Genomic DNA, 121,896 nt, shown 5'->3' on the forward strand with positions numbered 1-121,896 from the left:
GTTAAATAAATAAATAAAAATATTTTTTAAAAAAATACACCTTTTATAAAATAGCCCCAAAGTGCTACTGAGCTTGGTGAGAGACAAACCATCTGACCTTGAATCTCAAATTACTACACAGCTGAGTTCCATCAGACCTGCTAAGTCAACATGTTGCCTGGGCCCAACAGCAGTTGACCATACAATGGAAGGAGGATATCACAGATCAGGAAAAGCAAGTCCTGAAGGTATAAGGAAGCTGCATGATTGGGGAGCCCACACTGCCATGTCATCCACCACTGGTTCCTCTCTTTCAGTTCACACCAATGGCCTCTGGGTTGGGGGAAAACTTTTGACCAGCTGATGGAGAAGGAAAAAGCCAAAGTTTGATTCACAGACAGGTCACTTCTATATGTGGTCCAAGCCAAAGATGATCTGTTGTTATTCTACCACCTTGGAAGTGGGGAGTAAAAATCTTCCCAAAGGCAGAGCTTTGACAGGGAGTCATGCCTGATCATTCCATTGGTGCTGGAAAAGAAGTAGCCCAAGGTTAGACACTACCTGGGTCCCTAGGCAGTGGCAAGTGGCTCGGCTGTTTGGTCAGAGGCCTGGAAGGAGAAAAGGCAGAATATTGGTGTCAAGAAGGTCTAGGGAAGAGGAACATGATAGACACGTGAGAGTGTGAACTATAAAGATCCATGTGGCTTATGTTAAGTCCCATCGGAGAGTAACCACCATGAAGGAGGCACTAAACGACCAAGAAGACAGAACAGCTTGGCCAGCCAATGTTAACCAGTCCCTGTAGTTGGCCACCTCAATGGTGGTCAGATGGGCCCATGAATGAAGTAGCCATAGGGGCAGGAACAGAGGCTACTTATGAGCCAAAATCATGAGCTGCCATTCACCAAAGCGGATCTAGCTATTGTCACTGCAAATGTCCATTCAGCCAACAACAGAGATTCACACTGAGCCCTCAATATGACCCTATTGCTTAAAGAGAATAACCAGTCACTTGGTGACAAGTTGCCTACGCTGGACCCCCACCTCCTGAAAGAGACAGCAGATCTTCTCGGCTGAAATCAACACATATTCTGCATAAGGATTTGCCTTTCCTGCTTGCAGGGTCCAGTCAACATCACTGTCCTGGGATCCACAGAGTGGTCTGATCTACTACATGGGATCTGGGTTGACAATGCCTCAGATCAAGAAACCCACTTAACAGCAAAGGAGGTACAGTGGTGGGCAAATGACCACAGGATCCCTATTACAAACCACACCACTCAGAAGCCAATGGCCTGAAAGGTGTAGCCAACATGCTGGCTTGGAGAGAAAGGTACATCCTTCAGAATGGAAATAAACTCCAAAGCGATGATCACTGTGCATGGCATTTTCAATAAAGTAGGTGAGTCCAGGAACTCCAGAAAGAAGTAGGAGCTGCCCAATTACCATCATTTATCATAACCTAACTGGGGAATTTGAGTTTCTCATGTCCTCAACTTTAGACCTTGTGGACATAGAAGTTCTGATTTCCAGAGGGGGCATGCTCTCACCAGGGGACACAGTAAAGATCCCATTGAACTTAAAATTATAGCCATCACCTCGTTACTTTGGTTTCCTCATGCCAAGAGGCCAACAGGCAAGGAGATAAGTCACTGTATTGGCAAGTATAATTTCACTATGAGCAGAAGAATGTAGGGTTGTCATTATATAATGAGAGCAGAGAAAGATACATTAGGAAACAAGGGATTCAACAGAGTGTCCCTTAATATTTCCCAATTCAGACAGTAGAGGGACACAGACAGTAATTATGGCCTGGGAAGAATAGGATGACCAAGGGTAGAGACCCTCAATGATGAGAGACAGGGTCATGCCAGAGGGAAATCCACCCAGACCAGCAAAGGTGCTAGCAGAGGATGAGATGAACATAGAATGGATATGAAATGAGCACAAATGGACAGTAAAATGGGAGAGGATGCAATTCTGGTATAGCCTCCATACCAGCTATGGTGGCAGGGACTACAGTTTGTCCCACTAACTTCCCTTTTATCATTATCATGGGACACCAGCCAGAATCCTGGAGGACCTGCTCCCAGAGGTGGTGAATTTACTGCATGAAGCAGGTGGGTCTAAGCCCACAAGAGCCAGACTATACTGGATGCTGGGGTGAGCTGCCCCGATTCCCCCTGAGAACAGAGGCACCCCTCCTTTCCCCAGCTGCCAGAAGTGTTGGCTGCAGATGGTCCCCACATGAGTCTTCTCTCAACAAACGGAGCTGTCTTACCCAATGTCATGGTTCTTTCCTGGAGGCAACCTTCATCCGGTGACTGGACAACAAGGAGACACAAACGCCTGGAAACTTGTCTTGAAGGAGGACAACTCTGAAAGCCTCACCCCATTCCAGAGCTCCCTGCGAGGATCAGCTCAGGGCTCCATACCAACCACATCACAGCTCCCATCTCTCTCTTTGTTCAGTTCTGCTTCCCTCACTCCCTTACACGTGGTCTTCCTGACAACACTTCCCAGCACACTTGCTGCTCACAGATCTCTGTCTCCAAGTCCGCTTCCTGCAAAACCAAGCCAAAAGGATTCCATGAGGAAAATTTATGCTCTCTGATTTATTCATAAATGAAATTCCATACAGCTTTTAAAAGGAATGAACTAGAATAAGGTAGAGCAACAATGATGCTTCAAATAGGATGTTATGTGGAAAATAAATATGAAACTGAAGGATAGGAACATGTAAAAAATGTTATCCATAAGAAACAATATTATATGCTATTTATGGATGGATAAAACTGCCGTAAAGATAGTAAAATACAAATTTGGCTCCCCAAATTTATCATAGTGACAGCTTGTGTGGAGGAGAGGAAGAAAATGAATGGAAAGGCTTCAGAAAGGACTTTAATGTTTTAACTGATATATTTTATCTTTTAGTTGTTTTTTTTTTTAATTTGAAGCAGAGATGACAAAATTTTGTCATATGTTAGTACTGGGTGGTGAGCATACATGTTGCACGATCTACTATAGCTTTCTGTATTAAACTTTTGCCAAGCTTTAAAAAATGCAAATGGGGGTACCTGGGTGGCTCAGTTGGTTAAGCGCCCAACTCTTGGTTTCAGCTCAGATCGTGATCTCATGGTTGTGAGATCAAGCCCTGCATCAGGCTCTGCACTCAGCAGGGAGTCTGCTTGAGAGACTCCCTCTCCCTCCATCCTCACTCGCAAATAAATAAATAAATCTTTTTAAAAACGTGATACGGTATAATCAGCATTCTGAAAACCATGAAGGTGTGCCATGTTAACTGAGGGATCAGGAGAGAAGGAATCCTTCCAGCAGCAGGGCCATCTGGTGTGGGCAGAATAAAAGGCCTGGGTAAAACAGTGGCACAGGAGGCTGGGAAGCCTGAAAGGAGATCAGGTAGAGCCTTACACACACACACACACACACACACACACACCTTGGTTCTTTCTAGGAGTTGTCACCCTGATCTGGGGGACTTTGCAGACACACTGCAGACTCCACAGAGAAGAATAACTTCTAAATTGTACAAAATGTGACCGAGGTGTCCATTTTTCTGGATCCGATGTCCTCTAATAAAAACATCAAGTAACTTATGCTGTCAACATAATGAACCACTTGTCTGGAATGACCCTGGAATCAGGACAATCTGGGCTCCACCATCAACTGCCCGACTGGTCCTGAGCAAGACAGTGACCTTTCCGAGCCTCTGTTTCCTCCGTAAACTGTAGATGACAACAGGCCTTCCTGTGGATGGAAAGACATGGTGAGGCAGCCCGTGCAGCCTGGCCAGTGCCCGGCCCAGAGCAAGCTTTCCATACCCATCAGTCACCAAGTCTCCAGGGAGGACTCTCTCAGAGCCTCCTGCCAGGTGTTCTTCCCCAGGAAAAGTCACTCTGCCTTGGGAATAGCGTGGAAACGAGCCCTTCCTAGACAGTCCCCAAATTCCTCACTCCTCAAACGGGAGGGGATAAAAGAGTTCCTTAATTGGTACCACAAAGACTTTTCCACGGAGAAAGAAATAGAACTTCTAAATTAAAGGCAGATTTCTCTGCAGGAGGGGCAGCTGGCCCAGAGCCGGAGCCCAGATGCTGAGCCATTTTCCAGGAGGGAGGCCAGAGTGGAGGGAGGAGTGTCTGGGGAGGACGTGCACCCCACCCAAACTTGCCTGAGTGTCTCTTGTGTTTGTTATCTGATGGGCAACTTACAGGTGTGTGACGATGCCAGGGTCGTCTGGCCATATCTCCAGCTGTAGCTTAGCCTGACTGGCTCCTGGTGATGGGGTTCAGGGAACCAGATAGGCTGTGGGAAAATCCAATCCAGCGGGCAGGCAGAGCTCTGCATCAGAGAGCTATAACCCCCAGCAAAGCCCAAGCTCACTGGGATGGTGGGTGGAAGAGGGGCATTAGCCCATCAAGTTGGATTCCCTGTGGGAGGAGGTACCAGTCGGAGTCCCATTAAGAGGTCTCCTGGTGCATGGCTGGGCCTCCTGAGTGGCCTCTGGTTTGAGAAATGACTGGACAACCAAAGCCAGGTGCAGATTTCAGGAAGTTCAGGAGCCCCATGTTTGGGCTAGATGAACATTCAATCCTGCACTTACCATGTGCACTTACCATTCATACGTTCATTTGTCCAGAACCCTTTGGGAGCTCTGCTGCATGCCCCAGGGCCTGGGACTCAGCAGTGACACCATCTGGCCTCCTGATGTTTTCTGTGAAGCGAGACTTGGAGCCTGACTTGCATGTAGGCTGCCACAGGACAGGTCTCCCAACCCCTCCCATCGCAGGCCACCTCTGCCCCAAGTCCCTGCAAGGGTCTACATGAGATGGGGACCTCCATGGGGACCTCGCTGATTTCAGACCAAACCCTAGCTTTGCAGAGTGCAAGTGCTGGGTCCAAAGTCCACCCTTGGCCCCTAATGTCATCACAGATTGAGGTAAGGATTATCAGTTGACAAGTTAAAACCATTAGGTGAATTGTCAATGCATAAGTGGACATTTCAGAACATACAAAATAAGACCCTACAGACTTCCCTCAGGCCCAGGAACAAAAAAAATGGAACCAGAGGGATGAGGCTGTCCCCAAACTGACCCCGGAGTCAGTCTTACATGAGAAATAGTGGGGGAAAAAAAGAAAGAAAGAAACAGTGGGATGACCAGCAATCTTGTGTCTGCCTGGCGATACCATTTGAGGCTCTCAGCTATCCATGGGCCTGGTCCAACCAGAAGATGTTTACGGGGTCCATCAAAGTGCAGACTAGACTTCCAGTTCACGGGATGGAAAGGGAATTAAGGAACAAGCTGAATGGTGACAAAAGGAAGAGCCCTACGAATCATCCGCCAGATGAGTGAGCCACCCCCATCAGCCAGCCATGACAAAGGCCACTGCGCAAGATGGAAGGCAAGCCAAGAGACAGGTGCCCCCACACCCTGTAAGGTCCTGGATGATCTTCTGCTTCTTCTGCTAGGACACATCGCTAAGACAATGGATTTACTCACTAAATATCGACCAGGTATCAGGTGATACTTAGAAATAGTGATTTACTTCATTAAGCAGGATAATGTTATTTTAGCTCAATAGAAAATGCCCTCATCTTTTAAAGATGCACACTTGAGTAACAAAAAAATCTCCAGAATGTTCCTAGTTTCCTGTGGTAGACACAATGCCAAGATGGCCTCCAAGAGTCTCATCGCCCCCGTATATGTGCCCTGGGGGTGAATACGATGGGATATCACTCCTGTGATTAGGTTACCTGATGTGGCAAGGGTGAAGGTGTTTTTCAGGTGTCCCTCCCTATTCGGCTGACTTTAAATTAATCAAAGGGGAGATTATCCTAAAGATTAACCTAGATTGACTAATCAGGTGAGCCCTTTAAAAGAAGGCCAAGAGGCCGGAGATGGAAGATGTCAGAGAGATCTGAAGCAGCATTAGGCATATCCCTGTTGGCCTTGAAGAAGCAAACTGCCGTTTTGTGGACAAGGCCACATGGCAGGGAAAGCAGGTGCACTCTGGGAGCTGAGGACTTCAGTCCTACAACCACCAACAATTCTATAAACTCATTAGAGGATCCCCGGGTTCATAAGAGACCCAGCCCTGGCGGACACCTTGCTTTCAGCCTGGTGAGATCCCGAACAGAGGGGGCCCCCCAGCCTGTGCCTGGACACCTGATGCACAGAAACTGTGAGATAATAGATCTGCGCCGTTTTAAGCCATTCAATTTACGGCAACTTACGATGCTTCTTTGGTCATAGTAGCCAAAAGCCGGAAACTGACCAAATATCTCTCAACTTGAGAATGAACAAACAGATTGTGCTACAATCACCCAGTTGGAATCATACTCAGCATTAGAAAAGAATGAGCCACAGGTCCATATCCCAGCATGGATGACTTTCAAGACCTTGATGGTGAGCAAAAGAAGCCAAATACTAAAAAACTGTTAAGTCTATGTTTATATTCCATGATGCCGTTTACATGATATTTAAGAGCAGGAAAAAACTAAATCCGTGATGATAGAAATCAGAACCGTGGTTGCCCATGTGCGGGTTGGAGGAGAATTCACTGGAAAGGAGCATAAAGAACTTTCTGGGGCGATGAGAGCGTTTTACATCTTCTTCTTCGTTAGGGTATGGATTACATGAATTTTGCTCATTGGTGAAAACCCGTCCAAGTGTGTACTTAAAATCTATACCTTTCATCCTATGTAAATTATTCCCCAACTTACACATAATGCGAATTCTACCCCCAGGTGTTTAGAGACTGGCAGACGGCTCTTCCCGGACCTGGAGTCAAGAGAGCAATGGGCAGCAGGGATGATTCTCAAGACGCTCACACTCATATGTTTGCACACGTGCATGCACACATGTGTGCCCGCACACGTGCGCACACGCGCACACACACAGATGGCGGCATTCCAGGCCGACTAAGCCTCCCCTTTGGCCTCTGCCTCGTTTAATGTGGAGAAGGCAACTGCCTCCCAGCTCCCAGGTCACCACCCTGTGTGTCCGCCTGTCAAGATAAGAAGTCGGAGGCAGATGCTGCTAATTACCTGGTCTTTCAAGTGCTCCCACGGCCCCACATCTGGCTTCCTCTCCAACATCCAGCTTGAGCCAATAAAAGCCAAATGAAATCACAAAGGGCCAGGCTGCACATGAGGCGGTGCGGGGGCAGGACGAGGACATGGCCAGGAGCGCGGGGCAGGAGAGACGTCTCGCTGACCGTGCTGGCAGGACAAAGAGGTGAGAAGGCCACCCCTTCCTCGCAGCGAACAGCTTCTGCTCTGGCTGAGCCCCCAGAGCGGATCCTGGAAGTATACTGGTGGCCCGGATTTATTTTTCTGAGCACTCGGGGAGGGGGGCCCTGCCTTCCGTGCCAACCAGAGCCAGAGGCACCTTGGGGTTTCATGCTAGGCCTGCAGGTGTGAGCCCCAGCTTCTCCTGGCCCCAGCTTGTGCCTCCAGCAGGTTTATGGGAGAGCAGGAACCTATGCCAAATATTGCCAGGGGGAGGCCTAGCCCAGGAACCACCCGGGGCAAGGTAGAATGGAAAATCACCTAGAGTTGGAGAGACTTCTGGAAAGTGCTCACCCCACCACCCTGCCCCTTTGTCTGAAATCCCACCATGGAAGAGAGGCTTTTCTCTGAATTGTAAACATGCTATGGTCTCCCTCTCTTAACACGCAGGTCACCCCTTAAGTCTCCTCTCTTCAGGACTAATATTCTAAGTCTCAGGAGAGAGAGGCTTCGGGCAGAGAAAGATGAGTGACCTCTCCGAATGATGGACCTCGGTCTCCCCACCTGTGCAACAAGGACGTGCAGTTGGATGATGTCCCAGGTTAAAGAGGAAAGGTGAGTCTGCCCTGCCCCCAGCTCCCATGGCCCTCTCCTTTATTTGCCTGACCCTGGCAGGGATCTGAGTTGGCAAGCACGTCCCGGATGGTCCTGGCTGTCAGCCCCTCACAGCACAGCAGACAGGCGACCCCAGGGTCCCGTGTTCCTCACGGGACTCCAAACGCCTATCGGCTCCCTCTTTGGAAAGCCAAAATAGAACTGGGCAGCACAGGATGCTGAGAGCCCCTTTGAAGGCTGTGCCGTGGGATTATTTTGCTAAACATGAAAACCCGAAAGCAGCAGGGCCGCTGATGTGTTTTCGCAAATTCCAGCAAATTAAAAAAATGTGTGTGCAGAATTCAATGGGGGGGCCAGAGCCCGGCTTTCATGAAAGAATAAATTGTTGGCCAAGACAAAGCAGCAGATTAACTTCTACGGAATCTGTTTCTCTCCAGGGTGGGGCTCCCACAAGCCGGTTCCTCGCGTCTGTGACGAGAGATCCCACTTCCACCTTTATCTGCAGCCGGTCGAGCCGCCGAGGCCAGCGGCAAGCCTGTAGTAGGACTTAAAATGGCTTGGCAGCAAATGTCAGAGCTGTTTGATCTGCTTTTAGAAAATCACCTTTCGAGGCCCTCGAAGATACTTGACACTTTGCAAAGAGATTAAAAACTTTTCAGCTGACTTGGAAAAAGAGACCAAGTGGGTTTGATTCCCCGGGAAGCAGGAGGGGGGCCCCGGCCGTGCCCAGGGCCTGGGAGTCTGAAGCCTGTGGCCTTGCTTTAAAGCGAGGAGCCAGCTCCCAGCATGGCTGCGGCTGCACGCTCCTTTTGCCCTTGGCATCTGGGATGGTCCCGGGGAGTTTTCCTTTCTGGGCTCTCAGGGAGAGGAGGTGGCCTGAGGCAGGGTTAACGGGCAAAGTAATGACTGGTAGGTTGCAAGCATCAGCATTCAGGCAGCTGAAAAGAGCTGCCCCACCAACTCAGCCCAGCAGCGGGTCTGGAGGCCCCGGATAGATACGCAGAACTCAGGGCAGGGCCCGGACTGTCCTGTAGGTCAGTACATATGGCTGGGTGCATGCTGAGGAGAGTCGTAGCAATTGTCACGACTACCCAGCTCTCCCTTCCCCCACGGTCTCACGAGTGTCCTTTCCAATCACTCACTGTCCTCAACCAGCCTCTTCTCCCGCTCCCATTATTTCGACTGCCTTCCAACTGGCCCCCTTCCTCTGCCCTCCTCCCCAGTCTACACCATCCAAGACCTCCAGCAGATCATCCTGAAACACGATGTTGCTCTTAAGACACCTACAGAACCAACAGCCTGACACCAAAACTTCCAGTCTTTACCTGGGAATAGTGCCTGTCTGTCGCGACTTTATTACTCTGTTTCAGTCGTGAACTGTGTCTTATACGGTTTAACTAATTTAATACAACCTCTTTCTCACCAGCCTCATTTCACATCTGAGAAAGATCAAGGCTTCTGGAGATTAATTGGCTTCCCTGAGGTCACAGAGAGTAAGTGGGACTCAAACTTGGACCTCCTCCCTAAAGTTATGCACAGAAACTTTGGGCCATACATGTGCTCCCTGTTCTCCCCAAACATTGCCAGAAAAGCCACATCTTCTAAAACCGTGGCAAAGATTGGTGAGGTCTCTAAATTAGGCTGCATCCATACACTAACAACCCATCTCCACAACATATGGAAACAATGTGTTAAAAATGTAGGTTTCAGGCCCAGGACCCATGGCATGAAAGAGGTACTCTGAGAAAAAGGATCCTGCTGGGGTGTCATGAGGACTCCATGTCCGGTCAGACCCTTTCAGAGAGCTACACATGCCACCAGAAGTCAGTAGGTGAGAGTCTCTACAAAGGATCAGGGACATGGGTTCCATCCCGATCTCTAAAACTACATTTGTTGTTGGACATTGGGCAAGCTGCTGGGGCTTAGTTTCCATATGGGCTGATAGCTGATAGCTGATAGCACCTGGCTTGACCAGTCAGGACAGGCGAGGTGATGCTGTAGTGACAAACAAGCCCCAGATGTTGGCAGTTTGCCACAACAAAGGTGTATTTCTTGCCCACGTTACATGTACAACAAAGGTTGGTGAAGACCTGTGCTCTCCTATCATAGTCATTCCTCAAGGACCCCAGGTACCCGAGGATCCTCAGTCTATAACCTGAAATGGACATCTCAGAATGAGGCTTCACAGTTCCCTGCAGCAAGTAAAGAGAAGCCTGGAGGGTGAGGCACCAGCAATTAAATTCTTCAGCCCAATAATGACACGTGTCACTCCTGCCTATATTTCATTGCCACAGGAACCTGCCTAAATGCACAAACAATGCCACCTACCAAGAAGCAGATAAGAAGTGGATTGGAATGAACATTAGCCATGTCCCTCACACCTGCCTCTTCGGGTGCTGTCAACATCCAATGGGCTTCCATGGAAAAGCAACTAGGGAATCCATTGGAGCCATGATTCTGATCCCAGTTCCAGTCCTAGTTCAGGAAGTGATCTTGAGAAAATGAAATCCCCCAGTTTCAATCTCTTCATCTGTGGTATGGAGATATTAGTAACTACTTCACAGAGCTATGGCAAAAACAAGACAATGCATGACTCTGAGCACAGCCCTAAGCCTTTGATCAATAGCTGGTGGCAGAGAGGAGACAAGAATGGCCGTGAGTTGACCATTTTTAAGACCATTTATAAGATCATAAATTCCTAGGGCCCTCTTCAATTTTGTGTCTGCTTAAATTTTTCCGTAATAAAAAAAAGTTTTTTAACCTGGGAGAGGTTGAATGATGGCATAGAAATGGAGGAGTAAGGAACTCCAAGAACTGATCTAAGAAGCAACAATTAAACTGGCAAAAACTAATAAAATCAATTCTTTTGGGGCACTAGAATCTCAAAAAAGAAAAATTTACAACAACAAGGGAAGTTCTCAATGAAGAGACAGGCTGCTAAATTTCAAAAAGTGTGTAGCATTTTTCCTTACCTACCTATCATCCTCCATTCTCCAGCTCCGTGGCAGCCATGGGGATGGCAGCATGCATCCCTGATGTGTTCTGCTGGAGCTAGAGGCCAATGCAGATATTGTTCTAAAAAAAACTGTGGTTATGCACTTTGATTTGCCTGGCAGTTCCTTGAGAGACCAGCACAGAGGCTGAACTTTGTTTTGTCCCCTTAGCCTGGAATGGCTTTCGATGAGGACTCTGTAGAAGGCATTACGCTACCTGTAGCCAGTTGCCTGCCACTACCTTGGAAGCTAGACAAGGCAAGCAGCTGACAGACCCGTAAATCTGGGAAGGAAGGGACTAAAGAGGAAGACCCTTAAGGCACTAAGGGCTTCAGAGGACTCCTACATATACCAGGGAATCTGGAGTGCAATCCCATGTGCATTCCCAGGGACAGACACAAGCTCAGAAAAGATCCAGTAAGATCACAGACTTCTTCCTTAGGCTGATCTTTGGGGTCTGCACAAAGAGGAAGGGAAAGCCAAGGCAGATGTGTATGGGCCTGGCTTAGCATTAGAGGAGTGCCCCAGCTTAGAACCAATCTGCAAAGAGTAGGAGAGTATTTTTCTTCTTTTTGGTTCCAGGCACTTAAGAAAATCTCTCAGGTCACTGACAAACCTCTGAGATAAAGGAATAAAGACTTCTGTGACCATATACAACAAGGAATACAGTCTTGCAAAAAAAAAAAAAATTTTTTTTTTTTTTTCAGAAGAGTCATTAACAAATGGATGGCTGCAGTCCTCAAAAATCAACAACAGCAAACTGGGGAGAATCTGATTTTGAGAGTTACCATATTATAATATTCAAAACACCCACTTGTAACAAAAAAAAAATTACAAGCCATACAAAGAAACAGGCAAGTATGGCCCATTCATAAGATGAAACAATATTGCCAGAAACTATCCCCAAAGAAGCTCAGATATTAGATTTACTTGATAAAGACCTTAAATCAACTGTCTTAAATATGCTCAATGAGCTGAAGGAAACCATGGACAAAGAACTAAAGGAAACCAGAAGAACAAATTATGAACAAATGGAGAATATCAATAAAAGATAGAAAATATAAAAAAGGAATCTAATAGGAATTCTAGAGCTGAAGTGAGAAGCTCACTAGAAGTATTCAATAACAGATTTGACCAGGTAGATGAAAGAATCAGCAAACTTAAAGGTAAGACAATTGAAATTTTCTAATCTGCTATGAAATGGATTTGTGTCCCCTTCCCTCTGTCTCTTACTCTCTCCACATAGCACACAGAAGAGACCATGTTGAGTACATAGTGAGAAGATAGCCACATACAATCCAAGAGAATGAAACCTACCTTGCTGGCAGCTTGACCTCAATTGATACAAGAAAGGCATTTGCAAAATCCAACATTCTTTCCTGGTAAAAACAATCTGTAAATGAGGAATAGAACAGAACTTCTTCAATGCAATAAAGTCTCCAAAAAACCCGTAGCTAACATAGTCAGTGGTAAAAGATTGAAAGCTTTTCTCCTAAGATTGAGAACAAGACAAGATGACTTTCTTTTATCTTTTTCACTTTTATCACTCCTTTGCAACATAGTACTAGAACCAGAGCAATTAGGCAAGAAAAATAATTAAAGGACATCCAAATTAGAAAGAAAGAAAATTCTCTTTACTCACAGATGACATGATCTTTTAATGTAGACCACTCTAAAGAATACACAGACACACACACACACACCTGTTAGAAGTAATAAATAAATTCAGCAAAGTTGCAGAATATAAGATCAACACACAAAAATCATCTATATCTGATACATTAGCAATGAGCAATCCAAAAAGGTAAATTAACTTTTAAAAATTCTATTTTAATAGCAATGGAAAAAAATAAAACACTTAGGTTAAATTTAACCAAGGAAGTGAGAGATTTGTACACTGAAAACTACAAGATATTGCTGAAATAAAGATGAGCTAAATAAATTGATTCATGATTGGAAGATATATCATTAAGATGGCAATATTACCCAAAGCAATCTACAGATCTGATGCACTCCCTATCAAAATCCCAACTGTGTTTTTTTTTTTTTCCAGAAAGAGAAAACCCTACCTTAAAATTCATTTGGGACCCCAAATCATCAAAACAATCTTGCAAAAGTACAAATTTGGAAGACTCACATCAAAACAGTATGGTACTAGCATAGGATAGACATATAGATTAATGGAATAGAATAAAGGGCCCAGAAATAAATCCATATGTGGTCAATTGATTTATGACAAGGCTACCAAGACCATTCAATGTGGGAAAGGGCAATCTTTTCAACAAATTGTGCTGGGAAAACTGGATATCCACATGCAAATGAAGTTGGTCCCTTACCTTATATACAGAAATTAATGCAAAATGGATCAAAGACCCAAATTTAAGAGTTAAAACTATAAAACTGTTAGAAAGGAACATAGGAAAAAATTTTCATGACCTAGAACTTGGTGATGGTTTCTTATGGATAATACTAAACACACAGGCCACAAAAGAACATAATAGATAAAATGGACTTCACAAAAATTAAAACTTGTGTGCATTGAAAGATACTATCAAGAGAGTAAAAAGGCAACTCACAAAACAGGAGAAAATATTTTTGCAAGTCATATATCTGAGAAGAGAATAATATCAAGAATATATAAAGAACTCCTACACTCAAGAACAAGAAAACAAATAATCAAATTAAAAAATAAACAAAAGGGACGCCTGGGTGGCTCAGTTGGTTAAGCGGCTGCCTTCGGCTCAGGTCATGATCCCGGCGTCCTGGGATCGAGTCCCACATCGGGCTCCTTGCTCCGCAGGGAGCCTGCTTCTCCCTCTGCCACTCTGTCTGCCTGTGCTCGCTCGCTCTCTCTCTCTCTCTCTCTCTCTCTCTGGCAAATAAATAAAATCTTTAAAAAAAAAAAATAAATAAACAAAAGATTGACACTTCTCCAGAAAAGATCTACAAATGATCCATAAGCACATGGAATGATGCTCAACATCACTAGTCATTAGGGAAATGCAAATCCAAATCAAATGACCCTTCGCCCCCATTAGGAAGACTATTATAAAAATATATCTAAGGGGCATGAAGATGGGTGCCATTTGGTGCTCCCTGATCAGCAGGAAGCCTGCTTCTTCCTCTCCTTCAGCTCCTACTCTCTCTTTCTTGCTCTGCACTCTCTCTCTCTCAGGTAAATAAATAAAATCTTTTTTAAAAAATAAATATAAATATTTATGTACATATATATACATAAATTAGGGGCATCTGGGTGGCACAGTCGGTTAAGCATCAGATTCTTGGTTTCTGCTCATGTCATGATCTCAGGGTCATGAGATAGAGCCCTGTGCTGGGCTCTGCACTCAGCCTGGAGTCTGCTTGAGATTCTCTGTCCCTCTCCCTTTCCCCCGCCCCCCACTCATGTGCTCTCTCTCTCTCTATCTACCTAAAATAAATAAATCTTAAATATGTATATAAATTAACAAAAATGAAAAAAGAGAAAATGACAAGTACTGGTGAGGATATGGACAAATTGGACCCCTCATGCATTCCTGATGGCATGTAAAGTGGTGCAGCTGCAGTGAAAACCAGTTTAGTGGCTCCTCAAAAATTATAAAAATTGGTGTACAATCCGGTAATTCCACTTTTTGGTATATACTACAAAGAACTGAAAGCAGGGACTCAAACAGATACTTGTAACACCAATGTTTAATAGCATTATTATGCTCAATAGCCAAAACATGGAAATAATCCAAATGTCCCTCAACAGATGAATGAATATACCAAATGTTGTCTATACATACATTGGAGTATTATTCAACCAAAAAAGAATGAAATTCTGACATGCTACAACCTTGAAATGAATTTTGAATGAATCTTGAAAACATTATGCTAAGTGAAATAAGTCAGACCAAAAAAGGGCAAATACTCTGTGGTTCCACTTAAATATGGATTCTAGGACAGGCAAATTCATAGAAACGAAAAGGAGACTAGAGATTACCAGGGACTGGACAAGGGGAAGAAGAAGGAAGGAATACAGAGTTACTGCTTAGTGGGTACAGAGTTTCTGTTTGAAGTGATGAAAAAGTTCTGGAAATTCATAGTGGTAATGGTTATACAACAGTGTGAATGTAGTTAATGCCACTGAATGATATACTTAAAAATGGTTAGTATAGGGGCATCTGGGTGGCTCAGTTGGTTAAGAGTCTGCCTTCAGCTCAGGTCATGATCCCAGATCCTGGGTTTGAGACTCGAATCAGGCTCCCTGCTCAGTGGGGAGTCTGCTTATCCCTCTGCCCCTCACCCTGCTCTTGTGCTCTCACAAATAAATAAGTAAAATATTTTTAAAAATGGTTATCATGATGAGTTTTATGTTCTGCATATTTTACCATAATAAATCAAAAGTCAATCAAACAAAAAAGGAAGAGAGAGAGAAATTAAGAGATTCCCAGACAAACAAAAGCTAAGGGAGTTTGTTACTAGGAGACCAGCCCTGCAAAAAACAGGAGCCCTTTAGGCTGAAACAAAAGTACACTGGACAGTAACTTGAATCCATATGAAGTAATAAGGAATCTCAGGGAATATAAAACTACATAGGTAAATAAAAACAAGCATTATTATGTTTTTTGTTTCTGGCTCCTCTTTTGTCTGATTTAAAAGACAAATGCATAAAACAGTAATTAAAACCCTATGTTAATATGCACACATATAGGGGTGCCTGGGTGGCTCAGTGGGTTAAAGCCGCTGCCTTTGGCTCAGGTCATGATCCCAGCGTCCTGGGATCAAACCCCGCATCAGGCTCTCTGCTTAGCAGGGAGCCTGCTTCCTCCCTTCTCTCTCTGCCTGCCTCTCTGCCTACTTGTGATCTGTCAAATAAATAAATAAAATCTTTTTAAAAAATGCACACATATATAAAGATGTAACTTGTGGCCATAAGAGCATAAGAAAGAAGGGGCAGAGATGTACAAAACAGAGATTTTGTGTGCTATGGAAGCTAAATTGGAATCAATTCAAACTAGACAATTATAAACTTAGGATTTAATTGTAATCCTTACAGTAAACACAGAGGTAACATTGTATTTGGTAATGGAGTCTTAGCTATACCACCAAAAATCCAGGCAACAACAACAACAAAACCATACATTGATTTCACCAACTTCTAAAACTTTTGTGCCACTATCAAGAGAATGAAGAGACAACACAAAATGGGACAAAATATTTGCAAACCCCGTATCTGAGAAGAGATTAGTATAAAGAGTATTGGAAGAACTCCTACAACTCAACAGTAAGAAAAAACGCAACCCAATTCAAAAATGGGCGAAGGATTTGAATAGACCTTTCTCCAAAGAAGAGAAACAAAGGGTCAGTAAGCACATGAATCACTGGTCATTAGGAAAAGTCAAATCAAAACAACATTGAGATAACACTTCACGCCCACTAGGATGGCTACATTTAAAAATAATAAAAACAGTAAGTGTCGGGAAGTATGTGGAGAATTCGGAACCCTCAAACTCTGCTAGTGGGAATGTAAAATGGTTCAGCCATTGTGGAAAACAGTTAAGCAGCTCTTCAAAAAGTTAAACATAGAATCACCAGATGATCCATCAATTTCACTTTTCTAGCTGGATATCTAAAAGAATTGAAAACAAGAACTCAAACAAATACACGCGTGATCATAGCAGCACTATTTATGATAGCCAAAGGGTGGAAACAACTCAAATGTCCATCAATGGATGAATGAATGAATAAATAAATAAGGGTATGTACATATAATAGTATTCAGCCATCAAAAGAAATAAAGTACTGATACATGTTACGACATTTTGAATTAAACATTAAGTTAAGCTACAGAAGGTAAGGCAAAAAAAGGTCACTTATTGTGTGATTCCATTTATTTGAAATACCCAGAATAGGTCAAGTCATAGAGACAGAAGGCTGATTAGTGGTTTCCAGGGGAATGGGGAGCTCTTGTTTAAGGGTTACAGAATTTCCATTGGGAAGATGAAAAAATTCCGCATTGGGATGGTGGTGACAGTTGTACAACATTATGAATGTACTAAATGCTACTGAGTTCTTCACTTTCAAATGGCTAATTTATGTCCTGAGAAGTCCACCTGAAAAGAAAAGGGGAAAAAAAAAGCCAAAAAGAATCTAGAAGGCAGATTTTGTCATTTTTTATTTACGGATGAGAAATTCAATGCCCCAGGAGCCAAGTAACTTGTTCGAGGTCACCCGTGCCTTTCTTAGCAGCCAAGGTCAAGAATCACAGCTTCTGAATCTAAAGGCAAGCCATGGTCTGCCTCAGGCTCAAGGGAAGTGACAGTAAAATCAAGTGGATGGGGGAGAGGTGAGACACAATTTGTGGACTCCATATGGATTTTATAGACCTCGGGGGCTGTTTGGTTTTTTTGTCTGTATTCTAACGTTTTCCAAGGGCACTCTCACCATTCCAAGGGCATAAATGTATTTCTTGCACAGGTGCCAAAGTATTGAATGAATTTCGTAAACCCAATCATAAACCCTGGCAATGGTTCCCAGAGAAGCTGGCGAGCCACCAGCCTGGGAGATCTCACACACTGTGGCAGTCACCACCAACCACATCCAGACTCTACCACCCACATCTCCCCCAAGTTACAGTTGCTGTGGGAGCCATAAAGTCCGTATTTTATGGCACAGCCTTTTCCCCACCCCCACCCCCAAATCAATCCTTGCCCCTATAGTCTCAGTTTTTGCAATCGTACTATTAGGAGGTTTCAAGGTTTTCATATGCACTGGAATATTTTTATTTTCAAGTCTTTTGAAGACATATCTGAACAAACTGAAAAAAAGTGTAGAAAAATGGACGTCCATAAACATCCCTCTAGCTTTAGCATATTTGCTTATCCATATTTTTATTTTTGCTGAACCATTTGAAAGTAAATTGCAGACAGCATGACAGTAGTGCTTCAGCAGGCATTGTCAAAAATGAGGAACTTGGGCATCTGAGTGGCTCAGTCAGTTAAGTGTCTGCCTTAAGCTCAGGTCATGATCTCGGGGTCCTGGGATTGAGCCTCATGACTGGCTTCCTGTTCAGCAGGGAGTCTGCTTCTCCCTCTCCCTCTGCCTGCCCCCCCCCCATTTGTGCTCTCTCTCAAATAAACAAAATCTTTTTTAAAAAATCAGGATACTTCCCCACAATGTCATTATCTCTACTAAAAAAAATCAACATCAATTCCCTAGCAGCATCTAATAATCAGTCTATATTCAAATCTTCATTTGTTCCAAAAATGTCTTTTATCGTTGTTTAAACTAGATCTCAGTCAAAAATCACATCCTGCACTTGTGTCTCATAGGTCTTTTTTCCATCTAGAACAATCCCCCCTCGGCCTTGTTTTGTTGTTGTTGTTTGTTTTGTTTGTTGTTGTTTTTTATCCCTATGACATTGACTTTGTTGAAGACCCTACACCTTTTATCTTAAGGAATGTTGCACAATCTGTATTTGTCTGTCTGATTGTTTCCTTGTGGCATTATTTGTTTGTTTTTCCTTTACATTTACTATAAACCAGAATTAGTGCTAAAGGCCTGGTTAGAACAGGTTCAACATCTTTTTTTTTTTTTTTGGAACTTTTTTTTTGGTTTATTTGACACAGAGAGAGAGACAGAGAGACAGAGAAAGAGGGAGGGAACACAAGCAGGAGGAGTGGGAGAGGGAGAAGCAGGTTTCCCGCTGAGCAGGGAGCCTGATGCAGGGCTCCATCCAAGGACCCTGGGATCATGACCTGAGCCAAAGGCAGAGGCTTAACAACTGAGCCACGCAGGTGCCCCACAGGTTCAACATCTTTAGCAGGGATCCCTCAAAGGTGAAGCTATGGCTTCATCATGATATTCCAACAAGAAGTTCAGAACAACAAAAGTTCCTATATTAGAGACACTAGATAAATGTAATTCCTGACTAGAAGGACAAGAGCCAAATCTTGCCAATATGCAATTACATATTTTCTTTTGCAGGTAGGGTGTGGGGTCAGTACCCTGACGGTGTGCAAAAATTCAGGTCTTGGTCAACTTTCCATCTAATGCTTTCAACGTCATTAATGAACCTTGCCTGAGTCAATTAACTTTATTAATGGTTGCAAATGATCATCTTCTAATTGGATCTTCTTTTTTTATTAGCTACTGTTCCATAGAAAGGAGCTTTCCCTACTCAACTGGGGCGATTTGATCACACTGAAACAGGAGCATAAATGTTCAAACATTGTAAGCAATCTTGAAGAACATCCATCACCAGAGGTTGGACACCAGGAGTGGCTTGGCAGAAGAGCGAGGACCAACACCATTGAGGGAGGGCAGCACGTGGAGCCTGGGTCTCCCCAGGACCCATCACCATGTTTCATCTGTTTGATAAATAACCACAACCCCAGGAGACTTGGCAGAAGGAACCACAGTCAAAGCAACAACTAGTCGGAATTAGTCACTGGTTTTCCATTCTTTTTTTGTTTAATATCTCATGGATCCATTTGTCCACTCTTGGACAGTTTGGCCACAATTCAAGTTATTTCCACCGGTTTTCAGGATTTGGGGAAGCTTCTGGTTCCTCTGACTTCTGCTCTATAAAACAGCAACATTTTTTTAAAGGTTTTATTTATTTATTTGTCAGAGAGAGAGCACAAGCAGGAGGAGCGGCAGAAGGAGAGAGAGAAGCAGACTCCCCTCCGGGCAAGGAGCCCGGTGCGGGACTCAATCCCAGGATCCCGGGATCATGACCTAAGCTGAAGGCAGGTGCTTAACTGAGCCACCCAGGCATCCCAACAACAGCAACATTTTTTAAATGCACTTGTCAGTGTTTTTGTTCATATTTAATTTTTTAATTTCAAAAACATTTTCAGGCAAACTTGGCTGCCCCAGTGGCTTTACCAATTTTTTGCCATATTTTTGCCGATATTTTGCCATAAATATCTAAATTTTTCTCTGGTACTAAGTGAAATGCCCACAGTGAATTCGGTCAAAATGGACATTTTCACGATCGTTTTGACAGCATCCAATGAAGATTTTTTTTAATAATTTTTCTAAAACTGATCTCAGGGTTACTCGCTGAAATCGATTTTTTTTGCGTTTTTAAATTGTAAATGCTTTCAAATCCAAAATCACTTCCTTTATATATCTAGCAACATTCTTCACCTTTATATAACATGTTGACTTTGTATTTAAGTAGCTTTCACAAAGAAAAACAAAACAGCCCCCAGTAACAACAGCACAAACAATTTTTATTAGCTATTCTTGAAAACAACACTTAAAATTTTAAATGTTTTTTTTTTCTTTTCAAATCTGTATTTCAATTCAAGTTAGTTAACATACGGTACAATATTGGTTTCAGGAGTAGAATTCAGTGATTCATCATTTACATGCAAAACCCAGAGCTCATCAGAACAAGTGCCCTCCTTAATCCCCATCCCCCATCTCCCATCCCCCACCCACCTCCCTCCTTCAACCCTCAGTTTGTTCTCTACCATTAAGCATCTCTTCTTGTTTCTTTCCCTCAGAGATTTTAAGTGTTATCTTAAGAGTAGAATGTGAAATAAAGAGGTGAGAAATTGTTCCATAAATCATTTCCAATTCAGCATTCCATTCATCAGGGGCGTGGCTGTAGCTCTCACCCTCTGTGTGCTCCTCACTGTTGATGGTGCCATGAAATCATTATCAGAAAAGGGCTGAGCCCTTCATTTGGCAGCAAAGTCACTGTGATGAAAAAAATAGTTCCAGATGTGGACTTACCAAGGGCATCCTGTGGTGCCTAGGGGAGGCCTGCACAAGGCTTTCTGGTCGCCCTCCTGGTGCCAGCTAATTTCCATGGGTCAGAGTAAGGGCTGAAGGGCTTCCGAGGTGAAGGCCAGGATCCAGGAGATTCTATCTCTCTCTCTGTCTGTCTCTCTGTCTGTCTGTCTCGCCCTCCTCCCCAGGATCCCAACACCCTTCCAATTTTGAAGGAAGAGCCCCTGTGGAACCCTGGGAGAGTCTGGGCTCTGCTTCAAAGGACTCCAATCTTCTCTTGATTCTGTGAGCTACCCAGGATTCTTTCATTCCATTTCTCTCATGCTTAAGTTTGCTGTGGCCCACTTACACGGTATGAAACCAGAACCCAGACTGAACTTGGGACCCCCAAAAATAAATCCTCCTGAAGGAAAGAAAAGTCTGATGTTATGAGCCAGACTTGGCACCTGAGCCTGCAAGTGGGGGAAGAATAACAGTTCTGAGGCTGCTGGCTCTTAGTCAAGCCCTCTCCCCACCGCCACCCCACCGAGCCTGTGACTGTGGCCAGCAGAGCTAAGACACCAGGGCTCATGCATGTCTGCGGTAGGATCCCTCTGACACCGTCCCGGGGCTGTTCGCTTACTCATTTCCCATGGGACGTGAGCAGCAGATGGCACCCTCAGAGGAGAGTGACCCAGACCAGCACCAGGTAGTGGCCTGGACACCAATGGTACGTGGAGGAGAGCTGCCTGAGCAGACCAGTGAGTGGATGCCTTTCATGGAGGGCCCACAGGAGAAGGAGCTGGTGGCCCACAGGCTATGGCAAAGGAAGACTGAGCAACCAGGAACCACGAGATGAGACTTAAGGAGAGAGGCTTTGAACCAGTCTTCATGGGCTTAAATTCAACATTGGCACTGCCATTTACCACTTGTGTATCCTTGCACAAGAAACTTGCCCTCTTTGCATGTCTCCTTCCTCATCTGTAAGATGGGCTGCTATTTTTTTTTAATATTTTATTTATTTATTTATTTGTCAGAGAGAGAGAGAGAGCAAGCAGGCAGAGGCAGAGAGAGAAGCAGGCTCCCTGCTGAGCAGAGAGCCCGATGTGGGACTCAATTCCAGGACCCCAGGATCATGACCTGAGCCAAAGGCAGCGGCTTAACTGACTGAGCCACCCAGGCGTCCAAGACAGGCTGCTATTAAATGCACCTGTCTTAAAGGGTTGTCATGATCATTAAATCAACCAATTCTTGAACAGTGTTTGTACTGCATACATAGAAAGAGCTCAGGAAATGCCATCATCAGTAGCGATTAACGAGTGCACTGTCTTAATACCTATAGCTCTGTGGAATAAGACAGGAAGGGGAGGGAGCTGTCCAATCAGAAAGAGCCCATCGGACATGGTAGAAGCCCTCATGTGAACCCACAGTCTGGTGAAGCTTAGAGACATTCAGAACACCTGGAAACTCAATGGCTGTTTGCAAGCCCTGAGGTACTCATGGGTCTGGAGCAAATAAAACTCTCACGCACGGGGGTGTGAATATAAATTGTTGGGCAGTGTCTAACCAGAGCTAAAGATCTGCTCCTCTAGGACCAAAGTGTTCTGCTCCTACATATATACCCAATAGATAATCATGTAAATGGTCACCAAAAAATACATATAAGAATGCCAACAGCAGCTTTATGTGGAATAACCAAAAAAGGGGACGCTGCCCAAATACCCAACAACAGGAGAACGGATAAATAAATTGTGAGATAGATAGATAGACAGACAGACAGACTATACAGTCTCACACATATAGTGGAACTGTATATATCCTGAAATACTTCTCCAAGAATGAACATAGGCAAACTAACTACATTCAGCCAATATGGATGAATCTCCAACATCATGTTCAACAAAAGAAGCCAAACAAAACAAGATGCTCATCGACCATTCCATTTGTATTAAGTTCAAGTTCACAACCCAGCAACACTAATTCATGCTGTTAGAAGCCAGAAGAGGGGGTTGCCTGCAGGAAGTGAGGGATCTGGGAGGGGACATGAGAGGGGCTTCGGCGGTACTGGTGAAGTTCTGTTTCTTCATCTGGGTACTAAGATGGGGTATGTTCACTTTGTAAAAAGCATCATATACAGGATTTGCATACTCTTCTATATGTGTGTAAATACATCAGTAAAGATTTGCTGGAAAATATCACTTTTAATTAATTCATGTTCAAGCAGTATTTGCTTTGCCAAGTAAATGCCAGGCACAGCATTGATTACAGAGGGGAACCAAGGTGGTCTGGACACAGCCCTCCCTCCTGCAGGGTTCCGGTCCAGCCTTGCACTTGGCATGGCACATGTGACTGATCTCTGCCCTTTCTCATCCAAGTCCTTCCCCTGCCACAGACCTGGGTCCTCAGCTGCTGATCCCACAAAGGTGCTTCCCACTGTGTATCCAAACCAACCCCCCCCAACACACACCAGCCGGCTCCCAGCCAGAGGTGCCCCCACCCATGCGGGGCATACATGAGTCAAGTTTGCTATCAGCTTCTTCCCTTTCTTTCCCAATGGGTTCCACCCCCACCTTGAGCTTCCTAGACCTCCTCTGGCAGGCCCCCTCCTCCTCCCAGATCCTGCTTGAGAAGGACTAGAATGGAATTGGACTTGACATTAAACAGATGTGCTTTCATGTACTGGTTCTACCTTGTTCTAGTCGTGGGACCTCAGGCAAGTCCTTCCACCTATCTAAGACTGAATTTCCAAAATCGGGAAAAGGAAATTCTACTCGTATCTACTTCACACGGTTGTTGGAAGGTTGAAAGGGGCTAATACATGTAAAGAGCTTCGTACAGCACCTGGCACATAATACGTGGAGTGACAATGGTTCAAATGTCCCAAGAACACATTAACTTAAATCTCACAGGGGAATGTTTCCACCAACAGAGGCCAACGGCCGGATCTCACCGTGAAAGAAGTCATGACCAGAGATCGAGGGCAAGAGAGGCAGTCAAACGGTGAGGGTGGACGGATGGGCCCTCTTAGTTCCTCTGTGCCTTCCAAATCAATGACTCAGAGGATCCTGTTAGGAGGGCGTGGGGAGACGGGAACTCATGGGCATTACTTGGAGGAGAATAAACTGGGCAGCCAGTCTGGGAGCAGCGGGTGGCACTGGGCATACTTACGACCTAGTAAGGGGGTCTGCAAGCTTGCAGGCCAAATCTGCCTCCCCCCGTTTTTATAAACAAAAGTTTATGACAATGCAGCCACGCACACGCACTAACATATAGCCTATGGTTGTTTTAGTGCTGAGACGGCAGAGTTGGACGTTTGCAAGAGAAATTGTACAGCTCACAAAGCCAAAGATATTTGCTGTGTCACCTCCACGAAAAGTTTGCCCACGCCTGACCTAGGACCCTGTGGCCCCACTCCTGCAATCAGAAATCCTCCTCCTAGTCTGCGAGGGACAGAACTCATTCCTGCATTGCCAAGGAGGGGTCCATCTCTGAGGAATCAAAAAATAAAACGTGGGCAGTGCTCACTATGGAATACAGTTTAAAGATGGATTTATTTATTTACTTTAGAGAGAGAGAAAGATATCGTGAGCAGGGGTGGGGCAGAGGGAGAGGGTGAGAGAGAATCTCAAGCAGACTCCCCAATGTGGGGCTCGATCTCATGACCCTAAGATCATGTCCCCAGCAAAAATCAAGAGTCAGACACTTAACGGACTGAGCGACCAGGGTGTCTCCTGGAATGCGGTTTAAAGCAAGGAAGAAAATGTGTGTACAGCAGCATGGGTGATCCCCAAAAACACAGGGCTAAGTGAGAGAAAATCAAAAGTAAAAAACAATCATAAAAACAGCTAATATCTTTTGAGCATTTAGAATTTAGAATTTAGGCAGCATTCTAAGTGCTTCGTACATATGATCTCATCTCATCCTCTGGACACCTCTCTGATTCAGGAACGAATATACCATCCCATTTCACAGATAGAGACACTGAGGCATCCAATGGCTAAGTAACCGCTAGTAAGCGGCAGAGCTGGGATTTTGAGCTCAGGCTGTTTGAGTCCAGAGACTATCCCCTTGACCGCTACCAGTTACAGAACACAGCATCTCTCTGTATACTAATATCACAAACATTACGAAAGGTTAGCTTTGTGTTCTGTGCATTTTACCACAATAGAAAGAAGAAATGCACATCCACACACAAAGCAACCATGTGTATTTGAGGATATTTCCCCCGCGTGGGGGGTTGGGGTGGAGGAGGACAGGCAGGGCTGAAGGTGGGAAGGTGTCAAACACAGACACATGACAGCAGCCCGGCCTGAACCGTCCAGGGGGATAAACTCCACTCCGTGCACCTAAGATCCAGGACGTTTCCAGCTTTGGAATTTTGGAAGAGAATTCTCACACCCCCAGTCCAGCCAGCTGCGGGGTCTGAGCCCGGGCTGTGGCGGGCGCCGCTCGGCTGCCTGGTTCCCCCACCCTCCTCGGCCAGCTCCCACGGCCCCACAGCTCAGTGGGCTGTCCCGGCAGCAGGCACCGGGGTGGGCACTGTGGGCATGACGGGGCGCCGCGGGCTGGCGGCCTTATCGCGCTGGACAGAACAAACAGCGTGGGGCCTGACACGGGCCCTTCCCGTGGCCACAGCAGGGGCAGCCGGCTTTTTCTCCTGCCCATCTTTGAGCTCAAGATCAGACACAGGGAAAGATTAAAACAAATATGAATTTAATCAAGGGATTCTGCTATCCTGGGGTGGAAACAGGAGCCCGCTGACACATAGAGGCTGGAGCGCTGGGGAGCCAGAGTCGAATCAAAGCCGCTTGCTTACCACTAACCGCTCAGCTGATCCATATCATAACAACAAAAAAGAAAAACAATTATTTATTCTTTTTGATGTTGCCGCTCAGCAGCAACTTGCTTTTTGAAGAGAGCAAGGTCAAAACCAAGTTATTGTTTTTGCCTGAAACTTTGACAGGGACTCCGAGTTCTTCCGTGTGACCTACTTAGATGAGAGATGCGGCAAGGTTGGAAATGTTCATTCCTTCTGGGCCACGGATTAGGGCTGGCTTTCTTCTCTGCCCTGCCTCCTCCTCTCTGCCTCTCTCTCCCCTCTCTTCCCGTTAAAGAACCTGAAGAAGATGTCGTGGGGGAACACAGAGGCTGCCGAGCAAAAGTTCTGCCTCCTCCTGGAGAGCTCGGGGCCCAGGTCTCTGGCTGCAGGTTTCCAGGTCAGGCTGGAGAAGAGTCACCCTTTCACGGCCTGCCTCACTGGGCAGACATTCACAGGGCGGCTTCAGCCCTAAATGCTGGGGATACACACCCAGGGACAAATCGGACGGGGACTGCTCAGGGACAGTCTGCCTTTCCCCAGAGAGAGGTGATTAAGTCACTGAGTACAATTCAGGGGATCCATGTAACCACTGGAGTTCATGAGAAAATGGGCTCTCATCACCCAGGCCCGGGATTTAGAGGTTTCCACTCTGTGGAGGTGACATCTAGGCTAAGCCTAAAGGATGAGCCAGGGCCGGCCAGGGGAAAAGGGAGGAAGAAGGTTGTGACAGAGAGAACAGCTTGCACTAAGGCCCACAGGTGAAAGCATGTGGATTCCGGGACCCGAAGGCAGTTCTGCTCCAAGGGCAGAGCGTGGAGACTGCGGACAGGTTGGGGAGCAGCTCCTGAGGGGCCTTGTGAGGTCATGGCCAGGAGCGTGGATTTCCTCTTCTTGGCGAGGAGGAGTCCACGGCCAGGGCTTCACAGCAGGGAGCAACGTGGCCAGACTTGCTTCAGAAGGAGGAGCTGTAGGGAGGCAAGACCGGGGTGAGCGATGACGGGAGAAGAGGCATGCTGTGTATGAGGGGTGGGGAGGACTGATAAGTTACTTTTTGAGCTTGGGGTTCCAGTTGGAACCATCCAGGAGGATGCCGGGTCCAGGGCTCAGGAGATAGGGGGCTGGACGTGCAGATCTGGGCAGTCACAGCGCGTGTCTCCCCCTCAGCTTCCTTGAATTTGGATTTTCACATTCTTTGATTCTTCGACCAGATGTTGAAGCCCTGGTGAGCCCCTTTGGGAAACCAAAAAACACCATCAGAGGCCATGTCAACCCTACCAGATAGTCTAGGTCAGAAGCCAACAGGGGTGCCCCAGTCTGAGTTCCCCCAAAGCAGAGCCTGAGACAAGGATGTGAGTACAAGCAGCTGATCAGGGAAGTGGTCCCAGAAGGCACCTGTAGGGACGTGGGGAGATGAGGCAGGAGGAGAAGATGAGCAATATAGGGTGGTTACTGAGCAGGTGACAGCTGCGGGTAAAAGGGGTTCAATCCCAACCAGACCCCTGGGACGTGCCTGAGGTGTCCCACTCGGGATAATAAAGCTGAAGGATTCATCCACCATTTCCCAGTGGTCCTCTGCTAAGGGCTCCTCCTGGGACACTTGTAGCTTGTCCCATGTGGGGCTGGTTCACCCTGCCTGCACCCCGCAGCAAATCACCAAAAATGAGTAGTTTCCAGGAAACGAATGGATTTTAGCAGCTAACAACAACACCACAACAGAGAGAATTTTCGCCAGGCTTCCCAATCCCTAGAAAGAAACATCAGAGGGTCTGAGAAAAACAAAAAAACAAAAAACCAAGAAATGAACATAATATGACCCCATTCCCACACCCAACAAGGTCCAGAAACCCCCTTCACATCTAAAGAACGTCAAAATGGCATCGCTGGAAAAGTTTAAAGATGTTTACTCAATATCCTGTTGAGGGAAGCAGGTAACATTTCTTTCAATGAAGGGGTAGTATGCTGGGGGAGAACAACCCAGAAGCTGGTGAGGGACCCCGAAGGCTAGTCTGCTGGAGGAGGCTGTAAGGGATTCAGTGGGAAGACCTTTCTCTCTGCTGGTAACTCTCCAGAGCTCCCGTAGCAAATACTACCACACACTGGCCCGACTCTCAACGTCCAGCCCCATGGGTCTTTTTCGGCAGCCAGAGCCCTGGCCAGAAGAGCTAGGGAATTACCTGAACCAATGGCAGACGGGGAGTTGGTGAAGAAGCACCCCAGCCCCTTGACCATGAAGGGGTAACGCAGAGACGTATGCTACGCACCACTGCTGGCAGACCCCAGTGGTACTGAGCTCTAGTGGCTTACAGTGACTGGCTAGATGATGTCCCCTTTGCCAGCCACCTTCCATCTCTGTGTCGCTTGCCATGGTGCACGGCCCCCAAGAGCCCCTGCAAGCCCGTCTACCCACCTCTTCCCAGCTCATTCAGATGTATCATGTCGGCAGCTTGAAATCAAACACGGTGGGAACATTTACACGAGGAAATGGGCAGACACAATAATGTGTTAGTTTTGATTTGTTTTGTTCAGAGAACCAGGTTACGGGCGCCTGGGTGGCTCAGTTGGTTAAGTGTCTGACTCTTGATTTTGGCTCAGGTCATGATCTCAGGGTCATGAGATCAAGCCCCGCATTGGGCTCCACACTTAGCATGGAGCCTGCTTAGGATTCTCTCTCTCCCTCTCCCTTTGCCCGTACCCCACTTGTGCTCTTTCTCTCTCTCTCTCTCAAAAAAGGAAGGAAAAAATAAAAACCTCAAGAGAACCAGTTTCCCAGCACACTTTGGCTCACTTTCCCACTTTCTTCTCATTGTTTCTTGGCATTACCTCCCAAATAAATGCACACTCAAATCCTTGCTCAAGATCTGCTCCTGGCCAAAGAAAAATTGAGACAGCTCCCCTGAGTCTGCAGACCAAAACAGTCACACGAGTGGTGTCACAAAGGCAGGAGGCCCTTTCCAGTCATGTCCTTTACCTTATACTCTAGCCTCCTGTCTTCCAGCAGCTCTCCCTCTCACCCTCTCCCCTCCCCACAACACACAGCACAGCCAAACCCATTCCCACCCTCCCCAACACACTCACTGCACATTCATTGTTTATATCCTCTCAGCATCCTTTCCCTTTCTGCTACTGACGCCAGTCTGGTTTTCTTTAGAGAAGGTGCTCGGCTATTTCAATTGTCCCGATCCTTCTCCCCTCTCTGCATCTAAACACTACACCGCCGGACTTTAAGGTTTATCTCACGAAAGAAGCAAAGTTTATGTCCCCACCCCTTGGCTTTGGGCTCAGTCCCGCAGCTGTGGGGGAAAGAGTGAGGCAGAAGTGACGGTGTGCCCAGTCTGAGCCTCAGCCCTGCAAGGGCATCACTATTTCTTGTCTTGTGACTTTGTCATCACCCCGAGGAGGACATTCAAGGCTCATCAGCTGCTCTCAGGAGGAGAAAAACAAAATGGGAGGAGAGCTGTCCCAGCTCAGTGCCTCACACAAGCTCAGCCTGGCCAGACCCTCCAGCCAAACCCCAGATGTGTGAGCAATAAACACTTCCCGCCAGGCAGCCAGGTTCTGTGGCTGTTAAAATAAAGGGAACCATCCCCACCCACTCCACCCACATGGTTCAGGCGGAGCTGACCCCATCTCCCAGCTGCAGAGAAGACATGTGCCAATGGGTCTACTCTGCACCCAGGCGCCCTGGCCCTAGTAACTATTCCATAAATGGGCCTGTGGTCCAAGCCAGGCCAATAAGACCCAACCCTGGGACATCTGCTGAAATTTCTGGGGAAGAAGTATTTGCTTCCCATTTGGGTTGCAGGGCTGGTGGGATGTCAGCCTGTTGCTACCAGGAGCCATCTTGCTGGTGCAATGGAAGTGCCTTTGGAGAATGGAACACTCATGTGCCGGTGAGCTAGCTCTTTTCCCACAAAAAAATAAAATAAAAATAAAAAAGGCCCTGACGTGTAGTGTTTGCCAATTTCCATGATATAAATACTCCTACCATGGGCAATTTCATGCTACCAATGATTTAACTGTGCAAGATTCCTGAATGTTTTATAATTAGCTCCAGCATACCCCTGAAATGGAACCTATACCATGGAAAACAGAAGCAAAAGATGGAGAGATAAACAGTATTCTGGTGATATTATGTGAGCCCCTGCATCTAGCCATGCCTGAAATCCGTTAGTGCCTTGGACCGTACCCATATGTGAGCCAACAATTTCCTTCTGTTTCTTCTTAAGCCAGTCTGAGTTGGGTTTCGTTTACTTGCAACTGAAAAATGACTAATATACACATATCCCATGCGCTGCCATGCCTCCATGCCTTGAAAAGTAATAATAAATCACTGGAAAGAACAGTAGGAAAGCAACTATTTAAGCACCAACTATGTGCCAGGTATTTTGGGGAAAAGTTGTTATGATAATTTTCATACCAGCCTTACAAGGTAGACATCACTGGGTCCACTTGTCAGATGAGCAAACTGAGGCAGAGAGATAGAAGGACTTACCAGTTGACACCAGATCCTGTGACTCTACCTCCTTCCCTGTGGGGACTCTCTCACTTTAGCCACCAGCCAGTTCTTCTGCCAAGAATGCTGTCCACCTCTTCCCTACTTGGTAATCTCTGACTCATCTTTTAAGCACCTAAGTAATTTGTGTCCAGATTTGGTCTCAGTCTCTCCATATGTCACTCTGTTTTCTTCTGTGTGACTCCATTCTATCTCCTGGGGTCCTCTGGAGCTCTGGACTCATTTCCTCCCAGCCACAAGTCCACTAGAAAATAGATTTCCCTTTCCCTATAAAAAGAGTGAGCCTGACTCTCACTGGGACCATTGGCCATTGTTGAACCGTTTACTGTGGTCAAGGGATGGTTATATGGCTTGGCTTAGGTCAAGATCACATGCATGTCTGGACCATATAGACTAAGGCCAAAGTCACACACCATGCCTTAGGACTGGGGGCAGCCAGGGGGGAGGGGGTCAGTCTCAACCAGACCATATAGACTGAGTTCAAGGGAGGGGTGTTTTCCCCAAGGAAAATGGGGAAGTTCTTACCAGAAATAAGAGTAAATGCTGAGCATAAAAACAACAAATTCCCAAGATACACATCTCCATTCTAGACCACCATCCAATGCTAGCCTTCCAGTATTTTTCACCTGGTTTCTAACCAACTCCCTGACTTCAGCCTCCACATATTAACCATCCTCTGCACAGCAATGAATCTTTAAACTTCCACTCAAAAACAAAACAAAACAAATAAACAAACTTCAATGATTCCCTATTGTCTAGTCCATAAAATCCCAGCTCCTAGACCTGAAACTCAAGACCCACCCTGCTCTTCGATAGAACTTTCCAGCCTCATTGCTTCCAGTTCCCTTTTCCCCACTGACCTGACATTTCAGTCATCAGACTAGTTGCTGATGTTCTAATACATCTCGTGTTTTCTCTCCTCTGAGCTGATAGCTCACCGGGAATGCTTGCCCTCTCCCTTTCTCCAAGACCCTGAAATTGAGCCCAGCTTGAGGACCACCACAGCCAGGAAGGCACAAATTCTGCTGAATCCACACCAACTCCAAATCTCCAATCCTGCCTCTCCTCTGCCTCTCAGATCAATGGGCCCTCCTCAGCACCATTCCTATGGCGTGGCTTCTCCATTGAGGAGAGTTTGAGCTCCTGTGAGCCAGAGTTTTGCAAGCCCAAGAGCAGGCCTCCCAGGTATTCAAACCAGCCCCATCGTTGATCAGGACTCTTTCAATTGTAAGAAACCCACGTTGAACCTCTTTAAGTGCCAAAGGTCATCAGCTCAGCAGTAAGTTCCCACAGAACAGGGGTACCAACATGGCTGGATTCAACGTACCTTTCTTTCTCTCTCTCTCCACCCCTCTCCTTCTATTCTTGTCTTATTTCTTCTGGTCTTGACACGATGACCTCATTTCCTCCTACGGTAGCCTCCCGCAGGCAGCTGGAGAAGGAGGCTTGTAGTGATTCCAGTTTACATCATTCTTAGAACTTGGGATCTCAGAGAATAGAAAACCATCTTCCCTAACTTCAAGCAGCAAAATTCTGAGGAGAACATTGGCCTGGCTTCAGTCATGTGACCTTCCCAGAGCCCATCAGTTGTTGTGGTCTGAGGAATAGGGTTCTCTGACTGGCCAGGCCTGAGTTATGTGGCCGTGGCAGGCTTTACCTTTAGAACCACATGGAACAGGCCCCCCAAGGAAAGAGTGCTGGTTGCCAGAAAACAAGGAGAAAGAGAAAAAGACAGTCATTCACCACAGAAGCCCCACAACACCCAGGCATGAAGACTGTTCACATAGTGGAATATCCACTTAGCTGTTGCCAACGATGATGGCTGAGGAGATCTGGCTGAGGGGAACAGGGTAGCTTACATTTACTGAGCACCAACGTGCCGGGCACTATTCTAAGCCTTAAGTGTATGAACTCACTTCTCATGACAACCCTAGGACATAAGTACAATTCTTGGTCCCATTTTACAGGAGAGAAAGGGGAGGCCCCAAAAGGGTAAGTTGCTTTGCCCAAGCCCCCCCCCCCAGCTAAGAAGTTGAGGGCCAGGATATGTGGTCCCAGAACCTACACCCCCTGTTCCCCTACCCCCGCACAATGCCTTGGACAAGGGGAGTTTGGTGGTGGACCGTGAGTGCCATACATATAGGAGAGCCAGAAAAACCTGCCCCCCTGTGGTTATAACCTCCAATCGGCCCAAATTTGTCTTCATTAAAATAGCCCAGAGGTCTGGCAGGCAGCTCCTGCCTGGCTCTGCCCTCAAGGGAGGAAAGCATGACAGGACATCCCAGCCCTCACCAACTCACCTCAACTCCTCAGTCAGCTGGGGTTCTCCCAGCCATCCCGGGCTCCCGAGCTCCTCCCCCAATGACGCGTGCAGCAGGGAGATGAGGCAGCAGACGGGGTCATGGAGGCTTCCAGGGTCAAGAGCAGAAACCAGAGCCCCAGGCCAGGCCAGCACTAGAGAGGAATGAGGAGGAGACAGACAGAAGGAGAAGGTGGGAGACACACAGGAAGAGAGCAAAGACAGAAAGTGGGAGACAGAGATGGGGCCATGTCCTCCCTTGCCCTTCCTGTCAACACAACTACCTCTCCTCTTCGGGGCTGAAAGCAAGAAGGAGAGGTGGAAAGACCTTGTCAATCAGTCAGGGGAAAGTTCTGCAGCTCTGTTTCTACAGTTAAAATTTTCCTCAAGCCCCTGGTGCAGAGTTTCACTTCACCAGAAGTGAAGAAAGTAAAGACAGGCACCCCCTGGGGATGCCCCTCACTTGACCCTACTTTGGGCCATGAGCCGGAAGCTTAGAGAGCCCCAGGAACAACTCCCAGCCAGGGTTCCAGAAACCAAGGTCTCTGGCCACTGAGCCCTACAAAATGACAAAAGAAGGCCAAGGGACACAGGCCAGACCCTGTCCATCCCCCCACCCCAACTGGGATCTGAATTCTCTTCTGACCCCGCATCACCCAAGACCCCCATTCTCTCAGGATATCTGATTCATCTTGTGGAACACAAACTGAGGGTCTGGCTTTGTCCCCAGCCAGCTAGCTGTGTGACCTTGGTTAACCCCTTTCCCCTCTGAAGACCCCAGTCTACCATTTCTGCCGTCCTGTGACTCAGTTGGTCCTCACCAACCTTCCAAGTCAATGGTGTTCTCATGAGGTTGCTGCTCTGCACCGCCCAACTCTACCCCCCTCTTCTCTCTCCTGGAAAGCCCCTTATCCTGTCCAATTTCCCACCTTCCTCTAGCAAACAACGTTAGCTGTCCCATTTCCTCTAGGCCTTACAAATTGCTAAGCAACCACGGGGGTGAACTAAGATGACTAGAGGTGAGACAGGAAGTGGGAGTGTCTGACCCACCTCTATGGGACAGAACACAGTGGCGGCACCGGTTGGGGGGTGCGGGGTGTGGGTGGTACCTGGCCTTTGGGCCGATGGTGGGGGTTTAAGACAGTGAGAGATCCAAAGCAACCGAGGCATCCCCACCCCCTGATTCCGTAGAACAGGGCTGATCCGCAAAAGATGGGTGCGGGGCTAGACTTGCAGGTCAGAAACCCCTCCCCAGGTCCCCAGAGAGGAGCCTGACAGGAGGCCAGGTGGGGAGGGAGGGTGACCTGTGGACACGTGGGTCTCCCCCTGAAGGATGCCTGGGCGTGGGCAGCAGGGGAGGGCGCAGGGGAGCACCGCCCCCCAGAACCACAGCCCGCACCAGATGTCAGCCGCGTGGCGCAGCGCCCCCCACCCGTCCCCGAAACCAAAGGCGCCCCTTCCAGAGGAGAGAAAGGAGGGGGCCTCATCATTAATAGCGCTGGCGGCAAGGTAAAGCCACCCGCCCGCTCCGGAGCACACTCGCCCATAATTATGCCAGCCGGGCTTTCATCCCCACGCGCGCACGCCGCAAGTTTATTGTTGTATTTCGGCCTTTTGTTCAGTCTCCTGTGCCTTTTATGCAAGGGGAAGGGTGCCGAGGGGTCAAAGCGTCCTCCCCCGGCTCCTCTCTCTGTCAGTCCTTTTAGAAAAACACCCAAAGCCATAATTTGTCTTAGAATTTCTTTTGAAACAGCTACAAGAAAGACTAGCGACTGCTCTCTCCCCTCTGTTTCTGATTCCAGCCATCCCTTTATGTGGCTTTCATTAGAGCCTCGGCCGCGCCTCTTTTGTGGGAGAGACTTGTGGGAACCCAGGCAGTTTCCCAGCCGCTGTGATGTTGCTAAAGATTAAAAAGGAGCTTTGAAGCTGTACCAGTTCTCTCTGCGCCCCCTCGGTACAGGGCCTCCGAAAGACCCAAGCCATCTGGCAAACCTGACAGAAAGACAAAATAAAGTGATGGAGACTAGCTCTTCAAAGCCGCAATGGCAGATTTGTTGATTTGGGCGTTATCTCTCCGTGCCAGGCCCTCCGAAGTCACCAGAACACCTAGGTCATCCCGGGCAGGCCTTGCTGGAGCCGGTGGAGCCTTCCAGGCTGAGGCTGGGAGGGAAGGGCTCCCCACCCCCGCCCCCAGGGCAGCTCCTGTGGGGTGGAGGGATGGCCCGGAGGCCGCTGGAGGTGGGCCCCCGGAAACTCCGCAGTTGGATCCGAAGCCGGGTCCTGGTGTGGTTTCCCGCAAGGGCTGCAGGCCCCTGTCCGCTGTCCCATCTCAGAAGGGGTGCCTGACAGGGGCCAGACAGAGTCTGGCCGGCAAGCTGACGTGAGGCTGTCCTGAGCAGGAGGGGAGCGGCCGGGAGATGAAAGGCTGCTGCCCTAATTGCAAGCGACAGCCCGTTAGTGACGCCCTGGCAGCTCCCATTCGGAACCTGGTCTCACAGCTTCCGGCTGTCTGTAGGGAGGCCCGTGGGGGGGAATCTCCCTTGGCTGACTGAGCCCGGGACAAGCAAAGATCCTGGAGGGACAGAACTAAAAGTGGCTCTGATCCAGTCCCAGTTTAACACCCCACCTGACCTCCATGTAACCTGGTCCTCTCCGGACCTCAGTTTGCCTTCCTGCCAAACAGAGCGAGTCTACCCGCCTGGGCAGAGTCTCTCTTACTTTGTTGGGAAGCAACATCCAGACCCGAAAGCTCTGGGTCACGGGTGCTCCTCTGGCCTGGATGGGAGCCTAGAGGCGATGGTCACAGAACCAGCAACACAACTGAACAGACACACCCCACAAACTGAGTTTCTGTGCAGGAATCCGGGGGACCCGACCCCACACACCTACTACTGACATGACCTCACACAAATGGCTCCTCTGTCCGTGACTCAGCTGTCCTCGTGGTGAAGTTCAGGAGGTGGAAAGCACCAGAGATATTCAGGTGCTGGGGAGGATTGGGGTTCCATGAACATTCCTGAGGGGACCAAGGAGAGGTCAAGAGGGAGCTGAATGGGTACTCCTCTGGGTCCCCCACCTCCCTCCAAACAGAGCTTTCATCTGTTATACACACTGGACTTCCGGTAAAATCTCCAGGCTTTTTTTTAAGGTCCTATTGATGAAAACACACGTACAAATTAAAAGCCACAGGTCAAGAGGGCCCGCTCCCTCTTTCTGACCTCCTTGAATCTGTGATTCCCATTGGACCCCAATAGGCTCAACTAAGAGCTCAACCTCATTCTATCCAGTTTCAGTAAAATGATGAGCTTGCAGAGTCTGACCACCGATCAGCAACCAAGGATCTGTTGAAAACCTACTCTGGGTGGCTAAGTGGCTTGAAGCTCTGCCTTCGGCTCAGGTCATGATCTCAGGGTCCTGAGATCGAGTCCTGCATCAGATTCTCTGCTCAGCAGGGAGCCTGCCTCCCCCTCTCTCTCTGCCTGCCTCTCTGCCTACTTGTGATCTCTCTCTCTCACGGTCAAGTAAATAAATAAATTAATCTTTTAAAAAAAAACAAAAACTGCTCTGCTTTCCCACCTATGAGAACACCAGACCCAGAAATCTAATGGATGGTCACATTCACAGGGCATTTGATAAATCAGCATCTGCTTTCTAAACGGGAGAGGCATGGCCACTGGTCACAGGCCTGGGGGACAATTCGTCTACTCCCATCTTCCTCTGCGTCTTCCCTCTAGCCAGATGTGGGACCAGGGTCCCAGGCCCTCCTGCACTGCCCTGTCCCTTTCAGAGGATCCAAAAAGGAAACTTCTCAGTTTCCTTTCCATCACAGCTGGCCCCAACCACCCTTCCTTCCTCCGAAGAGCACAGCTGGCGCCAGGGTGGGAGGCTCACAGCAGAGATTTCCGGGCACCTTGGCAGTGATGTGCCAACGTGAGATTAGGCTTCCATCTGTGTGTCCTCCCAGAGAGGGAGGAAGCCCGGCTCCTAGAGAGGCAGGGCCACAGATAAGCACCTTTGGGAGTGGGCAACCTGCCCACCAAATCCTGAAGGGAGCCTTCCAGAGTAGTTCCTTCTTTCCCTATCTGGTAAACTCCTACTCATGCTTCAAAACCCTTCTGCAGTATTGCTCCTTCTTTGTAGGCTTTCTGAGCCTCCCTCTCCCTCTGCTCGTGAGCTGCTTCATCCACTTCTGTCTCTGGAAACTCTGAAACTAAATGGCAGTCATTTTTCCAGGAAGAGGGCCCATGTCTGGAAATCAAAGTTTCACGCTTCAAATCCCAGCTGTCTTTTCACCAGCTATGAGAACTTGAACAGGTCACTTTTCCTCTCTGTGGCCCAATTGCCTCATTTATAAAGTAGAGAACATAGAACTTATCCTCTAGGGTTGTTCTGAGGAATTGATAAGATGATAACCATGAAAGAGCCGAAAATTGTGTCCAACACATAGAGGCACGAAGAAGCGAGCTTCGTTCTTGCACTCATAGAATGTGAGCTTCTCGAGGGCAGAAATCAGGTTTTCATTCACTTTCATATTCATTCATGCACCCATTCATTCAGTAATCATCACTGAGCTCCTGGAGAGAGGCAAGCCCCCGAGCCAGTGGCTGGGCGCTACTGCAGGTCACAAGACGGACTCTCTCCAGTGCCCATGCATCTCACAGAGGGGCTTCCTCGCCCTTCGATCTGCAGTACCCACTTTGGCTGACACTCCCCTCACCCTTCCCATGCGCCTGGGCCAAAGGCAGGTCTGCCAAGTTCAGGCTGGAAGTTGCCTGCCCTGAGGATCATCAGCAGACCCTCTTCTGCAGTGGGTGTCTTCTGCAGGCAGAGCCTTGTCGAACAGTCTGGAAGAGAAGAAATAAAGAGATGCCATCCTCCCACTCTCAGGGAGCTCCTGGTCTGACTGAGAAGACACTCATCTCATCCCTGGGGAGTTTTCAGCCTGATGGAAGAGACAGACATAGTTCTCAACCTTGGGAACTCCCAGTTTGACGGGAGAGTCATCATTTCCTGATTTGGGGGACTTCCAGTCTGAGATAGCAGAGTCACATTTTCCCTGATACTGGTGGCTCTTAATTTGCTGGGGGAGACACATTTATCTCGGATTGTGGAACTCCCAGTCTGATGGAGGAGACACATGGCTCTTGATCTTGGACCAGTCTGTCACTGATGGGGGCGGGGGGGGTTTCCTGTCCCAGGAGGGCACCTCCTCTGATGGGAGAGGCAGTCTGTGCCCACAGATAGCTTGAGAGTCAGATAAAACAACATACATGGTAAAAAGAGATCAACGTACAGTCCCTTTGAAAAGCTAGCTGTGCAGTGTCTCTATCTGTTTGTGGACTCAGAAGTGATATTCCTGGCTCTGCAGACACACCATCCTAATCCACAGGGCTGGACACAAATAACACAGAATCATCACCTCACAAGCATCGAGCCAAGCCCCCTCACCAAAGAATCCAAGCCAGAGCTGGCCTGAGGCCCCGGTCGCTGGCATCTTGTGCCAGCCTTGCCAGGGGAGGCTTTCTCACGATCAGGGACATCTGGGCTGGCCCGGCTCCCAGAGGCCACCGACATAAAAAGCGAGGGGCTCAGCGGAAACACCATCTGTACATCATAAAGCCTCTTGGTTGTTCCCAGGGGCTGCCTCCAGCTGTGCCTGGGCTGCCGGGGAAAGGCAAGGAAGGCACCAAGTGACCAGAGGGAGCAGGGGGAAGGTCTCCCAAGAGCAGAGAGCCAAGCTAGAGTTCCTCCACCTAGCCCTCTACACCCTTTGGAAGTTCACGTCGCCTGGTTTGTCTCCTTGCCACTGCCCCGGACCACAGGTCACGCCCATCCCTGAAGATGACCTATGACCCAAGCAGTAGGCAGTGGTGACTATGCACTCAGATGCTCGAGTGAACTGCCCGGATTCAAATCCTAGATCCACACCGTGGGTGAGTCGATGGACTTCACGGAGCCTCCTTTCATGCCTGCACATCGGAGATGACTATAACCACAGCCTTATCCTGAGCTTACCGTCAGAACTAAAAGAAGTATGCACCTGTTCTACTTCAATAAAATTTTATTATAAAAGAGGTAATAGGTGTCTCATGCCGCTTTGCCTGATTTTTAAAGAAATACTCGATCACTATTGGCTTCTCTTATTACCTTCCCTCCCAGGCGTTGTCCTGAGGCTTCCAGAGCACGCGCCTGTAAGGGGTGGAGAATATTTCATTGGCTGCTCTCCCCAAGGCCCCGCCCCCCACCACCACAGCCGCAGCTAATTGGACAGGACGTAGGACACGGCTCAAGGGAAGCTTATCTATTGGCAGACGAGCAGAGCCTGTCAGATTCTCGGAGGAGAATTTGAACGGCGGGGTGGGGGAGGGGGGTCAAGCTGTCAGGTCGAGTGAATTGATGATCCCATTTGGCCACAAAGAGCGGAGGAAAGAGGCAGAGAGGAGAAGAAAAAGATGGATGACTGAGAACAGTAGAGATGAGAGACACAAAGTTCCTGCAAGACAGAAAGAGATGAGAGACAGGGAGGAGGGCTCCAATGCCAGGTTTTGGGTTCCTATGTGATTTCCCGGTAGACGAGGCTGCCCGGCCTCTCCTGACTTCGGGGCCCATGAGACGACTCTGGCCAAGAAGCACAAACACGTAAACACACATACACACACGTCACACAGACACATCACATCCCACCCCACCAATAGGCATGCACTCCTTTCTACTTTCTCTTCACAATTCCCCACCCACGCCTGAACGACTTCCAGAATGTTGACTCCCAAAGGAGACTAATGGTGCTGTTTGGCTGTAGGAGAAGAAAATCCAGTTGCACAGAGAGATCTAATGGGGCATTTCATAAAGTGTCTGAACTGTGGTGTGTGATCCTTAGAGCAAAACGTCATTAAAATCGCATCCCCTGTCATCTCTCAGCTCTGCTCTCCTCCCTGTTGCCTCATTCTTGAAGGGATTGCCCCTCAGAGCTAGCAAGACAGCTGCTGGCAGCTCCAAGAGCTGTGTCCTTCCTTAACCACATCCAGCAGGAGGAGTCCTTGTGTCTTGGTTTGGGCTCCCCCCGAAGCAAACGCTGAGACAAAGATTTGAGGATGAGTGGTTTACAGGAAACGCTGGTAGGGAATGGGGGAAGGGAACCAGGGAGGGGCATGAAGCCAGTAAATGGTGTGTTATGGAGCCAGTTATCTCTGTGGGCAGCTGGAGCCTGATCTCACCGGGAAGCTGTGAGAGACAGGGTCAGGCATGCACCCCAAAGGGAATCTGGGCATTTATCCACCAGCCTCCATCAGCACTGGTTGAGGGCTGCTCCAGGAGGGGGTCTAGGACTCCTTCATCTTGCATCCTAAGCCCTTTGCTTGCCTCACCTTGGTCCCAGCCCTGGCTCCTTAATGGCACCGACTCCCTGACCCTCTGGCTGCTTCACACGTGAACACAGAGGTCTCCAGCAGCATGAGAGAGCCCTCAGGCAGAGTCCCAGGGACTGGCAGTGGGTATCTCAGCCAGTGTTCATGGAAATGACAAATGCGAAAAGAATATGATGAGGGCACAGGCAGGGACCGTTCACACCAGCAAAAATCTCATGGTGTCTCCAAGGTTCTGACTGGATCGTGTTTGTCCCTGGACCTATCACTGAGGCCAAAGTCATGTTCTATGCTAACTGAATTAGTCTGGAGAGGAGGGATGGTGGGGAGGCCACATAAGGGGATGGCGAGGCAGTGTTCCCTCTGTAACTCATCTAAATGAATGACGGCAGACTGCAACAGCTCTCAGAAATGAGGTGAATAGTCGCTGGGCACCAAGAAAAACAGAACACGCCAACGACCACTCCCCATGCCCACGCTGCCAAATGGTTGCCTTTGACTTATCCAAAGTCCTTCTAGGCAAACCTTTTAGCTGGCTACTCGCCCTGATCAGAGTATAAAGTGTTAATGGAGCACTGACTGCCAGACATTGTGCCAGGCTCAAAGGAGGAACACATGAAAAGGTGTCATTTCCGTTCTCTGAGAGTTCATGGGTAAGGGTAGCAGTGGGGGAGGCAATGACATTGATTACTGTTTCAACTGTGATTCCATCAGATCTGCTCATGAGATGTCACTGATTGCAACACACAAATATTTTATGAACCACCAAAAAGAACTAAAAGCCACCAATTAAATTATGTTGTACCACAGATTGCAATTCATCCCAATTTCAGAACTGTGAAATGTTTTTAAAAAAAAAAAAAGCCCACCTTAGAATTGATGCATTATGGTTATATTTTTATAGCTCAGTTTATAAAGGGTTTTTCGTAGACATTATCCCACTGTTCACTACAAACCTGTTGAGGGTAATACCACTGCTGTTTTCCATTCCATGAAACTACTCCGAGAGGTCAAGTGACTTGCCCAAGGTCGCTAAGCTACTAACTGGTCAAAGTGGAAGTCAACCCCAAGTCCTTCTGGTGACAGGGCCATGACACTACCAAGCCTCCTGGCAAACTTCTTTGACTCTTGAGTCTTCTTTTTACAAAATGTGGGACCCCCATCTCTCCCTCCCTCCCCCTCAAAGCTGAGGGAACCTAACCAGCACCTTCCCTCTGCTTCCACCCACCCACATGCCCAAGCTTGAGATATTTCCAGCCCCAGGAACTCTCTTCCCTTCCAGGCAAAGCAGTCTTCCTTTGTGACCACGGGCACATGGTACAATTTCTCACTCACTGCCAGCTCCCTTCAAGGGTCTTGCTGTGGTGAGCGCTTGTCAAACCTGGGTCCCTGCCAAAGATTTTATTTCTAAGGAGCGAGGCCCCAGCCCCTTAGAACACCTTAAACTAGAACTAGGCAAGCTGTGCGACCTTGGATAAGCCACTTGACTTCTTCAATAAAGGCCTGAACGGCCATGAGCTGAGAACCAGGTTTGGCTTTAGGAGCAAGCCATCTGTGCAGTGACACGGGTCACTTGGCCTGATGCTCTGCTATGACCATCTTGAAATTCTTAATAATTTTAAACAAAGGATACCACGTGGTCGTCTTGCTCTGGACCCCATAGGTTACGTAGCTGATCTCGCTGCTCTTCAAAGCAGCTGCGCCAGGAGCCTGCCTGTCACCCCCTTCCTGAGACTCTCGAGGAACAAGTCCAAGTCACCGCTGTATGCTCTGGGAATAGGCCGTGCTCAGTTCCCAGGGCAGAGGCAGTGCTGTGTGCATGTGTGTACGTGACGTGCACTCTGAGCTGCAGGTAACAGAAATCCCGTTCAAAGCAGCCCTACTCAAAGGCGGAGTTTATTTCCCCACTGGACTGAAGAGTGTAAGACGCTGGTGATCCAGGGACTCCAGTACTGTCACCGGAATACTTGCTCTAGGCCCTGCTTTTTCCACGTTGTCTTTATTCTCAGGCCCCAGGAACTCTAGGCTGACACACTACCAGCTTCACGACCCCAGCAGAAACCCTTTCCCACCCAAGTCAAGCCTCCGTCACGAGCCCATCCCTGCACCAATCACTAAGTTAAGGGCTGTGAGATTCTCATTGGCCAGGCCCCAGTCACATGTCTATCCCTGAGCCAATCACAGGCCCGAGCGGCTGTGACGCTGCCATTGGCCGGCTTAGGTCACGCGCCCACTCACGAACCAGTCACTGGTCCTGGCAGATCTGATACCCTCATTGGCAGGCTTGGGAAGAGGCTCTCCTGAGGGAGGTCAAGATGCTGTTCTCTGAAAAAGACGGGAAGTTGGTGCCCGTGGGGCTTGAACAACCGCTGAACACTGACTCTTCTCTCTGCCTCTGTCCTGACTTGTCTCTTAGCTCTCGGCAACCTGAGAACCCTGTTGACCAGGAAGGGCAGCCTTGGGAACCTAGCAAAAGGGGAGGTCTGGGAAATATCCACGGACCCGGCAAGCAAAAGGCCAAAACCTGGATGGTTGTTGGGATGGGAGCCGAATAGGCAGGGGCTGAAGCCAGGTGGTCATTCTGCATAATTACCACCAGAGGGCAGCCTTGCCTAGAGATGATGGTAAACAGGAGGTGGTCGGAGGGCTGCAGGTAGGTGACTTCTGTCCCAACCTGAGCATAGCAGATACCTACTATCCTTACTGCTAAGCCTTATTCAGCCCCACCTGTCCTCAGCACCTTCCATGCATCAACTCACCGAATTACCAGCAATGATGTTGGTACAATCTTTATCCCGTTTTAGAGATGAGGAAACCAAAGCTTTGGAGAAGTAATGGGTCCAAAGCCATAGGACTAGAAAGGGCCAAGCTATGCAACTATTCTACTAAACTCTGAGCCTCCTGGGGTTAGCGGCTGTGTCTTTTTCTTGTCTGAAGCCCCCACAGACCTAACACAATCACTATCTGCTTAATGAATATCTCTCGAAGTGAGAGCAGGGGCTCAGCGGCTGTCCAGATGTGCTGCATCTTGGAAGATGATTCTTGGAGCCTTTCCTGACTCTGTTGTGGTAGAAACGGAGGCCACAACACAGCAGCAGGAGAGTTTGAGATTTGCAGTAGCTTGAGAACTCTGAAGTCTTGTCCTGTAGGTCACTATGCCTCTTCCAGGACTGGCTGGTTGTTTAGTTAGGAGAGAGAGAAAGAGTACATGTACTGTGGATTCATTCAGCAGCCCTCACTGGGCCCCTACTGTGGGCTAAACACCATGCTAAGCTTTGAGGGTGCCAGAGGTGAGAGTGACACCACCCTCTATGCCTACTCCCCTCCTGGGAAAAGAAATCAGTCTTGGCCAGAAAGAACACAGAAGTAAGTCTTGCCTACCGCAAGCGAGAACATCACCCCTCTAATCAAAAATGTGTATGTATGTGCTAAGGGCCAAGTGCAGAGGATTTGGCAGTAAACAAAACAGAAAAATAGATGCAACTCTTGCCTTCGTGAAGCTCTCAGTCTAATGGGGAGACTGATGATAAACAAATATGTCGTTGCAAATGTGACATTTAAAGGAAAAAGGAAAGGTGTAAAATGCTGTGAAAGAAAAGAGAAGGAGATTCATTTAAGCAGGGTTTGGGGAGTTACCTTTCTGGGGTGGTAAAAGATGAGAAGGAGCCAACCATATGAAGAGTGTGGGAAGAGCATTCCAGAATAAGGGAACAAGCAGCCTTTATGGAGGTCCTGCATGGTAGAAGAGTAGTTTTCTGCTCTTCAAAGGACTCAAATTAGGAAAATTATTTCTGGAGTGTAATGAGTCAAAGTGAGTCATGGTGCAGGATGAATCAGAGAGGAGGGCCTGGGGCCAGGACAAAAGCTCAGGTTTTATCTGAGTGTCAAGGGAGACCACCGAAGGGTTGCGAACAGGGCAACGAAACAGTCTAAGCTCATCTACATTCATAAAGGTCCCTCTGGCTGTAGTGGGGAGAGTGGATTGAGAGTGGCACAGAATGGAAGCTGGAAGACATGGCGGTTCTTGGTAAGTCAATATCAAGGGCACACAGATGAGTGGCTATTTCCTCCTAATGGGGGCATCTAGAAAGGCTTTGAGGAGGGGACTTTACCCCAAGGGAAAGCTGAATGGGCAGGGATGAAGAAGGCTGCATCCCCCCCAATCCAAGGTTTTCCCTCCTGAATAAAGGGGAAACTTTTGTATTTCCTTTTTCTGCCTCCAGAACCAGAAAGAGATGGCCATTCGTCAATCAGTACCTTCCAAATTACCTACATGGAGGGTTAAACAATGACAACATAATATCAGCAGTTCCAAGTGTGAATAACTCCATGACATTGTAAAATTTGACATAAATAGATCCGGCTGAGCCTCACAAATTTTCTCCTGGGGCTAACAATGTCAGCAGTTCCAAGTCTGATCCCTACCGGCCTCTGAAAGGCAAGATCACAGCAGAGAAAGAAGCAGAAAGAGCTTTCCCCATGGCATTTACCCCAGCAAATGGGCACATTTGCCTCTCGGATGAGCAGGGCGAGAGTCAACCAGGCCAACCAGAATGTGATTAGTCAGAATCTCTCTGCCAGCTCTTTATTGGTGACCAGTCTCACGAGGGGCAAGAGTTCACATTTTGTCAATCCTGTTGTGTTTGTTAAATACCGTGTGTTTTCATTCAACCAGGTATTGCCTGCCGGCCAAGTTCACACAGCAATGTGCCTCTGGGCTCCATCCATCTCAGAACAGTTCCTAGTCCTCCCTGCTGTACACATCCTTCTCTTGTCAGCCCTCATAACTGAAAATCCCCTCAAGGCAGGTAGAAAGCAGAGTTTAGAAACTGTTTTTGCTTCTCCTGAATTGCTTTACCTCCCCAGCATTCATTCTCCAATCCTGTGGTAACAGCATCTTAACATTTCTTGGAGACCTCAGCTAAGGCCACGTGGTTTAGGTGGCCTCAGAATCCAGGGCTAGGTAAGAATTAGCTTGTCATTGAATTCTACCACTATCATAGCCAACCCTACATCCCACCCTTTCACGGTGATTGATTCAGAATGGGCACAAGATCTAAATTGGCTTGATCAAATAACCCCATGACTTTCTGTTAGACCACTGGGGAAAGAAACAGTCTCTTTTCTCTGAACTGGATCTATGAGGATGTCAGCCTGGAGCTGCTGGAGACCATTAGAGCCTGTCTGAAAATAGGACAAGTGCGGAGGAACCAGAGCCAAAAGTCAGAGAAAGCCTGAATCTTGTGACATCATTTGGGCTCCTGGATGTAGCATTACCTGAAGCTCAGCCTCATCAGAGGTGGTTTTCACGTACTTCCAGACAAAAGTATTCTGACTATCACATGGTGGCTGAACTATACAAGGGTGAGAATCAGACATCCTGAATTCTAGTGCTGTGCTCTTACCCTGTATTGTGTTCCAGATGACTTTATCCAACCACACACCCAAACTTGACTAAGATGTATGACTTTGTATGGTTTACTAAGAGATAGATATTTTAAAACATCTGATCACAACAGTATTTTATCTAACTGAATCACAGAGCCATGGAAGGGCCCTGGAGATCATATCATTGAGTGGTTTTCAAAGATCTTTAACAACTTCGCATCTCAAAAGAAGTCATAAGCAGAACTCCTGTATAAAAGAAACAAACACAGTATCTTGTTAGTGAAAAATGTGTTTTATCTTTTCAGTTAAAAGTTTAGCATTTACTTTTTAGGATCAATGAAGACCCAAATTTTGATGTATTTGTTTCCAAGGTATAAAAATTGGTTATGTAGGAAATCAATAAAGAAAATCAATGAAAACAAAAGTTAGTTCTTTGAAAAGATCAATAAAAGCAATAAACCTCTAGCTAGGCTAAGGAAAAAAGAGCAAGAACAGAAATTACTAATGACATAAATGAAAAGAGGACATCACTACAGATCCTATGGACATTAAAAGGATAATAAAGGAATACTGTGAACCACTCTAACCCTACAAATTTGATACCTAGATTAAATAGACAAATTCCTTGAAAGACACAATTTGCCAAACTCACACAAGAAGAAATAGATGATATGAGTAGTCCCTTATCTATCAAAGAAAATAAATAAACTAATATCCTTCCGAAAGAGAAAGTATCAGTCCCAGATGGGTTCACTGGTGAAACCTACCAAACATTTAAGAAAAAAAATTATATGAATTCTCTGTACTCTATCAGAGAGAGAAGCAAAGGGACTACTTCCAAACTCATTCTATGAGGCCAGCATTACCCTAATACCAAAACCAAAGACATTACAAGAGAAGAAAACTACAGACCAATATCTCTCATGAACAAAGATTTTTTTTAAAAATCCTCAATGAAAATATTATCAAAGCAAATACAATAATGTATAAAAGAATTATACTTTACAATTTGGTGGAATTTATTCAAGGTTACAAGGCTAGTTTAACAATCAAAAATCACAGGGCTCCTGGGTGGTCAGTTGGTTTAAGTGGCTGCCTTCAGCTCAAGTCATGATCTCAGGGCCCTGGTATCCAGCCCCTCATTGGGCTCCCTGCTCTGTGAGAAAACTTCTCCCTCTCCCTCTGCCTGCCACTCCCCGTGCTTGTTCTCTCTCTCTCTCTCTCTCTCTCTCTCAATATCAAATAAATAAACAAATAAGTAAGTAATCTTAATTTAAAATATCAAAAATCACTTAATGTAGTTCATTGCCTTAGTGGACTAAAGAGCGAAAATAATATTCAGTAGAAGCAGAAAAGCACTTGACAAATTCAAAATCCATTCATGATTTAAAAAAAAAAAAAAAAACCTCTGGGGAAAGTAAGAATAGGGGAATACTTCTTCATCTTGATAAAGAATACACCAAAAAACCTACAACTAGCTAATAGCATCCTTAGTGGTGAGAACCTCAAAGCATTCCCTCTAAGACCAAGTACAAGGCAAGGATGTTCCTTCTCATCACTCCTTTTTAACATCATGCTGGAAGTTCTAGGCAAGGCAGTAAGAACAGAAAAGAAAATACAGACTGTAAGGGTCTGCCTTCAGCTCAGGTTACAATCCCAGGGTCCTGGGATCAAGCCCCAAGTTGGGCTCCCTGCTCAGCAGGAAGCCTGTTTCTCCCTCTCCCTCTCTCTCTGCCTGCTCCTACCCCTGCTCGTAGCTCACTCGCTCTCTCTCTGTGCCAAACAAATAAATAAAATACTTTTCTAAAAAAAGAAAATGCAGATTGAGAAAGAAGAAATTGTCTTTGTTCACAGATTACATGATCATCTGCGTAGAAAATCTGAAATAATCAACCACAACCAAAAAAAGAAAAAAAAAACTGGAATAATAAGTGCAAGTTTGCAGGATACAAAGTTAATATACGAAAGCCAAATATTTTCCTATAAACTATCAATGAACCAGTGGAATTTGAAATTAAAAACAATACCATTTATATTAACATCCAAAAATTGAAATGTTTAGGTATAAATTTAGCAAAATATGTATAAGATCTACATGAGGAAAACTACAAAACTCTGATGAAGGGAATCAAAGAACTAAATAAGCGGAGTTGTTCCACAGTCACTGATAGGAAGATAGGAAGACTCAATATTGTCATGATGTCATTTCTTCTGAATTTGATCTACAGATTCAATGCAATCTAAATCAAAATCCCAGAAAGTTATTTTGTGGATATAGACAAACTTATTCTAAAGCTTATATGGAGAGGAAAAAGACCCAGAATAGCCAACACAATACTGAAGGAGAACAAGTTTGGAGGACTGACACTATTCTACTCCAAAACTTACTATAAAGCTAGAGTAATTAAGACAGTGTGGTATACAAAAACAGACACATAGATCAGTGGAACAGAATAGAGAGCCCAGAAATAGAACCTCAACTCTACAGTCAACTAATCTTCGACAAAGCAGGAAAGAATGTCCAATGGAAAAAAGACAGTCTCTTCAACAAATGGTGTTGGGAAAATTGGACAGCCACATGCAGAAAAATGAAACTGGACCATTTCCTTACACCACACATGAAAATAAACTCAAAATGGATGGAGGACCTCAATGTGAGAAAGGAATCCATCAAAATCCTTGAGGAGAACACAGGCAGCAACATCTTCAACCTCAGCCACAGCAACTTCCTAGAAACATCAAAAAAGGCAAGGGAAGCAAGGGCAAAAATGAACTATTGGGACTTCATCAAGATCAAAAACTTTTGCATGGCAAAGGAAACAGTTAACAAAACCAAAAGACCATTGACAGAATGGGAGAAGTTATTTGCAAATGACATATCAGATAAAGGGCTAGTATCCAAAATCTATAAAGAACTTATCAAACTCAACACCCAAAGAACAAATAATCCAATCAAGAAATGGACAGAAGACATGAACAGGCATCTGGCAAAGAAGACATCCAGATGGCCAACAGACACATGAAAAAGTGTTCCACATCACTCAGCATCAGGGAAATACAAATCAAACCACAATGAGATACCACCTCACACCAATCAGAATCCCTAAAATTAACAAGTCAGGAAATGACAGATGCTGGTGAGGATGCGGAGAAAGAGGAACCCTCCTATGCTGTTGGTGGGAATGCAAGCTGGTGCAACCACTCTGGAAAACAGCATGGAGGTTCCTCAAAAAGTTGAAAATAAAGCTACCCTATGACCCATCAATTGCACTACTGGGTATTTACCCTAAAGATACAAATGTAGTGATCCAAAGGGGCACATGTACCCGAATGTTTGTAGCAGCAATGTCCACAATAGCCAAACTATGGAAAGAACCTATATGTCCATCAACAGATGAATGGATAAAGAAGATGTGGTGTGTATATATATACACAATGGAATACTATGCAGCCGTCAAAAGAAAGAAACCTTGCCATTTGCAATGACGTGGATGGAACTAGAGGGTGTTATGCTCAGCGAAATAAGTCAATCAGAGAAAGACAATTATCATATGATCTCCCTGATATGAGGAAGTTGAGATGCAATGTGGGGGGTTTAGGGGTAGGAAAAGAATAAATGAAACAAGATGGGATCAGGAGGGAGACAAACCATAAGAGACTCTTAATCTCACAAAACAAACTGAGGGTTGCTGGGGGGAGAGGGGAAGGGAGAGGGTGGTGGGGTTATGGACATTGGGGAAGGTATGTGCTATGGTGAGTGCTGTGAAGTGTGTAAACCTGGTGATTCACAGACCTGTACCCCTGGGGCTAATAATACATTATATGTTAATAAAAAAAAAAAGGCAGTGTGGTATAAGCAAAAAAAAAAAAAGAAAGAAAGAAAAGAAAAGTAGACAAATAGATCAATGGAGTAGAATAGACAGCCCAGAAATAGATCCACATAAATATAGTTAACAGATCTTTGACAGAGGAATGAAAGCAACATAATGGGGAAAAAATAGTCTTTTCAACTTATGGTGCTAGAACAACTGAACATCTACATGTAAAAAAAAAAAAATCAGAACACAGACCTTAAACCCTTCTCAAAAATTAACTCAGAGACCTAAATGTAAAATGAAAAAGTATAAAACTCCTGGAAGATAACATGGGAGAAAATCTATGACCTGGGGTATGGCACTGACTTTTCAGATACAATACAAAAAGCAAACAAATTCATGAGAGAAATAATCGATAAGCTGGACCTCATTAAGATTAAAATCTTCCTATCTGTGAATCATAGTAAAGAGAATGAGAAGATGGGAGGAAATATTTGCTAAAGACATAGCTGATAAAGGACGGCTATTCAAAATATACCATAAAAAACTCTTAAAATTCAACTAAAAGAAAACAATCTGAAATAAACTCTTTTTTAAAAATTTAATTTTTTTAAATTAAAACAAAAGAAGGAAAACACACAATCTAATTTAAAAATGGGTCAAAGACCTTAGCAGACACTTCACCAAAGAAGACATATGGATGGCAAGTAAATATATGAAAAGATGTCCCATATCATATGCCATCAGGGAAATGCAAACTAAAACAACAGTCAGCTATCGCTTCACACCTATTGGAATGACCAAACTCCAGAACATTGACACCACCAGCAGCTGGTGAGGATATGGAGCAACAGGAACTCTCATTCATAGCTGGTGGGAATGCAAAATAGTTTGGCTACTTTGGAAGACAGTTTGGCAGCTTGTTACAAAATAAACATACTCTTGCCATCCAATCTAGCATTTGTGCTTCTTGGTATTTATCCAAAGGCGTTGAAAGCTTATGTCCACGCCAAAACTTGCACACGGATGTTTATAGCAACTTTATCCATGGTTATGCAACCTTGGAAGCAACCAAGATGGTCTTCAGTAGGGAAATGGATAAATCTACTGTGGTGATCCAGACAATGGAATAGTATCTAAAAAGCGCTAAAAAGAAATGAGCTACCAGGCCCTGAAAAGATGTGAAGGAATCTTAAATGCATGTTGCTAAGTGAAAGAAGCCCATCTGAAAAGGCGACATCCTATACAACTCCAACCATATGATCTGGGAGAAGGCAAAACTATGGAGACATTAAAAAGACCAGGGGTAGCCAGAGGTTGGGGATGGCGGTGGGGGTTGGTTAGGGAGAGCTGAGTAGATGGAGCACAGAAGAATCTTCAGGGCAGTAAAAATACTCTGTATGATAATATAATAATGGGTACATGTTATTATACTTGTCTAAACCCAGAGAATATACAGGACCCACAGGGAACCCTAATGTCAACCACAAACTGGGTAATTATGATGTATCACACTCTGGTTGGGGATATCAATAACGGAGAAGGCTGTGTCTATGTCAGGGCATGGGGTGTGGGGGAAATCTCTGTACTTTCCCCTCTTTTTCTGTGAACCTAAAGCTTCCTTTAAAAATTATCTTTTAGGGGCGCCTGGGTGGCTCAGTGGGTTAAAGCCTCTGCCTTCGGCTCAGGTCATGATCCCAGGGTCCTGGCATCGAGCCCCAAATCGGGCTCTCTGCTCAGCAGGAAGCCTGCTTCCTCCTCTCTCTGCCTGCCTCTCTGCCTACTTGTGGTCTCTGTCAAATATATAAATAAAATCTTTTAAAAAATAAAAATAAAAATTATCTTTTAAAAAATGGTTATCTAGGGGCGCCTGGGTGGCTCAGTGGGTTAAAGCCTCTGCCTTCCGCACAGATCATGATCCCAGGGTCCTGGGATCGAGCCCCACATCGGGCTCTCTGCTCAGCAGCGAGCCTGCTTCCCTTCCTCTCTCTGCCTGCCTCTCTGTCTACCTGTGATCTCTGTCTGTCAAATAAATAAATAAAATCTTTTAAAAAATGGTTATCTAAAATACATATAATATATAATTGCATATGGGGGGTTTCATTACAGTTTTTTTTAAGAGTTAAAAATTTTTCTTAATAATTGGGAAAAGTAAAAAAAAACCCTCAAATCTTCAGATCTTTTCACCCTATTGAGCTGCCTTTATTTTTTTAATATTTTATTTATTTATTTATTTATTTATTTAGAGATCCTGTGACCAGGGGGGGGGCAGAGGGAGAGGAGGGAGAGAGATCCCAAGCAGACTTCCTGCTGAGTGCTGAGCCCGACGTGGGGCTCGATCTCACAACACTGAGATCACCACTTGAGCCTAAAATAAGAGTCAGAGGCTCAACCGACTGAGCCACGCAGGTGTCCCTATTGAGCTTTCGAGTCAAAACATCGACACAGGTGTATATCTGGTTTGTCAAAGTTTTTCTTTGGGGTCTAATGGTTCTAAACTAAAGGCTTCCTACTTCTTGTCCAAAATAAATAAATAAATAAAGGCTAGGTATAAACCAATGTTCTACAACAGTGCATTTCGAACTTTAATGCATATATATGAATCACCACGGATCGTGTTAAAAATGTAGGTTCCAATTCCGCGATTCTGAGGTGGAGCCCGAGAGTCTGCATTTCTCCCACGCTCCCGGGTACCAACAATGCAGCTGATCTATGGACCACACTTTGAGTAGCAAGGTTCTAGAATACACAGTAATGGAGCATCGTGAATATGCCTCCCGAGGCAAGGAGATAAGAATCACTACCAAACTCTAATCTGAAAAACAGATTGGAAAATATCTGGAACAACAGAGTCCAAAATGTTACAGTAAGTGGCGGGATTATAAGCTATTTAAGATTTCTTCCTTATGCCTACCTGTATTTTCAACTTTATCTTTAATATGTTAATACATGTTAAAGAAATAAAATAAATTTAAGAAATAAATAAGCTTAAATCGCTGAATGAAGAAAAACCTAAAATATACACACACATTTAAAATGAAACTGATCAGACACTGACGGAACATCAGAAGTAGCTCCTGGGAACCAACTGAGTTTCAAGGAAGCAGCCTCATCCTCTTTCCATGGCTGTGAATAGCGAGCAGAAGGGACGTGCCCAGGTTTCATGGCTGGTTTTTGCAGCTCCAGGAACTTAGAGACCTGGGTGGCACCGAGCAAGCCCACAGCCACAGCACACAGTGGCTCTCTGTTCCCAGAGCAGGGTTTCCGGGACCGATGGTGGACCATGTCCCAAGCCCGCACGACCATTTCTGAGCTGCTGACGGTCTCCCCCAGCATCCCCACCTCAGTGTTCTTATCTTCGTGATTCTACTTGTTTGATCCACCCTTTCCAGCCCTGAATGGGCCCCTGCAGTCTGGTGCCACTTCCCTCCCTGCCACCCATGTCCTCAGCCAGAGCGTCCTCCTGGCATGCCCCCCTCTCCTGGGCTTTCTCCTGCTCCGGGTTGCTCCTCTATCTCCTTTCCTGCTTCCTCATCCTTGATATCCACTGACCTTGATATTCCAAGTCCTCAAAGCTCTATCGTCTCTGGTCCCTCTGTTGTCTCCTCCTGGGTGGTCTGATTCACTCCTGGGGTTCCCAAAGACATCCTTAGACCCAAAGTCTATTTTCAGACAGACCTAGCCTCCCCTCTGAGCCCGAGACACAGGCACCCAACTTCCTGCTCAGCATCTCCTCCTGGGTCACTTACAGGCATCTTCAGACTCTTCCTCCTAAGTAACTCCCAAATGATCCCGCTGCGCCAGCCCCTTGCCTGCCCATAATCCAAGCCGCCACCACCCCGCCCTGCCACCACCACTGTGAAGTCCAATGTCAACTCCTAACTGCTCTCCCCGCCCTGTCTCCTAAACCCACAATTCCTTCTCTACTCAGAAGCCAAAGCCCTCTGGACAAAATGCAAGCCTGGTCATGTGCCCACATCCCCTGCCTTCCACGGCACCCCAACATAAAATCAAACATCTCCACCATGCCTTCTGAGTTTCTCCCCAGCCCAGCCTTGTGTCTGGACGCTGCCCCCAGTGTCCCCTCGTTTCTCTCTCTCCAGAACTGGGCTTCTCCCTTCTTTGAACGCACCCAATGCACCCAACGTTTTCGTGTCTTTGCATATGCTGGTCCCTGCCCCCTTCTGCCTGGCTAGTGGATGCTGCTGACACCCCCCTCCGCTCACCTGTCCCCAGGACATGCCACTCCAGCAGCTGTCAGTGTTGGCTGCTGAGGGCCCACAGCTGCCATCTTCTTCAGAGGACTGCCCTGCATCGACGACAGTGGCTCTGTGGGGACTGACCTCTCCGCCTGACCCCGGCTACCAAAGCCTGGCCCCTCTCCCCCAGGGAACTGTTGCATGGAGGACTTCCCACTCCACATCCATCTCCCCACACCAGCTCTGTGTGACTGGGCTAGGCGGAGACCCCGACCTCCCCCTGCTTCTGCCCTGCCCTACCCTGGTCCTCGCCCTCCCTTCCAGCTGTTTCTGGTTGCCCCAAACAGACTCCCTTCAACAGCTTCTAGGGCACCCAACCCAAGATGCCTCCCTATAGGGCTCCCGGGGGGGGCTCTGAACCCCGAGACTGTGTCAGTCTATTCATCACAGCATAAGCTATCACCACCCTGTTGTGTTCCTTCCTGACACTCAGAACAACAGTGGTTAAATCCAGCTGACTCTCGAACCACTCTGGAATTAGGCGTGCAGACCCCCCAATGCCATCAAAAGCCTGCGTATGACTTTTGGGTCCCCCCAAAACGTAACCCCTAATGGCCTGCCATGGACGGAAAGCCTTAGCAGTAACATAAACATAAATTGATGAATTAGCACGGATTCCTAAGTGCCTTTATACATGTGTCTTACAACCAAGTAAGTCAAAAAAGAATGTTATGGAGAAAATCATAGGGAAGAGAAAGTACTTCTACAGTACTACACTGTCTGGGAAAAAATCGCACACAGTGGGTCTGTGGACGCAAACCCAAGCTGCTCAAGGCTCAACCACGTGTGTGTGTGCAATTGCCCGTTAAGTGTGTGACTGTGAACGTCACGCGGACCAGACCAGGTCTGTTTTGCTCTCACTGCGTTCCAACACTTGGCACAAGAGTGGGCACTCAAGAAAATAGGAAGAAGGGAAGGCAGGTGGGGGGTAGGGAGAAGGTGCTCGTGTTGCCTCTTCCCTAATTGATCACGGCCTCCACGTTTTTTCTCCATCCTGGCAGAGTCGGAGTCCAAATAGCTTTCCCGGTTGTCAGCAGTGGGCACCGTGGCATGGACCTCAGACAGCTCCGAGGCCACAAGGGGAGAGGAGGCCCAGGCCCCCCACGAGGACAGCTGCCGTCCGTGGCCTTCCTTTTGTCCCCTCAGAGGCAGACAGCTGGGGCAGCAACCCCTGTGACCAGGAGCAACCCTGCGAGCTGCCCTGTCGACAGCCTGTCACAGGGAATCACCTCAGGCCACTGCATCCCCGAAGAGCCGCCCAGTGAACCAGCCTCGGCCCCCTCGGGGCCCTCCGCACCCACTAACAAGCTGGTGTCAGGTCAGCCGCCTGCCCATACCGCCCAACTAGGCCACCTGCTGCAGCTGCTGGGGCCTGGGCTGGGGAGAGGCCTCCTCTCTCCCTTTTCGCCGGACGGAGGGCAGGGTGCCCCGTGGAGTATCCAAGAGAACCAATTCTTTTCCTCACTTCCTTTCCGGTCTTCCCCACTCCAAAAGGCCTTCATTGTGCCAGAAGCCTTTTCACTGTCCCTGACCCTTATGCCAACCACATAGGTGCCCAGGGATGGTTCTGCCCATTCCCCCAGAGAATTCCACACACTTTGAGGAACACAGCAGAGCCATGGTGTGTGTGTATGTCGGGGGGTGTGTTGGAGGCCCCGTTATTCAGGGCTTTCAGCCTGATGGGATCATGGGGTCGGTTCCCTGTAAGCCACTGCTTTCACCCATGGGGCCTGTGAAGAGTGTCCTCTAGGTCGGCCAAGGGAGGCCACACTCTACTCCAGCTGTGTCCCAGGGCTCCCTCTCCACAGGGACACCAAGTTCCAAAGACTGGGCTGTGGTGGGAGGCTGGCACATCTTAGAGTAAGAGGGCTGCTGAAGGCCTGGCTTGCCATGGCCTCCCACCCGCTGGGCAACAAGTCCTCTGCAGATAGGCCTGGCCCTGAGAGAGCTGAATAGAGGCCATTTGCTGGGAATGTCATCCCCCCCTCCCCCCGCCGCTGCAGTGGCCAGCCTTCCTCACTGCCTCTCTCCTTTTCCTCCTCAAACTCCCTGGGAGGCCACCTGTCACCTCTTGTCCCCAGCCAAAAGACCCTCAGAGAAGAAAGTGGGAGGGAATCATCATCATAAAACAGTATAATTCTTCATTCATTCATTCATCTGACAAATACTTCTTGAGGGCCTTTGCTGAGCCTGGCTGCGGTAGGTACACGGGACACAGCCGTGAGTGATGCAGGCCCCAGTCCTGTCCTCAGGGAGCTGGGAGTCCCAAGGGGGAGACAGTTGACTAACACACACACAGACATGTGACCGATATGTAACATGATGTTGGGGCCCACGTGTGCCATGAAGAGAGCCAGAGCCACACAGGGTGAGGGGTCAGGAGGCACTGCTGTGGATTACTGGTCCAGAAGCTTCTCTGAGGCAGCCCCCTGGGCAACCACGATGCTGCGAGGGCAGGATCCAGGCCAGGAGTTGAGGGGAGAGTGCTCTAGGCACAGGGAAGAGCAGAGGCTGAGGTCCTGGGACAGAAGCAGGCTTGTGAGGCAGAAGCAAGTGAGGAGGACAGTGTAGCCAGCCTCAGTGATGGGGGAAGGACATGGGGCTGGAGAGACAATGGGGGCCAGATCGGTCCTGGAAGCCAAGGTAAGGATTTGGCTTTGACTCTGAGTGAAATGAGAAGCGATGAAACACTTTTGAGCAGGGACATGACAAGGGAAGTGGCAGAGGCCCCCAGGTGCAGGAAGGGGTTGGGTGGGACTAAGCAAGGTATAGAGTCACCCTCGTCTTCTCCTGAAACTGTCCTCTTCCCCTCCAGCCAATAAGGATGCATGAGAGAGACAAGACTGCATCACCTTATGGGGAAAAACTAGCTCCTGCCTCAAGAGGCATACCCTCACAGCCAAGGTCAGAAGCCCACCTCCCCGCCCCACTCCTGCCTAGGAGTCGCGAAACCTGCAGCTCCACCATGACAGCCCTCTTCCACCTCGTGCAGCTGTCATCTGTCATTGCCCGGGTTCTCTTTGTCCACTTAGCCTCCCGGGATCCCAGAGATCCATAAACAGCAAATAGCAACTATTTCCATGCTTTGCCTTATCTTCTGATCCTCTGGGTGCACAAACATCCATTCCTACCTGTTTAGACGAGCATATGAGTCCTCTTGGGGAATTTATTTCCATCTGACACTATTCCCAAAAGGCAGGAAGAAACTCCGGAGGTTTCTGGCCCTCTTTTCGGAGAGCCGTATGGCCTACTGATTAGAATGTAGCGTTGGGAGGGAGGCAGACGTGGATTCAGATCCCAGGCAGGTGAGCTATGTGACCTCGGATAAGCCACTTGACTTCTTCAGTCCCCAGTGTCCTCACCCATGGGGCAAAGACAAGAGTGTTCCGCTCACCAGGCCAGGAAAAGGATAAAAGGAGATAGGTAGTCTGTGCAAAACTCCAGGCAAGTACCCTGCACAGGCATTGGTTCATTTGTTGTTTCTTTAGCCCTTATGGAGATAGGCAGTAGGCTTGGAACGTTCCCCGTTTGGGATAATATTTGTATAAGCTACCTATCACTGTGTAACAAATTCCCCTAAAACTTAATGGTTTAAGTGAACACACATTTGATTGCCTCATAGTTTCTGTGGGTCAGGAGTGTGGACCATAGCTTACCTGGGTCTTCTGCTTCGGGGTCCCTTGAATGCTGCCATCAAGGGAGAGGCAGGGTTGAGGTCTCATCTGAACGCTCCACTGAGGAAGGATTCACTTTGAAGCTCAGGGGGTTGTTGGCAGAGTCAATGGTTCAGGGGCTGCTGGGCTGACAGTCTCCATCCTTGCCAGTTGCTGGCTGGAGGCTGCTCTCAGTTTCTTGCACGTGAGCCTCTCCAGAGGCTTCCTCAAAGCATGCAAGCCAAGAAAGCAACCTAGCTGGCTGGCAAGACAGAAGTTACCGTCTTAAGTAACCGAATCACAGAAGGGACATCTCATCACCTTTCCCCATGGGCTAGAGGCAAGTCTCTAGGCCCTTCCACACTCAGCCGGAGACCATAAATACCAGGAGGCAGGAGTCTCCAGGGGTCACTTTAGATTCTGCCCTACACCGAAAGTTTCTGTTCAGCTTTCATTTTCTGGTGCCTTTTATGTACCAGGCACTGTCCTAGAGTGAGGAATTTTTTTTTTTTTAAGTGGATAAGTCAGGGTTTCTATGTCCCAGGAACTTCTGTGAGGTGTTTTCTATTTCAGGCTCTTACTCATTTTTTTCACTTCTAGGAACACTTTGGGACCTGTGTAGGATCTCTGTTGAGGGGAAGAGGGTAACTACTCACTCCATAATGGGAATGAGTTCACTAGACCCTTTTCCTCCATTCCAGGCTGGTCAGAGAAAGGAAAGACGCGTGCGCACGTGCACGCGCACACACACACACACACACACACAGTGTGTACGGTGAGCTAGCTCTGAGGGGCATTTGCAGAGAGTATCAATCATTATGCTGGGTGTTGCAGGAATGAAGGGAGCGAGACCAGCCCCTTTTCTGGGGAAATATAGCAGGGGATGGGAAGCAAAGAGGTAAACTCAGATTACAGCAGAGGCAGAACTCTGGGGGTGGGGGTGGGGAGTTGGTATCACAGTTCCCCTTAAAGAAAAAGATGATACCCAATGACTGAGAAGCTGAACCAAGCTTTGCCCTATACTTAGTGGGCATGGTGGCTTGATCTCAGAGCAACTGAAGTTTTCTTCCCCAACACAACCTCTCTTCTGACTCCACCTCGTGGATGCCCAAGAGGCCTGTCACAGGGAGGTAACAGACAAAAACTTCTAGCCTTCCTGAAAAAGCAGCTCCCTTTGTTCAAGGAACCTTATCTTCCCCGGCTAACCTTGAGGGTCTGATGGGGCCTGGCTGTCACAGACTCTAACTCCTCTTGGCCCTGGGGGCAGACTTGGTACCCAAGTTGGATCAATCTCCCTTTCCCCAGCCCATAAAATATGTGACCCAACCCAAGGTAATCAGAGCCCTTCTCCGGCATTTCTTCCTAGGGGAAACTGACAGAGAATAGACTATTGACCCAGTTAATCTGGAAACAGCTACTGGTAACCATGTTTTCAGTCATGGGGTGGGGGTGGGGGGGGGGGAGAAATGGAGCCCAATGTACACAGAGACAAAACAAAGAGAGACAAAGAGATACCAGATAGCATCAGATCCCTGGTTCCCATCTTCAAGCTTTACTTGAAAATCTTCTTATTTGGAATCTTTTTAGTTTTCTTGAAATAATTCAAACTGGCCTGAACTACAAATCTCCCATTTTACCATTGGAATTCAAGCTAAAGCTACAAATCTTCCTGGGAGATATGATCCAGAGGTCCAAATTCTTACTAAAGTGTAAATGACTAAGATCCTTTATTGAGAGAAGGCTGTGATTATGGGTTTAGTTTAAAAATACACAGGGCATTATAAGGTTAAAAGTAGAGACAGTCAAGATATTTTCCCCATATTCACATGAAAAAGAACTTGTGTTTCAAATTCAGAAAACCTGAATTTGAGTCCAGGCTCTGCCACGAACTGGCAACCTACCTCACTTCTCTGGGTATCCATTTCTCCATCTTCAAAATGGGAATAAGCATGTTTCTGTGCTTCCTATCTTATGAAATTGTCATGTGGAAAAATACCAACATTACATTGCTTCTTTGCAGCCAACATCCCTGCGCGTGTTATAGTAAGTACATCTTAGCACTATATTTGGCTAAATACAATATATTTGGCCAATGAACAGAAATGTGAATAACAGCTCTCCAGCAGGGCTCGGCACCTGCGGGTAAGAGTGAGTGAGAAAGGCTTAGAACAGCACCAAGGAGTAGATGCCCATCTAAGAGCAAAGGTGTTAGTGTGGATTCTTAGTTGGTATAGCTCTAATAGATACATTTTCATCATTTTTTTCAAGTTATTTTCTAACTTGTATTTCAATCTTTTTCATTTAGAAAAAAAAAAAAAAATTAACATTGGGCCCCTGGGCAGCTCAGTCAGTTAAGAACCTGACTCTTGATTTCAGCTCAGAACATGATCTCAGGGTCCTGAGTGGGAGTCCCACGTTGGGCTCCACACTGAGCATGGAGCCTGTTTAAGATTCTCTGTCTTCCTCTCCCTTCGCCCCTCCCCCTGCTCCTGCTCTCTCTAAATAAATAAGTAAATAAATAAAAGCTTTTAGGGGCACCTGGGTGGCTCATAGGGTTAAAGCCTCTGCCTTTGGCTCAGGTCATGACCCCAGGGTCCTGGGATCAAGCCCGCATTGGGCTCTCTGCTCAGCAGGGAGCCTGCTTCCCTTCCTCTTTCTCTGCCTGCCTCTCTGCCTACTTGTGATCTCTGTCTGTCAAATAAATAAATAAAATCTAAAAAAAAAAAAAGTTAAATAAATAAAAGCTTTTAAAAATTTAACATGTACATGAAAAAATTTTCAAACAATAGGGAGAAGGATAAAACTAAAACTAAAACTGTCCACTTTCACTCTACCGGAACCTTTTCATCCAGACATCAACGTTTATTTCCATATATGTTTTACCAAAAAACATTCGGTTTCATATTTTTTATGTTGTTTTAGTTAGTTTAGTTACAGACCCAGCACATAAGGGTTTTTGTTTTATTTTGTTCTTAAGATTAGAATCCTTCTAGTTACCCATGTGCTGGATTTGCGGGATCTGGCATCTAGTACAAGGTTCAGTAAATATTGTCAAAGGGAAGACAGAAACAAGGGGGACAGGGGCAGAAGCCTGGAGTCAGGGAAGAGGGAAGGATGATAGAAAAAGAAGAGTGGTAGGAAGAGGGAGGGAAGGGAGAAAGAGAGGAAAGGAAGAGAGGGAAAGAGAGAGGAGGGAGGAAAGAGAAAGGAACAGAGAGGACGGGAGGGAGAAATGGAAAGACTGGCGGACAGAGTTAGAGAGAGGATGAGAGAGACAGAAACAGAGAGACAGAGAGAGAGACAATGAGACAGAGACAGAGAGAGGAAGGGAAGGAGAGACAGAGGGAGACGGACAATCAGATCCACAGAGACAGAAAAAAGGAGAGAAGGACGGAGGGAAGAAAGAGAGGGACGGAGGTAGAGAGGGTAGAAGAGGGAAAGAGAAAGGTGAGGAAGGGAAGAGAAGAGAGAGGCAAGAAATTCTGAGCAGTGAACCCCGCCCCCCGACTCGGACTCCGCCCCCAGCCCGGACTCCGCCCCCGGCCTGCGGGTTGCAGAGCCACCTCCAGCCGCCAGGGGCCGCCACGGGCAGCCGGCCGCACCCAGCGCGCGCGGCGGGCCCTCTCTCCCGCCTCCGCGCCGGCCGCTTGCAGCCCAGCCGCCGCTCTCGGGCTACGGCCGGGTCTCGCGCGCCGTCTTCTCGTGAGGGGCCTCGCGCCTCCCGGCGCACGCCGTCCCCCTGCCTCGCGGCGCGGGGTCTCGAGGGCCCCGCTCCCGCCCTCCGCTTGCCTGGCCCGGACCGGAAGCGGCGCCGCACGGCCTGGGCCTGGCGCGGGGGGCGGGCACCGGGGCCCGGTCGGATATGGGCAAGAAGCACAAGAAACACAAGTCGGACAAACACCTCTATGAGGGTGAGGAGTGGGCCGCGGTGCGGGGGCGGCGGGCCCGCGGCGGCTCCGGGCTTGAGGGGTGGGGGTGGGAGTGGGGGAGGGAGGAGGGTCCTCGCTTCTTCGAGACCACTCTCGAGCTCCGGAGGCGGGCCGGGGACCGCACCTCCCACGGGCAGGCCGGGACCCGCGAAGGGGGCGCGGCCCGTCGGAGGCCGCGCAGACCCCAGGCGGGGGGCCGCATTCGAACCCCAGACCCCTGGTCCCCGGCGGGGCTCTTGCCGGGAGGTGTGAGACGGCCCCCAGAGGCCCGCAGCGTTCGGGACACCCTCGGGGCAAGTGTCCGTCAGTCAACAGGTGCTTCGCGGGGCGCCCATTGCGTGCTCAAAGCCGCCGCGGTCGTGACGCCCATTCTCCCTCTGCCCACGCTGCCTCTGCATTGTGGACGCTGCCCCGCGCGTCCGCCGGTAATCCAGACTTTCTCCTTTTGTTTAAGAGTATGTAGAGAAGCCCTTGAAGCTGGTCCTCAAAGTGGGAGGGAACGAGGTCACCGAGCTCTCCACGGGCAGCTCGGGGCACGACTCAAGCCTCTTCGAAGACAAAAACGATCATGACAAACACAAGGACAGAAAGCGGAAAAAGCGAAAGAAAGGAGAGAAGCAGCTTCCAGGGGAAGAAAAGGGGAGAAAACGGAGACGAGTAAAGGTAAATGTTGTTGCGTGGCTTCCGTGTTGCTGGGGGTACCCCCTTTTCAAGAGTTCCCGTCGCCCGCTGGCAGCCTCACTTTATTCTCTTTGTATCTAGCGAGACGCTAAAACGCCTGTAAAATCAGCCTTGTTTGGAGGCGGAGCAGGGCAGCACAGAAACACGAATCACCTGTGAGTTTCAGCAACTCTCGATTTAATTATACTCTTAGTCTCACAGCAGGTGAGTGAGCAGCTAAGTCCTGAACTTCAGGAGCAGTGTCAGAGTATTTTCTCCACCCAGGAAAGGTAAAAGTCGTGCTCAGAAAAGCCTCAGTGTTGGAGCTTTGTCAAAAATCATCAGGTCAGGGGCCCCTGGGTGGCTCAGTGGGTTAAAGCCTCTGCCTTCGGCTCAGGTCATGATCCCAGAGTCCTGCTCAGCCGGGAGCCTGCTTCCCTTCCTCTCTCGCTGCCTGCCTCTCTGCCTACAGTGATCTCTGTCTGTCAAATAAATAAACAAAATCTTAAAAAAAAAAAATTGTCAGTTCAGAAGTGAACGAGATCTGCTGGGTTCAGATTTTGTTCTGAAGTAAATACTATAATGCCAGATATATAATGAGCAGCTTTGATCTTTTTTTTTTTAAGATTTTATTCATTTATCTGACAGAGAGAGATCAGAAGTAGGCAGAGAGGCGCAGAGAGAGAGAGGAGGAAGCAGGCTCCCTGCTGAGCAGAGAGCCCGATGCGGGACTCTATCCCAGGATCCCGAGATCATGACCCCAGCCGAAGGCAGAGGCTTAACCCACTGAGCCACCCAGGTGCCCGAGCAGCTTTGATCTTAAAGCTTGAGTCTGTTGAAGAGAAAATTCGATCAGAGACCTTTAAGGGATATGACACACCAGTGATAAAAATAAGCATTTTCTTAACCATTTGCAGTTAATAGGAAAAAGGAGGGGGGGAGTAGGAGCTGTTGGTTCACAAGCGGGGCAAAAGAATAATAATTAACTTTCATGGATGATCATACACATATCTGGAATTGTCCTAGACTTCTGCACTTCCCACATTTAACCTGTCCCTGAGTGACTTACTAAATCCATTACTAGGTCTTGAGATAGATTTCCATGAGTTAGCTTTGTAATTTTTCTTGTTTATATGTACCAGCAATGTTCTATTCCATGTGATTAAACACATGGTAAGTCACTAAATCTTAGAGACTCTTTAGAATTTCTTAAATCTGTTATTTTTTGCCTCAATTTTTAGTTGCCTTTGGGTAGGCTGTGTCAGTGTATAGAACTATCTAATGTTTTCTTCCATATGCTATATGCATACGATTTAAGAAATTCAAGCAATACAGAAGTGAATAAAAGGCAATAAATTTTCCTCACCTTAGTCCCTCACATAGTCTCTTTTTTTAAATTATTTTTTGTTATTTGTAAAATAGTTCATGAACATATTTTTAAAAAATTAAAGAGTACTTCAAGGCTTTTAACACAAAAGCAATCTCCTACCCCAGCTTAGAGTTTTACTTCCCAAACTTTTCGGGGTTTTTTGGGATATCTGTCTTTTTTAAATGTAGGTATTTCCTGATTTATCAGTTTATATCTTTTACAGATCTGTATAAAAAATGAGAATTTAAATTAGCATTCTAATACTGCTTCCTGTCCCCAGTTTCTCTTCCTCTGTTCTCCCAGTATAGGTATACCACAGTTGTTGGTTAAATCAGTATTCACTGTTTAATTATCATTCACTGATGGCAAGTAAAAGAAATACAGATCTGGTCTTTGTCCCTCATTAATTACTTCATTGGTTTGGTTATTATGTACCAATTCTTCCCAAACTTTTTTTTTTTTTTTAAGATTTTATTTATTTATTTATTTGACAGAGAGGGAGGGATCACAAGTAGGCAGAGGCGGGGGGGGGGGGGCAGGCTCCCTGCTGAGTAGAGGGCCCAATGCGCCTGGATCCCAGGACTCTGAGATCATGACCTGAGCCGAAGGCAGAGGCTTAACCCACTGAGCCACACAGGCACCCCTCTTCCCAAACTCTTGACAGATTTATAAAATCCATCTGATTTCTGTTTTTCACATGGCCAAACAGTTGCCCTCTTCTTGAGAGATCCATCTTGTAGCCCTCTGTGACCTCCTGCTCTAGTCTGGATTATTTGTTCTCTAGGCCTTCTAGGACCCTCCTTTGCCTCTTGCCTGGATCCCATGTTATATTTACTCCCTTTTTCTGGTGGAATCTTAATTTTAGGAACTTCCTAAGAAAGCATTCATAGGAGGTAGGTTTTTCTAAATCCTTATGTGATTGAACATCTTTAGTCTACCCTAATATAGTCTGCTCCTATAGCTTGATAGTTCCACTCAGCGTCGAATTCCAGAGTAAAAATTCTGTCTCCTAGAATTTTGAAAGCATCTTCTTCTCTCATTGTCCTTGTTTTGTTTTTTTAAGATTTTATTTATTTATTTGACAGAGATCACAAGTAGGCAGAGAGAGAGGGGGAAGCAGGCTCGATCCCAGGACCCTGGGTTCATGACCTGAGCCGAAGGGAGAGGCTGTAACCCACTGAGCTACCCAGGTGCCCCTCATTATCCTTGTTTTCCTAGCACCCTGTTCTTGTTTTTCCCTGAGAATACTAATTGATGGGTTTGTTGCCTTTTTTTTTCCCCTGTTTTCTTTTGCTCCCTGCTTTGTCTCTTTATTTCCCCTCAAGTTCTTCAGTTTATTTTCTTGGTCTCCTCTTTTTACGTTAACCGCATCCCTTATCTGGTGTCTGTTGAGCCTTCCTAGTCTGTCTCTATTTCCATGTGCCACACAGCAGCCTGATGAAATACTCTGTGTCTAGACAGTTTGTCAGCTGGAGAGTCACTAAATAGAGATCCGGTCATTTTGGTGGATCCCCCAGGTGTCTGTTCTCCAAAGAAAAATCCCTCCTGAAGCAAGGTTATTACCTGACCGCTGGTATTTCAGGAGCCAACCAGGGAAGGAGACTGAAGGTCTTCCCAGCCACTGCTCGTTTTCAGTCCAGCATTTTCTCCCCACTCCTGACTGGCATCCAATCTGGAGACTTTCTGGTTCCTGGTGGCTCCAGGTTTGAGCTTTTCCAGGTTTCTGGGATTTGAACTCTTCTCCTAGGTGGCCACTTCTGCACGGAGGAGGTAGCTTGCTGTCTGTGATCTGCACGCTCCTCCAGTTGCCTCTCATCTCTCAGGTGTGTGGGCTACTTTCATCCCCTGTAGTCTGTTCTCTACTTTGTTCATCTCATTTAACTGGGAGGTGAGGTCATCCCTTTTAACCACTTCCAATTTTAGTCCTGGCATCATAACACCAGCTGATAGGCTTGTGTTCTTCATTTCTTTTATCACTTACCTCATTCTTTTTATTAACTACATAGTATTTGGTTATATTGATGTACCTTATTTTATTTTATATTATGTCTAAATGCTATAAATAAAGCTGCAGTGAGTCTCATGGACACAAATCTCTGTATAATTTTATAAGGATATTTTCAGGATAAGTTCCTGAAATTCTCCCCGTCTGTTCCAGCCACTCTGGTCTTTCTTGACTGTAGCTCTAAATGTCATTAGCCTTCATTATATTTTGATTCCATTGTAAATTAAGATGCTTTTGCATCCATAGTCTTACTTGGACAGAACACCCTGCAGAATAGGACAGGTAGGTTAGTTTCCATTTTATAAAAGGTAAAATGGAAACTCCGAGAAGTGAAGTGAATTTGTGCTAGGTCCCATTTCCCCAGGATTCAGGACCAGGGACCAGGGACATACTCTGAGATGTCGTTGTTTCTATAGAGGCTGTTTGGGTCATTTTTTTTTTTGCAGGCCAGACTGGGGATGGGGAGAGGTATTCTTTTGATAGTGTTGTCTAGGTAGGGAGGCTTCAGAAGGACATTCCTCTCTGAGCTATGTTCTGGATCTCCAGGGAGTTCTAGGAACAGCAGTCGTCTCCGGTCTCTTCTTGGGGAGAATCAGCTGTATGACACCCATGGGCCTCGGAGCAGCTGGGGGATGTGTGGTTCTGAGGGAGGAGTGAGGCTTCTGTCAGTTCCATGCAGCAGGAGGAAGAATGCAGGGAAAAGATAAAGCATGCCCTTTCCCTTTTAAAGCATTTTTCTGAAAGGCATATGTAACTTCTGCTTATATTTCATCACACAGAACTTACTTAACCACATGGCCACCCTAGCTGCTGGGGAGGCTGGGAAGTGTCTTTTGGTTGGGGAAGGGAATGGAGGATCTGTTACTTGTGGAAGATAAAGTTTTGGGGAAGCACACACACATAAAACATAAAACCCTATGATTTTTCAGAAGTGTTTGAGTTAAGCAATACTCTTCTCTTCAGTATGGAAGGCCCTGGTTATATTAGTTTAAAATGCCCAAACAGATACATTAGTATCTGTATTTCTCTGTGTAGAGTGGTGACATTTAATACCAACCAGAGCATTACGAGTACTATATGTGTGTGTATACTTTTGTTTTAATCAGGCCATCATTTAGACACCACCCCTATGAAAGTGTGTTGTGTTTTTTTTTCCCCTGAGCCTTTGAATGCTGAGTGATTGGCAAGGAATTTGTGTGCTGGCATAATTCTTACTATGTATAACATCACCCTTTCCTAAAGGTCCAGCTTTACATTTTCAAGTTATTTATTTCCACATCATATAATAAAATAACAGCTGATGAAAAATGCTCACATCATTTGGCCTAGTAATACAGGCACAGGAGGGCAGTGAAGTAAAACTGAGGGGCAGTAAGTAAAATTCTGTGTCGGCCATTACACTGATAGTGTCGCGATTTATGAAAACTACAGAAGTGTTTACAGAACCATTTTAAGTGAAATAACAACCATTCACACATAACACACATACCTAATTACTAAAAAAACTGCATGAATACTGTACACAGAATGCATACATGTTACAGGCTGGGCCCTGCGTTTACTGTTTAATATATGTTGTCTCTCCTTACTCTTGACCATAATCTATGAAGCTGGCATTACCATCTCTTCTTTTAAAATGGTGGTAAAATACATTTAGCATAAACTTTACCATCTTAACTATCTTTAAATGTCCTGTTCAGTACTGTGGAGTATACTTACATTATTATACATTGAATTTCCAGAACTTTTTTATACCTGTTCAACAACTCTCCATATCCCCCACCCTCCACCATTCTGCTTTCTCTCTCTCTGAGTGTGACTACTCTAGGTGTCTCATAGAGGTGGAATCACACAGTATTTGTCTTTTTGTGACTGGCTCGTTTTACTTCGTATACTCTCCTGGATGTTCATCCATGTTGTGGCAGGTGTTAGAATTTTCCTCCTTTTTAAGGCTGAATGATACTGGGTTGTATGAATATACCATGTTTTGTTTATCCATTCATCATCAGTGGACACCTGGTTTGCTTCTACCTCTTGGCTATGATAAATATTGCTGCTGCTGTTAACATGGTCATATAAGTATCTCTCCAGGAATCTGTTCTTTCAGATACATATCCAAAAGGAGAAGTGCCAGATCATACCATCTGCTCTTTTACAGATGAGAAGACTAAGGCTCAGAGAGGTTAGTAAGTTGCTCATAGTCACACAGTGCCAGAACAGGAACTCAAATCCTGCACTCAGGAGGTCATTAACATAAAAAGAGTTGTTAGAGTGGACAACGCCCTCCACTCCCTTTGTAGGAGTGGGAGGTTAAAATCTGTGTCCTAACAGAAGCAGAGAGTTCTAGCTCCAAGAGGCTCTGGAGAGGCGCTGGGGCTGGTTGGGGGGAATCACAGAAGACTTTGCTCAGGAGGCTGCATTTGAGCGGGTCTTTAGAAGTTAGAACATTGTGATGTTACACTGCATGGTTCAGGCAACATGGGATCAACTGTACTCTGAGCTATATTTGTAACATAGGTTCCTTTCATCTTGTACAATTAAATGTGAAGGATCCTGTGTGTACGGCCGTGAGTATGGCCCTTTATTGGCTACTGCAGAGATTTTCAAAGGTAATCTGATGACCCAGTTTTCACCTGCGCACTGATTTAGAAGCGATGCCTGAAGAGAACGCCACCGCGCTGCAGAGAGAAGCGGAGGTTAGGACGCTGCATACCAGCAAGGGCTGAGAACGGTTGCAGGGAGCTGGGCCAGTGTGAGGGTGTATATAAGGGACAGAAAGGAGTTTTCTTTTTAAGCACAGAATAAAGGAAGGGGGGTAAGGGATGAGACCTGAACCGCAGGTGAGGTGTCAGAGGAAGAAGTTTGAACTTGAATATGTTGACCCTAAGCAGTCAGAGACTTTCTGAGTGGAGGAATGATAAAAGTTGAGCGCCTTAGTAATGTTAATCTGTTAGCAGCATCTAGCAGCTATTGAAGAGCAGAGGCTGGGTGTAAGGAGAACTACCTAGAAGGTTTTCTAATGAAAGAGCTCAGATGAGAGCTCTGAATTCCTTTATTGAAACTCAGACCCGTGCTCCTGAAAAACATAATCGTAACCCAAATTCTGTCTTAACAGCTTTGCAAGTCAGCTTCAGGTTTAGATGCCAAAGATGTTAGACTAGTCCCTTTGCTAGAGATCTTAGCAGGATAAAATGAGAGATTTTTTTTAAATTTTTAATCATAAGCATTAATGTATAGGATATTTATAAAGCTGAGGTTAAAACTTTTAATGAGAATTTTAAGCCATCATATAATAAATTCCAATAAGCACCTATTTTATTAAAGCACTAAACTAGATTCCAAGGGGGATACATACTCAAAACCAACATTTGAGTGTTTATTGTATGCCATCATGTTTACTGTCTTCTTACAAATAACAGATGTGGGATAGGTCCTGTTAGTATCTCATTGTATTGCTGAGCTGGGGCATAGAGGATGAGATAGCTCATAACCACAGAGAAGAAATGAATGACTATAATTAAACAGAATGAAAATTCAGTCAAAACAATTCACTGATTTGTTTGGTGTGACATCTGCCACACCCAGGATCTCATGGCAGAAAATCCTCCCACTCTGGTTTCCTCCTGAGGCTATTCTCTTTTTGTTGTGTGTGTGTGTGTGTGTGTGTGTGTGTGTGTGTGTGTATGTTTAACCTTTTTTCTTTTTCTTTTTTTTTTTTTTTAAATCTCTGCACCCAGCATGGGGCTTGAACTCACAATCCTGAGGTCAAGAATCACATGCTCTACCAAATGAGCCAGCCAGGTGCCCCTAAAGTTTATTTGTGTATTTTTTGTGTGTGTGTGGTAACCTCTATACCAATGTGGGGCTCGAAGCCATGATCCTGAGATCAAGAGTCACACTTCCAAATGAGCGAGCTGTGCCACTACAGAAGGAAGGACTCTAAAAGCATAAGAGTAGGGACACCTGGGTGGCTCAGTTGGTTAAGCAGCTGCCTTCGGCTCAGGTCACGATCCCAGCGTCCTGGGATCGAGTCCCACATCGGGCTCCTTGCCCCGCAGGGAGCCTGCTTCTCCCTCTGCCACTCTGTCTGCCTGTGCTCGCTCGCTCTCTCTCTCTCTCTCTGACAAGTAAATAAATAAAATCTTAAAAAAAAAAAAAGCATAAGAGTAGTGTTGCTTCTCTGATGGAAAGGCTTTTTATTCATTTATTTATTCAGCAGACATTTACTGGACACATCTTGTGTGCCAGACTTTGTACTAGATTCAAATGAGGAAGATTAAAAAAATACAGTTCCTGCCATATAGGAGGAGCTCAGAGTTGGGCTGGGAAAGCAGATGTAAAAGGTTAGATAAACTTCATGGCCTGGTAAATTCTAGCAGAGGTATAAATAAAGTGTTCTGGGAGTCCAGAGGAAAGCGTTTCTCATTTTGTCTTGGGAAGCTGGGGGAAGACAAAGGAGACCTAACGACTAAATTGTGCAGCAGATGCTGTTTTCAATCTGTTGATGCTCTTTTGCCGGAATGAAGCATCACTGCAAAGTAGTAAGACTGACTTTTCAATTACATTCTAAAATCACCTGTTACAGGGAAGTTCTGGAATTATTTTGCACATTGGAAGCATTATTTGAATATAGTTAGAGATCTTCGTATCTAGATCTAGATCTCCAAAAGTAGTCAACCTGGAGGATAGTCCTTAAAACTAAGGACTTCAGCTGTTAATTTGCATATTTCACTTTCCCTTTTCATGCTGTTTCCTGTAATAATTCTGCAAGTATTATGTGTTAGGCATTGTTGAGCTTGGGGGTACAGAGCTGAAAATAACAGGGGACCCTACCCACAAGGAACTCCAGGGACAGAGGCAGATGTGTTTGTAACATAGTACAGTGAGAGTTGGAATCAATATGAACAGAGATTTGCTTCAAAAGTGTCATTCACAAAGGAATAACTTGCCATTGAGTTGTGAATAAATTAGAGTCTGAAATTAAGTCCAGTGTGTTTGTAGTTAATAGAAAGCCATGGTTCCTCTGCTGCCTGGACCTTCTTGCACAGAGGATACTTCCTCTGTCTGGAATGCTCTTTCTACCCCCGCCCCGTACCTCCCCAGCCCTCCCCCACCCCCCTGCCGCCTGGCTAAATTCTGTTCTTCAGATCTCAGCTCAGATGTTACTTCCTTATAGAAGCCTTCCCACACTTGTCCAGTCTAAATTAGATTCACCCGACAGTTACTCTCCCCATGAAATCTGTTTGGGTTTTTTTAATGAGTTGTTTAATGTGTGTCTCTGTTGTTAACATTCTCGGCTACCTAAGGGCAGGGCTGTGTGTGTTTTATCCACCAGTGTGTATCCACACAGTAGAACCTCATTTATTTGCTGAATACATGAATGAATGAGTGAACACTGTGAGTAAGTACTTTACTGGAATTTCACATACACTGTCTTATTTCATCCTCAAAACAAGCTTCTGAGGTACTATTGTATGGTTTTTTTTTTTACGATTTTATTTATTTGAGAGAAAGAGGGAGCACACCAGGGGAGGGGCAGAGGGAGAAGCAGACTTTGCACAGTGCAGGGAGCCAGAAGCAAGGCTGGGCTCAATCCTAGGACGCTGAGATTATAACCTGAGCCAAAGGCAAACGACTTAACTGATGGAGCCACTCAGGTGCCCCTTTTGTGTATGTTAGAGATAAGAAAATTAGTCCCCCAAAATTACATAGTTTATCTACAATCTGATAGCTAATAAGTGGCAAACCCATTTATAAACTGAGCCCATTTATAAACTGTAACTAAACCCTCTTCCTTGGCTACCTGAAGTTAAATGGCTCTAGTATTTTTGTTTCATTCTCTATATGTAACTGACAGAATGCACTAACTATTGAGCATAACTATGTAAACTTTTTTGGTTTTACATCTCTGTAACCTTTAGTAAGGGACATTCGCAGGAAGATTCTATACTATATTCTGAATCATGAAGAAAATAAGAAGGTTGAAATCAGAATTTTAAGTGGAGAGGGAACTGTAGAGCTCAAAGCGTCTTGTTCTGTAAATGAAACAGAGTGAGTGAGTGGGGTAACCTGTTCAAGAACACATTCTGGTAAACTAGATACCAGGTCTCCTATTTCCTAATCTGCCAGTAACACATTACAGTATCTCCATTCAGTTTAGGGTAGTTTCTGAGTGTAGGTTTTTATATTCTCTTTCTCTTCTGGACCCTAGCCCAGAAGGCTATATTCTCTTGTCATTGAAAATAAGGTGGTTACTGTAGACCAGGCTGACGAGATAAAGTTATCAGGTAGTACCTTCCTTTGGTACTTTTTCAACTTTTCTATTGCTTGACCTCATTTCACCATCTCATTGACATTCTAGGATAAATAAAATCAGCAGTTAAATCTCTATCTTATGGATGATGAAGAGGCCTCGTGATAAAGGAGTTGCCTAAGAAGGGCACAGAGTGTGTTAAGGATGAAGCTGGGGCTAGAACATGAGCAGCAACCATGGCCGATGCCACCTAGTTTTATAAATAAAGTTTTATGGGAACACAGCCACACTCATTCATTATGTATTGTCTGTGGCTGTTTTCATGCCAACGGCAAAGGTTAGTAGTTGTGACAGACCTTATGGACCACAAAACTAAATTATATACTATCTGACCATTTACCAGAAAAGTTTGCCAACCCCTGCTCTAGATTCCTGGCACTATGGCCCTAGTTCTTTCCACCTAGGAGAGTGCTTTGCCTTTCAAGCTGTCCTCACTCCACAAGTTACATTTACTAGGAAGGAATCTGAGTCTGTAGGGGGTCTTTTTCCATTGAGCAGATTTAAACCTGCCAGCCTACAAAAGATTCATGCCAGGTTTTCTGGGCAAAAGATACAAACTTTCCAAAGTCAAGATTTGCTGCTCCAGAGTCTGTCACGAAGCCATAAAAAACAGACACCAATCAGCTCGATAGTAACTGAGATCAAGGGCATGATGAGTGCAGTTTATAGCATTTTTCTCTGGAGCTTTTAAGCCAGTCATATATTCTGTATTAGATGCTTTGGACCCTTAGAAGGGAAGCCCTGTATCAGTGATACTCACTGTGTTTCCTATAGCAGCAACACCCTAATGGCCTGGAATCGTGTTGGTAATACTCATAGGCTCTACCTTAGACCCTGGAGACAGGGCCAAGATATTAAGGTTTTGGCAAACTCTTTAGGTGATTCTGATGTACACTGAAGCTTGAAAACCTAATTGGAACTCAGAATTTACACGTCTAGCAATTTCCCAGCTGATGGTGCTGGTCAAGGAGCACGCTTTGAGAACCACTGCCCTAGGTACTAGGACAATAAATGAGGACATAAGCCAAGAAAATAGTTTTGGAGTTGATAAGATCCTGTGGAGAATCTTGATTCTCAGAGGCATAAAACAGACATTTTTGGACAATTTTATTAGAAATTTAATTTTAAATGATAAAACTGCTACCTGGATACCAACCACCCAGCTTTAGCAGATTTCAGCATTGTACCTTTTGCTTGATGTTTTTTGGTTTTGGGGATTTTGTTTTTGTTTTTAAGAAATAAGAGTATAGATCCAGTTGAAGCCTTTTGTATATTCTTCCAGAATCTCATTCCTCTCTCCCTTGCACTAGAGTGAACCATTTTCATGAGTTTCATGTGCATCGCTTGCATACTTGTTTTTGTAATTTTACTACTTCTGTATAGATCTGTGAATAATATACATATATGCGTTTTCAAACTACAAAACTAGTAACACTTATTCTCAACTTTTGTCTCTAGAAATTATATTTTTTAACATTTTGATACAGTGTAACTTTAGCCTATTAATTTTGCCTGCTGTCTAAATATTCATAATTTATTAATCCATTTTCCTTTTGGTGGATACTGGATTGTTCATAATTTTTTACTATTTCAGAGTGTGGCAATAAGTATTCTTATACCTATCCTTCATGTATACTGTGTGAAAGGAAGTTTCTTTAGGGTGTATGCCCAAGAATAGAATAGCTGAGTAGTAGGGTAAGGCATCATCAGCCTTACTAGATATTGTTAATTGTTCTAGTGATTATACCTATTTACTCACCCATCTATAAGGTATGAGAGCCCAGTTTCTCTACATTTTCATCAAGATTTGACATTTTCAGGCATTTTAATCTTCGTCAATCAGATATGAAATGCATTCTAGTTTTTAAATTTATAATTCCCAGAGTTCTCAAGAGTTTGAGCTTGTTTTCATATCTTTTGATTGCAGGTTTCTTGTAGGAATTACCTGTGATATCCTTTACCCATTTTCTACCCATTTTCCTTTTTACCTAAATTTTACCTGAATAAATGCTCTTTGTGATTTTTGCTAATACTTTATATGAGATTTTTGTGTTAGAAGTACTTTATCTCATTGAAAGCTAGTGTTTTGGCTTTGCTTCTGGGTAAGAAAATCTTTCCCTACTCTTGGGTCATGAAGATTCCTTATATTTATCTGAAGTTTTAAAGCTTTGCTTTGTACATTTAAGTCTTTAATCTACCTGAAATTTCCTTTTGTGTATGATACGAAGGAGAGATCTAATTTTATTTTCTTTCTCGTGTAGATATCCAGTTATCCCAGCACTACCCTTTTGTCATTGATTTATGATGCCACCCCTGATATAACAAGACTTTTCTATGTGCACAAGTCTGTTTCTGGACTCTGTATGTTGGTCTGTTTGTCTGTCAGATCACATTGTCTTAATTATTATCACTTTATACAAATACTATCTGATACGACACATCTTATTGTGATTTTTTTTCAAAATTGTGTAGATTATTCTTGATGACTCACTCTTCAAGATAAATTCTATGATTGGCTTGTCAAATTTCATGAAAAATTCTGTCCTAAATTTTCACTGACATTACATTTTACTTATAGATTACTTGGGAGAGAATTGATCATCTTTCAGTTCATGAACATGGTATATCTCCTTTATTCTGGTCTTCCACAATGAACTTTCAATAATGTTTCATAATTTTTCCCAAATGGTATTGGGCATCTTTTATTAGATTTATTCCTAGGTATGTTATCTTTTGTGAATTGTAATTATTTTTCTAATTGGTTATTTCTGGGATATAGAAGCACTACCTCCCACCCCCGCCCTTGCCCTTGAACTGTGATTCTCTCCTTTTCCAGTAGATGGCAGTAAAATACATTAAGATTTCATTATTAAGACTCTCTTTTCTGAGTGATTTTGGGGGGTTTTTTGCTTTTAGGTTTTGTGTTTTTGTTTTTGTTTTGTTTTTTTTTCAGTGAAATGAGTATTATTTGTTTTTATGGTATTAATTCTGAAGTATTTCTAAAGTATTTCCCTTTGTTCCACTTAGGAGGATAAAAAGAAGCGAGATCGGGACCGCCTGGAGAATGAGGCAGAAAAAGACCTCCAGTGCCAGGCCCCTGTAAGATTAGACTTGCCTCCTGAGAAGCCTCTTGCAAGCTCTTTAGCCAAACAAGAAGGTTGGTATAACTCTGAATTAACTACTATGAATGAGGAAGCTGAAATTATTTTAAGGGTTGTAGCCAGGGAAAGTGGGTTTTTAGTTTTTAAGTTATATTTTAAAAGCTTAATTGAATTTTTTAAAGTGTTCTTTTTTCTGTCACTGCATAAGAGCTTTAAATGAGCTTCAATTTTGAGTTGAAATTTTCATAGTTCAGTATATTTGTAAGAGAAATAGAATTGCTGTGTGAGATAGTTAATGATGTATATGAGGTAACTCATAGAAAATAAGCTAAACAATACTCTCTAGAATCTTCCTTTTGAAAATACTCTCTCCCTTTCTTCTTTGCTTTAGAAGTAGAACAGACACCCCTTCAAGAAGCTTTGAATCAACTGATGAGACAATTACAGAGGTAAATGGTTTTTCCAACATTTTTATAACTTGGAAATTAAAATGGGAAATATAGGATCCAAACCACTTCTCTATTTTTGATTATTTAAAGCCACATTTTGTGGCCTAAATCCAAATGTACTTGATTTTAAAGTGGATGATAAATATTTTGCCTGGCAGTAGAAAGTACTTTAAGAAGCTGACTTTAAAATGTTCTCCTTTGGTTTGTTTTAACTGGCAACTTGGAGAGTGTTACATAATACTCTTAATGGCAAATTTCTCTTTAAAGTAAGTTCTGATGTTGAAACTTTAAACCAGGAATAAACAATACAGATATTTTCACTTCGCTAATAGATGAAAATACCTTCTATATATTTGTTCAGTGTTTATCGTGCTGTGAATATTCAGTAATTATTAAGTCTGGAAGAAGAAATAAACCAAAGAGAATTTGTGACCCTTTCTTACATGCAAAATTTTGTTCTAAAAATTACAGTATCTAGAGTAAACCAATGTTAAGTTCATAAAAGGGGGAAAAAATAACTCCATCTTTATCAAAATACATATTTTTGATACCTGTCTCTACTCAGAATTTGAATTTTAAGTTCAAAGACCTATTATTTGCAGAGGATTCATGGGTGGAGGGCATGCATTCTCTTAGTGAACTTTCTTCTCACTGGGTTGTCCTGTGTCGACCCCAGAACACATTGCAAATCATTTTGTAAGTTAAAGCCTCTTGTGCTCTTGGTATTCACCACCTCTCCAGCTTTGAAATTAAGACGAGAAGTTAGTAGCCTCTCTCCCTTTTTGGTGTTACAGGATAAATGAGAAAATTACATCTCAAGTCTTTACACTTAAGTAAGTCATTCATTACTTGTCCCCAAATTTGAACAGGTAAGCAGTAGGTGTTCTCTATTAGACTGTATGATTTTGAAGTGGTTTTGCTCCCTTTGAAGTTTTATTTTTTGTAACATAAGACCAGGATGTAGCTTAATGATGTCAACTTAAAAGAAATCCACTTAACAGGGTTTCTCTTAGGAGTGCCTGGGTGGCTCAGTTGGTTAAGCATCTGCCTTCACCTCAGGTCATGATAATCAGGTCCTGGGGTTGAGTCCCACATTGGGCTCCTTGCTCAATGGGAGCCTGCTTCCCCCTCTGCCTCTCCCCGTTTGTGACATCTCTCTCTCTCTCTCTCTCAAATAAATAAATAAAATCTTTAAAGAAAAGGTCTCTCTTAGTCCAGGGATATTGACATTTCTCCGAACATTTTGGGAATTAGAACTCAGAGCCACATTTTTTTAATGCTCATTAGTGATTCCTCCTCCTTCGCCTCAGCCCAAATGCTGGTAAATGGTGTAGTTGGTTAGGGTTCTGTTAAAATGTCTGATTCAAGGGTGGGTATAGATAATTTGCTCTGAAGAAGTCCTCCAGAGATGATCAGTGTTGTTATGCATAGTAACTACTGTAGACAGACTGGGTATTTTTGCTTATTCTTTATTTTCTAGTCTCACCACCTAGGCATCCTGCTAAGGAAAAACAAACAGCTGAGTTTAGATTCCAGCTCTATCTTCTATTAGATTTATGACCTGATAGACAACAAAAACAAAAAACAACTGATAGACAACAAAAACAAAAACAAAAAAATTGACCTATGAGCCCCAGTTCCCTCATCTCTAAGTGAGGCGCCACCACCTTGATGGTTTTTGTAAGGATTTGATAAGAAATACATCAGGCACCTTCCATTGGGCCTGTATATGGTAAATACATTCTGAAAGTTGCTCTTATTACTACTGGTTTTTTTTTTAAGATTTTATTTATTTATTTGACAGAGAGAGATCACAAGTAGACAGAGAGGCAGGCAGAGAAAGAGGGAAGCAGGCTCCCTGCCGAGCAGAGAGCCTGATGCGGGACTCGATCCCAGGACCCTGAGATCATGACCTGAGCCGAAGGCAGCGGCTTAACCCACTGAGCCACCCAGGCGCCCCTTATTACTACTTTTTAAACCATTTTTATTGTTATGATTATTTGGAGTAAGAAAACTTTGCTTTGCCAAATTTCCAGAGGAGAAAATCAGTCTAATGACCTAATCATACACAGTGGTCTTCAACCCTGTCAGTACTAGGATTACCAAGCCCAAATACTGCAATACCAGTACTCAGTACCAGTGCCTGGACAGACCCTCCTTCCCAGGAGATTCTGATGTAGTGAGTCTAGGATGAGCTGTCTTCTCCCTACCTCCTAAACCTGGGGGTTTTTTTTTTTAAAGCTCCTCTCTTGATTCTCATGCACAGCCAGAATTGAGAGCCTACAATAGAAAGCACTGGTTCTTAAGTTTGGGGGTCATATGAGGACCTTTTTAATGGCAGTTTTTTGAGTACTCCCCTACACACACTAAAGTCAGAGCCACTGATTAAGAAAATACAGATACTCATGTGAATTGTGTGGCCCACCAGGAGTCCACAGCTTACAGTTATAAATCAGTATGGAAGATTGTAGGTGTGCATTTATAGTTATTCTTTCCATCTTTTCCCCTATGGTTGAAAAAAATATATAGTGCTTATCTCCCAAAAGCCATGACGTTGGTCAGTTAGTCTTAGATCTTTTGCTTCTTTTTTCCCTGTGTAGGAGGTGCTACAGATTTATTAGCCTGCATATTTTAAAAAATTCTCTGTCTTAAGGGTACAGCTGGTATGTAAAACTCTTAACCTTGTTATTATGAGTCTTTAAAACCATTCCTTCAGGGGCACCTGGGTGGCTTAGTTAGGCATCTGCCTTAGGCTCAGGTGATAATCTCAGGGTCCTGGGATTAAGCCCCCACGTAGGGTTCCCTACTCAGTGGGGAGCCTGCTTCTCTCTCTCCCACTCTCCCTGCTGTGCTCACTCTCCCTCTCTCTCTGTCAAATAAATAAAATAAAGTCTTTTTAAAAATAAAATCATTCCTGGGACGCCTGGATGGCTCAGTTGGTTGAGCGGCTGCCTTCGGCTCAGGTCATGATCCTGGGGTCCTGGGATCGAGTCCCACATCGGGCTCCTTGCTCAGAGGGGAGCCTGCTTCTTCCTCTGCCTCTGCCTGCCTCTCCGTCTGCCTGTGCTCACTCTCTCTGATAAATAAATAAAATCTTTTAAAAAATAAAAAAATAAAAAATAAATAAAATCATTCCTTCAATTTGCAGTGAAGAGCATGTTAGCATACTACAGATTCTTTCTGTACTGAAATGTTTCCCCTGACTTTTGCGCCCAGACCAGTAGGTTTGTTTGCAGTAGAAATAAAACTGCCTTTTTCATATCTTCACAGAAAAGACCCAAGTGCTTTCTTTTCATTTCCTGTGACTGATTTTATTGCTCCCGGCTACTCCATGATCATTAAGCACCCAATGGACTTTAGTACCATGAAAGAAAAGATTAAGAACAATGATTACCAGTCCATAGAAGAACTAAAGGTAACCATAGTTACTTATGTTGTGATTAGAAAACTAACCAAAGTAACAGAACTATTCAGTTGAGAGTCGAACTCTTGGGTACTGTATATATACAGTCTTGGTAAAAGTCTGCATATCTGGTAATACGAGGCTTTCTCATTAACTTATTTTGCAGAGAATTAAATTTATTTTAATATCCAAAATGTTTGTATATTTCTGTCTCAGAAAACATTTTTGAGCTTGGTGATAGAAAACCAGACAAACTAAGCCACCTGCTGTCTTTTTATTATTTGGGGGCATTTTAGAAAAATTTTGAATTTCATATGTTCTGCAGTGTATATTCTCAAACTTTAAAATGAAAAAATGTCCAATTTTTCATTTCAGACCAATACAGGTAAAATTGATACTTAAGTGAAAGTTGTGACAAAGTAGTTTCCTTTTCTGTTTCTAGACAGCTGAAGTGTAGCATGTCTCAAATAGAGGAGAAGTTGGCTTGTCCAGAAATAGTAAACAAAAGTTTAATTACACTTCTCTTTGATGAAAGTCAGTTGCTTCCCAAACTCAATTTGGCTATATTTGTTGAGCATGTTTTCTTCAAAAGAGAGGAAGGGAATTTTTTAAAAAGTGAAGAACACATTAGGGACGAGAGGATGATGTGTGTGCCTGATGTTACAGTGGAAGATTTTCCATCTTTAAGTAGTCGTGGTGTGTATTGATTTCAGCAGCATACTTTTCATTTTGACCTTCAAAGAAAGGAACCATGTGTTTTCAAAAATTTTCTCTGTATCAAACCGCCCAAACTTAACTGGTTTAGATAATACCTATTTTACGTTTATTTTTTCTACATGAACTTTGTAGTATTCATCTGACCTAAATACTAGACCCTAATTGGTTAGATTATCTTTTTACCTTTTTTTAATCCACATATCAATCGGTTGAGATTTATGAATAAAACTAGTATTTAATTCTGTCTTTCCTATCCATTTGAATGCATAGATAACATTCCACTTACTCTGGAAACCTGAATTACGTTCTCTTGTATTCACAGAAAAGGAAGCTTTCCAAACTTCTCATCTGGTGAAAGTTAGGCTAGAAAGGTTTATTTCAGCATATTTCTGACCTTCTTACTGCTTAGTGGAAAAAAATTTTCACAGGGTTGTTTTTTTTTTCTTTTAGTGAATAGTTTTCCTCTGATCTTTCTCTTACAATGACAGGAGAGAGGAGAAATGTGCGCCCTACGTGTTTTTGCACAAATGATTATTAAGATTTGTTGTAACTAAAATAAACTAATACTCTCACTTTTCGGAGTTTTCTACACTACTGCATTTTCCTTTGGGGAAAAATCAATAGCCTGATGTAATATTAATTAGTTAATTCAGCTCATTAAGCTGTTCAGTTTTTTTTTAATTACTTGAAAAGTATGCAGAAAGGTCATTTAACTTTTTGAATGACCAAGTGCCATTACCCCAGAGCCCAATAAAGCCTAGCACATGACAGGATTCGTGGAATCTACACATTTCCTTAACAGATGAGATCAGTGGAATAATCCAGTACTCTCTTGCCGGTTAGAGGCCCCGTGGTCCCTTGGTATAAGTAGTTATTACCTGATGTCCTTCCTCAATTGCCTCCCATTTCCCAAAATATATATTTAGTAATTCTGAATGGAATAGAAGCTTTTCAGAAAACCAATAGCCAGGGTCCTTAACCTGGGGTCCTCTGGATGGAAGCCACAGATGGGCCTTTGAGGGGGAACCTGCTAAAATTTCATGGAAAATTTTGTGTTCAATTTGGTGTGTATATATATGCTTGAGGAGTGGATGAATGGCTTTCATCACATTCTGGAAGATGCAGGTCCTAGCAAATTCTTATTGACTACAGATTTGACCAGGGACAAAGATCCACAGGTACTTCCATCTACTTTAACACCAGACTTCTTGTGAACCTTGAGTCTGTCTTCTCATATGCTTTCAGATAATACTAAGTCTACCTATCTTGTTCTATTTAAGTGTCCTAAGCTGTCATCACTAGTTATTAAATATTTAAATAGTAAATAATAAATTTATTAAATATTACCACCTAATAGTGGGGTTTGAATATTTGTTTTGGATATGGAGGAAGAGTTTGTTTAGGGGGAATTTTTTGTTGTTGGGTTTTTACCATTTTAGCTCTGACCTTGGCATAATCACTGCCACGTTTATACAGTGTAAAAAATTACTTAACCATAAAACTATGCAGTGGCATTGAGCTCTCCAGCACATGTAGGTACTTTGAAATTTAACCCAAAAGTACAGTTTTGATAATTTGGCTACTCTGATTACATGTTCCAACTCTTTTGAGGTTGTATGGTTTATTTCACATTGGCATGATTTTGTAGCATTCAGTAATTTGTTTAGCTTATGATAGCTAACACTTAAAATTAGTGTAAATATTTTAACATTTTTGCTCAGTTAATTTGAATTTCCTAAAAAATATTGTGATAATTTAGCCCTGTCATAGTTTTCATCAAAATTTGAAATTATTTAATTCATAAATGGAAATTTAAGATGTTTGTTTTAAAATCAGGAGTAGTATTTTTTAATTACATGAACTCAGTTAAGATTATTCTGGGGGTGGGTGGGGGGCTCAGCCTGTTACCGGTCCAGCTCTTGATTTGGGCTCAGGTCATGGTCTCAGGGTCATGAGATCAAGCCCCACGTCAGACTCTGTGCTGGGTAAGGAGCCTGCTTAGGATTCTTTCTCCCTCTCCCTTTGTCCATTCTCCTAATCCCCCTCCCCCACCACCCACTCTGGATCGCGTTTTCTCTCTCAAAAAAAAACCAATTTTTTTATAATTATTCTATTAAATAGAAGTATTTTCTTCCAATTCTTTTTGTGTGTGTTAAGGTTATAGTGAAGAAATCCATTAAATTTCATCTTAGGATCTAAACATTTATGTAGTTCATTTAAAAAGTCTTAAGAATCTGGAAAGGAATGTAGTGCAATATTTAAATTAACTTAGTCTTTGTTAGTTTTAAAACTTACTAAATTGCTTTAATGTTGTTTAATAAACAGTGAAAGGAAAGGACAGGGTTTTTTGTTGTTTTTATCTGCTTTAATTTGTCAAGGACCTGTATGATTTCAAACAGGGACTAAAAGGTGCTTTGTTTTGTTTTAAATGCATTTTTCTTCTTAATGTTCTCTCTGCAGGATAACTTCAAACTAATGTGTACTAATGCTATGATTTACAACAAACCTGAGACCATTTATTATAAAGCTGCAAAGAAGCTGTTGCACTCAGGGATGAAAATTCTTAGCCAGGTAAAGGAAATTCTTTGTCATAAATAGTAACTGTTATAAAATCTGTATACCTTTGTTTTTTGGTTAGAGTGATAGAGATCCAGTACAATATTAGCTTTATAGGCAGATTATATTAAAGTAGGAAATATTCAATGAAGAAAGTTTTCATACAAAGAAAATTGAAGCAGGAAATTCTCATTTGGAATTGATACAAATAAATACTGGCATTCACTACTAATATTTATTGAGAGGCTGTTGAATAGGTTAGTATTCAAATAGATTTATATTTGCTGTGAAAGAAACATCACCTGGAATTCCAGGATTAGATTGATTATGAGGACTTTTAGAGGGGAAAGCTCTCTACTTCCCTTTAAAGGATGGAATCTGATGTTGAAGCGTAGGAACTCCTCCACTACAAAGAGAATTCCAGTGAGCAGTAACCTGCTCGTTGCCACCTCCCCACGGGAGCACTCTCCCTGGAAGGACCAGAACTGGTACCATAGCAGGGTGGCAGAGGTGGGAGGGACGCTTCATCATCAAGCTTCATGAGACAGCACAAACACGATAGTTTATTCAAAAGCGAGGTTAGTGGCAGAAAAGAATAGGTGCCATCTCAGAACAACCACTGATGAAAGGCAGGGTGGGGAGGGGGATTGAGGGCCTCGCTGTGCACCTGCTGGGAGAAAAGGAGAGCTCACAAAATAAGTCATGTCTTTTGAGGTTTTACTCATGGCTGAGTAGGATGGGAAATGAACTGAGATGATCCTGGAGACTTACCATGGCAGGAAGTTGGAGTTCTGGTTTTAGCTCTTGCTCTTGGTTGTGGACCTCGGGCAAGACATGAACCACGCTGGGCCTTGGTGTTCTCACGTGTGTAAAAGGTTTAAAGTGCAGTCTCCCAAGATAATTGCAAGTATTAGGGTGCCAGCTCTCAGAGCTAGGGTAGGCAGGAGACTGCGAGAAAGGAGAGCAAGACAGGAAAGGGATTTTGCGAAGAAGAGGCAAGTGGGGGTATAAGTCAGGAAACATGAGGAAGAAATCAGAATGAAGAGCTTGGGCCCAGACTCAGAGGAGTTAGAGGAGAGTAGGAATGAGTCATGTGTAGATGCACAGGGTTTCCCACTTGTTACAGTGACCATCTGTATCACAGTTTTACATTTGAAGAATTGTCTTGGTGTGCAGATGTCTGAGTATGGGCTTGGCTCTCAATGATTCTCAGATCCATTTAACTGGGAAGGAAAAATATTTGCGTTGGTGATGATTCTTGTACTCCTAGTGTTCAGGCGGCATCAGGTCCTGCCCTTTCCTACAGACTTAAGCAACTGTAATGTAAACCAGTTACCCGTCTTTGGCAAAATCTACAAAGGAAAGGGGACTATAAAATGTCTATCCCACTCCTTGCAGGAAGACTCAATCCAGCCCCAAGCCATATTCCAGGTTTAAAAAATCTGCAAATGCTTGTTATTACATTTGAAATGAAAGTGCATCCTGCAGATGTAGTCTTTAGTCACCCCAAAATATGCACATTAAATTTTTGGGAGAAGTTGAATTTGCAGTATCCCAAGTAAATTTATCAACTTTGATTTACCATGATTTTCTTTTCTTCACATAATATAGTTAATATAACATGCAAAAGATTCCGGTATCTCTTGAATTTTATTGGGGGTGGGATGGCTGGAAGCACAGAAAATAAACTTTCTTCTCCACTTTCCCTTTTCTCTCTCTGTTGTCTTCCTTTTTTTCAGATCTCTTCCTGTTGAGGAGCCCTACCCATCCTGTGTTATAGCTTCCTGTTGACTGTTCTCTCCACCCTAAATGGGAGGGATCCTTACAACAGTGATTTTTAAATGTTTAAATTTAGATCTTCTGAGTTAACTCTTCTAATAGTGGTACTCTCAATGGAGGCCAGCACACCCTTCCCATGAATGGTGTCTTTTTAAAAGAGATCACTGGTTTTGAATGTTCAGTGTAAAGATTATAGAGCAGCCATTTATCATTTAGTAGCGACTATTAGTAGACATTTTTATAAAGAGTGGACATAGTCGAATAACTTTTTTGCTCTCCTAGATAAATATTAGAATGCTGCATTATACTACAAAGAATAATGCAGCCTACTCTTTGTAGCACAGTGGCTTTAGAATCAAAGTTCAAGTCCTGGCTGTGCACTCGAGTTGCTGAGTGACCTTGCCCGGCCTCGGTAGTCCTTACCTCGTGGAGCCAGGCAGCCATGCAGGATGCATGTATAAGCACGCAAGTGTTAGCTGTGGCAAAGAGTCAGGCCCTTTCAGTCATTTGATGTTGTAAAATTGAGGAAAATAAATAGTATGCTGATTGAGAGATGATCTTAATTATTTAAAAAAAAAAAGACTTTCTTTTTTTTTTTTTTAAAGATTTTATTTATTTATTTGACAGACAGAGATCACAAGTAGGCAGAGAGGAAGGCAGAAAAAGAGGAGGAAGCAGGCTCCCTGCGGAGCAGAGAGCCGGATGTGGGGCTCGATCCCAGGACTCTGGGATCATGACCTGAGCTGAAGGCAGAGGCTTTAACCCACTGAGCCACTCAGGCACCCCCAAAAAGAAGACTCAAAGTAAAATCAAACTCAGCTTTTTCCAAATTTAGAAGATTTCTCTAATTCTCTTAATTTTGTGTGTGTTATACTTTTTAAAATTCCAAAATGTTCGTAATGTAGGTTCGCTTTATAAAATTCTAAAGTGGAAATAAAAAGATAACTGAGAACTTCGTGACCTAAGCCCATTCATTTAACACCATTTATTGGGTACTAGCAGTGTACCAGTCTCTGATTTAGGTCCTCGAGATAGAGCTGGGTAAGGAATTACCTAAGTGACGTGCACAAGGGAAAACACAAAAAGTTCCAGAGATAATCATATTCACGAATACTTTTTAGGTGTATATTAAAAGACATGTTTTTAAAAATCAAATTGGTACATTTTTTTAAATACTATTCAGTTTGATAAGGATTCAGAGAAACTTTAAAACACTGATACATACATTGATAAAACTTCTCTGGAGAGTAGTTTGGCAGTAAATATCAAAACCTGATGACCTAGTGTTTTCACTTCTAGGATTTTTTTTTTTAATATAGTTAATGTACAGTATCACTTTTGGGAATTCATCCTTAAGATATTCTTGGAGAGATTTATTTACAGTGATGTTCATGAGAACTATTTGTAATAGTGGGAACTTGGAAATAATTTAAATGTCCAATAGTGGAATGTTAATTAGACCAGGGTACAGGGGATAAAATACAATACACTTGTTAAAAAGTCTTTAAAGAGTATTTAATGATGTGGAGGGAAATGATTATAATTCATTAATGAAAAAAATGCATGTTACCAAAATATACAGTATAATTCTAATTTGCTAGTATGTGTAATGCTTAGAGAAATAGTGGCTTAATGATAAATTAACAAGGTTTATATTTTCTCCTCTACCCAAATCTTTGTCTACAATGAAATATATTACTTGGATAGATTTAAGATTACCTTGAAATAAAAGTTCAGTAAAAACAGCAGGTCCTCGTTCTGGAAGCTCTCACAGTCTGCACTGCTAATTCAGCAGTGTGATGAGACAGGGCCCCTCATGAGACCACAGAGGCCTGGCCTTCATTACTGGTTCTGTGACCCTAGGTGAGGTATTTAGCATTTCTGGGCTATGTTGTTCTTATTTGAATGACCTCTGGTCCTTTCCAGTTCTGTTTCTATTATTCTGCAAAAGTCTTCCCTGGCGTTGCCATGCAGCCCTAAGGAGACTGCACTCCATATTTTATCCAGGGACAGTGCTCAGAGTTAAAAGGCAGAATAGTTGCTAGAAACAAATGTGCCTCCAGAAACCTCAAGCCCTCAGCCACAAAGAAAATTTCACAGCATACCAAGGCAGTGGAAAATTAAGTACATGTTTCACTAAATAGAAACAAGACTACTTTGGTAAGAAGAACATTATGCTTTCTGGGAAAGAAACTATGCTAGCAACCTTTTATTCTCCTGGAAGCATATTTTCACACAGAGAGAAATGCCAGCGGCCTCGGGTGATCCTAGGATGCTGGAGTATAAGGGTACTCACGTGTTCACATCCTCTAGCTTTTGAAATACCTGGTAACTCTTGAATTCCAAAAAAGAAGCCATTCTGTTATATATAAAATTTAAACATACTGTAAAACTAAATTCTCCTTTTTGAAGTTAGTACTGCAAAGAATACTTAGTACTTATTCATGCTTTCTCTCCTACAAACGTTTTGATGATGTAGTCAAGTTAAAAAGCATTCTCTTATGTTGGAAATTAAATTATCTGGATTGAAGAAATAGACTGTATTGTCCTGGTTCCCAAACATACTCTCTTGGTATAATTACATTTAATTGCTTTTCTTCCCTAGTTAATGACAGAGTAAGTGCAAACTCACATTGTGAGAAAGAAATGCATCACTTTAAAAATTAATGACAAATATGCATTGAGAATATTCTTGAATATTTTTAGGAGAGAATTCAGAGCCTGAAGCAGAGCATAGAGTTCATGGCAGACTTGCAGAAAAGTCGAAAGCAGAAAGATAGAACAGACACCTCGCAGAGTGGGGAGGACAGCGGCTGCTGGCCGAGAGAAAGGGAAGACTCTGGAGATACTGAAGCACAAGCCTTCAAGAGTCCCAATAAGGAAAACAAAAAGTAAAGAATCTTTGGAATATTTAAGTTAAGCTGTCTTTTTCAGACCATTAAGGGGGGAAAATACTGGTTCAGTGCCTGCCTTGGGAAGACCAAGTCATGGTTGGTTTTTGGCATGAAAGTCCATTTTGGTGATAATTCCCGTCTTCTCATACAAAGCACTATGTGGAATTGTTTAAACATAATTTAGAAAACAGTTCTGAATGTGTATTCTTATGAAGGTAGTTTTAAAACCAGTAAATTATCTTTAGGGACTTCGTGAATTTATTGAAATAGAACTCTCTGTTGAAGAAAAACATCTGCATTTGTTACCTCATTCCATAAAGGGGCTGAGACCGTAAATTCAGCCTACGCATAGTTGAAGCTGCTTCCTGAACGGATGGGCCGTTGCTGAGGTGTGTGCGTGGCCTCCACCAGACGGCACCTAGTAGGAGCGGTAACTCAGCACTGGTGCCCCCAGGCAGCCCCGGCCGTGGCCAGACGCACTTGTGTCCACCTGCTCCCACCACTGACTGACCAGCAGCCCTGAGGCCCCGCACCTCACTCTCCACTTCCGGAAGAGGGTTCTAGTGAGCAGGCTGGGATTTCTGCCGGCGTAAGGCAAAGTAAATTTGTGACATACTCTTATTCTGTTTCTAAGATTTGTGTAATTTAAAATGTATTTCATTTTAAACTTAGAAACTGGACTTTAAAAAGAAAATGATGTGTCCCTTTTGAGGTAGAATCCATTTGTGTGACTGCATTGAGAAAAACGCCCAAGACAAATAGCGCCGGACACACACAGGAGAGAACTGAGCCTTGTGTCAGGTCGGCCTGGCTGCGCGCGTTACAGGCGCTCCCGGGCCGCCGGAGCAACAGAGCTTTAATGGGCCACCGTAGTGCCAATGGCTCCGATTGAGTTGTGCTCCCGTTTGGAACTCATCTTAATGTTTTCATCTTATCTTTTTTTTTTTTTTTTTTTACTTAGTATTAATGTGTGTTTACAGGAAAGACAAAGATACACTTGAAGATAAATGTAAGAGCAATACTATAGAAAGAGAGCAGGAGCAGATAGACCGCATCGTTAAGGAATCTGGAGGAAAGCTGACCAGGCGGCTTGTTAACAGCCAGGTGACTGGGCTTTGTCTTTCTTCTTCTCACCACCTACTGTGTGGTTGTCGGGGCTCACAGTCACAGTGCTTGTGCACTTTCAACCCATACCTGCCGTAGAGCAGTTCAGTACAACACACAGAGAAGTCCGTTTTAATAATTTATTTGTAAAGTACATAATGAATCTTTTCCTCTGTTACTGGATTTTAGTGCGGTTAATGTGTTCTAAACTTGGAAAATGAACATTTATACTCTGGCCTCTTGAAATCATTGTTTAGCACTTTGGTTTAAAACGAAGTGGATTAATACGTGACTTTCAGTAGTCACTCCCCTCCCCTGGTCTCCAGTATCCTCCTCCTTTAATAGAGTGGGCAGAATGGAGGGGCCTAAAGGCCCCCCCACACAGCTCTTTACCATCCTGATTTCTCCCTAACCTTCATTTCTGCAGCCCATTAGCCCTTGTGTGTATGGAGCCAAGTGGGAAAGTCAGTATCTAAGTATAACAGTAACAACTCTTAATACTAGTTTGATTAAATTTAAGGCTTTCTAGTATGAGATATATATATGCACATGTACTTGCATACGAATGCGGTATATATAGAATAGTTTATGACATTTGAATACTTCGGGTCATTGCAGTGTGAGTTTGAAAGGAGAAAACCAGATGGAACAACAACATTGGGGCTTCTCCATCCTGTGGATCCCATTGTAGGAGGTAAGTTCAGAGATCAGAATGTGCATGATCTTGCTGTTTGGCAACAAGCAGTAGCCCGGGTGATATTTTAAAACGACAAGCCCGATACTGAACAGTCCACCTGTGTCAGCTTCCCCAGAGAACTTGGCTAGACACCGTGCATTTTGTGCTGATAGCTAGCCCGAATTTACCTCATCTTAAAGCAGGTGCTATATAGATCCAGGCTTCTCTAGAATACAAAGTCCCTGGAATAGCAGACCCACCAATAAAGCCGAAAAATGACATAATTTCTAGCTCTGGCTCTAAGACCATGGTGTACACTCAGTTATTTCAGGAGGTATCTCAAAACTCTCTTATCATAACATCATAAATCTGACTGGCTTTTTAAATTTCAGTGAATAGAGCACACATGCGTGCCCTGTAGTACCGTACTAGTCACGGGAGAACAGGTCTGCTAACGCCGTGTCTCGCTGTGGCTGGTCGCAAGTTGGTAAAGGTCGGGAAGCATGGCTTTAGAATCCCAGTTATATTTGTATTTTCTGAGGTGGTATTTTAATGGCAATAGTATAGGGAATATTTGAAATGTGACGTAAGAAGAACTTTCATCATTCATCTGAGGGGGAAGAGCGTATGTCAGGATAAGCAAACCTGAGAATATTACTATATAAACACCCATTTCATGCCGCCATCATGAGAGAGATCACTGGCCATACAGAAACGAACAATGACACTTCAGTGAACATTCTCCAGTACTTACCGTTGTGTTGCGGGCACGGCCTGGGAGCTGGAGGTGAAGCAGGGTGTAAAGTAGGGAGCAGAACAGGAGAGAGGAGTCCCTTCCTCTTTCGTCTCGGGTGGGGAGTGGAGGAACAAAAGTGAATCATCGTGTGAGGAGCCGCATCCGTCCGCCATGAAGAGGGCAGCTGTGACAGCACACAGCAGAAGCAGCCCTGGTGTCGGGGCTAGAGAAGGCTTCGTTATTCCTTAGCGAGATGATGTTTAGATTGGTCCCAAAAACGCTAGGGTGAGGGGATGGGGGTAAGAGACCTTGACACATCTCCGGATGCATTTGAGGAGTGCACTGGGGAGCCCACTAATGTCTTCGAGCATCGCAGTCCACTCTTGAAACACTGGCGGAGTTCCTTGGCTTAGAAGAGGAACTGGTGTTGTCCGGGGGAAGAGAAAAAAAAACTCACTTTTTGCTTTTTATGTGAACTTGGCGTAGTAGAAGTTTCTGTGGTCTTGGATCAAAGGAAATGCTGCCAGACTGAGAACACTCTTCTTTCTGGTATAGCCGTGGTAAAGATTTGGTGCTAACGATTTAGGTGACACCTTAAGATCTGCCCCTTCTTTGTGTCCCGTGGTCTGTCTGCCCTTGCTCTGCTGTCCTGCCTTTCCCACTCCTGGAGGCAGGGTCAGTGTGGCCCAGGCTGAGCTCCGCACATGACAGCAGCCCCCAGAGGGCCCGTGTCCTGCTGTATGGTGGAAGCTTTGCCCCCGTTGACGTCTCAGGTTCATCTTCCTCGAAGACTGCAGACTGCTTGCTGCGAGGGAGAGCAGACCCAATTTAGGTGCGCCACATTTCTCCCAGGCGCTTTCATTCTGTCACCATGGTCACCTGTGGCCACAGCCTCTATTCTGGACGGTGGGGGGCAGGGGGGAGTAGCCTGCCTCGTGGGTACTAGTTTTTCCTGAATATATCATGAGTTCTTATCTTTAATCAGGTTTTTTTCCTTAGTCTTTTGCTAACCTTTTCTATTGGTTTACTTCCATCAAAGTTAAGTTTCAGCCTTTAAATCCTTAATTATTTTTTAAGTGAAATGCAACGTGATTCTAAAGAATTACAAGAAAACAGTAGAGTATGATGAAAAGGATCGGCTGCAGGTCCTGGCTACGCTCCTTCCTTGCTGAGATTTCTGTAGGTAAATGTTGGATGTAGGAAGGGCCACCCAGGCTCCTGGACAGAGTCACAGAGACGACACGAAGCAGCGTGCGTGCACACGGCCTGTGGAGCCCCCCTCGGCTCCTGACCGTGTGCACCTCCCACACTGCTCTTCTGTTTCAGAACCGGGCTACTGCCCCGTGAGACTGGGGATGACAACTGGAAGGCTTCAGTCTGGAGTGAATACTTTGCAGGGGTTCAAGGAAGACAAAAGGAACAAAGTCACTCCAGGTAAGCCTTCGTGTTTCTCTCCTCACCCAAGCAGTTAGGGGAGGGAAAAAACATAATTACCATTTCTTAAATTCTCTTGGTGGTATTTTTGCAACATGAATCAGCTGTTTTATTAACTCTGGAAGAAGCTGTAAAATCAGCTATTAGTATTCAAAGTGAGTTTTGTGCTTGCTTTCTTCTGTCTCCCCTTTGTGGGGAAAAAGTCACTTGAGTTATGACTCCCCAAGGATCTGGGAGGGGGAAATACCTACCTTGAATTTTTTATACCAGTCAGTGAAGTAGTAAAATTAGAAGGGAATAACCTTTAGTAAAACAAAAATTAGATTGACACACAAGTAAAAGAATAGTACTGTAGTATTTGATTTCTGTCGACAGTGTTATACTTGAATTATGGGCCCTACAGTTCTTACGCTCCACATTATGACTCCACATTTGCAAATATTAGCAAGGACGATTCGGATCTAATCTATTCAGCCTATGGGGAAGACTCTGACCTTCCCAGTGATTTCAGGTGAGTGACCGGTTCGCCGGTGTCCTGAATGCCACGTTTCTCCTGAAACACTGACAGAACTGTGAATATCCAGGGGGCGTGGTCCGAACCGGAGGGATAACCCGGGGACTCCTGGGACGTGTGTAAGTCCTGCGGGGAATAAGGTCACCTCAGGGAGGAAGCGAAGGGCAGGAGCAAGTCCGGACCGAGCCCTGGAGCCTCCGCCTCTGAGAGAGTCTTGTTTCTGTTTGAAGGTTGCCCCGGGAGCATTTCATTTCACTGTGTTCTTAATGCTCTTTAATTCACTCGAGGCGATAAAGGTGTCACTGGTAAATCTGTAAATAGGGTGACAGACCTAGACGGGGATTCTCACACCTGGCGAGTAAAGTGAGGCGTTTCTGACGGAAACAGTTGACTGGGATAGAAAGATTCAGCCGATGGACAATTTATATGGAAGTGACATTCCCAGCTCTCTCTGTTTCAGCATCCATGAGTTTTTGGCCACATGCCAGGATTATCCTTACGTGATGGCAGACAGTTTACTGGATGTTTTAACGAAAGGAGGCCATTCTAGAACCCTGCAAGAGTTGGAGATGGTAAGAAGGCTGCTCAAGAAATGGGTAATTTATTGTTGGCTCTGAGCATTAGTCACTCAGTGTTATGAAACCATGGGAGTCACCAGGGTGACAGCTGAGCTGCATTCCCCTGAAAAGCCAGGCAGGCCTGGGTGGGGACCGCGGGTGGAGGACAATGAACGGAAATGGTAAGTCAGCTACCAGGGTCTGTGAGGGCCAGAAGACCGTCATTATCTCCCGATCTTGGGAATGTAGGAATCAGAATGGGGTTAACAACTCAGAATTCAGCTGGTGCTCTGTACCTTAACAAAAAAGGAAAGTCTTGCTCACTGGCTTGAAACTGAGTTGGCTAAAATGATAGAGAATGTCCTTTCCTTTATTATTCAGTAACAACACAGCGGTGGGGCCACAAGGAAAAAAGTAAGAAACTTTCTCTTTGCTCTCTGCCACTTGTAAACTGTCTCCAGTTTAGTTGGCCATAGTTCATCATCTGGAATAATCACACCCTCAGCTCAAAGATTAGAACCAGAAAATATCCCTCCTGATAAATAAAGAAGAGTGAGGCTCCACAATGTCCTTGTCACCGTAGTTAGAAGAACCCTGTGTCTCCGGGGGTCCTCTTCCTGAGGGCTGTGGCTGCTGTTGGCTTGTCCTCTGCCCCCACGTGGCTGCTGGGCCCTGGGTGACTCGGCGGTGCAGGGTCAGCACCTCAGGTTCGGTGAGAATTGCCGTACGTTCTTCCTGCAGGAATGGCTTTCCTCACGTGACCTAAAAAAAATGCCACTTCACATCTGTTCAAAAATATTTTTCCTCTAACCCTTCCATGAATCTGAATTAATAGTCTTCAGCTACAATTGAATAGCTTTCTTTTGGTTGGGTAGGGCAGTAGATTTCAGATCTAAAGTTTCTCTGTCCGTTGATCCAGCAAGTCTTTGCAGACTGTGTCTTAGAAAATTTTTAAAAGTTATATATAAGGATACGTTATTTATAATTTTAAAAAATTGGGAATTGGTTAAAAAATCGTAATATAGCTTTTCAAAAAGATCGCATTGTTACTGATTTTCACGCGTGATACATTTTTCTGTTGTTTAGGTGTGCGTGATTTCTGGCAGGTAGGATTATGGGAAGTTTTCACATTCTCCATAGCATTTCAATATTTTATAGTAATCCTCTCCTATCCGAGAATGTTGCTCTCTTAATGCAAAATGGTCCCTAGAGTGCCTCTATTTTCTGCTTGTCCTAGACTCACCTGTTGTTGAAAACCAACTCCCATTTATTAGGTACTTCTGTGCTACTTACCAGATACCTTCATATATGTATATAGCTTTTTGCTCAGGCACAGAAAGATCAATCTTGAAGTACCAGTAATAGGTACTCTTGACACAAGTACTCTCAAAATGCCCACTTACTGTATCTGACTTGTTTTTTTATTTAAAAAATTAAATTCCAGTAATCCATGTTCTTATTCCTTGTCTTGAAACTCTTAACATTTTTTTATATTCCTTGATATTTACCTCTTTAATATATCTTTGAATAAAAAGTTGTTTGTCTTTAAACTTCTAGTCATCACCTGAAGACGACAGCCAGACTGGGAGCCTTGATTCCGAAAAAGAAATGGAGGTGATTGTATTTCATTCTTCATAAAAAATATTTAAAGGGAGGTTAAGCCAAAAGGCCCAAATGATAAAGCTTTATTTTAAAAGAACATTATTTGTTGCGTATCTTCGTAAATAACAGCACTCTCTCCGCCTGTGGGGAGCGGGCAGCAGCGGGTGCAGCACAGGGGCCTGTGAGCCAGGGCCGGCCCCGTACGCGCTATAGGAACACAGATTGCAGACACCCGCTGCTCTGCATAGCTGAGGAGGTCCTCCTAGAGAGCATACTGGGCCCGCTGGGCCTAGAAAGATGAAGACATTCTCCCAGCAGGCAGTGGGAAGTGGGCCGAAACTGCACGTGTAGTGACAGAAGCAGACACAAGGGGACGGGGCCCATGTGCAGAGAGCACAGTTGGCATGTGAGCATGGGGTGCCTGGGCAGAGGAGGGCAGGTGCGGAGGCCTGCACGGGTGAGGCCCTGATGATGGAGAAGCTGAGATTTTGCCCCAGAAGACAGGAAGCTCTGAGGAAACGTGGAAGGGGAGAGTGTTTGGAGGAGGAGACTTGAGAAGGGCTCTGGGGCTTGTCTGAGCAAAACACTGACGAGCGTGGCAACGCAAGGGAAGGGACTAAAGATAACATAGTAGAGGCAAGTACAGTAGAAGCCAACTCCACCACCTCAAGCTCAGGCTCTACTGTGGGAGAGCAAGCATATGCACTGGGGCCAAAACATTGCCTGTGAGCCTCGGAAACATGAGGCATCCACCATCCCAGTCCACCAGAAGCTCCAGCTCCAGTGGCATAGACAGGACCAAGGCCCTTGTTCCTTCCATCTGTAGAGAGGCTGCCAGATGGAACAAACGGTGGGTGTTGTGTAGGACATGTCATTTCATTATCAGGAAGTATGCCTTTGTGGATAGTGTTCGGCCCAGATTGGGGAATGGCACTCTACAGGTATTCTGGGAAGATGGTTTTGTAGGTATCAAAATTGTAACTCCAGAGTAAATAGGTGCAATAATGTAGCCTGAAAACACAAACCATCTTACGGAGGTCTCATTCTAGCACCGCTGGGGCTTAATAAGAGCCCAGGTAATAACTTTTTTTCTTTTTTTTTTTTCCTTTTTTAAAGCAGATTACAGAAATAGAGCCAGCGGGGCGTTTAGACTCCAGCAGTCGGGACCGGCTCACAGCACTGAAAGCAGTAACAAATTTTGGTGCTCCTGTTGAAGTTTTTGACTCTGAGGGTGAGTGTTCCTTCATGACCCGGGCAGTCACGATTGAGTGTCACATTACTCCAGATTGATACAGTCACTCACCACAGGAAGATCTTGACTGGCCATGCTTCCGTGAAGAGTAAAGCATGTCTCTGGTGTTGATTTCTTTTGAGGGGGATTACTCCTTTGAGGAGAGAAAACTAGCCAATAAGGAGCAAAACCCCAGAGCATAGGACACACTTAACTGCCCAAGGTCAAACACAGGTGAGTCCGTGTTTCCTTTAGTGTGTTACTCTTTGCACCACACAGAAGCTGAAATGTTCCAGAGGAAACTTGATGAGACCACCAGATTGCTCCGAGAGCTCCAAGAAGCCCAGAACGAGCGTCTGAGCACCAGACCGCCTCCCAACATGATCTGTCTCCTGGGTCCATCGTACAGGGAAATGCATCTCGGTATGTTACGCCTCTGGTAAGAGGAGAATCAGGGGATCCTTAAAGGGAAAACCTGAGAAGTGACACCACTGTCAGCAGTGCTGAAGTGAACCACGGATGGTTTCTTTATTGCATTTACATAGTTGGCCCTTGAACAACGCAGGGGTTAGGGGTGCCAGCTGACCTCCCTCCTCCCCCGCCCCACAGGTTGAAAATCCATGTGTAATTTTTGACTCCCCCCAAACTTGAACAGCCTTCTGTTGATTGGAAGCCTTACCTACAAACAGTCAACTAACACATATTTAGTATGTCGAATATATTACATAAGAATGTTTCTTACAGTACAGTTAAAAAAAAGAAAATGTTAAAATAGTAATGAAGAGAATAGGTTTACAGTCCTGTGCTTGTCCAGAAAAAAGATCTGTGTATCCGTGGACCGGCTCACCTCCAACCCCTGTGGTTCCAGGGTCAGCTTCGCATTGTTCTTTTGTTTTTTGTTCATTATGTAAAGGAACCATGTTTTAACTCCTAGAACTGTTTCTCTTTTCTTTTCCCTAGCTGAACAGGTGACCAATAATCTGAAAGAACTTGCACAGCAAGTCACTCCAGGCGACATTGTCAGCACCTACGGAGTTCGAAAAGCAATGGGGATTTCCATCCCCTCCCCCATTGTGGAAAACAACTTTGTAGATTTAACAGAAGGTACGTGCCCTGTGTTTCTGGGAGGATGGAGGGCTGTTGTGAGTAAAGGAACATCAGTCCTCTCCCCTCGAGGAACACTGGAAAAATTATCTCTGCGTGTTGACATTATATAAAGTGTTTTTATTAATTCTTTAGACAAGATGTAAGGGAAACAAAGATTTGACACATTTGCAAAAAAAAGAAACCCTACAATGATACCCTAGTAGTACATCTAGTCTTTAACCTTGAACGAGGTAAAGAAGAGCTGTCAGCACTTAACTCCTCTGGATGATACCTTTAGCTTTTAATTAAAAGGGGAAAAGTGCTGAATGAGGCCATAACTTTTCCTTTCAGATTTTGAAGAACTGAAAAAAACGGGTGTTGCCGAGTGTGGACCTGATGGGATTTGAAGTTCACTGGTATTTCATTATATATTATGTACATATTTTTTTCATTCTTAACTTGGAAATGCTTTTCAGAAGATATTAAATATTTGTAAATTGTGTTTTTAATTAAACTTTGGAACAATTAATTTTAATGTTCCAGAGATTGGACTTGTATTAGGTAATAAAGCTGAGCCTGGGACTATGAGCTCTGTTGGTGCTGTCAGCTGAGTTGCCCCTTGACCTTTCCCCAGGGCTGGGTCTGAGGAAGTGATAGAGAAACACTTAAGAAATAAAACAGCCCTTCGTTAAAAGCAGCAAGTCCGGGGTGCCTGGGTGGCTCAGTGGGTTAAAGCCTCTGCCTTCGGGTCAGGTCATGATCTCAGGCTCCTGGGATCGAGCCCCGCATCGGGCTCTCTGCTCAGTAGGGACCCTGCTTCCCACTCTCTTTCTGCCTACTTGTGATCTGTCAAATAAATAAAATCTTCAAAAAAAAAAAAAAAAAAGGCAGCAAGTACCCCAAATAACTGAACTCCCTCATTTTTCCGCATTTGTCAAAACTCATTAAAGAAATTACAACCAAATAGTTCCTGACTTATCAGATTTCACCTAGATGATTTATCCAGAGAAGGGCCTCGTGAGAAAGGAATAGACTGGACTCAGACCTGTTGCCATCCCGAGTGGGCCTGGGCACAGTTGAGTCAGAATAGTGACAGTGCCGCTTTCCTTGGGGCATAAAGACAGGACCAGAGCTCAGATGCTTCTTTAAAATCCCTATCCAGTGAGATTTTCCATCATTACACTGTGAAAACAAATACTAGTAGATTCTAAGATTATTTTAAGTGTGTGTCCCCGGCATAACTGATGGGAATGCTGTCCTCCTGTAGGAGGATGAGGTGATGAGGTACCTCCCCTATGCCACTCTTCCTGTCCCCAGCCCCCCAAAAATGACACCAGGAGCTTCATAGCACTAACCTGTCCAATGGTGCTGTTTGGTTTAGTTTTCCTGTTTTTGAGAGGGTCACTTAGAACCACAATAAAAGAAGCTAAGTAAGAAGGGAAATCACAGAACTTAAAGCAAAGTTTACGTTTCTGTTTACTGTGTCTCTCGGGCCACCTGTGCCTCAGCATGTCCCTTGAACTGAGAGTCCTCTACTTCTATCTGAAATACAAAGGTCGGCTGCTTGAGCAGATAACGGAGTGGGAGACCGGGAGACATGTGGTCCTCTTCCCTAACCAGGCACCACACGACAGCCTGCTTCAGGGAATCCGACTTGGGCTGTACAGAGCCCCTGTAAGACTCCCCTGCCCCCTGGCTGGAAGCTGTTTTATTTTTATTTTCCTGACTTTGAAAACGAACATTTAGCAAGAATAAGTGGGGTGAAGGAAAACTGATTCTCCAACACAACCCAGTCTTAAAAATCTACTGAAAACCATATGCCCAAAGAACTTCAAAATTGTTATGTATTTTATCAAGTCTTTTTTAGAGTTTAATTTTAATCTTTCAGTTATTCAAGCAGACCAAGAAAACATTGAAATTCAAAACACTTTAGGACATTGTTTTTCCAAATTGCTGATTTAATATATGAAAGGCTAAACAGAGTAGAAACACTGGTACTTTATAAAAATGAAATAACATTTTGAAACAAATATTACAGATCTATAAATAGTATACAGAATAATTCCTAGTTACTCATGTACCTTCTCAAAACCTGGTTTTGGACATGACCTATTAAATACACCATGTATGCAGTGCTCAGGGATCTTCTGTTAGGAAATTTTCTTAATGAGTAAACCAGAAGACTTCAGGTGTGACTTTCACTGGAGTCGGGGAGCCCACCTTCACACCGCCCCACGGCCCCTAGGAAAGGTCAGTGTTGGAAAAGGTACTTGTCCTATCATAAAACAGAACAACGCCTGTGAGGAAAGGGCCGGGCCCCTGGAAAACACACGGAACAAAAGTGACAACAGGTGCCTTTTAGGGTCCATCCCACATGGTGGTCGGCACATCAGAAACTCAGAACTTCCAAAATGTGCTTATCGGAGCACCGTGCTTGAATTGGAAATAAAAGACAGGACTGGATTTCTGTTGTTGAAGGAAAAAAGTAACTCAAATATTGCCAGAGTAGAAGTAGGCCCACCTCAGAGAGCCCCAGCACACCTACGTGCATCCATATTGTATCTGTGACAGAACCTTCCTGAGCTCTTCATGGGATCCCTGCTGCACGGCCCTGGTCACTGCCGGATTTAAGTGTACGGGTCACAGTGCAGTACTCACCAGAAACCATTCCTTTATATGAAAAGTTGGTGCAGAAAAGCAGTCTCTAAATGAGGTTATTCCCCTTAACAGCATTTTTGCCATAAAATCCCTTTGGACGGCAAGTTCTTGTACCTCATTCATCTCTGTCCTAGTGACACGCAAGCCTCGCGGTGGTGGCGCTCCCGGCCCCTCTGGCAGACCGGGTAAGCCCCTTCCGAGGCTGACAAGCCCGCAGCCAGGGTCCGAGCAGACCTCGGGGTCAGCTGCAGTCCTCCCTGCCCTTGGCTGCAGCCCTGCGTCCGCTTTTGAAGTCTCCCATCAAGATTTCCCATAATGGCAGGGGGTTCCTGGAGGACCCCGAGCTGGGAATTCCTGCTCTGTAGTGGAGTGCGGCTGGGGGAGAAACCCTGGGCACGCTCTGGTGAGGAGGCAGCGAAGCTGATCCAGAAAAAGGAGGGGGCGGTTCGGTTCCTTCTCCCCTTGAAACACAACTCAGGCTGACTTCTGATTCTCCACAGCTGAAGCTCTGAGACGCAGCTCTCAAACCTGGCTTTTCGCACTTGCCCTTGATCCCTGCTGTTCAGAGCAAGCCCTCCGAGCAGGCTGGCTTCCCACGTGGCCAACCTCTGCACCCTTACGTGGAGTAGATGTTTTTCGTTTTGGAGCTCTCAGGTTAGGTGTGAGGACTAAAGAAAAGGAAGGAAGCGAAGGAAGCGCTACAGGTTGCCCGCATCCTGTCTGCAGACTCCACTCCTTTCCACCACAGAAGCTAAGATTCCGCGGAAGGCTACTGGGGAGCGCCCACACGGGCCGGACTGGTCAGGGAGGGGCGAGGAGGTGGTGCCCGACTTCCGGGGCTACCGCCGCTTGCCTTCCTGCCGGGAGCCACACTACCCCCAGCTGGGCCAATCCAGAAACAAACACTAGACAGTAGGTTCTCATGCCGTGTCAGGTGTTAAAAAGTACACTGGAGGGAAGAGACTTCGTCTCGCATCTAGGAAGTCATTAAAAAGAATAAAACCTCCACTAATACTATACCCATTTTAAAACAGACACCTGCTAGAGATGACAAGAGGCAGCAAGTGTCTGCTGTGGTTTTTCCTCCCTACTGCATAAAACCACAGATTGAAAACAGCCTTTTCAGCTCTATTTCCTGGAATGCCTGCGTGAGAAATGGAGAATCCTGTGGCTGATCGGCTAAGGAGCAAGGAGTGCCCAACCCGTCCTGGACGACTTGTCCTGGTTCTGTTCCTAGAAAAGACAGGTCCCGCTTGTGCACTCACAGGCCAGGCAGGGTACATGCGGCGCATGGGAGATGGCCACAGCACCGAGGGGACTGAGCTGCTCTCACAAGAGAGCCAGTTGGCACGGTCCGGAGGCTGCGCTGCAGGCTGAGATGGCACGGAAGGCCTGGCTGCCCGTGCGTGGCAAGACTCCGTGGTCGCCTCGGGTTGGGGTCTGATGCGCCTTCCCAGAAATCCTCTAGCACAAGTCCGAGGAAGCCACGCACAGTCATCTGCCGGGGTAGTGACAGCCAAACCCCGGGAATGCCTTTGTGACTCGCGTGGGGCTGAGTGCTCCCCTTGGCTTGCCTCGGAGACGGAAATCCACTTCCAGCATGTTCTGCACCTACCAGAAGCCCTCAGTTCAGTCCCAGCCCTTGGAACTTGGCAGTGTCTGTACAGACAAAGTAAGTCCTCAGCTCGCCTTTGCCTTTGACGTTGATCAGTCCCCGGCATTCGCAAGAATAACCTAGTCCCTGGAGGGTGGCGCACGTCTCTTCAGTAACCTGAAAGGAAGAGGACGGCTGCAATGGGAAGCAGGAAGAACACCTGCTGTGGGGGGGTCAGGCAGAACCAACCCCGAACTGCACACATGTCTGGTGTCCCTCGAGCACATCAGGGCTGACCGATGCGAGGGTCCCCCCGTGGTCATAGGGGCCCCAGCTGAGTTGTACCTGGATCTTGCCAAGTTCTCCGGTGCTCTCCATCCGGCTAGCAACGTTGACCGTGTTTCCCCAGATGTCATACTGAGGCTTCCGTGCCCCGATCACTCCGGCAATCACGGGCCCGTGGTTTATGCCTGAAGGGGACATTTACAGCTGGTGTGTCAGAGAGGCCGAGCCTTGGGCTCTGCCCTTGGCAACCAACAGCTGAAATGGGGGTTGGAGGGAGCGCCCCTAGCCCGTGGCAGGAGCTCTCATTCGGGGGGCAGGAGCGGCGCTCCCCGGGCAGCCGTCTTCCAGCTGCTCACTGAGAGATCGGGCTGAGGTTTGCACTTTCCTAGCATCTGCTCATCTTCCAACACAGGACAAGCGGGCTTTGAGCACCAGCCCTGTTAGCTAACACCCAGGAGTTAGATTAATAACTTGCTTTGTTCTCAGTATGTTTTAAGGCTTACGGAAGGTGATTTGGGGGTTCTCAGTTTTCCGTAGTGTTCTTTTCCTCTCTCTCAAAACTTGCAAAGGTAAGTTGATAAACAATGCAAACCAAGAGTAATTGCCCCGTCGCCAGCGTCGTAAGACCAAGAGGGAGTTGTCAAACCTTTCCTGCCGGACAGCGTAGTCCCCTATAAGACCTGAGTGCGGGCGCGCCGGAGCCACGGGCCCCAGCCTCCCACCCTGAGCGCGGCCCGGCCGGCTCTCGGGCCCTCACCGACGCGGAGGCGGAAGGAGTTGAAGGAGTGCCGGTTGATGCCATCCAGCTTGCTCATCAGGGCGATGCTGAACTCCACCATGATGCCGATGTGCGCGTGCTGCCGCTCCAGGTCCTGCGGGACAGGGCGCTGTGTGCGGGAGCCAGGGGGTCCCGGGCCCCACCTTCCCGCCTCCACTGGGTGACCCCAGGCTGACCCCTGAGGTCCTCTGCCCTTCCTCATAGGACTGGGGAGGAAGGGGTGTCCCCCCCCATGTCAGGTGAGGTGGGACAGGTCTGGGACCCGTTGAATCCGTCTGATGGGAGACAGACAGGAGGCCACCAGCTCAGCTCAGTACCTGGTTCTCAGTCCCTGAGGTGCTGCTGAGCCCTGCAGCTGCCATGTACGTGCTGCCGATGGTCTTGATCTTCTCCACGCTGCTGAACTTGGGCTTCAGGAGCAGCTGTGGGACAAAGGGACACCCTGAGGTCTGAGAAGGGGTGGGGTCCCTCCTGCCGCTGCTCCTGATGCCGACATTTCTCACGCTCGGCCCACCCCGTGAGTGGACAGCCAAGTCCATGCAGGGACGAGGTTTCTGGTTCTCTCCTCCTCTGTCCCTACTCCCCGGCCCTCCCATTCGCATCTGGACTCTCATTCTGAAGGAGCAAGTGCAGCCCGACAGGACCAACCCAGGAACGTCCAATGTTTGCAGCTAAGAATGAAATCCAGGGGCGCCTCATGGCTCAGTCAGTTAGGCATCTGACTCTTGGTTTTGGCTCAGGTCATGATCTCAGGGTCCTGGGATCAAGCCCCACATCAGGCTCGGTGCTGAGGTAGAGTCTGCCTAAGATTTTCTCTCTCCGTCTCTCTGTACCCCTGCCCCCCTCTTCTGTGCTCGCTCTCTCTAAAATAAGTAAATCCTTTAAAATAAATAAATAAATAAAAGCCCAAACCGATGGACTTCTTCTGGAACGGTTGGCAGCATGGGCTTCGCTGGGACTCAAACTACAGCAGCCCCCCTTATCCACTCCCAGACCCCGGTGGCTGCCATGCATCGCAGGGTCCCGAGCCCTGCACAGCGTGTGCTCCTTCGCCCACGAGCTCGCCTGTGATGAGGTTTAGTGGAGAGAAGTCAGGCACAGAGAAAATCAACAACAGGGCCCCGTGCCCTAACAAGTGACGTGGATGGTCCCTCACTCAAAACATGTTCCTGTGCTGTATTCGTGCCTCCTCCTCGTCATGAGATGAAGCGCAGCACAGGGTGGGGACGCTGCGACGTGGTGTCTGGCCACTACTGACCTGGCCGTGTGTCGGGGGGTGGTCATTTGCCAGAATGTGGCTGGCCGTGGCTCACAAACCACAGATAAGGGGACCGCTGCCTTCTTCAAGGACCTAAATCTGACCTTAGCCTGCCGTGCAGAGAAGATGACAAAAGTGCTTATGGAGGGAAACAAGGAAAAAGACGCACGTGTCCCTCTCCTGATTTGGGGGGCGCTCCCGGTCCGCACCCTGCCCCCCCGCCAGCCAGCCGTACCTCATCGAAGTCGGCGATGATCTCGTTCAGCAGGCGCAGACACTCCAGCCCCTCCTTGTTGACGTCACACTCCGTGTAGAAGACTTTGAAGTCCGGCACGGACGCGAACATGACACACACGCAGTCGTAGGACTGATGGTACCAGTCCTGAATGGGGGCGGGGAGAGGGCACCTTTGTGCCAGCCGCCCTGGGGGAGGGGACAGGCAAGCACAGGGACTTGGCCCCTCGGCCCGGCCCACTAAACTTTCAGGGGAGGGGGGCACAACACAAGTGTAGCTTGGCCTGTCTTATGCCTGAGCTCCTACCTGGGGGCTGTTAAAAAAAAAAAAAAAAAAAAAGATTCTGAGCCCTGGTTGGGGCAGTTCGGGCTCAGGGTGGTTCTGGCTCTGCGCTACCCTGAGTCCTGTGGCTGACGCTGAGCCCTAAGGGGGCGGGCGAAGGTCACAGTCAGGAGGCCTGGGTCCTAAGCCCTGGGGCCCGTACCCTCTTCTATAAAATGCTGCTGCACGGAACCTGTGAAACATGCACGTTTTCATCCACATGGACCGTCTAGACCACCAAGGCCTGGACATGCAGCCGATGCCCAAACCACGCGCCACCGGATGGCCCCGTAACATGCGTGAAAACCACGGCCCCAGAAAGCGCAGGCCCCCGACCACAGCCATACCCTCCGTCTCTCCCTACCCGGGCGACCCAGCCCCTGCCAGCACCACACCTCATTTAACTTGTCACCAATGAAGTGAGCGGCCACGTGGGCAGGCAAGACATTCTCTAAAAGAAGGCGATTCACATTCTCCATGGTTTCAAACTCCTCGTGTTCCTTCTTGAACTTGGTCTTCCACAAACAGTCCAAGCGGCAGTAGTAGTCAATCTGCAGACAGCAGGCAGCGTCGGTGTCCTGGCCGTCGTGAGCGGGGACGCGAGGACACCGAGCCGAGGGAGGGACACACGAGCAGCCCCAGGGCCTGCTGAGCCAGCCCCTCAGTACTTCCACCCTGCATCCCCGGCAAATGTCACCAGATCAACGGCCACCTCCCTGTGGCCTCAGAATCCCAGTCAGCCTTGGCTCGGTTCGCAAGTGACCCATGCGACCAAATGTCACTGGTGTCCTGAGGGGAGGGGAGGTGAGGACTCAGGGACCACCGCCCTGGGGACCAGGACTTCCCTAGGGGGCTGTGCGCTGTCTCCCACGCCGCCCCTGCCCGGCCGTGTCTCCCGGCTGAGCACGGGCTGCCGGGGCTTCCCGGGCCCTACCTGTCTGGAGAGCATGAGGAGGGTGACGTAAAACAGAACCATGTAGAAATTGATCATCACCTTCGGGTCCTTCCACACACATGGCGGGGAGCTGCGGGACATGAAGGGGAGAGGCCGGAGTCACTCCTGCTCCCGCTGCCCCTCAGATGCCCCAGCTGGCAGGGCTCGGGGAGGCAGAGGGGAACAGACTTCTGCCCTCCGGGCACAGACACTAGACAGGCCACTATGGGTTGGAAAGAGAAGAGGCTTCGACTGGAAGGTGGGGAGGCGGCGCTGTAGTGACGGCTCGGCTCACACCAGAGTCTGAAGGAAAAGCGCCGCAGGCAGGTGAGGGGACAGCCGAGCACTCCTCCAAGTCAGGGATTTGGACTCGTCAGGGACGAGTTCGGCGGGAGTTTGCCCCTGGGAGCAGGTTTTGTTCTGGGTCCCCAAATTCCAGGGGAGCCAGGCCCCTCTCCTCAACCCACCTGGGGCCGAGAGCCCCCAGAGGCACCCACACACTGTCCTTTCCCACGCCACAGGGGTCAGCCACCTGTCCAGGGACAGGCTGGAAACAACCGTTCTTTCCAGAATTCTGTGGAGATCTGGGACATGGCTTAAGGAGGGGGAGCGGCCTAGAGCTGAAGCCCCCGCCCCACTCCACACCCCCAGAATGGCGTAGACACCGGAGGACCCAGGAAGCCTCCGTGGGACTCAGGATGTCCCCCAGAGAACCTGCAGATGAGTCCCACTCTTCAGCTCTGAGTGTAGACCTGGGACCATCCCACCCCCTTCTGTAAAATGGAGACCGTGCCACCTGCCAGCCCAGCACCCCCTGGTGTCCAGTCCAGATGGGACTGCAAAGGCAAACGCAGCACGGTTTGACATGACACCCCACGGAGCACACTAGAGACGGGCGGTGGGACTGGGGGTGCTTCGGGCCCCACCTGAGGGTACCGTTGGTCTCAGTGAGGTTGGCCACGAGGCCACAGCAGTCCAACCGCCAGCACGGGTGGATGTTGAAGAGTACCAGGTAGGCCACCAAGGCCATGGTCAACAGCACAACCTTCAGCTCCAGGCTCATCCGCAGGAAGACCGAGCAAGCGACAAAGGCCAGGATGCAGCTACAGGTGTAATACTGGGGGTTGGGGGGAGGCGTCTGTCACCAGGAAGCAGCGCCTGCACCCAGGGTCACCAGGAGGGGGCGCCTGCAGGGCCGGCTTGCTGCCTCTGAGCCCCCTTCCAGCACGGAGACCCTCCGAGCACCTTGCTCTCCTGCCTCAATGACCTCTCTTAGCAAAGAACAGACAACAGGATCTAGAACTTTGGAGCATCGCACTGTTTTCACTGTATTTTTACTTCTACTTATGGCAGGTAAACTCACTGAAGGGAGAAGCAGAAGTAATTGCAAACTGCTGTAGCCTGCAGACGTGACAAGGGAGAGGGCAGCGCTGTGCACACACCCAACAGCCTCCCACCTCCGGTTCTGCCCCACCGAGCTTGCCCTCCCCAAAGGGCATCATCACCTGGTCAAGACCATGCTGTGGCTCCCCACTGCCCCCAAAAGAGAGACCAAGCTCTCTATCCTGGCGCTCATGCTCCTCCCAATTTAGATCAAACCCCCCTCTGGTTCTACATCCCAACTGTCGCCCCCACTCTCACTGCGTGCCTCAGCTTTTCTCCCTGTCCCCTCTCTAGCCCCTGCCCAGCAGAGACCAGCTCGAAATTCACCACGCCCCCTGAAGTCCCCCAGCCCTCCACTGCCACCCATCAGGATCCCAGGCCCGGCTCCTGCTGTCTGCCTGCCCGAGGCTCCAGCACCCATGAGGCCAACCAGTCCACCTCTCCGGGCCCCTCCTCGTCCACGGGCCGGCTGTCAGGTGAGCTGTCAGGAGACAAGTCCTGGCATGGGGTGCTCCCGCCCTCACACCTTGGATGAAGCCACACCAGCCCCAAAGCCCCTGTGTCCTCCAGGACCAGAGGCCACCTTGGCCCTGTCTGGGCCTTACTGTCTCCACCTCCCGGGAGAGGCTGGACTCTGCTCTCCCGCAGCGGGGCCTCGGGCGCCCGGGCGGAGCACTGTGCAAGAGCAGGGCCATCTCAGGGCGCACGGGACCCAGGGGTCTGAACCAGGGCTCAGCCCACACCCACCAGGAGGAGCTCACACGTGCTGCCCACATCCATCGGGCTTGGGCTCGTCTGGTTGCCCGCAGGCAGCTCCGGGGCCAGGAAAGGCATCAGCAGCTACAGAGGAGACAGGTCACCGTGAGAGGGGAGCCCAGGGACCTGGGACTCCAGGACCTGCCTGGGCTGAGCAGGGCCAGGTGTCAGCAGGGGCCCGAGGCCTCCATGGGCGGCATGAGCATCTCCTGCCAGGCCCACTCCAGGCGTGGCCAGAGTGCAGCACCCCGCCTCTCCTCCACAGGCATCAGCTTCGAGGTGGGGAGGGGTCTGGGGCAGAGGAGGCTGCAAATGAAGCCCCGTGTGCACCGTCACCAGAGCATCGGAGGCCAGTTCGGGGCTAGGGGACAGCAGGGGAGAAGCTGGGATCAGCACGGTCAGTGAGCCCCCTTCTCCCCAGGTAACACAGGGTCTCAGGCCCACAGAGAGCCCCTGGCTCAAGAGGTCAGAGCTGGGAGGACCAGCAGGGACACATGTCTGCAGCCCTGAGCACGCAAGCCAGGCCTGAGAAGCAGGGGCTCAAGTCCTCCCAGCCGGTGCCCAGGGCCACTGGCCCCTCGCGAGGAAACAGTCTCAGAGAGACTAAGCCGCGGCCTCCCCAGGTAGGAGGAGGATGAAGAAGGCAGAGGAAGCCAAGAACACTGATGGTTCAAGACATCCCATCCTTGGGGGGCCAGTCACATCAGCTCTCTGGGGGCCCTGGATCCTCATGTGAAAAGCGAAAGGGAAGGAGCCCCGGCGGGCCTCGGGGGGCCTTGGGAAGCCCGCCCCAGGGCCCTGCAGAGCTACACCAGACGCAGCCCTCAGCAGGGGACTGTGGGATTCAAGAGCCTGAAGGTGCCCGGGGTCAAGGACTGGCTCCCTCCCCCCAGGAAGCACACACAGGCAGGCAGGCTCCTCCTCAGGGCTCACTGTCCCCACCCACCCCCCAGAACTCACCAGGTTGACGATGGCGACACTGAGCAGGCTGCCAATAGTCAGGATGGCCAGGGACAAGCGCAGCAGGGGCTGGGTCTCCACGCTCTCAGAGATGGCCTGCAACACCCCTCGGGCCGGGCAGCACCTCTGTGGAGTCGTGGGGTCAGGTGGCCGCCGCCAGCACAGGGACAAGGACCCCTCGGTCCAAGTGCCCAGCAGATGTGGGGGCTCCCGAGAGCTCCGCTAGGGATGGTCCGCAGTCACACCGCGCCCTGTGCCCAGAGCTCAGGACCCATGGGGTGAACAGACAGAAGGGACATCCCCACCCTCAGAGCCTGGGGACAGCTGCAGCCACTTGGGGGCCACCGGCTGCCCAAGGAAGGTGGAATTACTGGGAGAAGTGCTCTGCAAACTGTCGCCTGGGCAGGAGGGGCGCGGAGGGCCAGTGGGTCAGGGCCCAGCCAGGGGCCTCCCACTCACCAAGAACTCATGGGCGAAGCACAGGCCCAGCACCAGCGCCACCACGCAGGCCACCAGCCCAAAGGACAAACCAAGAACGGCCCTGCTGGAGAGCAGAAAACCCTCGTTCTGGGGCCATCTGCCCAGGGCCAAGCTGCAGGCAGGCTCCCCAACCCCAAACCCTGACCCCAACTGTCCGGCTCCCGGCCACTTCCTCCCTCAACCCCCAAACTACCATCTACATGCAGCAAAGGGGCTCTCTGAGAACCGTAGTCCAGCTGACCCACTCGTGACACCCGAGGCCTGGTCTACGGATTTAAGGGCCTTCAGACCTACGGCCGGCATGGAAGTACAAGAGAGAAGAGATTCTTCCTGTCTCGTCTTTAGGAAGCACATCCTAAACCCTAATCCTAGAGGATCCCTTGGCCTCACCACCCTTCTAGAATCCACCAATAGCTGCCCTTACTCTTTCCCTGTGCCTTGCCCTGCTCACCCCCACCCCCAGCACAGGCCGTGCACCTGGACAGGGCACAAAACCCTCTGAGCCTCAGTTTCCCACATCTAAGAGGGAGCTGGCAGTGGCTACGGTTCTGGGAGCCTGCCCTTCCAGGACAGCAAATGCCTCAGGCCACGTGCCACGGGGCCACACAGCTCTCAGGACGGGAAGGCCTGCATCGTGACAGGACTAGCATGTTCAATGGAATCAAAAGCAAGCACTGATGACCCCAGCGGTGGGGGCCCAGCCCCTGGTCCAGTTTCTGGGACTCCAGGACTCAGGTCACTGAACTCAAAGTACCAGCCCCTCGCACTAGTCGGACAGCACACGCAGGTTTTCCGGGGACCCTGGGCTGACCCCAGTGGGCCCGCGCATCCCACCCACCCCGACTGACCTGCGCAGGAGCAGGACCTGGACCAGCAGGATGCAGACGAAGATGAGGCTGGCGCAGGCGAAGTAGTGACGGGCCCGGGGGATGGGCGCCAGGCGGTACTGGGGGGCAACAGGGACGGTCAGGGCCACTCACTCCGGCCCCTTCCCAGCCCACTCCCGCTCCAGTTAACCAAAACTGACACCCTGGGGGCACCTGGGTGGCTCCCTCGGTTAAACATTCAGCTCAGGTCATGAGCTAAGGTCATGATCTCAGGGTCCCCCTCAGCAGGGAATCTGCTTCTCCCTCTCCCTCTGTCCTCCCCACTCTCGTTCATGCGCACATTCTCTCTCTCAAACAAATATTTTTTTTGAAAGATTTTATTTATTTATTTGACAGAGAGAGAGAGATCACAAGTAGGCAGAGAGGCAGGCAGAGAGAGAGAGGAAGGGAAGCAGGCTCCCCGCTGAGCGGAGAGCCCGATACGGGGCTAGATCCCAGGATCTGGGATCATGACCTGAGCCAAAGGCAGAGACTTTACCCACTGAGCCACCCAGGCGCCCTGACAAATAAATCAATCTTTAAAAAAACAAACACACTTCACACCCTCCTTGAGTTCCAGGTGATGATGGGACATCATCATGACCAAATGACCTTCATTTGGTTCCCTGAGGCCTAGAACCCATCCTTTCCCCTCCCCCACCCAACCCAGGTCTCTGACTCTACTTCCCAGGTGCCTGAGAAGCCCATGGCCCCAAGCTTGTGGACGGGAACCAAATCTGTGCTCTGGGGCTGGTGGTGGGTCTGTCCTCCCCCAAACCCAGGAGCGAGGCCAGGCCTAAGCTCCTAGCTAGCGGGTGGGGGAACCCCGTGCTGCCCACACACCCCTACACCAGGCACAATCTCGTGGCCTCGGGCCACAAGGGCTCCTGCTGCGGGTGAGCGGACTGGGGCTCAGAGAGTCCAGCAGGCTGCCCGGAGTCACACAGCTGCTGGCAGGCCCGCCGGGCAGGCTTCCCTCAGACCCCAAGCTCCTCACTGAGGTAGCCCCGGACTCAGAAAGCCCCAGCCAGAGAAAGACACCCCCACACACACACCAATCCTGGAGGCTGAGGGGAAAGAGGTCCCAGCACCAGAGCTCTGTGGCCTGGGGCCACCCTCTCAGGGCCACGTTGTGTCCAGCTATAGGAGGTTTCAAGAACATACATATGTGTCTGGGACATGGCCAGAAACCAGTAGGTCCTCAATAAATAAGTAAACAGTTGTGTTACAGCCCAAAAGCATGTAGTTGTAGCAGCCAGAAGGGAGAACCAGGCTAAGGCGCACACTGGCCCCTGAGGCGGAGGTTCTAGCCCGTGCGGGGAGCGAAGGTCTCCCAAACCCAAGTGGGACATGTCAGGTCCCGGAGTGAGGGCAGCAGGAAGAGGGTCCAAGCCAGCCCTATAGCCAACCGGGGTGATTCCCCACCACCCTCCCCGAACAGACGACAGACGTGGAGCATGAGCCGCCCCGTGGCCTGCACCTCTGCCCCACCCCAGGCCTAGAGCCCCTGTTCCTGGGGCTGCTGGGGGGCCCTCACCTCTCGCTCAAAATCCTTCTCCAGAAAGATGGACCCGAAGGTGGAGAAGTCATCGGACTTGGAGCAGCAGGGCCTGAGGGGTGGCGGGCACAGGCCGTGAGACGTGGGGCCTGGGGAAATCGGGGGCCCACCCTTGGGAGGAGATGGGGGAGGAGAGAGGACCCATCCTCAGGAGGTGGGGGGGCGGGGGAGAGCAGATGGGGAGGGGGGAGGGGGAAAGGAGGTGGGGGAAAGGGGGAGTGGGCAGGGCCTCGCCCTCAGGAGGAGAAGGGAGGAGGGGGTGGGGGAGATGGGGCAGGGGGGTGGGGTGAGGGGACAGAAGCCCACTCTCAGGAGGCCGCACCAGGGAGGCCCAGGAGCCACCACAGACACAGTCGGAGCTGGGCCCCCAGGCACGCAGGCACAAGGGGGGCATGGCCGTCTGGGGAACCCCCACCCGAGGGTGGACAGGGCGAACAGAGGCTTCGGGGTCCCACCTCGTGGAGCTCAGCCCCTCGATGGCCGACAGCATCTCCTCATCGTATGAGTCATCCTCCGACCGCCCCTTGGGGGACGAACTCCTGGACCAGAAACCCGAACCGCGTCACCCCAGGCCCTCGCCCACTTGCCCAAAGACAGTAGTGCATGCGAAATGGCTCCCCAGTCCGGGTGCCCAGAAGCCTGCGGGAGGCCCCGGAGCCACGTGTGGAGTGGCCGAGAGACAGATAGGTCCCACTGAGGCCCAAAGAGGGCAAGTGGACGCCCGGCATCAAGCAGCAGGCCCTGCTGGCCGGCAGCCCTGCCGGGAGCAGAGGGCTCCATGATTGTGAAGTTCTGATTCTGAGCCACAGCCCCTCCGAGCTGCACCCCTGGACAGAGGATAGTCAGGGCAGCCTGCCTGGAGGAAGTGGGCCCCAAGGGGGTGACTGGGGCAGGACTTGGCCAGGAAGGCAGGCCACAGTTGACAGGAGGAAACAGTGCACGTACCTGTCAGGGGTCCGGTGGCGCCGCAGGGGAATGGTCTGGAAGGGAAGGGAGAGGAGACAGTTATTCTGCCAAGAAGGACCCCCAGAGTCTGTCCCGGGACTGGGTCTCTCATCTCCCGCACCCTCAGACACAGGGGGCAAGGACCGAGCAGTCTGGGAGACAGGGTCCTACCTTCGGCCTCCGCCCGCTAGGGACTGGAGTCTCGCCGCTGCTCACGCTCTCACGGTGGTTGAGGTGTGCAAAGGGCCGTGCGGCCCCCCAGGACTCCAGGTAGCGGGTCATGCGCACAGATGCCCGCATCTTCAGGGCAGCGTCCCCCTTGGGCTTGGGGAGGTGCTGGCTGGGCGGGGGCGGCTGCTGGCTCTGCAGGACACAGACACGGCCTGTCCCCTCCCCTTCCCTCTCAGCCCAGGAAGGGCCCCCGCCCCCATCCTGCTTCCCATGAAATGCCCCACTGCCTGGAGCACTGGCCGGGCTGGTGGAAAGAGAGAATGGCAGAAACGCTGCTGGGTCTGCAACCCCTTGGGGACCAGCTGTAGCCCAGTGCGCTCCTAGGCTGGGCTACAGGGGACCCGGCTTGGGGCCTGTCCTTCCCAGGTGACCAGGAAATTGGGGATCACACACAACTATGCACAGCCCCTCAGACACCTCTCCAGGGAAAGATTGGGCTCAAGTCCTATGCTCCCGCCAACCCCATGAGGCTCTGTGGGACCCGACACTGTCCCCCTTGGGGCCTGAGAGCCCACTGGCCTCTCCCCGTGGGGACATCTTGGGGAGACAGCGCCCAGGAAAGCTGCAAACATCCTACCCAGCCCACTCACACGTGGCCAGCACATGTCCTTCCTGAAGGAGCAGCTAGAGGAAGAGGAGAGCAGGCCGGGAACCCAGAGAACCAGAGCACCGGCCAAGTGAGAGGCCAGCCCCACCCCCTGGGCGGCTTTCCAGAGAGTTCCACTTGCGTGGCCCCTACACCACAGCAGGGACCATTACTTGCCTTGTGCGGGCCGTGGCCGAGTCAGGGAGGGGCTGTTAGTGAGACCCAGCCTGCTCCATGCCCCCCCCCATAAGAGCAACCCCAGGGGACCTTCCCCTGCTGGGGAGGGCGGGCAGGACTGTAAACGGAGGAGAGAAGAGAGACAGCACCAAAGCCACAGGAGACGAGATCGAACCATCTCCAAGTCCCCTACCCTCTGAAGGTGCCCGCCCTCCAGGAGTCCCTGTGCCCTAGGGTCTCTGCAAACACCCACAAGGCCCGGCATCTACGGCCGCAAACACTCTCTAAGCCACAGGCGGCAGCTTTCCTGGAAACTTCTAGCCTCCTTTCAGGACAAAAATATGTTTAAACCCTGAGATGCCCCTGTCTGCCTGGCCCACGGGACCAGCTGGTACGCAGCCTCTGTGAGAGTCCCGGGGTCCCAAGGCTGTGCCGTGCCCCATGGAGAGCCACCCACCCTGGAGTCACCTTCTCCGTCTCCCCTTCACAGGTCGGCAGCTCTGCCCCCGCAGCCCCCAGCCGCTCAAGTTCAGGGTCGCTAGCCAGGGCTCCCTGAGAAATAAACGCGCACTAAAGACCCATCTGCTCTGAGGGAAAAGGCGCCTGTTCCGAAGCGGGCCCCGGGAGGCCAGAGTTGGGGAAGGGCCACCGTGTCGACAACCCGGGCGCACGTGCAGGGGCCTCCATGCACACATGAGGGCGGGTCTCCAAACTGTGTCATCAGGTGAAGAAAGAAAGGTACCAGCCGGGCACAGGGCATGCCACCCTCGGCTTAGCGAGGCCAGGTGAGAGTCTCTCCACTCCTCACGTGGGCGTCGGCCTCTCTGTGGAAGGGAAACTCCCCACGCCATCCCCTTCAGCAGGGAACGTGGCTGCAGACAAGGACGTGGGGGAAACTGTCCACAACACCCCCTTCGGGCTTTGGAATTCTCAACTATGCGAATCCGTGAAATTCAACAAAGATGGGGAAGGTAGGGTTGCTGGAAAAAAATGTAGGATGCCCAGTGATATCCTACACAAAATACTCATGCTAGAAACGTTCTCGCTGTTGGTCAGAAATTGAGCTTGCCCACGGGTCCTGCAGCAGCCTTGCCGAGCGGGCAGCCCTGCCGGCAAGGGCTCAGAGCCGTGCCGGCCACTGCCTTGTGAGCCTGGGGCTCTGCTGCTGCTGGTCACACGCTCTCGGAGCCCCTGCTCCTTGGCCAGGCGCTACTCTAGGTGCGGGGATTACAGCCTAGAGAAGAGGTGCCCCCTGCCCCGAGCCTGCCCATGTGGTGCTCACACTGACAATGAACAAGCAAAAAGGATAAGTAAACAGGAGCATTTGCAAGGGAACGGAGAGTGCTGCAGGCAGAGCTGGCAGCAGTGACAAGGGTCCTGCGGTACGAAGAGCCGGGCAGCGGGGGGACAGCGGCTGGGGTGAAGGGCCCTCAGGGGAAGGAAGGGCAGGGCCCAGAGCTGTGGGGTACAGGGGGAGGGGCTGGATTGTGTTCCATGACTGTGGGGTAGGCGCAGCCCCGAGATCCCCAGGAAGAGTTTCCCCAGATGCTAACTCAGCATCCACGGCCCATGGCCAGGGAGGGGAGGCTCCTGGGCAGTTCCTATCCCTGGGGAACATCAGGGGGCCGGGGCGGCTCACAGGCTGGCCCCCCACGACCCCCAGAGATGGGCAGTCAGACCGGCTCTGAGGACAGCCAGGGCCAGAGCGAGAGGGAGCTGGAAAGAGCCCTTCGTGGCCAACATTCTTGAGCAAGCCCCAAGGATGATTCACCCAGGCCGCCAGACGAGCTGGCCTCCCACGGCAGGAAAGCAGGGCTGTGTGGGCGCGGGGCAGGGGCAGGGCCAGGGCCCGCCTGCCTCGGAGCAGCCCAGCAGCTGCGTCCCCCACGGGGTCCTGATGAAGGTGGGGCCTCCAAGCAGGTGGAGGTGTCGGCCTGCCGGGCAACCACCCCCGGGGGGCAGAGCCCGCGACACGTCCCGTAGGCTCCTGCCCGGTGGTCCCCTGGCCATTGCCTCCTTCTCCAGGGTCTTACCCAAAGCAAGTCTGACAAAAGTGTCTTTTCAAAATGCGGGAAATGAGTGGTACCATCCAGGAAAATAAACTGTGTGACTATCATTTCTAGAACGTTCAAGAGGCGCCCAGTTCGTGGTGAGAGCCTGGCTGGTGCGAGCTCCTCCTCCTCTTGAGGTAGCACTACTGTTACTCCAATCTCACCAGGGCCCAGAGAAGCTGTGGCGCCCGGAACACACTCAATGATGGGGAGCTCACTCCCACTCCCAGTCGGGCCTCTTCCCTACCTCTCTACAGCCTGGAAGAGGAAAACCCTCCCTCCGTGGACTCCCAGCACATCCTGGGCCCCCGTCAGCCCCCCACTGCCCCTCGTACCCGGGGGTCGATGACCAGGTAGGTACGAATGTTCATCTCCTTCAGGTAGGGGTCCCGCTGCTGCCCGTGCCCGTCCTCCACCTCATACGCCTTGTCCAGGTGCTTCAGCGTCGCCTCTGTGATGTGCACCCGGCTGGGGGACCCCAGCCCCGAGTCAGAGCAGCAGAGCCCAGAGAAGGCCAGCACCCGCCCGGGGGGTGCACAGCACACAGGGCCAAGCCAGCCAGAGCCCCGCCTTGCTTGCCCGACGTGAGGTCATGGTGCCCCTCTCTGACCTCACCCTGATCAACTGCTCACCTCCCCCTCCCCCAGCCCAGAGTCAGCCCATGGCCCCCAACCCCGCCACTATCCCGCTGAGCCTCACCCAGGGACTCCAGCCGCCTCCATCCTGTTGGCCAGGGACACGTCGTGGGACCACACGTCATACTGCCACTTGCGCAGCCCAATGACTCCACACAGCACGTTCCCCGAGTGTATGCCCACACGCATGCTGATGTCCACCCCTGTGGCCTCTCGCACCTGCCTGGGCAGAGCAGTCCCATCACCCCATCCCACCCAGGACTGAGGAGGGACCCAGGCAAGTCACATGCACCCCGAGCCTCAGCTTCCTCATCTGCAAAGTAGGTACAATGCATTCCCCCTGGGAAGCAGAAGGGGTCTGTGATGGGGACGGGACCCCACGCCCACCCATGGTACCTACTTAATGGCCTCACAGATGTCCAGCCCCATCTTCACGCAGTTCCGGGCATGGGTGGGCAGGGACACAGGCAGACCCGACACACAGTAGTAGCAGTCGCCCAGGATCTTGATCCGCATACACTCGTTGGCCTACAGAGCAGGGCAAACAGCGGCCTGGTCGGCACTCAGCTACGACCTGGGGTCCGCGTGTACTGGCCACCTCCCTGCACCCTTCAGGGAGAGCCATGCTCCTTCCTAGCCCGAGGCCTCCTCCGGGTGACCAGCCACCAGGAGCTGCTTCCAGGCCTGGGAAAGCACTGGGGACAAGGAGGTCTCTAAGCAAACACCAGGGGCTACAGTGAGTGTTACTAGGGATGGCCGCCGGAGTGCCTCTTGCGGGAGATGCTGTCCTGGCTTCATTCAGTCTTGCAGTGTTGAAATGTGTACTGAGCACACGGCCTTGCCCCAGGCACCAGCACATAGCAGTGAGCAAAACAGACAAAGCTCCCTACAACATGCAGCTCACACGCCAGTGGCAGTTAGATGCTAAACTAGACAAATAAAACCCAGAGACACTTGGTACTGATAAGTACTGAGGAGGCAAATGAGAGGCAGAAGGGGACAGGAAGCTCCAGGAGGCCAGAGAAGGCCTCCCAGAAATGGAAACATTTGGGAAAGACCCCAGGGAACTGAGGGAACAAGCCACACCAGTATCTGAGGAAGAGTGTTCCAGGCAAATGAAAGGCACAGCATGTGCAAAGGCCCTGTGGTCAGAAAGCTGTTTGAGACCCAACAAGCAGCCTGTGCAGCTAGAGTGGAGTAAGTAGAGGACATGAAGACCAGTGCCACACGACAAGGGGAGAAACGGCCAAGCGACCAGGGATGCAGACCGGCAGGGTCTGGGGAGTGGGGAGAACAGAAAGATGGAACCAAACACTGAGGCTGGGGCCACAGAGGAAAATGCCCCTGAGGGGAAGAGGGGCCCAGACAGGTTATCTGACGTTCCATCTGAGGTAGTACTGTGGCCACCAGGCCCTCTGGCAGCCCTTGGCAAAGGTGGCCACACATACCAAGGCTTGGGGGTGGGGATTTAGGGACCCTAAAGAAGGGGCTCCATGCCAGCTCCAGGCCTGCTCCCGGCCACAGCCTACCCCTCACGGAGGCCTGCCCTAAAGCCTCCCTCTCCCCATCCATACAAAGGGCCTGCCTCCTGCCCCTGCCACAGAGGGAGGGCTGCGACCAAGAGGAAAAGGGCAGGTCCCTGGACTTTGTGGCAGGGAAAGGGCCATGTGAGACTGGAAGCCAGGCCTAGCCCACATGCAGCCCAGCTTCTGGAAACCTCCACCTGCTGGTGTAAGGGGTGTCATGAAGGAAGGAAGCTCCTGAAGGAAGGCTCCAGGCTAGACAGGCCCTCTGAGTCCCTCCCTCCACAATACCCTGAGGGATAGTGCTCCAGAGCACTCCCAGCCAGGAATGATCTCCCGGAGTTTGGTCACCCCCATGATGGAGGCCACTCTGGTGAGGCCATCCCTCCTAGAGCAGTCCCTCCTAGCTCGGACTGTGAGAAAGTCTTCCGAGGGTGGGGCCCGAACTCGCTTCCCACTGAGGACCTGAGCATTGATTCTGTGCACATGGGGGCACCCAGGGGGCACTTCGGAACCCACCCGGGTGTGGGCACAGGGGTCGGCTTTTACTCACACTCTGTCCGTGATTCGAATGTGCAGCCAGCACAGACAATCACAGCCTTAAATCCTAACCCTCGGGTCTCTACTTAGCGGCCACCGCTTAGCCCATACGGGGAGCAGCTGGAGGGCAGGCCCAAGCACCCCCCTCCCCTGCAGAGCTCAAGGCTGCCACATGGCAGGTCTCAGGACCATGTGATAAGTTACTGAGTGCACACGCACGCACGCACGCACACACACGTGCATGACCCCTGCCCCCACCCCCAGGCCCCGTGCCGTCCATGAAGACAAACCGTGAGATCAGCCCAGCCCAGCCCGTCTCCAGACCTCTCCCTGCTCAGCTGGACCCGGGAGCCCACCTCACCCAGTGCCCTCCCCTGCTCAGCACCTGCCACGTTCCCCAGCGTCCTCAGGTCAAGTTCTCCTCCCCTTAGCCCTAAATCCTTGCATGTCTACCCCCAACACCTGGCTCCCCTCATACTCCACCCAGTCATGCTGGGGCCGCATTCATTCCAAGGGCCCCAGAGACTTCTTTCTCCTCCAGCCTTTTGCACTCACTCTTCCCTCTGCCCAGAACTACTCCTTTTCCTCTCAGTGTCTCCCTTCAGGCTTCTCAAACTTTAATGTGCGTGTGGTCCACCGGAGGTCTTGTTGGAAGGCACAGCCCCGCACCAGCTCCCTGCCAAATCCGGCTTCTGCTGCCCTTGGGCAGTGAGACAGAGGCAACTCCTCCTCCAGGCAGCCTTCCTGAGCGCCCCCCCTCCCCCGCCAGTGCCTGAGCCCCTAGGCATGCCCCCAGGCGTCCCGGCAGTCTCCCCACCGGCCTCACTCTCTGGGGACAGGGTTCAGGCTGCCGCAGCCACCACACAACCTGACTTCCACCGCGGGCCGCTCGGAAGCAGTTGCTGACCGCTGAAGCTCAGCCTGGGCCTCCACATGCCCATCACAGCACAGCCCTGGGCACGCGCCACCCCCAGGGGCCAGGCGCCGGCACGAAGGCCTGTGGGCTCACCTTGGCGATCTGGTCAAACTTGCCGAAGAGCTCATTCAGCACCACCACCAACTCTTTGGGGGAGCAGTCGCTGGCCAGCCGCGTGAAGCCCACGATGTCGGCATAGAGGATGCTGGGGGAGGGCCGGGGGGGAGCAGAGGGTCAGCGCCAGGCCCCAGGGAGCCCCTGAGCACCTGCCTGACCCCAATCGCCCCAGCCACCCCTCAGCCTCCGTAGGGATGGGAGAGAAGCTCCGGCCATAAGGATAAAGGAACGTTCCAGAAGCTTGGCATCAAGGCAAAAGGCAGCAGCCCAGAGTTGTAGGGCCCTTGAGAACTGCCAGTCCCAGGCCCCCCATCACTGTGGACTGCAGGACAATGGCACCTCAGAACGTCCTTCTCCCTCCTCACATCTTCAGAACTCAACCCCGTGGCAATACGCAACTCCATGCTCCCCTGAGCTGGGCTCCACGCCCGACACTCCCCTTCAAGGACTCTGTCCCATCCCACAGATGAGCAAACTGAGGCCTGGTTGGAGCCTGATGGAAACCAGAGCCGCAGCATGCACCGAGTCTCCCAGCTCCGGAGTCCGTGAGCTCAGAGCAAGCAGCTCACAGCACCCGCACCTCTGGGTCCCTGAGGCTGGGGCCGTAGCCCCTTTGATTCACCAAGGACTGGAGACGTCACCTCTTTCGGGGGGACCTGGGCCCCCTTGAGAATCACCCAAAAGGACCCCTTTTTTCCCCAAAGTCATACGTAGGCAGAGTTTTACCATTTTAGGGGGCTACTGGAGCTCCAACCCGACTGACACCAATCTGATCTGACCCTACCGCCCCGGGGCCAAGTGCCCCCGGGGGACCCCCACACGCAGGCCCAGCCGGCCGCCCACCTGACATTCTGGTGCCGCTTGACGTACAGGCTGTGGAAGTTGTTGTCAGGCACATAGCGGCGGTCTCCACGCTCCTTGAGCCGCTCGATGATGGCGAGCTTCATGCCCATGGAGATGTGGGCCGGCAGCACTGACAGGAGCAGGTTCTCCTGGGCCCCGTGGGGACAGGCAGGGGGACATCAGGCCACAGGCTCAGCGACCCAGTGGCCTCCATCTGCCCTCTGGTCCCGCCCATCCTGCCCACGGCCGCCTCCATCTCAGCTGGCCTGCGTCCCGCCCCCGAGCCAGCCTCCCATGTCCCCAGCGGCCCCTGGGGCGAGGCCGGCCCGGGTGTCCACCCCGCATCCCAGGCACACGCTGTTCAGTGAAGGTCTGACGTGCAGAGAGAGAGGACGCCGGGCGTGGGGCCGGGCAGGGCCGGGCAGGGCCGGGCTCCGGGCGGGGGGGGCAGGGCCCACACCTGCTGGCGTTTCTCAATCCGCAGCTTCCGACGGATCTGGATGCACTTCACGGTGTAGGTGAAGAGCTCTCGGGAGGCGTCCTGCATCTGGTGCTTGTGGAAGGCACCCGTGAGGTTCCCGCACAGGAAGATGACAGCATTGGCCAACAGCTGGGGGCGAGCAGAGGGCGAGCTCAGCACTCAGCCTGGCCGACGCCCCGTCCCCATTCTCCAACCTCCCACACGCTCAGGCCGGCACCCTTGGCGGCAGGCAGGGAAATGGGACCCTGGATGGGCGCTGGTCCCCTGGAGTCACAGTGACTCTAAAATCAGGTCTCGGGCCCTTCTCTGCAGCCGGAGAGCCGGGGCCCCAGAGACCAGGGAAGCAGAAGCCCATCATCCCACAGAGCCCAAGTGGGGCCTTGAGGACAGTCACAGAAAGCAGGGTACCCGATGAGTGCCCAGAGTTCTGGGTTCTGTTTTCTCAGTCACTCGATGCAGAGACAAGACGGGGCACCCAGGGATAACCTCAGCCCTGGTTCTGCTGGTGAGACTGGCCTTCCCAGCAGCACACTGGATGTGGGGAGGAGGGCCAGAGCACCTGGGGCACCGCAGGCCAGCCAAGAAAGGCTGCGGGGCACGTCCCTGCTTGGGGGGCCGGCTTCCCTAGCCCACTGGGGGGCCCTGAGTTCTCAGGACTAACTCGGCCACACCCATCTCTGCGTCCTCGGGCCCAGACCAGACCTGCAGCTGTCCCGCCCCCAGACCCCTGTGCGCACCTCACCTGCCGTACCACCCAGTCGCTGGGCTTCGTGAAGGCCCCCATCAGAACTCCGAGCACCAGGAGGTGGGAGATGCTGGAGACTCCCCCTGCCACAATGGCCCCCCGCATGCTGAAGGGCAGCAGCGTGTACACCACGAAGACGATGAACAGGAAAAAGGGCACCTGGGGGCAGGGCAGCAGGGAGGCTCAGGGACCGGCCATGCTGCTCCCACGCCAAGACACAGCCCCAGACAGAGCGGATGTCGGGGGCCCCCACAGCCTCTCGACTTCTGGGGACGGACCCAAAAACCTGAATCCTGAGCCCTCTGCCCCCAGGGTGGCCCCTGCCTTTCCCATGTGGGGAGGGACAGTGAAATACACACAAAGGAAGAAGAAAAAACCAAATTCCGCGTCTGGGTCAGACCCAGCCGACATGATCCATCGTTTCCTATGAGCTGATTTACGATGTGAGGCCAAGGCCAGGCCTCCCCAGGACCGAGACTCCAGGCCCTCGTGACCTGAGGAGTTCCCGCCCGGTTCCCAGCACTGGGGATCTCCCTGGGCAGGCGTGGTGAGTACCTGAAGGCTAGGGCCGCCCACTGGCCTCTGGCAGCGCAGCCCCGCCCACCACCCCCAGTCTGCCTGGCTCCCCTGGGCCTCGGCCCACCAGAGGGTGCCACCACTGGGCGACAGTGACCAACCAGGCCAGTGGGACTCAAGCTGGTTAAGAAAGGGCTCTCTCTTTCAGCTGGGGTGGACCGGCTGGTGGCCAGGAAGCCTGGGGTCTTGGCAGCATCTGTGCCCGACCTGGGATGGCCTGCCAGGAATGACATGACACAGAGGAAAGCACAGCAGAGGGCCATCGGGACCTGGCCATCCTGCCAGAGCCCCAGGACTGCCCCCTGAGCCTTTCCTGGCACATGGGCCAATTCGTGCCTTTTTGCCTGAGTTGGAGTTGTGTCACTTCCAGCCAAATGAGCGTCCCCGCACAATGCTCGAGCCAGGCACTCACAGGGACGCTCTCCCCAGTTCCTCCAGCAACTCAGCGCAGGGAGCCGAGAGGACGAGATCAGCCCAGGGCCCTCCCTCTGTTGCAGAACCACGGCCCATAGGGGGAGGTAGGCCCCAGGCCGGTACACCCGAAGCAAGCCTTGTCTCCAGAAGAGACCTGAGGTCCAGCGAGGGCAGGAACTGCCGGGTGCACAGCTGGCTGGGGACATCCAGCCCCTCGGGGTCGCCAGGGTCCCCCACCCTGTTACCTGCGCCCAGGTTGGGGCGGCCTTCATCCACGAGTCCAACACCAGCGTGTAGCCCAGCATCATGAGGCAGACCCAGATGACCAGCGCCAGGGTCCTGAGCCACCGCCGGACAAGGCACTCCATATACACCAGCACGTAGAGAGTCACAAACAAGGCAAGTGTGAAGAACGCCATCCCCAGGACAGCCTGGTGTCCGGAAGGGTCCTGGGCAGGGCACACATACACAGAAATGCCACAGCTTTCCTCCAGTGAGATGCGCTGTCCCCTCCAGGAAACCTGCCAGGCTCGCCTGTCCAGCCTGCCCCAAGCAATGTCACCTGTGCTCTCCCCGACATGGCTGATGTTGATGCTCTGTCTGAGCACCAAGCTCGGCCTTCCCTTCAGGCCGCGTGCTGTCGCTAAGGCTGCCTCCGCCACCACCCTCCCCCAGTCACCATACAGCCCTGAGATCCTATGCGGCCCAGCCCTGCGATGCTACCACTCCCCACGCCCTCTCCATCAGGCCTCCTCTGCTCGCAGGGTGCTCTGTGTGTGCCCGCAGGGGGCCAGCCCAGGAGCTCATAGGGACAGCCCGCTGGAGGAGAGGCCACTGCTCCCGCCTATTAAAGGATGGATGGAAGTGTAGGAGCAGGCGCTAACTCGAGGCATCCCACAAGGGGACAAGCTGGAGTAAAGGTACAGAGGTGTGACACTGGCAGGTGATGAACAGGAAAGGCGATTCACTGCTGAGACAGCAGGGCCTCCCCCTGTACCCCGAAGTTCCATGGGCAAAGAGGCTGATCTGGGGGCTGGCACACAGTAGGTACTCAGGAACCATTTGCTGAACACAGAAACAAATGTCCTGTGGTTTATAGGCACACAGATCCAGACAGCAAGGACCGAGTCCCTACTGAGTGCTGGCCACCCCCTACACACCCGGTAGTCTCAGCAGTCTTCTTCTAGAACTCTGCTCTTCCACAGAGAAGTACTAGGCACGTGTGCCTATTCAAGATTAACTTTATATTAATTAAAAACCCAGTCCCTCGGTCATACTAGCCATGTTTCCAGCACTTGGCAGCCACGCATGGGCAGTGGCCATGGTGGGACGAGGCGGAGGTCACGGGGGACGTTGGTGGCGTCTGCCTGGACAGCGGGCTTAAGAAGGTCCCCCAGGGACCACAGCAGGGCTCTAGGAGGAAGGGCACTGGGAAGTGGGAGCCATCCCAGCCCTAAGTCTTCAGCAGAGCAGAAATTCCTTCTGGAGAAGAGGGTTACCTGGGCCAAATTAACATAATCTCTCAAACCACCCCAGAGTTTGTAATTAAATTACATTGAGCAACCTGCCTCCCACGGCCCAGCGATGCTCCAGGACACCTGCCAGAGGTGGACATCAGGCTGTGAAAAGTCACTGTGACCTACCAAAGGTCTCACAAGCACAGAGCAGCAGAGCCGCGCGCCCAGCCCCCACCGGCCTCCTCACTCACCCCGCAGACGAAGGTGATGACAATGAGGGCAATGCAGGCAGTGACAGCCACCAGCAGGAGCGTGAGCAGCAGCGGCCCATGCTGGCTGGTGAGCCGGTACTTCTCGTACAGCGCCGTCTGGTCCGGGCCCTCTCCGCCCTCATTGAGGAAATAGCGCCCCTTGGCCGGCATCATCCCCCCTAGGAGAGCCTACTGCCTGGGGTTCGTCCGTCTGGCGACACCTGGTGGGCCTAGGTCTCTGGGCTCTGGGAGCCTGGCCGGCGGGCCTGGGGAGGGGTCTCCTGGGCCTGCAGCCCCATGGGCAGTGCGGGGTCCACGCCGCTCCCCTGCCAGGCCTGCTCACGGCACCGCCAGCCTCTTCCTCTGCATCCGGGCCGGGCTGACCAGACACACGGGGTCCTCAGCTCTGTGGAGACACAAAACAGATCGGGGTTTGACCTGGACAGGCCGAGTCAGGGAAGGACGGGCAGCAGGGGAGAACGGAGCCAATGTCTCACAGCCCCTGGGTCCCGCCTCCCAACCTGAACCCAAACTTAGCTTTTAGGTTCTATTTGAAGCTTTGCCTGCAAAGCTCATCCCATG

The 121,896-nt window shown here is 48.3% G+C and overlaps 2 protein-coding genes across 3 annotated transcripts; one reads left to right on the forward strand and one right to left on the reverse strand.

Moving 5' to 3' along the window:
- Window positions 1-60,191: 60,191 nt before the first annotated feature.
- BRD7 (bromodomain containing 7) lies at window positions 60,192-95,345 on the forward strand. 2 transcript variants are annotated; one of them, XM_080827905.1, is made up of 17 exons: window positions 60,192-60,556; window positions 61,029-61,237; window positions 73,949-74,078; window positions 74,414-74,471; window positions 77,742-77,886; window positions 81,052-81,162; window positions 85,633-85,817; window positions 86,801-86,924; window positions 87,543-87,618; window positions 89,663-89,770; window positions 90,146-90,281; window positions 90,745-90,856; window positions 92,399-92,455; window positions 93,560-93,674; window positions 93,954-94,097; window positions 94,635-94,778; window positions 95,112-95,345. In XM_080827905.1, the coding sequence occupies exons 1-17, from the start codon at window positions 60,508-60,510 to the stop codon at window positions 95,165-95,167; spliced, it is 1,959 nt and encodes a 652-aa protein (XP_080684031.1). In that variant the 5' UTR covers window positions 60,192-60,507; the 3' UTR covers window positions 95,168-95,345. The 2 variants fall into 2 exon arrangements, with proteins under 2 accessions (XP_080684031.1, XP_080684032.1); XM_080827906.1 differs by having other exon boundaries at window positions 60,227-60,556; window positions 93,563-93,674.
- Window positions 95,346-96,617: 1,272 nt separating this feature from the next.
- ADCY7 (adenylate cyclase 7) lies at window positions 96,618-121,485 on the reverse strand (the record flags this gene model as incomplete). Its single annotated transcript, XM_080829238.1, has 25 exons — window positions 96,618-99,189; window positions 99,358-99,482; window positions 100,055-100,169; window positions 100,393-100,497; window positions 101,569-101,715; window positions 102,285-102,440; window positions 102,824-102,914; window positions 103,750-103,940; window positions 104,954-105,046; window positions 105,923-106,048; window positions 106,382-106,466; window positions 107,251-107,348; window positions 108,806-108,878; window positions 109,282-109,365; window positions 109,772-109,806; window positions 109,943-110,134; window positions 113,152-113,284; window positions 113,516-113,674; window positions 113,852-113,979; window positions 116,524-116,635; window positions 117,391-117,539; window positions 117,851-118,000; window positions 118,614-118,775; window positions 119,852-120,055; window positions 121,315-121,485. The coding sequence occupies 25 exons, from the start codon at window positions 121,483-121,485 to the stop codon at window positions 99,043-99,045; spliced, it is 3,231 nt and encodes a 1,076-aa protein (XP_080685364.1). The 3' UTR covers window positions 96,618-99,042.
- Between the last annotated feature and the right edge of the window lie 411 nt (window positions 121,486-121,896).

The sequence above is a fragment of the Martes martes genome (assembly GCF_963455335.1).
Source record: "Martes martes genome assembly, chromosome: 17".
NCBI classification, from domain to species: Eukaryota; Metazoa; Chordata; class Mammalia; order Carnivora; family Mustelidae; genus Martes; species Martes martes.

Bases quoted from the DNA above. Each gene is read 5' to 3' on its own strand.
- BRD7 (XM_080827905.1), top strand. From the start codon at position 60,508: ATGGGCAAGAAGCACAAGAAACACAAGTCGGACAAACACCTCTATGAG. The intron at 77,887-81,051 runs GTAACCATAGTT...TTCTCTCTGCAG, and splicing joins AGTCCATAGAAGAACTAAAG to GATAACTTCAAACTAATGTG. The intron at 90,282-90,744 runs GTGAGTGACCGG...TCTCTGTTTCAG, and splicing joins GACCTTCCCAGTGATTTCAG to CATCCATGAGTTTTTGGCCA.